The 142636-nt window shown below is 42.2% G+C and overlaps 7 protein-coding genes across 18 annotated transcripts; 5 read left to right on the forward strand and 2 right to left on the reverse strand.

Annotated features, from left to right (window-relative positions):
- Window positions 1–10280: 10280 nt before the first annotated feature.
- paqr7b (progestin and adipoQ receptor family member VII, b) lies at window positions 10281–15959 on the reverse strand. Its single transcript, XM_026183932.1, has 2 exons — window positions 15759–15959; window positions 10281–12999 (listed from the first exon to the last, which is right to left on the reverse strand). The coding sequence occupies exon 2, from the start codon at window positions 12991–12993 to the stop codon at window positions 11935–11937; it is 1059 nt and encodes a 352-aa protein (XP_026039717.1). The 5' UTR covers window positions 12994–12999; window positions 15759–15959; the 3' UTR covers window positions 10281–11934.
- A 4927-nt stretch (window positions 15960–20886) lies between these two features.
- Window positions 20887–23191, reverse strand: stmn1b (stathmin 1b). Its single transcript, XM_026183933.1, has 5 exons — window positions 23109–23191; window positions 22018–22061; window positions 21678–21850; window positions 21381–21572; window positions 20887–21299 (listed from the first exon to the last, which is right to left on the reverse strand). Exons 2-5 carry the CDS (start codon window positions 22031–22033, stop codon window positions 21240–21242), a joined length of 441 nt encoding a protein of 146 aa, XP_026039718.1. The 5' UTR covers window positions 22034–22061; window positions 23109–23191; the 3' UTR covers window positions 20887–21239.
- A 5588-nt stretch (window positions 23192–28779) lies between these two features.
- serinc2l (serine incorporator 2, like) lies at window positions 28780–40466 on the forward strand. 3 transcript variants are annotated; one of them, XM_026183930.1, is made up of 10 exons: window positions 28780–28917; window positions 30021–30182; window positions 33805–33992; window positions 34121–34200; window positions 34336–34470; window positions 34710–34879; window positions 36613–36703; window positions 37792–37942; window positions 38025–38234; window positions 38722–40466. In XM_026183930.1, the coding sequence occupies exons 1-10, from the start codon at window positions 28915–28917 to the stop codon at window positions 38858–38860; spliced, it is 1329 nt and encodes a 442-aa protein (XP_026039715.1). In that variant the 5' UTR covers window positions 28780–28914; the 3' UTR covers window positions 38861–40466. The 3 variants fall into 3 exon arrangements, with proteins under 3 accessions (XP_026039715.1, XP_026039714.1, XP_026039716.1); XM_026183929.1 differs by lacking the exon at window positions 28780–28917 and adding an exon at window positions 29095–29276; XM_026183931.1 differs by lacking the exon at window positions 28780–28917 and adding an exon at window positions 29415–29685.
- A 3914-nt stretch (window positions 40467–44380) lies between these two features.
- Window positions 44381–81236, forward strand: hivep3b (HIVEP zinc finger 3b). 3 transcript variants are annotated; one of them, XM_026184114.1, is made up of 10 exons: window positions 44381–44654; window positions 58219–58389; window positions 68622–70971; window positions 71311–71597; window positions 71729–73762; window positions 74097–74245; window positions 78465–78640; window positions 78797–78898; window positions 79661–80328; window positions 80513–81236. In XM_026184114.1, the coding sequence occupies exons 3-10, from the start codon at window positions 68973–68975 to the stop codon at window positions 81170–81172; spliced, it is 6075 nt and encodes a 2024-aa protein (XP_026039899.1). In that variant the 5' UTR covers window positions 44381–44654; window positions 58219–58389; window positions 68622–68972; the 3' UTR covers window positions 81173–81236. The 3 variants fall into 3 exon arrangements, with proteins under 3 accessions (XP_026039899.1, XP_026039898.1, XP_026039900.1); XM_026184113.1 differs by lacking the exon at window positions 58219–58389; XM_026184115.1 differs by lacking the exons at window positions 44381–44654; window positions 58219–58389 and adding an exon at window positions 59326–63280.
- Window positions 81237–86917: 5681 nt separating this feature from the next.
- Window positions 86918–89291, forward strand: LOC113032724 (endothelin-2). Of its 2 annotated transcripts, none has more exons than XM_026185783.1 (5): window positions 86918–87047; window positions 87479–87635; window positions 87852–87965; window positions 88585–88638; window positions 88750–89291. In XM_026185783.1, the coding sequence occupies exons 1-5, from the start codon at window positions 86930–86932 to the stop codon at window positions 88826–88828; spliced, it is 522 nt and encodes a 173-aa protein (XP_026041568.1). In that variant the 5' UTR covers window positions 86918–86929; the 3' UTR covers window positions 88829–89291. The 2 variants fall into 2 exon arrangements, with proteins under 2 accessions (XP_026041568.1, XP_026041569.1); XM_026185784.1 differs by having other exon boundaries at window positions 88753–89291.
- Window positions 89292–102185: 12894 nt separating this feature from the next.
- On the forward strand, window positions 102186–126562 carry phactr4b (phosphatase and actin regulator 4b). 7 transcript variants are annotated; one of them, XM_026184773.1, is made up of 16 exons: window positions 102186–102242; window positions 108802–108916; window positions 109174–109218; window positions 113909–114079; window positions 115176–115256; window positions 116058–116561; window positions 117869–118192; window positions 120416–120547; window positions 121571–122096; window positions 122414–122715; window positions 122835–123033; window positions 123215–123270; window positions 123538–123599; window positions 123688–123825; window positions 124026–124102; window positions 125044–126562. In XM_026184773.1, the coding sequence occupies exons 3-16, from the start codon at window positions 109206–109208 to the stop codon at window positions 125057–125059; spliced, it is 2601 nt and encodes an 866-aa protein (XP_026040558.1). In that variant the 5' UTR covers window positions 102186–102242; window positions 108802–108916; window positions 109174–109205; the 3' UTR covers window positions 125060–126562. The 7 variants fall into 7 exon arrangements, with proteins under 7 accessions (XP_026040558.1, XP_026040555.1, XP_026040560.1 ...); XM_026184770.1 differs by lacking the exon at window positions 102186–102242 and adding an exon at window positions 102251–102422; XM_026184771.1 differs by lacking the exon at window positions 102186–102242 and adding an exon at window positions 103171–103380.
- Window positions 126563–128189: 1627 nt separating this feature from the next.
- Window positions 128190–136105, forward strand: rcc1 (regulator of chromosome condensation 1). Its single transcript, XM_026185826.1, has 10 exons — window positions 128190–128316; window positions 129530–129626; window positions 129946–130133; window positions 130246–130425; window positions 130797–130893; window positions 130994–131116; window positions 131256–131396; window positions 131501–131620; window positions 131710–131862; window positions 135350–136105. The coding sequence occupies exons 2-10, from the start codon at window positions 129548–129550 to the stop codon at window positions 135523–135525; spliced, it is 1257 nt and encodes a 418-aa protein (XP_026041611.1). The 5' UTR covers window positions 128190–128316; window positions 129530–129547; the 3' UTR covers window positions 135526–136105.
- The last annotated feature ends 6531 nt before the right edge of the window (window positions 136106–142636 follow it).

The raw sequence follows: 142636 nt of genomic DNA on the forward strand, positions 1-142636 counted from the left end.
TCAAAACAGGAAGTTGAATCAAAGGCAGATACTTTGTTACACTAATCCACTTCAAAGAAAAGTAATCTTTGTCATTGGAAATCAAGATCATTAAATTCACATTTAATCACTTTTTAAAAGAAAAACTGCATTATTATAGACTTTCTATTACACGACTCTTGCCTGTATCTATTATCCAGGATCACTGATGTTAGGTAACAACAGGCAGAAACGTTTTGTGAGCCCTGCCTGGTTATTTGTTTTCTCCATCTTTGTTGCTCTGCAGCCAAACCTATAACACAATATTCATCTGGAGTTGTGTTGCTGGCCAACATATTTAAGTAAAATAAAAACAACTGTTTTTTGCTTTTTTTATTTCTTCTGGTCTCCAAAATTTGAATTTATGAGAACAAGAAATTGCAGTATTGATGCTTTAACATGCAAAAAAGATATACTTTTGAACCAACTAAGTCTCTGACACATCATACCTTATGACAGCAACAATCTTTTCATTTATACCCAAGCTTGTCTTTCGCTGATGTGTCTCCTTTTTAATGCATATATGGAAATGGTTTGACGAATAGGTAAATGAGAGCAAAGTATTAGAAAAATGGCATGAAACCAGAACAACAGAGGCTAAAGAACTCCTCAGATTCTGTGTCGCTGGTGAGTCACCGGATCCATGGTTATTACAAAGCCTGAAAACACAGAGCTGCTGATGAGTTTGACAGTCCAACAGTGCAGTGCATCCTTGTAAGCTTTACGTATATATTTAATGCAAGGCCTAACAATCGAAAACACAACATCCGTCATTCTTTGGTTGCTCAGCTGTTGCTGACTAAGCCGGTTAAGACTGTAAAAAGGGGGATAAGAGAAGGTTTCCAGTTTCAAGCGGCTCTTGGGTCTCCTGCTCTTTGAACAAGAGCGAGTGTATTTAGCAATGCTGAGGCAATGTGCCACATAGCAATATTTGCCTTTATCATCTCTGTACCTTCCCAAAATTCAATTTAACAATTTTGCTACTAATCCTCAGTGTGGATGTAATCCCTGAAAAAGTCACAACAATAACTGAGCCCATCCAGTTGCATAATCCAAGAATTACATTTCAAGTTATCGCTGAAAACAGATAACTCCAATCATCTACAGAAAGAGCATTGCTCTGTCTTGCCCGAGACTTTCATCATTCACTGAGAGGAAAAAGGAAGTCATTTTAACCAATCCATCATAAGAACTCTTCAACAGTAATTTACAGTATAGAAAACCCTAAAGATATTAACAGCAGCGACTGCAGAGAAACTTGAAATGGCTTCTCATTTTCTATAGCAACAAGCGTGAAAAGCCTGTTCGTACTTCCGTCTGAAAATTGAAACCAGCGCTGCAGGTGCATGTGTAATTAAATACCGCGTATGAAGGAACAGAGATCGGCAGAGGAAGCATGCAGATGGGCCACAACAAAATGATCCCGAGCCATCTGGAGTCTTTTGAGAAAATTCATACTTTGGCTGTGATGGGGAGGAAGAGGAAGGGAGGACTCTTTGGCAGGTGATGGGTTTTCAGAAATGGAACATATAGACTCTCTGGTGGGAAAATAAGAAGTGAGAAGATACATTAAGTGTGTGTTTGATATCTAGTTTGAAACATAAGCAACTGCATATTCTATTCATCATTTAAATAAGCCACGCTGACACACACACTGTGGCCACATTCCAGTGTTGTGCGTACAGCCTTTACCGCGAGCTGACAACCTCCAAAAGTAACAAATCAAGTGATTATAATTGTGACACCGCAAAGGTATTGCAAACATTACAGCCAATATCGGACGGCACGATTTAGGTTGCAGTAAAGTAATTGCGCTGCAGAAGCATGAAGTATGGGCTGTCATATCTCAACTCCACTCTGAGCAAAAGGTTATTCAAACAATAACACCCACAAAATAAGTCTATATACCCCCTAAGCAGCTCTAGCGCAAGCCCGCTGTGAGCAAAAACACAGAGTCCAGGCATCTCAAAGTTTCCCACTTGCTGGTTATCTGGGTATAATGTGTTTGGAGTCTGTAACCCAGCTGTATACAGAGAGGTTAAAGGGTCGAAGGGGGGAATTCATTATCCTTGAGCGGCTCCGGATTCTGGCAAGAGAAGGAGAGACCTTCAGATAGGACATACGTGCTTCTTCCTCACCTCTCCCAGCCCCCAGTATCTCCTCAACTAGCTCATGATGAATAGGCCCGATCAGTGGGCGAGCTGATTGGTGAAGCAAGTAGCATCAAGGCAACTGCAAAGATGAAGAGGAGGTAAGAAGTGTCTCATTTAGAAGAGACGGAATCTATGAGGCTAATATTATATTCTGACAGTGTTGGAGAAGAGGTGCTCCAATATATATCTATCAGTGTTAGCAAGGACAATGCAGTGTCTGTGTGATTATTAAAATAAAGAGACTTATTTTTGGATTCTGTTTTAGTGGTGAGTGTATTAGCATTTAAGTACACAATGAGCCAGTGCCTCTCATTGCCAGTTACATAGTCACTGTGTAACTTTAGAAGGATCATCAGCCTCACAATTGCTTTTAAAGCTTGCTTCATCAACTCTGTTATCTATATTGTATGCTTTTTATTCTTACAGTCTTTATCTGTCTACCACAGTCTGCTTACCAATACACAGTAGGGTGACTGATGAGGAAAAACGGCAGACATTCTTAGAAATACCAGAATAAACACTGTAAAGTACATTAAATTGCTGAACGCTGGAACACAGTGACATTCAACACAGTGCAGAAAGCGCTATTAAGGACAAGAATAGAGCTGCGCATACTGGGCTAAAGTAAAGTAATGTAAAAAAATAAATAAATAAATTTTCTAATCCGCATCCAGACTAATCTTTAAAAACCCAGAAATGATTTCATCATCATGGTACTCAAAGTACAGTATATAGTAGTCAATCTTTTGTGACACTATATATAAAAACATATGAGAGTAAAGTAATGGATCCAATCCATTATTATTATTATTATTATTAAAGTAAATATCTGACTAACGGTGCAAATTTATGCTTTGACACAGCAGGCGATGCGCAAGTGTTTTAAACTTGCACTTTATCTGAAGGCCATCAGATGGAGAAAGCTGTTGTTGGAAAAAGACTCTGGGTCCTTTAGAAGTCTAAGGGAAAACAGCTTTCTGAACTTACAACTTATAAATGATGTCGTTAGCCAATTACAGAGTGGTCTCATCAGTCTATCACTGTGTGTACACTGCCTTTGGGTTCTTTGTAAAGCTCCATATTTTAAATGGCAGTAAGTTGTAGTCTTTTGGTGGTGTAATCTAGATTGGATACACGAAACATACCAACGATTTGTCAGGTCCCGAGGAGTCCCATAGGAACGCGAAAGGTACCCGTCCTGATACGTGCCCGATTGTGGATGGAATCCAATAGAATGACACATGTTCCAGCCGTGTATTCTCTCCCTAACCCTAAGCTAAAACCTAACCCTATACATAACCTTAATCCCTAACCTTAACCACAGTCCTAATCGTGTTAGACAGTGTTAGACAGTGTTTTCCAAAGCGATTCAGTTCAGTCCTATTTCCCCACGCATAACATAGGAATGTGTTGAGTGGCCGAAAGCATAACATACCAACGATTTGGCACATTGCGTAACATATTACGCTTTGGGAGTGAGAACATGTTGCTGTAGTAACCTGCTTATGAGTAATAAAACTATGCTATGGCACATTTTCTCTGTCCACGTGTGTTTCCAGATGTGACCATCTGATGAGTGACTGCACAATTTAAGCCAAAAACATTATGGGAAAAATGCTGATTTGTTTATTTTGAGCTATAGGATGAGGAATAGTGCTCCCATGTGAAACTTGAACCAGTTTTTTTCAGTCGCAGTGGTGCAGGGAAACCAGTTAACCTGCACTACTCAAAGGTACAATAAAAGCCACCTACAAGAACCTTAAACTATATCTTGTTTAACCTGCAAACGTATAAAAAAGTACTGATTAAATTAATAAAATGAAACACTTTAGCTGTAAGATTTAGAGCTACTGGCAAGCCAATTTGGTGACCTCCCAAAGAAGGAGACGGAGCAGTTTCTCTGTTTCCGGTCTTTAAGCTAGGCTAACGTCTTGCTAGCTTTATGATATTTGATTTGTCACAGTGCCTTATGCTGGATACGTGGGATGCCGTTCCTGATGCAACCCTCATTAATTAAATTGAGGATGTTTCCCAAGTATGCAATTGTGTTGATTTAAAACAATTAAAAACATAAACAAGGTAGAATAATGAACTTTAGAAAGCAAAAGAGTGTGTTTCTTGTTCCCTTTAGAACAGAGATGGGAAATCAATTTTCCCACAATAGAAACCGGGACTGGCTTTGTGGGGAAAAGCTGTGCTTTTCAGTCGACTGCTTGTTTTGTTATTGTTGTTTTTGGTTGTTTGTTGTTTTCCTTTTCTGTTGTAAAAATATGTAAAACCTTTATTAAAAACCAAGTAATAAAAAAAAAAAAAGAAACCGGGACTGTTGTTGAGAGCCGCACCAATAAAACAAATTTTAAGCAGGTCTTATTTCACTTTATTAAAAAGACTGAAAAAAAGACTCGAAATATTTAATTGGTCTAAAAAGTGATGGGTTAGTCATTTTAATAGGAGGCCATATGATAAACTGTTGTGGAAGGCTACACTAATAAGCTGAACTAATATCTGCTTAATATTAAGTTCACTGGTACAGCCCTCCACAACAGTCTGAGTTTATCATTTGGCCTCCTGATAAAAATCAATAACTCATCGCTGCCTAAGACGGATTAAATATTTCAAGTCTTTTTTCATTTGTTTTAATAGACTTTTATGATTTCAAATAAACCATTGGTTATACTGTAAACACACACCTATGATGAAACTAGGTTTTAGAGGAGAAATATTTGACACTTGTGCAGCGTCTACATGCAGTGGCACCGTGCCATTATTACTTATGAGTACATTAGAGGGACTGGAGAACAGGTATTACATTTTCCATTTTGACTCATTTCTAATTCACAGTCTGATAATGCATTGTTCCATTCTTTATATGATTACATCCTTCATAACACAGTGAGTTTCCCTAAGCTTTTCTCCAAGTAATAACAAAAGCAGGAGACCATATGAAAATGCCACAATAACAAAGGATGTGGGAACAAAATACCTGGCAGCACAGAAGAGGTTCATCAAAAAAGAGAGATGGGAGAGAAGTTGGCTGTCTGTCACCTGGCAAAAAGAGAAGGCGATTTAATAACTCTGAACAAAGCCATTCCCTCTAGCAAGTCAAACCTTTAATTACAAAACATGATGTGAGACCAAGGCCACCTCATATTGCCTTGGTAACCTTGATACAAATCATATAAAGCAAATGAAGCATTTAAAAAGGAAAGAAGAGAAGAAATAGCTTTGTAGCTCAACTCGCAGACAGAAAAAGAGACAGGCAATGGAGAAGAGTGAAGCCGGGAGAGAGACGGTGAGCTGCTCCAGAAGCAGGCATATGAAAATTGATGGAGTCTGAGGAAGCAATTGATAGTTAGAGGACAGGAAGCAGGCTGTAAGGCAATTATCACTATCTCTGCCATTTGATTTAGGACCGTCTGAGTGTGTAATACTGTGAATTAATCACATCCAAGGGAGATATATCAAGAGCCCATTTCAGCCTTAAATTCCAATGATTCTTTTCCATTACTGGAAAACGTAGTTTAGAGATGTTCTAATTATCTCACGATATGAATTTCCACTCATGCAGGGTACAAATGTTATGCATGTGAGCATGTAGGCAGACGAGAGACAGAAGGATGCGCCTGATGAGATAGTTCCCTCATATGAATGCACGATGTACAATGCAGCTTAATCATCATAAACCAAAGCTACTGACAAATAGCAAAAGGACGATGCGATGCAAACCCACACAAACTTATGTGGGAAAAAAAACTGGAATACAGACATATGTAAATAAATACAAGTGTTAACACCCGAGAGACTGAATCCACACGTACAGAACGTACACATGCATATATAAACCATAATGTGCCACCCACATCCAATCTTAGCAGGAAGCCGCTCCAGCCGTTGCTTCCAGATGAACAGTTACATGTAAGACATTAGATTTACTCGTGTAATATTATTCTTAGTCTATTAAGCAAATGTTTGCAGCAATAATTAAGTTTTATTCATTTTCACAGAAGGTTTAATTCAACAAAAGGGGGTAGCATAGACTGTTGTTCAGTAATCCTGGCTGCAGATGGCCTGTAATGAGTTTTGTGTTTCATTACAACAGTGGGTATCACTATCTACAAAAATTATTCAAAAGAAACAAAGAAAAACTTGCCTTGATGGATTTCATTTTAAAGTGGAGTTATACATCCATGATGTAAATAGATATGCAGACCATTTGTGCCCCCTAATGGAAAGATTTATTTTTCTTGTGTAACGAAAATAACAAAACAGTTCTTAAAAGATTTTGGGGTTTTTTGGTAAATGTTTTCTAGTTAGATACCAGTCAGAGCTCTGTGTCCAAGATGAAAGTTATTGTGTGCTACTCCTATTTGACTGTACCCTGGACAGATGAGGAAAAACACCTGTTTGATATTATTGCCATATTTCTACCACAGCATGTTCTGTATTAGCCTAAAAAGCTACTCTATAATCTCACAATAGTTTTTCTTAATCCTACTAACAGTTTTTAATCAGCTAATTTCCATTCGGCATTACTTTGGTCATTTATTACATTTATTACAAAAGAGCCATTTTAAGTTAAGTGGGGGTTTTTCATTTGTTTTCCAGTCTTTACTGTATACCTTCATGTGGACAACTCTGTCTATTTTACAGTTATTGGGATGAAAAGTATTTTCAGCGGAAAGAAAACCTACTATGAAAACACGAACCATGATAAATACAACATTTGCTTTTGCTTATTTTGTTACCTCACAATACATCTTCAGGGTTTTTTACCTGAGATAAGTCGGTGTGCTGTAGAGCTACTGCCGCTTTCACCAAACGACAAGGCTGCCCTCTGCTGGTGACAGCAGGTACAGTGTGTCTGAGAAATGACTATCCTTGAGTATGTGTCTTTAGTGCATGTTATTTATTTTCACAGTCGCAACAGCTGTAGTTCAGTTTCATTATACTTCCTATGTTATATTATTATATTATTATGTCTTTAGTGCATGTTATTTACTTTTACAGTAAATAACATGCACTAGCTGTAGTTCAGCTGTAGTTCAGATTCATTAGACTTCCTATGTTATATTATCATAGTGTATTCTGGTGCTTTCAGTAGAATTACATGTACTGTTACTGTCCACTTCATTTTACCTTGACCTCTTTTACCTTCAGAACTGCTGTAATTCGTCATGACACAGATTCAATAAGGTGCTGGAAATATTCATCACAGATTTTGTTCATGTTAGCATTAAAGCGTCACACAGCTGCTGCAGATGTGTCATCTGCACATCCATGATGGAAATCTCCTGTTCCACCACGTCCTAAGGGTGCCCTGTTGGATTGAGATCTGGAGGCCAGTTGAGTACAGATGATAATGAGTACAACTCCGTATCATCTTAAAGAAACCAGTTTGAGCCTTGTGACTTAGTGCCTTTAACCAGCTGGAAGCAGATATTAGACGTGATCATAAAGGGATGGACATAGCTGGCAACACTAGTCAGAGAGGTTGTGGCTTTTTAACGATACTCAGTTGTTGTTTGCCAGGAAAATATCCCCCATGCCATTACGCTGCCATCACCAGCCAACAAACTGTTAAATACAAGGCAGGACGCTTCCCTGCTTTCATCTTTAGGCCAAATTCACCATCAGGACCTGTAGTCCAATCAGAAATCAAGACTTCAGAACGAGGCCATGTTTTTTCAATCCTTTGTTGTCCAATATTTGGTGAACCCATGCAAACTGTAGCCTCAGTTTCCACTTCCTGCTGCTGTAGACCATCTGCTTCACGGTTGAACATGCTTTGCTGCATACCTTAGTAGTAACAAGTGTTTATTTGGGTTACTTATTCTTCTTATCATCTCAAAGCAACCTGTGCATTCTCCTCTGACCTCTCACTGGACAGTTTCTCTTTTTCAGACCATCCTCTGTAAAACCCCAGAGATGGCTGTGCGTGAAAATCCCAGCAGATCAGCAGTTTCAGAAATACTCAAACCAAGCAGCCACGCTGCGTTCAGAGTCACGCAAATTACCTTTTGTCACAATTCTGATGCTTGTTTAAATTTCAGCAGGTAATCTTCACAATGCCTACATGTGACATGTTGAATTGCTGCCATGTGATTGGCCAGTTGTTAATATCTGGCGTGGCCGTGAGTATATACTCACAAAGAGCTTAATTCTACAAATAAAAATAGGAACTGGAGTCAGTTTCTTGGGTCATGTTACAGAAAGTAACAACCTTGCAATATTTCGATGAGTGAGTGAGAGAAAAACAGTTTTCAGTCATTTATGATTCTTTAAAATATTTAAATCAAATGTCTGAAAGTGATGGACCGAGCAGCGAAGGAAACTTAGGCACAGTTTAAACATAATTGGTTAAATCATGCAAAAAGAATCCAAATCTTGGGCCCATAAAAGAGGTCAAAATAACAGAACTCTTCTCAAAGTTGACAACAATACTGATAAATGGTAAAATGGTAAATGGCCTGTATTTGTATAGCACTTTACTAGTCCCTAAGGACCCCCAAAGTGCTTTACACATTCAGTCATCCACCCATTCACACACACAATCACACACTGGTGATGGCAGCTACACTGTAGCTACAGCTGCCCTGGGGCGCACTGACAGAGGCGAGGCTGCCGGACACAGGCGCCACCGATAACTCAGACAAACTAACTTAAAGAGACAAAGGGGAAACTTAAATAGTGGCTGATCAGCCCACAAAAACACAGAGGGGTAAAACACAAAACCTAACTGAAACTAACAAAATGAACTCCAATCCCCCCCATGGTCCCGAGTTATGGAATGAGCCAATTTGCAGTTTTCCATCAAAGCTTGCTCCGCCCCTTTTCCACCTCTCGGCTCCTCAATCAAGAGACTGGAGCAGCTGCAACTAAGGTAACTCAGAAAACAAAAGATTAATCATACATAACAGTGTAAACTAAAATGTGCACACTTATTTTAGAAAGCAATGTCATGTGGATATGTGAATTAATTCTAAACCAAAACCAGTTATTAATTGTCCTGTAAATTAATTCCTATATTTAAAGACAAATGTGAATGCAATGTTGTGTATAAGGCTCTACACTATTATGGTGGATATCACCCCTGTGTGGCTGTAAGTGCAGCCATCACATTGAAATTAAATTTGGCAGGTAAAATTCAGACGTGACCTCAAACATTCACACGGCTTCTTTCCCAAGGAAAATGTTTCACAGCTGTTCGGCTGGTGCAGAATTGGCAAACTGGATATTTCAGTTTCTTTAGAATCAGTACAAACAACATAGGAGAATTTCTGAATGTACCGTAACACTTTATTTTCTTAAATACAACAGAATATTAGTACAGTCAGTTACACGTATTTTTAGAGGCAGAAGACATTCTCGTCCCTTTCAACCTACTTTTCTGAACGGGATAAAGGGAAACCCTCAGTAGTATCAGAGGCTACGTTTGAACATACACACACCCACACACACACACACACACACGCTTGCATGGAGTGCTGGCCTTATTCCAGTTAAGATCTCCGGTTTAATCGGCACGTATCGCAGACAACCTGTGACAGAGTGTCTTTGTTGCCACAAATAATCAGTTAAGCAAAGAAATACTTGTTACTTTGTAACTGTTCCCCTCCAGTTTCAAGAAAGTTACGTTCTCTCTAACACACAGAAAAGACATTATAATCTATAAAGTAGTTGTTTTGGTCCCTTTGATGGTCACAACAACACCCTTATGTTACAGATAGGGCTGGGCAGAGGTTTAGGAGACATTGGTTGCCAATTAGAAATGATTAGCCCATAATGGATCATTTCAGTGAAGACTGTGAAGACTGTGTGCAGAAAATCTGTTTTATACACAAGAGCTTCACAACATAATTTCTCTCAGCAGGAGTACAGACTTGACCACGTTATTCTGATTTATGACATTTGAGGAGAAAACCAGAATAACCGCATTATCAGCCTCCATGCATGTAAACACAGCCAGTGCTGTCAGCTACTATATATATATATATATATATATATATATATATATATATATATATAGAGAGAGAGAGAGAGAGAGAGAGAGAGAGAGAGAGAGAGAGAGAGAGAGAGAGAGAGAGAGAGAGAGAGAGAGAGAGAGAGAGAGAGAGAGAGAGAGAGAGAGAGAGAGAGAGAGAGAGAGAGAGGATTTAGACAGTGCATGATGAGACCAATTTATAATTAGGTTTATAATCAAGAGAATTATGGTTAAATCTCCACTCAAATCGATGTCTTGCATTCTGTCTGTTCATTCATCTTTCAGTAAAGCCATCCCTGAAGCAATAACAGATTCATTGGCACATTACAGCACTGTCATGAACAAGGAGTGCAGTCATTAATATAGATCATTTCTGGCATTTGAGATTTTGTGAGATAAAAATCCAAGCGGCGTTATCACAGAAGCCATATTTGTGAGATATTTTTATAAGAACTGCCATTAACCAAAGAGATAAACCAGAGGACTCTTCAGAGTGAGGCAGTATGAAATTACAATATTCATACCCATTACAGTCTGATGGGCAGGAGGACACAAAACACGCTCTGAAAGGAAGCAGCAAAAGAGTAATGTGCTGTATTCCACAGAAAAATATTGTGCATTCACCTCCGAATGCCATCAGGTGGGGAGAAAATGGGATGCAAAGAAAATTTCAAGAGAAATACAGCTATTTACAGGGTAAGAAAGAAGTGCAAGGCTAAGCTTTCATAGACATTCACACACTTATTATCCACGGTATATACCAAAAGACATGCGTAGAGGCACATACATATTCATCATACAAAAAAAAAACCATACTAAAAGCAGGTCAGACGCAGCTTTTTCCTTTTTCCACGACTCGAATCGACCAACAATGAAAATGATTCACGCAAAGCACTGACATCACAGGACGTGAAAAGGCAAAAGCTGAAGTTCCAGCCCTTTGAATTAAAGAAAATAGAGAAAGATTAACATTGTCACAACAACAAGGAGACATCAGTAATCTTCCGCTCATCTTTTAACCAGTGTAGAGTGCCAGCCTCCTTTTCAACAGAGTGTCATCGAATCCAAGGAAAAGGGTCTGCTTTTCATAAGGAGGTAAAATATTTGGTTTTCAAATTGGGTTTCCATCTTTGTGGACTGTGTTGAAACATTAGCGTGGCCTAGTGTTAGCGCCTTGGGAAATGGAAAAATAATCCCTGCTTTGATATCCAAACCTAACCAAAACCCAAAGAAACACAAAAGAATATCAGGACATTGAGAAAAGCACCAGTGTAAAACTTAACAGGAGCTAAAAGTTAGTCTGAGGGACTATAAATACTAAATTCAAATGCTACAATTTGATTAAGACAGTCAGATTTTTTCCAAATACAATTAAGAAGGCAACTGAAGAAACTAGCCTCTCAATTTTTTTGCTAATCTGTGCACAAAGACTTTTTTTCTTTCGTAAAGTAAAACATTCCTTCAGACCGTCTAGAAAAGATAAATAAATAAAGAGAAGTTAGGATGTAAGGGTTTGTTGCAGGGTCCGCATTGCTACAGATGAGCTGCAGGAGCCCCCTTTCCCCCCCCCCCCTTTAAGTCACAACAACACCGCCTCAGTCAATATTTAGTTCACTGTTGTTTGGCAGAACACAGAGAAGAAATAATCAGAAGTCACTATCACGAGCTGATAACTTTCCTTGACAAAAACATTTAAGTTATTTTAGAACAGTCACTATAGAGTAAAATAAATGAGACTTTGTTTGACTTGTTTGTTTTGTTTTTTTTAAATAGTCTAAACTCTCACTCTTCCTTCTCGTGGAGAGAGGCCCGCACGCGCTGGCGCACGTAAAACGCGGTGAGGGCGCTGCAGCAGGCAGTGAAGATGAAGAGCGCCACGGCGTCGTGCGCGAGATCCCCGTGAAGACGCTCGTACAAGGGGCGGCGCACTGTGAAGTCTGTTCGCAGCGCTTCAATCTGCACCAGGGTGCAAACCACCACAAACACGTGAAAGATCTGGTGGCCCTGCCCGATGAAGTCACACTTCCCAGGGAACAAGCTCTCTGGGTGAGGGCAGCAGAAGAAATAGGCGCTGATTAAGAAAAAGAGCACGTGGTAGAAGTGGTACGTCACCATCGGGTCGGAGCAGCCCTCCTGGTAGCACCTGTAAATGCGATGGACTACGGGGCTGATGTCTAAGCAGTAAGCCAAGGCTGAGGGCACCACTTGAAAGAGCTTGAGGACCAGCTTGGGCAGCTCGGGACTGGCATATTTGCCATAGCAGCAGCCGAAGCACGTGAGCCAAGCCAGGAATGCCGCAGCGGGCAAAAAGATCCCTTGCACAGTAGTGTGCAACTCTTTCTCTATAGCGTAGTAGTAGTGTGCCAGAGCGCTCCCGTACTGGTAAACGGCAACCCCCACGTAGTCGAGGAAGTAGAAGGTGTAGTAGGAGAGCTCCGACTTGGCAGAGAGGAGATGAGCGAGAGCACTGAATGAGAGGTAGGTGAAAGCTGCCAGGAGCACGATGAAGAGGGGCTGAGCGTGAGGATCTCGCAAGAAGTCCACCGTCTCCGAGATCTCCTGCCACTTCACCAAGATGATGAGGGCAGCCAGCAGATGGGTCCACACGTTGAGGGTCTCGTTGTGCCTTTGGAAGAGGGTGAGAAAGTAGTACCGCCAGCTCAGGTCCGGCTGTCTGTACCCCGTGTGGATGTGGCGCTCGCGGAACACCCACGGAACGTCGGACAGCTTTACAGTGCAAGGCAGGGTTGGAAAGGCCGACTCGAGCAGCTGAGGGATCTGCCGCAGCTGCTGCACGTTGATAAACAGGCGACCGATCTGTTCCATCACCACCGTTGCCATGGCGAACTGTAGACCAAAGAGGAGGGTTAGTCAATACCTGCCTTTGAGCCACACTTGTGTCAACATGTATGAACACATTTATAAACTGCAATACTACTGATATCACAAAGCAAATCTGAGCAGCGGTCATTGGATCACTGAGCAGAATGACACCCAAAAACAGCACAGGTTATGATTTTAGGTCATTTTGGGTGGGGGGGTTTAATCGTCACACAGTTCACCGTGGGCACTGGAGGACTTGACATCTTTTTCATTGTTCACTGCTTTTATTATTTAAAAACAATCAGCAGATTGACTGAATGTAAAAGCCATCAGATGCAACATGAAATTAAATGAAAAATTATAAACTAAATTAATTAATTTAATCTAATGAATTTGTTGGCCACCGGGGGGCAGTGAAACTATGTGACAACTTGACTTAATATTACATCTGTCACATGTCAAACGTCAGAACATTTCCGACTTCTTGGCAGCTAATTATGCAACTGTGTTTCTTCTGTTGGAGGCCCTGCTGGTGGTGTGCAGTGGGTTTTATCTTGAAAAGCTTTCTGCTAAAAATAACACGGCTTCCTCTGGCTAAAAGTGGGGTTGATAAGAGTCTAGATATAAACAGCAGTGATCTATAAATCGGTAGTTTAAACGGCTCCAATAAAGATGACCAACTAGTTGTTATTGTCTGCAGAGAGAAACAGTTTAAGCTCCCCCACAGCCTTTCTGATCCACTGTTGGTAACAAAACATTATGGCTCAGCGCAGCTTTAAGTGTTTCCCGTCTGAAATTAAATTAAATTGTATTTATAATAAAAGCAGATGCCTCAAGGTACTTTATATTGTAAGGTTAAGACTCTAAAGCTGTCATGGTCCTGCGACCATGACTCAGTGACTTTATGTTTATGTTCTTTATTGTTATTACTTTCATTATTATTCATGGCTGTTTTGGGATGGTTTGTGTTTGGGATTTTAGACACTGGGTTCTGGGCTTGTGCTCCCTCTGTTGGTCCCTGGTGTTAGTGTTCCCCTGTCTCGTCAGGTTAATCAGGTCCAGCTGTTTCCCCCACCTGTGTGTGATTTCCCAGTGTCTCTTTGTGTATTTATAGTGTGTGATTTCCTCTGCTCCTCGTCGCGTCGTCTGTGTTCATACCTGGTGTAATCCCCTGCGTGCTCTCCCTTCATGCTCAGGTTTGCTATTTCTTTGTGTAGTTTCTCCCAGTTAGTTCATCCTTAGTTCTGTTTTACCATCCCCACTTTATATTGGATATTATCAATAAATCACCCTCACACCTGAATAAGTGCTGCGTTTTGAGTCCTCCTTCTGCTCTCCACACGGCCGCTGCCCCGGACCGTGACAAAAGCAATACAGAGAAAACCCCAGCACTCAAACGGCCTCTTCGAGCAAGCACTAGGTGACAGTGGGAAGTAAAAACTCCTTTTTAACAGGAAGAAACCTCAGGCAGAACCAGGCTCAGAGAGGTGAAGCCAGCTGCTGGGACCAAAGGTAACTTATCCAAAATTTAATGAGCTGATTTGTGTGTCTGAAAGTGTCCTGAAGCCTCTACGCTCCACTCACCATAATGCATCACTTTGAAGGGTGGATGCACACCACGGGACCTCGGGTACAATAAAGCTCTCACCTCAGCTCAAATTCTGCACTGATTGAAAATGGGGAGAAATTGCTTCCCAAAAAGTGCAGCACTTGACACACAATGAATGTTTGCTACTCGGCTAACTTAAAAAATGCACGATGGGTTTGAAAATGGGGTTTGATCTAAAAGACCTGCAGCTGAAAAAGTGTTGCTATTGACATAGAAAGTACTAATGGGTAAAGCAAACTGACGACGGTAATCTACCTACAGTGTGCTACACAGTTATCCAAAAAGACACCGATATCACAGTATAACTAGCTAGTAGTAGGCATGATCTGTGCCTACTAAGCAGCCAAAGTACCACACAGTAGTTTAGCTCCTCCTTTTCAAATAAAGCTCAGTTTGGAGCACGATGTGGGAAAATACAAAGTTTCTATAAATCTTCCTGTAAAGACATTCTTTGTGTTCTGTTGGGCCAATTAAATCAGATTTTGTAAACTACGCTCAGAATGCTGAGTCACGTGTGCGTAAGGGACCCTAAAAAAGGTCATTTAATTCATCAATACTTCTTTTGATTAACATGTGGAGAAGGGACTAGGAAAGGCAGAGAGCGGAGGCAGCAGCGTTGCAGAGATCATTCTGTGTGGGATGAACAAGGGCCGGCGATCAGGAGGGATGGCGTGGAGTGATGAATGAGGGGGGGATTACGTAACATAACCCCATCCGGCGTCCACACCCTCCGCTTCCAACAATTGCGATGCACGTTGAAATATTTATGGATGAAAGAAAAATTCTCGAAAATACTGAAAAAGCGCGCTTGTGTGTGTGAGAGAGAGAGAGAGAGTGCTAGTGGGTATTAAACGCGGGCCTTTACGGGCCTGATGCAGCCAATTCCCCCCGAGCAAGCCTGCACCTGATCACCATCGGTCTGCTTTAAACTTGACACCCAGTGGCCGGGATGAATTTGCATGTACCTCTCCACCGACCATCGTCTCGCTTCGATTCCCCGTGGACGCCACATAACTCTGCAGTTAGGCATTAGTGCTGAATGAGCCCGAGAAATGCCGCTGCACGATGATAGAAAATAACAGGGCTTTGCGTTCGAGGCGCATCCTTCCACTGATGCAACGAACGTTCTAGATAATTCATAGATTGAGGCTAATGGCAAAATAAATACACATACCTGTTCGACGGGAGAATCAATCCAGAGCCGAAGATACAGGAGAGGATGGACGAGTTAGAGCCGTGGAGATCATGGATAACATTATCTGACGGCGGTGAACATGCAGCGGAGAAACGTGACGGGAGCGGCGCCTGGCGGCTCTCACGGCTCAATCGCTGGGAGGGCGGACATCGCTTGGTGAACGGACTGATGTTCTAGCCAATCAGCAAACACAAGGCTTCTTCTGCAAATCCATTCGACCAATGATAGCTAACGCCGGCAAACGAGCCCACTCCCCCACAGAAAATCTTCCACTGTCATATGTATATATAAGAGCTTTATACGTCCAGTCGCTGTTAGCTAAGTGTTAACACCTGTTCTAAAATAGTTTGAAGTTTATGTTAATAAGAGAAAAGAAGAATTTAATATATTTAGTTATTCCTCAGTCTAATGACCGTTTCGTTGTTCCAGCACCACAAAATGCAAATGCAATGCTGCATTTCCCCTCTTGTTTACACACTCACCTGCATGTAGTTTACCCTCTGTGGGAACAGGCTGATGAATCTTTCAGTAGCCCTGATAAAGATTTAAAAGTTTTTCAAATCAATCGTTTTAAACACGAGAGCCACTGTCACCACTTGTGCAAATGAGTTGCACAGTTGCCACACAGTTCTTCCTGAGTACTGTGACAAAGCACTAAAACACGATATCGTGAAGCCCATAAAACTGGACGGCACTGCTTCTTCAGTGTCTCAGCTTCAGAGATACCTTTCATAACACAATGCCAACTCCACTGGGTCAAATTTGCTTATCAAAACAGGCAATTTCCCTGCTTCTTAGTGGTGGTCAGATTACGTTTACAGCCTATAGTCTTTCCATTCTTTAACAAAGTTTCATTTAACTGCAACCAACCACCCTACTCAGTCTATATTCCCAGACGGATTTAAGAGGCGTGCCTAAAACAGAAATAATAATGTGTTGGTCTTTTGGGTATTTATCCTCTCTGTATCTTAATGTCAGCTCGGGGGAACATGAGCTGAACACACATCTTTGTGTAGCAAAAAAAAAAAAGTCTGTCCAGCAATCCAGAGAAATCCAGAAAATACTGAGAAACGATTCTTGAAGTCAGGCCAGCTTTTGTCCCCTGTGTGGTCAGACAGGGTAGGAGCAGTGCACTATAGGACATAGTTCCAGGCTGATGAGTTCAGCTGTTTTTCCAAACACATGACAAAGAGGGATTGTACAGAACTGCGCGCAAGACTCCAACACAAACACTCTTATATAAACATTTTTGCAGCGTATGGTGCACACAGAGTATTAAACTTCCAAAGAAAACCTGTAAGACAGTGCAGCATGGTGGTGCAGCGTTCAGCACTGTTGCCTCACAGGTGAAGGGCCTGAGTTCAATTCCACCATCTGGATGGGGTCTCTCTGTGTGGAGATTGCATGTTCTCCCTCTGTTTACAGTTCAGAGACATGCAGCTAGCGATATTAGGCTAATTGATGATTCATAGGGCAATTTAGAATGTGATCTGAATGGAAAAGAGTTTATCATATAGTCAAATGGATGGTACTGTTTCAGGTGTAGTTCTCAAAAATAGTAACATTCATACTGTTTATTGGATTTTAGCTTGGTAAGATTTTTCTTCTGGTCTGGTCCTGTTCTTTTTCTTTTTATATCTTATAAATATTTTAGAAAAAGATATTTTATATCTTTCTGTTAGATGACAGTTGTAGCCATGGTTGAACGCTTAGGATGGAGAAAAGGTCTTACACTGACTGCCATATAGGATATGTAAAAGATAAGGGTTGTGAAGGATTAGGATGAAAATATGCTGAAAAGAAAAAGGATCGAGAGACTGAAAGCAGTGCTCTGAAGCAAAGAAGGAGAGAGAAAGAAAAGGTTGGATCGTGTGGAGATTGTAGATCAGAACGTTCATGAGGATGAAAGGTATGAGGATTTTCATGGGGGATGGTTTGTGGGATGTTTGATCAGGGATGTTTGACACAATGTGTGTGTGTGAGCAGAGAAGAAGCATGTTACTGATAAAGTAACAAAAGGCAAATAAATCCATGTAGCAATGAAGTCACGGTAAATATTAGGGGAAGATAGGTTAAGAAGAGATCTAATGATTAATGAGCAGCAAAACAAACACCACAGATGTGATGTTTAATACGAGGTCTGAAAGCTTCTTTTTTTTTATTTGCAGACAAATAATGAGGAACTGCATAGAAGTAGAAGTGCGGTGCTGTATGAGGAAGTTAAGAGAGACAGAAATGTGAGGGTGATTGATGAGGGAAGAGAGATGGTAGTGAGGTTTGCAGTAGAAGTGACAGATAGGTTCAAGTTGGAGGATGGATTACACACAGAGTCGATGTTCAGCCCTTTCCTTGAAGGACACGCTGGCTGACAAGATCCCACAAGAGCGTCTGTGGTCTATGCTGTTTGCAGATGACATTGTGATCTGCTTCAAGAGTACAGAGCAAGTCAGGAAGATCCTGGAGAGTATATCCTCTGGGGGAAAAAAACCCCCATGAAAGTCAGGACAGTGCATGAATGAGAGAGAGGACAGTGGATAGGACAGGTGAGAGGATTGGTTAGCTGAGGTGGCAACGGTTGAGGGGTCAAGTGACTGATGCGTGAACGAGAGGTGAGAGGTACGGTGGAGTGCATGTGTCAGAAATGATTTACCACAGATGGGCATACTAGCAAGAGTGAAGACAAAGGTTTACACAATGGTAGTGAGAGCAGCTACTATGTTAAATGGACTGGAAATGGTGCCAATAATGAAAAGATGGGACCCTAAAGGATGGAGGTGGTGAAGGAGAATACAGGTAGCTGCTGTGATGCATAAAGATTAAAAGGACAGGAAAAGAAAAATGTGTTGACTTCTAATGGGACAAACTGGAAGATGAAGAGCTGACGTAAATTGGGGAAAAAAGGTTAATCCTTACACAGCACACAAGTCTAATACCCATGAAGCTAGACCAGTGCCAATCATTAAACTATTAACAGAGACACTATAATTTATTCTACAGAAGAAATTTTAATTTCATGTTCATTACATTCTGTAAATAACCAAGCAATAAACAGAGAATGAACTGTATTTCACAATGTGAATAAGATTCCAAAAAGAAAACAAAAATAGGGGAAAATAGGAAAAAAAAACATCCTAATATACCAATTAAGGGAATAAAATATGTTATACACCAAAACTTGAAGCTCTTAAAACTCTAAGACTTCAATAATCAGACATGTCAAGCAGGTCACTGAACACAATCAGCACTTACCCAGTGCCACTTGGCAACCGGTTACACACTGACTGCAATTCTGTGCAAGTTGAAGCAAAGGTAAACAAACCCATAAAAACTGACGAGAACTTTATGTCCTTACACAAAGCGGAACATTATGTGGCAAGCAGGTGCTACCTTACATCAACCTGAAAAAGTCCACAGCCACAGGTTCTTTAGGAAAATGTAAAGTCAGCCGTAAATAAGAAAAAACATTAAATAAATATAAGCCTCTAAAATTTCACATAATTTTTTTCAGATCTAGCAGCTAAGAGAGCATTTGACACTCCCTGAGCTCATCTCCCGCACAAGAATGCTACTTTATGACATTTTCTAACTCCACCGTGCAGTTTATGCCACTGCATTTAAAATGGCATTACAGTATATGTAAAGGTGCTCGGATACACGAGTTTTATTCTTTGGCATTTTGACTACTTAAAGAATTATTTGTTTCATTCAGAGTTTCACGTAATTTACAGATATTACATCATTAAAAAGAAATAGAGCAATATTTTAAAACACCATCCAGCATTTGATATCAACAAACGTGGTTAATCCCCGATCTAAAAGCTGAGGTATCAGGGAGCTCTAGGCTGTTTTTTTCAGTGAGTTTATTTCTACTGTTCCACCTGGGTGGTTTTAAGAGAATGGATTGGGTGTTCTCCAGCAGCTTTGACTCAGAGTACAATGCACTTCAGTCACAGTTTGATAGGTCCAGTGGATTTTAAATTAAACTAAGTGTAATTCAGTGTATTTTCCCCCAGATTTTCCAGTCATCTAAAGAAGGGCATCGCGTGCATAACGAATTCATCATGAGATTTTTGTTGGCAGCAATCTGCATAAGTTAGAGATGAGCACATGCAGAAAATACATCCTTTCATCTGCGCTAAAAAGCACTTCTAGTGACAAAGTTTTGTCATGTTTTCCCAGACAACATGTAGCTGATGTGGAAATTGCCTTGTTGATATAAAGTATAATTCTTTTCACGTCTTGTATCAAATTATTTTTGTATTTAGAATTGCTGGCAGCACGGTGGTTAGCACTGTTGCCGCACAGCAAGAAGGTCCTGAGTTCAATTCCACCATCAGGCCGGGGTCTTTCTGTGTGGAGTTTGCATGTTCTCCCCGTGTTTGTGTGGGTTCCCTCCGGGTACTCCGGCTTCCTCCCACCGTCCAAAGACATGCAGCTTGTGGGGATAGGTTAATTTGATAATCCAAATTGCCATTAGGTGTGAATGTGCGAGTGAATGTGAGCGCGAATGGTTGTCTGTCCCTGTGTGTTGGCCCTGCGACAGACTGGCGACCTGTCCAGGGTGTACCCCGCCTCTCGCCCTATGACAGCTGGGATAGGCTCCAGCGCCCCCCAAAAGGAGAAGCGAATGGATGGATGGATGGATTTAGAAATGCTTTATTGACCCGTGATACCATATCAGTGGCGTGAGACAGTGTCTTTCATTCAATACACTATATCTAGTCAAGTACAGAGGATACTGGTAACTTAGTATAGCAGAAGCTTGTGCAATATCAAGAAGATACATTACTGTTTAAGTCTTAGCTGTGATCATACCTGCACAACTACAGAATTTGGTTCATGACCTTTTAAATAAAAATTCTTGACTCTAACATTGCTATCAGTTTGCAGTCTCACTGTTAGCTTAAGTTTGCAACCAGTTGAATTGGGGAGATTCCACTCCACTTTTTCCCATTCATATATGCCAGAAGGGTCAAAACAGCAAAAATGAGCAAAACCCTTAAAATGTAAAACTGTCAGCAGGTGTCAGAAGAGTCCTGAAACCATACAGCATGAAGCTATAACATCTTCATTATAATTAGTAGATGAATCATCACAGTACAGAAAGTTGAAAAAGGATAAAAACTTTAATGGTGTAACAATGGGACTGTACTGGACAGTCTACAATAACATCCAGCATTGCCAGCAAGAGTTTACAACAGCATGTGATGTATTAACATTAAGAAGTAGAAGGACCAATTTATTACCAGCAAATGCTTCTTTAAAGAAGGTAATATAACCAGCTGCCAAAGTGAAATCTACAGCAAGAAAGCCAGACTGCATCCTGACTCAATCTAACCAACTTAATCAGAACAGCATAATCCGAACAAAAAAAGAGCACAAAACTGCGTTTAAACGTCAGTCATGAAAATACAGCTTATCTTTGGAGGTGTGAAAACTGCGTTAGAGATCGAAAGGGGATTAATTCTCTCGCTCTTTCATTGCCTCCTTGTTCTTTCTCACTTCTTCAAGCTTCTTGTCCTGTTAAAAAATAAGAAGAAACACAACATTATTATTTTTAATGTTACACAAGCTGATGTTGGTGCACCACTGAGAGCCTACCTTCTCCTTAAACTTCTCATTGAGGGCTGCCAACCTGGCAGTGCGGTTCTCTTTGTTCGCCTCCATCTTCTGATTCAGTTTCTCCTGGGCCTGCTTGCTAAAGTTGCAGCTTTCCTCAATGGCCTTCTGGATGACCTCCTTCTCGTGCTCTCGCTTCTCGGCGAGATGTTTCAGCACTTCAGCTTCGTGGCTCTGACAGACAGACAAAACAACTGTTGCAATTTATAGAATTCTAAACACATGGGCTACACTTTTTTCCTTGTGTCTGCTTATAAAGCCAGCTGTCAATCTAGATACCCTGCGTCTTTCTTCAGCAGCATCCAGTTTCCTCTTAATCTCATCCAGTGAGGTTTCCTTTTTCTTCAACGGGGACAACAGAAAATCCACCTTAGCGTCTGGGGTCGAGGGGCTTAGGATGACCTCAAACGCTTGACCCGATGCACGCTTATTCAGCTCTTTCACTTGGATATCTGTAAAACAGGAAATACTAGAGTTGCCAGGAAGAAAGATGGAGCTGCAGGGTAACACTGAACTTCAAATATCAGCTCCACACAGCAACACACTGTAAAATTTAAAAGCAAATAAAGTGTAAAAGCTGCTAGAACAGAGCAAACCATTGCACACAATTTATACCTACCTCCAGAACTCGCCATTTTATCAGAAGTGCTGCCTTTAATACCACTGTAAGAAGATATTTAAAAAAAAACAACATTAATTAGTATCAACTGGGAGAGCATCAATGACACTTTGAAGGATGCAGAACTTTTCATGTACTTTCCCAATGTATAGAGCTGATGGTAGCAGCTCATGTTTTGGCATTTCACTGTCATGAATGTCTTTGGAAAAATACAAACACACACAGTGGATCATCATCAGTGTGGGCTCCCAGGTGTAAACTTAAAATCTGTCAACTATGCTGGTGTGAATTGATTTATTTCCTTTTTTAAAAAGTGGGTTTGCATGTGGATAAAATGAGTTTTCTCATTAACTCTAATTATAAAACAGGCACCAACTGCATATTCAGTTATAAACAACGTTATATAATACGTTAACTTACCAGTCACAACATGACTTTAATTTAATTGTCTAGCAAAACAAGTTCTGCACCTCTATGATGCCCCAGTTATTCTCAGCTCAACAGAGCACAGAACAAAACTGTGTGAATAAGCCATGCTATAAGACCCCCGCCTGCCCACAGGTGGAGACTGCTGCCTTTTTTTTTTCTTTTACAGGAACTTACATAAAGGCGGGGGCGGGCCAAGACCTCGTTGATTAGACGGTGCAGTGAAAACAAAGACACAAAACTGCACTTGAAAAGTTGTCTGGAAAAATAAAAAACGAAAGAAAACGAAACCCCCAGGTTTGCTAGCAAAATGTAACGACCGATAGACGTTGCATCATAACAATAACATCAACAACAACAAAAAATGTTAGTGCAAAATAATTAATTTACTCTGAAAGTATGGATACATGTTAGCAGAACATTTTCTCGACTATACTTGTCAAAACATTTGAAATTTAAAAATCTATATTTTTCATCTACTTTAATGCAATAAAAATCCATAATTTCTGCACAGCGGCCATAGCAATTAACTCCATTAATAACTACTTCAGTGCTGTGAATCTGAACCTCAAACTACTCAAAAAAATGTTCAAAACCCGCTTAAAAGTCTGCCAGCAGTGGTCTGAACGGCTGGTTAAACACATACATGAGACCATTGTCCTCACCGTCAAGTGCTTCGTCTTGAAAAGCAGACCTCCACCACCTTATTCTTCCCTCTATTCAAACTGCTAACATCTGCACATTGGCGCACAAAACCCACCGACCCCATACGTCATCAGTGAGGTTTGCGTTCATTGGTCTGAGTCCGCCAATCATAGCGAGTATTTGCAAGCGCGCGCGCCAGGAAAAGGAAGAGGTGAAAAAAAACAACAGACACAGAAAAGCTGGCTCTGTGGGTAACTTAAAGCTGTACAGCTGTCAGTTAAATGATTATATAAACGGAATATGTCAGGATAAATGTGCAGCAAAGTAAATAGGAGTCTAAATAAAGCTAACGGTAAGCTCAAAGGGTACAGCTAAATAAGTGGTGTGGGTTTTACGGTACAATAAAACAGTAATAAGTTAAAAAAAAGTGTTTCATTGGCATACTCATATTAAGGTTATTTTCTCTTTTTTAGGCTAAAAAAATCTCACTGATAGAAAATAGCGTTGTGACTGCAGATCTTTGTATCAAGCCTTTACCAAGTAAATACAGGGCCAGTAGTGCCCATACCAATACTGATACTTTTAACTTATAAATGCAGCTTATGTAAGGGAGACCAGCATGCTATGACAAGATATATTAAAGCCAATAAATCACTGTGGGTTTTTAAACACAACAAAAAAAAACTCCTGTTAGCTTTTCTCATATTTTGAAACTGTTTTTTACCCCACAGCTGTAAAAAGCTGATTGGGGCTATTGCTGGGTTTTCGGATGGATGAGGTGGACACCCAAGTTTTTGAATGCAATAACTCGAGAACAAGGAAATGTAAGATTTTCAAACCGATAACATAGGTGTATCTACTAAAGATCTCAGAGGTCAGTGACCTCAAGGTCAGAGGTCATGTTATCTGAAAATCTTGTGAATGTGATAAATAAAGAAGGAAGTTACCTAGGATTTATATAATACGTGCATAATCTTAAAATCTCAGACGAGTTCAAAATCTCAAGGACAGAGGTCAACTTTTATAAAAGTCACCTAGGATTTTCAAATTTATACCATAGGTGCATCTGATAAGAGGCAGAGGGGTAGCACAGGTGGCTACCAGTTTTCCAATACTACCAGTGTTTTGGAACACTTAAAATGTAAATGTACCTGTTTCCAAAGCACTGGGTCAGCTTCTGGTGTTTAAATGTGCTATAGGCTATATATAAAATAGACATGACAGTTAATGCAAAAAGGTTCAGGCAATTTTCACAGTGCACGTGTTAGGTGTATTTTTCCACTTTCAAAAAAATATGATTTCAACATGATTCAGTGAACTACAAACTTAACTTGGAGGCTAGAAACAAAGTGTCAATATGATCATGCTGGTATTTATCTGATACCAATAACAGTGTTGGTATCGATACTATAAATATTTAAATTGATCCGCTCAACTCTAATAGAAAGTTGTTGAGGTGTCAACATATGTTGAGGCTCCATATTGGGTTAAATAATAGTTACTGCTTGCATAAAAGTCATTATTTATATTTTGGGTCAGTTAACCCTAAACTCTATCTATCCTGAGATAATGCATAAAGCCCTCTGTATGTTTGATTTTGTCACTTTGGCAAAAAATATATAAAAAAAACTGATTAGTTGCTCAGGGATGCAGAGCATGAAATCAAATATAGTAATTCATTTCTGGAAAAACAGGCTATGGGCCATTTGAGAGGACCTATTTTTTCTGTCACCGTTAATGGTAGCTGAAAATATATGGAGACTTTCATCATAGCTCAAAAGAATATTAAAGTTCAAGGGTCATTTAACTAGTAATGGACTCTTTATGAACTATAAGGTATCTGCTGTTTCCAGACAACCTCACAGTGCTTTGCTCTTTTTCTTTCTTCAACCTCTGTGTCTAATATAGTAGTGTTATAACACAGCAAATGTATTCATTCATTTACTGTACCGCCTTCACATTCATTTGCATTTCATCTTACAAGGCACAACAGCGAAACTTTTATGAAAACTGACATGAATGTTTTTCTGCTCTTGTGTCTCTTACAGCTCCTCCTTTAAAGAAAAGACTTCTGAGTGAGTGATGAAGAAGAAGTGATGGACGAGAGGGAAGTTGCAATCTTGGCAGCTGCTTCCTATGGAAAATAAAATAGAGAGACAGACATAAGCTGCAAACAAAGTGAGACAGAACAAAGATGTCATTATAGAGGAGTAACAGGGGTAAGTTGCTATTCCCAGCAGCTGACAAAGGTTTTACACAGAGAAGTACCCAATCACCCACCTGCGTTTTTAAAGTTGAAAATGAAGCGACTGATTCCTAATCGGAAACAGTTCCCAGGTGGCGCATTAGGAGAATAAACATTCTGACATTTGATAGATTTGGTCTTAATGTCTGTTTTTATATTTTCTTGTGACGCTTTTAAAATAACTAAAATTACACCACCTAGTCAAGAGTAAATGGATAAATCTTTTTCTTCTTTGTTTATTAGCTCTCTCCAACTGTGATTCATCTTGTCAGAGGCTTGAAAGGTCCTAAAAAAAGACATTTTGCAGCTATAAACATTCATTTCAGTATAGATTTCAGAAACATTATGTGTTAGCTACATATGCTTGGCAGGGATAGCTCAGTAGGTAGAGTGGTGGCCCCCTGTTTGGAAGGTTTGGGGTGCGACTGCAGAGAGGAATTTCCCCATGCGGATCAATAAAGTATACATTGTTATTATATTATTTTTTTCATCCTAAACTAGTTGATAGATTTTTCTCTACTTGTGCTATTTCATGCCTTTGTGTAAAATGTCTCCATCTATAAATGTGAAATGTCACTTGTAGCTTCAGACTTTACTTACATAATGAAATCTGTGTACACTGTGCAAGAACAAGTGGGGAACAGGAGCTTTCCTCTCCTCAGGAACTCTCTGCAGGAGGGGGAGATACAGGAGAGGTGGAGGAAGATCTCAGCCTGGGCGTCTATTGTCTTATGTAGTCTGGAAGATGAGTGGATGGTGGGGTCGGTGCAGTTTTCTCTGTGGTGGGGTTGGGTGGACTGTCCCGGGCTCTGTGGGGCCGGGAGGCGCTGCTGCACTGGGCCCCGGTCTGGATGGGCCTGGGCCCCCTTTCCCTGGCGGGTCGCGGAGTATGGGGGTGCCTACTGGGGTCAGCGGGGGAGCTGGCCCCAGGGAGGGGTCACTTGCCCCTCCCTTCCTTCCCTCCCCATCTCCAGCTGCCTCCCTCTTCCCGCTCCACCACAACCACCCACACATGCAGGGCCTTGGAGTAGGGGTATGTCACCAGGGTGCAGAGGAGGCTACCCCCCCCCCCCTCTGTCCCCTTCTGGCTGCCTCTGCCTCAATTTTATCCCACAACTTAGACATTCACATTACTCACACTCTCATTACACATACATATAGGATCTTGGGGGTGGGCACGATACACGGAGTCCAAATTACCATCAGGGTGTACACCTCACCCCTGGCGTCGTTGCCCACCTCTCAATTTTGAATACACGTAGACATTGAGGGCTAGCAGGAGGGACTATGCGCTTACCTGCTGCTCTCTGGCAGGTAGCTCCATGCCCTCCTGGGTTTTAAATGCACCTTAGAACACACATGCATCAACACTACAATGAGCGGGTGGAGGGAGGTTTGGAGTCTTCTCTCACCCCCGTTCTCTGCGGCCTGCTGGAGCGGGGGGGCTAGGAGGAGGAGTTGGCCGTCCGACTGCGGTCTGGAGTGTGGGGCCTCCCTGCTGCTGCGGAGTCGGGGCGGTCTGCCTCTCCCCACCGCAGGGAAAAGGGTAACACCACCTGGGTCTGGGTGCAGTTCCCCCCTCCAGGGGTAAGGGTACCTAGACCCGGTTCGTAGAGTACGCTTGGGGAGTGTGATCATGTGTACAGCGTCTCTTCATGTCTGTCTCCACGTTGGTTGAGTGTGGAGTAAGTGTATATGAGAGCATGAGGGTGGGAATGGATGTTTGTGTCTGTGTGTGCCTGTATGTCTGTGTCTATATGTCAGGTTGGGTATCAGACACCACCTCTCTGGGGACATCTCAGGCCCTCCAAGGTATGGAGGCCTATCTCCACCCACCACCACTTCCCCTGCCAGTGGTGGACTCCCTCAGGTGTCGGTGCGTTGGTGGTTCTTTGTGTCTGGGGATGGGCGTCCGGGTACACACCGGCTCACTCCTTGGCGGCCGCTTATCGGGGCCTGGAGCCTGGGGCTCGCTCGGGCCACTTCGGAGGTGGGGTGCCCCCGGCCTCTTGGCCTGGGGCTCGGTCACTCAGGCACAGCTGGCTGCCGGCGGAGCTCACGGGCGCGTCACTGCAACCCCCCCTGGCTTCTGCTCCGCGGCTGCTGAGTGAACCCTCATCTGGGACTCTCCTCAGCTCTTTCTGGGACAGTGGCGCGGCTGCCCCTCTGTTGGTCTTCCTTGGTCTCTTGTGTTCTGGGGGCCTCTGGATGTCTGGAGTTTTGATCTCCTCCATACCTGCTTCATACCCTGGAGGACGGGGCTGTGGCTCCCCACACTCCCTAGCAGATCGTTACATGGAGAAACCTTTGGAATGCAAGCATGCTGATCCACACAGGTATGCACACAGGTGTACACACGGGTATTCACAGACGCGGACTACAGCTTTCTTGGCTGCTGCCTCAAAGCACATTGTGCGCTGTCTATCTTGCATGCTGCACAATATTGTTTATTATTTAGTAACTATTGATATCTACTGCTAGCTAGTTTATTGTGATGGTGCCGTTTTTTTTTTTTATTATGTTGCTCTTTGTTGTTTGCTTTCTCTTCTGTTTTTTTTCTCCATACAGGTGACCCAGGTGTTTGTTTGTTTTTTTTGTTGTTTGTTTTTTTGTTTTTTTTTCTTTCTTCCCCCCCTTCTCACCGTCTCTTCTCCCCTTTGGTTTTCTTTCTCTCCCTCTCTTTCTTTCATTCTTTCTCCCTGTCCTATCCCCCAGTCATGTCTGTCCCGTTTGTAGCAACTGTAAATAAAATAAATTCATAATTATAATAAAGGTCAATCAAATGGACCAATATGGCAAGGCCATGATGATCCACTTGGTAAAATAAATCCGCTTGGCATCTTTCTTGGCCTTAAGACAACAATTCTGATGGCTAAAGATCCAAACGGGACACCAAAAAAAGAAGAAAAAAAAAAGAACAAGTGGGGATTATGTCACAGGAGCTTCTTTAGCTGAGAGAAAGTAGCATAAACTGCTGGTTAATACTGCAACCTAGTGTTGGATATAGAAATTAACTTTTCAGTAGTGTTAGGAGCAGTGCCAGTTCAGTGTGGTGATGCTATGAAACGTGTTTTTAAGCAAGCAATGCTTTTTACGCCTCACTTGTAAATGACTGATGGGTTATTGCCGTCACCCCACCGGGCAGACGGGCAGCGTGGACACCTAAGTTTGCAAATGCGATGACTAGATAACAAATAATCATGCAGTAAGTGCAGTTTCACAGCTGAGGTCTCTGAAAGGTGATTTATTGGCTGTGTATTGTTACTATAAGTACATTTTTGACAAGTATGTTTTTAATGTTCGGTGAGTTGAGAAATGTTTGAAGTAGTTACTTGGGAAAAAAACCATCTTCTATTTCTCAGTAATCACACAGATTTCATTAAGTTTTTTCCACGTTACAGGTTATATTAAAAGGACTATTAATAACCCCATCCCTGTTGGCTCCCTACTGTGCTCATGAACTAGCAATACGACAACAGCAGGGACTTTAACGAGGCTTCTTCTGCCAGCACCTGACTGGCTCTCTTTTTGCATCTACTTTTAAACAGCAGATAATGATCTCTTGCTGAGGGAGAGGACAGATGGTAGGTTTCAGAGTCCGTGTATTTACTGTCTGGTTCTGCTCTGCAAAATGTTTCTTGGTTGACAGAACTCTTCAAAATGCTTCAGACTATATATAAACTCTTCTTCTCACACTAAGAATCTATGATTTGAGTTTTTTCATATAGAGAACATAGCGTAGTCTGTAGCTATGGGGTTGATTGATGACGTTTGAAGTATGCTTTTATTTTGAAAAACTCCAGTAACTTCCGAGTGTTAGACATAGCAGCTTTTAACGGGTTAGTGAAGGAACACGAAAGGCGTCGGAACATAAATACATACATTTCATCACATTTATGTGAAAATGGGGGCTTGCTTGGCTTTGTGCTCTTTAGCCAGCTGTGTAAGTATCGCATATGAATGTCTGTTTTAGATATTTCCGGAAGGCTTTTGTTTATTCTCCCACTGTTAGGTTAAACTAAGGATAACATTAGTAATTGGTGTCAGGTTTAAGTGTTAGTTGTGACGTTAGGCATGTGATAGCTTCAACAAATGTGAGACCATTTATAAATAGCTGATCATTACTGTTACTTGGGAAATCTGCCAATACTCGACGTTAGATTTAGGGCAGTTAGCGTAGCAAGCTAGTCAGAAGTGAACAGGCCATTTTCATCGCGTTGTTAATAAAATGGGAAGTTAGTGACGTTTGATGTTTAAAGCTGACGAGTTACTGACACCAGATGTAAGGCATGTGATTTTGATTGCCTTCGTAGGAAACCAGCTCATTTTTAGACCGGCTTAACAAGTGCAGGGTGTGTTCAACCGTTTATATATGGGAACTAGGGTATCTGTAAAGGTGGAGTGTTTTTCGTTGATGAAATAAAATACATGGAGGAACCTTGCGCTCTAATGTTTTTTTTTTTTTTTGTAATTAAGCATTTAAGTGAGAGGCGCGAATTTCATGTTACTTGTATCTAAACATCAACCCTTGGAACTGCCATGTTTAAAATTTACCCACACAGTAGTTCAGCTAACCTATTTATGAGTGCCATCACACCTAAGCAGGTGATATATTTTTGTGGCTGTCTTCAGCTTCAACTCTCACGCTCTTTATCGCTCTCTCCTCCTACCCCTCCATCCTCGGCAGGCCTCATGTCTGTGTGGCTCAGCACCATGTCTTTTGTGTGGTTGCTGTCCCTCTTCAAATAACTCCACCATCACCCGCTTGGTTTTCTCCTTCTTCTTGCTGATGGGAACCTTTGTGTCTGTTATCATGATCCTTCCTGGAATGGAAACGCAGCTTCGCAAGGTAAGACCTTTGTTCTTATTGTCATATTTATGTATATAATGATATGCAATAGTATTTAACATACAACTACTCATAATATACACCATATAGTCCATACACCATGTAAGTGGTCCGCATGTGCGCGTTCGCTGTCAAAATAAAAGACGTGCACCAGATAAGAAGTTGCAACGCGCGTTTGCGTCCATATAAAAAGCACTGTTTTTGTCCGCTAGAGTGGGATTTTCTGCACCACCTCTCTGTGCGTTCATCATTTGTTTGAAGCCAGCTCACCTCCTGCAACCACTTCTCCGAGAATACGCGCTTCTTTTGTGGTTCGGACTCCTTCTGACATTTCTTTGGAGGTGGAGGAACACCAAAGTAATTGCTTAAAGGAGCTTCTTCGACATCTTTAAGAGTTCTAAACAAATGTCTGTCCTCCAGAAAATCTTATGTATGCAAACACGCGTTGCAACTTCTTATCTTGTGCACGTGTTTTATTTTGACAGCGAATGCGCACCTGCGGACCACTTATGTGCAGCCCTGGTTATTTAGCTCGTCATATTGCAGCCACAGAAATTCTTTTGTCCATGAAACCATAAAGCTGCACTTTCTTTTTGCCTTATAGTCTGATTTGTCATAACTTTTCCATTTTGTGGTCGCCTCTTCACCCAGACCTGTCTTATTTGGCTCAGCAGAACTAAAATATATATCCTGCTGCTTTTACACATGGACTCACATAACGCTCAGCGATTCTCTGCGCGATCAACCTTTCACATGTTTAAGGTTGCTGCAGGAGATTTCACTTGTCATGTTTGCATAGTAAGCTGACCATGTCAGAGGAATTGGTGCGCAAATTATCATCACTCACAGATCAGTGCTGTCGCTCTTTATACACAGTTCGCGCAATTGCAAAGTGAAAGCAAAAAACAAGCGCAAATTCAAACGCGATTTCAATATGTCACATATTGACAGTGGCTCACCGATGCCAATGACATAATTACCCAGCTACATTTCCGAAAGAATGCAAAAGCACTGACATATATTTTTCCTTCCTCTGATAGCCCAACGGGCAGGGCAGAGAGAGATTTTGGTAGCCCGACTGGAAAAATCGCTAGCCCCAGGACGTCGGGCTAGCGATTTTGCGAGCCCTGTCAACTGCTGTCACAGTGGTAGTGAAACTGAAAAATGATGCAAACAAGAAAGACAGCACATTTGCCTGCAAAGGAGAAGTTTCTGGTTTGCGTCACACTTTTCAAGTTTCACCACAGTAGAAAAGTGTTTGCAGGCAAATCATTGTATCCATGCAGACTATGGGCGACCGTGACAATCTGGTAGCAAACAACATAGTCACAAGAAAGTTTTTGCAGCACCCTCTTGATGACTGACTTCACCTGGCAACACCCAGAAACTTCCAACAGCCACTCAGTAACCTGCTGGGAAATGCACTTTTTTTCCCCTAGAGACTGGAGGTTGCCAGGTGGGTCACCAACCAGTCTCTGGGTTTATGTGACCAAAGCCTTACTCAAGTATGTAAAATAATGCAGATCTAATGTTGGATCCTTTTCTTGTAGCTACTTTATCTCTAAATAATTTATTGTAAAGTTCTCATATCTCCATTTAAGTAATGTTACCTGAGAAGTCATATCCTGATTGTAGTGCACAAAATTAGCTGCAACAACAGCTTTTACAGTGTTGTTACAAACTAGAAAAATAGAAAAGGTCATTGTATATTGGTTTGTTTTTTTTTTTTTTTTTTTTTGGCCTGTCCCGTTTGGCTCTTTTGCATCAGAATTATTGTCTAAAGGCAAAGAAAGATGCCCAACGGATTTACTTTACCAAATTGACCATCCCAGCCTTGCCGTAATGGTCCATTTGATTCACCTTTTATTGTTTATTTTATTTTCACTTGCTGAATACGGGACAGACTTGACTGGGGGAAAGAAGGGGAGAAAGAAAGAGTGAAAGAGAAACAGCTGAGAAGAGGGACGGGGGAGAAGGGCAAAAAACAAAAACCAACAGAATGAGCAGAAAAAAAAAAAAAGAAAAAAAATGCATATATCAATCACCTGGGTCACCTGTTGAGAAAGAAAAAAGAAAACAAGCAGAAGAGAACAAGAGTAATAGAATAAACAACATCACAATAATATATGGGAATATGACAGTAAATACTAAATATTAAACATTATTGTGCAGCACATAAGATCAACAGAACACAGTGTGCTTTGAGGTAGGAGCCAAAAAGGGTGTAGTTTGTGGGTGTGATCACCCGTGTGTACACCTGTGAGCATGGACGCGCTTGTTTTTTTAAAAGGTTCCTTCATGTAATGATCTGCTAGAGGGTGTGGGGGGGCCACAGCCCCGTCCTCCAGGGTATGAAGCAGGTATGGAGGAGATCAAAACTCCAGACATCCAGAGGCCCCCAGAACACAAGAGACCAAGGAAGACCAACAGAGGGGCAGCCGCGCCACTGTCCCAGTAAGAGCTGAGGAGAGTCCCAGATGAGGGCTCACTCAGCAGCCGCGGAGCAGAAGCCAGGGGGAGTTGCAGTGACGCGCCCATGAGCTCCGCCGGCAGCCAGCTGTGCCTGAGTGACCGAGCCCCAGGCCGAGAGGCCGGGGGCACCCCACCTCCGAAGTGGCCCGAGCGAGCCCCAGGCTCCAGGCCCCGATAAGCGGCCGCCAAGGAGTGAGCCGGTGTGTACCTGGACGCCCATCCCCGGACACAAAGAACCACCAACGCACCGACGTCTGAGGGAGTCCGCCACTGGCAGGGGAAGTGGTGGGGGGGGAGATAGGCCTCCAAACCTTGGAGGGCCTGAGATGTCCCCAGAGAGGTGGCGCCTGACACCTAACCTGACATATAGACACAGACATACAGGCACACACAGACACAAACATCCATTCCCACCCTCATGCTCTCATATGCACTTACTCCACACTCAACCAACGTGGAGACAGACATGAAGAGACGCTGTACACACGATCACACTCCCCAAGCGTACTCTACGAACCGGGTCTAGGTACCCTTGCCCCTGGAGGGGGGAAGTGCACCCAGACCCAGGTGGTGTTACCCTTTTCCCTGCGGTGGGGAGAGGCAGACCGCCCCGACTCCGCAGCAGCAGGGAGGCCCCACACTCCAGACCGCAGTCGGACGGCCAACTCCTCCTCCTAGCCCCCCCGCTCCAGCAGGCCGCAGAGAACGGGGGTGAGAGAAGACTCCAAACCTCCCTCCACCCGCTCATTGTAGTGTTGATGCATGTGTGTTCTAAGGTGCATTTAAAACCCAGGAGGGCATGGAGCTACCTGCCAGAGAGCAGCAGGTAAGCGCACCATGACCACCATGGTCACCACCCATCTTGAGGAGTTTGCCCCCTCACCTATACTAATGTGCCACAAACAGGACTTTAATATCACCAGCCATTCCCATGTTATTACGGTGTATCCATATAAATGGCCCACCCTGTACCGTAACATTGTGTTTTTTGTAACAATTAAGCTGGAAACAGTGATACGTCTAAGTCACGACTTGTATTGCAGTGCCTCTGAAAACCAGTAGTAATTGAATTGCTATTTGATACATGGTTTACTTTTTTAGTTAAGTTTAACTGCAAGCTTGTTTGATTTGACTTTCATCTGTTCCACAGATCCCAGGATTTTGCAAGGGCGGAACTTCAATACCTGGTATTGAAAACCAGGTTGACTGTAATGTCATCGTGGGGTACAAGTCTGTGTATCGAATGTGCTTTGCCATGACCTGCTTCTTCTTTCTGTTCTGTGTCATCATGATTCGTGTCCGTAGCAGTAAAGACCCACGTGCAGCTATTCAAAATGGGTGAGAACCTTTTTTTTTTTTTTTTTTTTTTTTTTAAATTGCAGAAGAATGGGTTCAGGGAGGGAGGTATGTGTACTGTACTACTTCTGTATTTCTTCTGTACTAATTGTAAGTTTGTAAATCTTCAGGTTCTGGTTCTTTAAGTTTCTGATCCTGGTCGGGATTACAGTGGGAGCCTTTTTCATCCCTGATGGGACATTTCATGATGGTATGAATATCTGTTTGCTGAATTACAAGAAACAGCAACTGTACTATATCCTTTTCTTGAGAAATGATAATGAGAATATACACATACCTGTTCAGCAGATTGAGGATGCTGTATCTTTTCCTTTTCATTTCACAGTGTGGTTTTACTTCGGATTGGTGGGATCCTTTATCTTCATTATAATCCAACTCATACTCCTCATTGACTTTGCCCACTCCTGGAACAAAGCCTGGGTAGAAAATGCTGAAAATGGGAACAAATGCTGGTTTGCAGGTAACGTATTCAAGAGTTTCGTGATAGACTCCATATTTGATACTGTAATGACTTTTTAAAATAATGATAGCGCACAAAATCTGATTTAGCATTGAGTTATATTGGTATGTGACATTTCTGGCATTGACACAGGATGAAGCAGAGCTTCTCTGCTGCCCGAGTCAATTTCATCATTTTTCTTAAAATAATAATCCTGTTATACCATCATTAATGTTATTGTGTATTCATTTCAATTCCAGGGCTGCTGTCTTTCACTGTCCTCCACTATGCACTGGCTATCGCTGCTGTGGTGCTTTTCTACATTTACTATACAATGCCAGATAACTGCACAGAGCACAAAGTCTTCATCAGCCTCAACCTTATCTTCTGCGTCATCGTCTCCATTGTTTCCGTCTTACCAAAGATACAGGTACAAACATGGAAACTGTATTTCTTCATGTTGGATACCGCACAGGAGCGATTGCAAGAGGTTAAAGGTATTTACTGGATTTGTAAAATGTGAACCACTAGGGAACGGTGTCTACCAGAGCTAGGCAAATGTTTTGTGTTGTAGCCCAACTCTCTTACCAGAAACAGAAAAACTGAATGTTGTCTAAGTTTGGGGCAGTGCAACAACTTCCTGGTCAGCTGGCTTTCTGAGTGTAGTTTGCATGTTCTGCAGTAACAGTAATCACAGTACAAAAACGTGTTTGTTAGGTTAACTGGTGTGTCCAAATTAGTCTTAGGTGTGGATGTGACAGTAAATGGTGGTCTGCGTTATCCCTGTGTGACACACATGTGACCTGCTCAGAAGTACCTCGTCTGTTACTCTTACAGTTGGAATAGAATACAGCCTCCTTATATGGAGGAGGTTGGTAAATGCAAACAATACCCTGGTTAATGATTTGGTACATAGCTGTTATTCACATACAGCAAACACATTGTTATTATTAGCTTAAGCAGAGTGAGGTTTTTATTTTTATAGTCAAAAAGTGTAACTTTTAATGTAAACAGCTTAGAAAATCTGAGAAGCTCTAAGAAAATTGTAATAACTTGTTCAGCCAACCTAATACCTAATTAATTACAGTAGGCTATATCCTCGTTTGCTGTGTGTGAACTCATGTAAGCATTATTCAGTGCTCTCTAACTGATCTCCTTTTCTCTCACCTCCTGGGTTGGTAGCGACATGGCAGCTGTACCTTTGCAGCTACTTCATTTGTTTCATACACTTTAGCTTCATAGCTAACAGACAGCAGTACATTCATCGGCTGCAGCAGAAAGCCTGCCACCCTCCCTGTCGCAGTCAGCGGACTGAACTTGTTTTCTGGCAGATACCAGTGCTTGAAAGAAACCCGGATGTTTGCGTTTTGCTGCTGTTTGTATTTTTTTTTCTCTGGTTTCTTTCCAGGAATTAGTGCTGGTAGTAATAAGGGCTGCTTTCCAGGTCCTTCAGGCAATGTTTGCTGCCCTGATAACTAAAACCTTTCATATCTGCCTTGCCATCAGCATTTCCTCTTCCTCTCACATTGGACTTAGGGCAGACTGGTTGCTACACTATCTTGTGATACAAATTGGTGTATCACAAAAGTACACTACACCTATTTTTAAGTTCACTTAATGTCTCTTTTTTTATTTCTTATTTTCTTTTCCCCCATGTTTTGTATAGAAACTCATGGCAGTTGTTTCTTTGCATTCTGTTAATGGCTTTAGTTAACTTTTGATGGTTTAAGTACTTTTTAGTTTTAAGTACCTTTAAATCCTTTTAAGTACTTTTTACCACTTAGTTGTAAAAGGTTGATGGGGTATTGTCAACCTATGGGCGGGCGAATGGCGTGCACCCAAAAGATTGTAAATGTGATAACTCAAAAAACATGCAACGTAGGACTTTATTGGTAGATCAAACTATGATATTTATTTCAGTCTCAGATGAGTTAAAGTCTCTGTGGCCTAAACCTCAAGGTCAGAGGTCAGGTTTTCTGAGTGTTTTGTCAATATTCTTCCCCAAGTCTTTATGAATGAGTATTTTTTTCATAGGCTCTGTTGAGTTTGTGATGCAAACAAGCAGCACATTCAAACACTGTTAAATAAACCTTCCTTTCAAAGCAGCTGAACATTTTATTTTATTATTATTTTGTTAAATATTTTTACTTTTTCTATTTACAGGCAACTCAACCGTACTCTGGTCTGCTTCAGGCTTCTATTATTTCCCTCTACACCATGTATGTCACCTGGTCTGCGATGACCAACAATCCCAGTGAGTCTTCTGGCTTCTTAATCCTAAGTCTACCTTCGGTTTTACCTGCATGCTTTTTTTTTTCCTGTTTCCTGACTGTTGTCATTTATTATATGTACTTGCTGTTTATTTGTCGCAGCATTTTTATTTGAAAGGTGAGTTTTTCCCTGGGACTCTAAATAAACAAAGAGCTGCTTTTTGCTAATAGTTAGCACACCCTCTGTGTCTCATTTTCATGTGAGTTGCATGTCCCCTGTGAGTAGTCACAATGGGCAGTGTTGTGCTGACTAGTTACATTCATGTTAAGATGTAGTCATCTTAGTCCCACTGACGTGACGCTGAAGATGTAATGACTCGTCATCTCAAAGCTGTGGACGACCAATTTAGTGAATACAATAACTGGAGAACGAGGTGACGTCAGATTTTCAAATGAATACGATAGGTGTATTTGCTAAAAATCTCAGACGAGTTTGAATGTGAGTGACTTCAACCTCAAGGTCAGAGGTCAGGTTTTTTTTCCCTATTGTTCTGCTCACACTTTATCAGTACTGGCAAATGGCTGCCCATCCCTGAGCCTGGTTCTGCTGGAGGTGTCTTCCTGTTAAAAGGGAGTTTTTCATTCCTACTGTTGCCAAGTGCTTGCTTATAGGAGTTTGTGTGATTGTTGAGGTTTTCTCTGTAATATTGTCGAGTCTTTAACTTACAATATTAAAGTGCCTGACTCTTGTGATTTGCTACTATATAAATAAAATTGAAGTTGAGTTGTGAAGCAACTTTCACACCAGTGAAGCACTAGTGTGAAAGACACTGTTGAGATGAAAAACATTGAATAAATAATTAAACGTTTAAATGTTAGAAGTTTAACAGTAAAGGGAAAAAGGTGTATTCATGGATTTTTGATACTTTAAAGTTGCATCTTCAGTGCTGTTAGTTACAGAAGAGGAAAAAAAACATTAAAAAATGTGTATTGCCATTATAGTCAAGATGGAAGTCAGAGACTTTAATTCATTAATATGTCATTTTGCAGACCTTCTCACTGTATAATAATGTGCTTTTCAAATCATTTTATAATTGGTGTGTACAATTTCTTTGTGGTCTTCTGTGCACAGATCGTAAGTGTAACCCCAGCCTGTTGAGTCTAGTGTCAAACGTCAACACCACTCAACCGTCTGGTGGCAGCCCTACAGGACAGGTGCAGTGGTGGGATGCTCAGGGCATTGTGGGATTGATCATCTTCCTCTTTTGTACTCTCTATGCCAGGTAAGATTAGCAGTGCCGGAAAATAATATATGTTCTGTTTTATTTGCTTTTGTTAAACTTCCTCATTCTGTCTCTCCCTCAGTATCCGTTCATCCAGCAACACCCAGGTAAACAAGCTGATGCAGACAGAGGAGGGCGGAGGGTCAGGTGGAGAGGGTGTGGTTGGAGAGGATGGTATCCGCAGGGCTGTTGACAATGAAGAGGAGAGTGTCACTTACAACTACTCCTTTTTCCATTTCCACCTCTGTCTGGCCTCTCTGTACATCATGATGACTCTTACCAACTGGTACAAGTAAGTACTCACAGCAGACTGACAGACATGAAGCAACAGGTACGATATGAGACTTTTGACCCTGACGGTGAATTTAAAATCCATAATTTTCACCTTTATCAGTTACTTACATACAGCTACTTGTGATCGCGGCACAGTAGCAGTGGAGCTCCTTGGTAAAACATTTAAAGATAAAAAACAAAACAAAGGATAAAACATGTTTCAATGTTTATGTGGCGGTTTAAAGTTCTGACACCCTCCAATCGAACCACCAGAGGGCAGACTAGTTCACCTGAAAGTTCTTCATTCTTTCAGCACAGATTGAATGTCAGCCTCTTGAATCATCTCGGTTTAGATGAACCTCACCCACCACCAGAGTATCTTTGTTTTTTCTTTCTTTTGTGACCAATTCATGTATATAGAGGAAGTGTGGATGAATTTCCAAACATGTGGTAGGTTGAGTTGGTGTAAACTAAATTGCTGCTTTTCACTCTGTGTCCTCCAACAGACCAGAAACCAACACCCAGGTCATGCAGAGCACTATGCCAGCTGTTTGGGTGAAGATGAGTTCCAGCTGGCTGGGCCTCGGGCTTTACCTTTGGACCCTCATTGCCCCTCTTATTTTCCCTGACAGGGATTTCAGCTGAGCGTGCATCTTCTTTCACTTATATTTGATTATTTGTTTTCTGTTTTTTGGCGGCTGGTGAAGTCAAGTTGCTAAGAAGGAAACAGAAAGAATGTTATTAAGAATTTTTATTTCTTGATGTTTCTGTTTTGTTTTTGTTTTTACATTTGTATGTGTTGTTATTGTGTTTGTGTTGGTTTACACCTCTTGGTTGGCTTATTTGGTGTAATAATTAAAACAGATATTGTTTAAGAAGATTTTAAATGTTTGGTAAGTTTAGAGTCTTTACTTACCCATGGGAATTTTTCATTTTCCAGTGACTCACATTAATAGGCTTGCCGCCCTACCTTCTGTAGTGTGAGCATATAAGCACCAGTACCTCCGTTCTAAGTTTTAAATTCCATAACAACGACTTAGCAACAAGGCACTTTCTCAATACCTCAGACATTTCAGTTAGATTCCCTTTTAAAGGTCTTTCAGATCAGAGCTCTCTGATTGGCTCAATCTGGAATACCCCTGATTAGCTGTACTCCTTTACTGCAGGGGGCACCGAGGAGAGCCCTGATCGGGAGCCTCAGAATGAGGTGACTGTGAAAACTAGATAAGACTAATATGGCACGCCCTTCAGATCATAACAGGGCTTCCCCGCGGCTACTAGGCTGCAAGCAAATACATGTGATTGCACCTTGAGCAAGAGTGTCCTAATAGACAGCCAGTCTAATCTCAGCTCTTCCTCGTCTGCTCCAAGCTAAGATGATTTTTCTCCGGTGCTAAGCTTTTCCATGCCTCTGACAGCCACAGACAACAGTGTTTATGTCATGTATAGCAAACTGTTTGCAGCAAGGATTCTTGTATTGATCCGTAGCAGTCAGCGTCATGCAGTGTGCAGTGGTATGGTTCAGGAGGTGAAGCATAAATCCCACCCTACCTGCATTTACAAATGCCATTATAGTAAGGAGGTTGCACCGTGAATTATTAGGCTAAAAACTGGATTTTTAAATGTCTCAATGTACAAAACAATAATAATGCATTTTCAAATTGCTGTTATTGATTTTTATTGCTGGTATTGACTTTCGTAGTGATTCGATGGCTGTAATGGTGATACAGTACTCTTACATATGCATTATATAGTTGTTACCTCAATTTCAGTCTGACTGGAATGAGTTGAAATAAGGTGAGTATATTTTGTAATTGTGGAAAAAGTTTTTGGTACAATCCTGATTTGCAGTTGTCATTTTCAGACATTTCGCTGGACACACACATGAATCGGATGTTGTGTTTCTTTGGCTGCATATGAGTGTAGTGAATGCAGTTTTTCAAAAGTTTTCTGATTGATTTAACTTTTTTTTAATGTTGTTTATATATTTTGTCACATTAAGGGGAATATTACAGATAAATTTCATGTTGGATCATGATTTAAAATTTCATAACACTATTAAGTGCCTTTCTGTAGTTCCACTTTTCAAAAAGTATCCTAATAGATCACTAATGCTGATGTGCTTACTACACCTTGCCTTACATTGTGGCGATCTGGTCATTGCATGCCATAAAGCACTGGTCTGTAACATAAACTGTAAACGTAATTTATGTATAGACTCAGTTTTTAATAAAGATGAAACGCTTCTCCACTCATTGTTTTAAATGAGTCTCAATACAAACTTTGGATTAAATAAATAAATCACAACTACAAATGTGGAGTTTTACACCAAAACCTGTTTGTGGGCAGAGCTGTGCTTGTTTCTTTGGTGGCTTTGCCATTGTAGGGCTATTCAGGTTTCGTGTTATAGATTGGACATGAATCCTTCATGCTTATGGGTGCTAATGGTGGACGCAGGCTGATTGCACTCTTTTCCTAACATGTAGATTAAAGTGATGAGGCACCAGAGTCTGGGACTGAGAAGGAGCTCACAGGCGCTAATGTGCTGATTTTTATCTGTCCATCAGTTGTGTGATTGGGGGACACTCATCAGCTGCTAATGCTTTGCTGATTGTACTTGTAGTTATCTTGTTGTCACACGAGTACAACGCTAAACTGAAAGTGAACCATTTCCAGTCTATAAAAGGGTTCAGCTCTCACCATGTTTTACACATTTGTTCTTAACTCGAAATCAAAGCAGCAAAATGTGTGCAATCGCTCCTCTCTGCTGGTACAGAGACAGCACAGTGTGTGCCAATCTCCGCTGTGTTATTTCCTCCTTGCCTGGCTGGTAGACAGGACATGTTGGTTTTGGCTGCTGCACTCACTCAATCCAGTCGGCTCTGAATGTGGAAATATTCAGGACATACTGCCTCCTGTGGACCTCCACCCTCCTGCAGCAACACCCCTCCATCAGCCTATCCATTTCAATCCTGAGTTGATGGATTGTGCCTGTTTGACAGACTGAAATCTGATTTATTTCACTTTAAGCTGAGGAAACAAAGACTTCCTAAACACTGTGGGGAAGATGACAACACTTCACTAAATCCTTAAAGAAAACAGCTCTGAAAATATTATGGTGTGCAAAGTGCATTCTTCCATTTCTGTAAACATGTACGTTACTTGTTGGAGTCCAATTATGACTATTCAACAGATTTAAATTTGGACAAGCCGGGAAAACACAACTGCCACAGGAGAGGACAGCAGTTGTGTGGCTACAGCAGTTGTGTGGCTGCAACATCTGCGTAAAGGACTTTACTGAAAAACTGAACAATTTTTAACTGCAGCTGCAGGCGTGATATCCAATGCTCTGTTTCTGCATTTGGCTTGTTGTGATGTGGTGATGCTGGAACACTGCGCATTGCATGCATGTTTGCCAGCCTTTCCTTTTGGCTTTTTGCAGTTTTTGTCTGCATACTTGTGCCTGACATGTGACTTCACTTCATGGAGAAACAGAGTACATGTCAAGTCTTGTGTAATCACTGTCAAACGCACAGGCATTTGTAGTAAACTACCAAAACTGAAAGAAGCCATGTCTGTCCTCTGACAGGAGCAGGCTTGCAGCACATCCTCCAAATCTCTGACGCTTTGACCCCACAAAACTGTTTTATCTCCTATTTCTTCATTTCTCCCTCACTGACTGGAGCGTTTACATTATAAAACAATCAGACTTATTAAACAAACACTCTTCTTTCATTAGCCCCATCTGAAATGTAACAGCCTCTGAATTCAGGCAGCACCAGCACCCGAGAACAAATTAGCCAGGCGTCATAAATTTCACTTTTATTTCCCCTGCTATCATCAGGTGTACAAATGTGAGATCTGGTTTTCTCATTGAGTAGATTTAAGACTCTCCTCGTCTTCGGCCATTGGCTCCAGCGTCATAAATCTCACTTTCATTTCCTCTGTTATCATCAGATGCAATTTGTCGCCGTAATAATCGGGAGCTGTAATGTGCTGATTATGAGCCACTTAGTGTAGCTCTGCAGCCATGCTTAGTTAGGCCTGCTGGGATTTTTAATTTTAGATTGATTCAGACAATCGTTATCACTTGCAGTGTTAGCCCTGACCTTAATCTCGGCTTGCAAATGTCAGTGTTTGGCCGCATTTTAGTCAAGAACGAGTTCCGCCTCCGCACTAAAGCATGAGACTATTTCAGTTTTGTTTCGCACTTTCATATTGCAAATATTGAACAGTGAGCGGTGTTGACTTCTCCTGATGCTGATTTAGATAAGTACCGTTTTTGTTAGGGGTTATGCATCCCTGACCACCTCTTTGACGGAATGACTGGAAATGCCTGTCTGAGGTGTAATTGGGTTTTAAGAGTGGAATCCAGGCCCATTGGATTATGCACTGCATGCAGGGGAGCTAATTGAGTTTGGACCCTGCTGGCATACTGCACGAGCACTGGAAACATTTACCCAACATTAAGCCCCAATTAGGCTTTTCGGGATTGGAAACTTGTTGCTGGATGATGGGAAGATGCTGATGCCCGACAGACTGCGCTGTGCAGTTTCTCTCCACTAAATATGTATGGTCCGCTAACAGCTCTGCTCGTTCCTGTTGAACTGATGAACTTCCTCTGTATTTCCACGTTCTCGCACAGCACAGGCTACAGTGCAAAGCAGTCCCTCTGCTCTAAGCTGGAAGTCTACAAGTCTGAGTGTGTGCGCATGCTCTCCCTCAGCTCAGAGGAGCAGCTAATGCAGTTATATAATAGTTAGCGCACCCGGCGTCTGCTGTGAGCCAAATGCCAGGCCGGTCTGGTTACATAAACTCGTCAGAGTCATATTGTAGCACTCCGGAGCGCTCACACCACAGCGTGTCCCCGCTCCTTTCACTGTCTCTTCCTCCGTCTCTCACTTCCTAACGCCGTTTTTCTTTGCTTTCCCATCCTCTCGTTTCTACACCTCTCCTCGCATCCACCCCTCCCTCTCAACCTCCCTCGCACTTTTCCTTTCCTTTTCCCCTCTCCGCTGCAGAGCTGTTCTCAGCCACGAGAACAAAGAGTTTTTGTGCTGGATGCAGATGCACAGACAGCTCAGAAAATATGAGACACAAAAGAGCAGGACTAACTGTACGCTCACAAGTGCATTCTCCAGTGAAACATCAGGACATGTGCAATTCAGTTGCTGGATGCCTTGGCAGTGACGATGGGTGAGTCAGGTGAAGAGATAAGCTCCGGCTGCCAGTTACCACAACTCGTGCACTCTGATGTCCACTGGCCTTTGATTACCATTTGATCTCCAGGAATGCCTTTCTCATTGACCTTTTGCATCTACCTCCCATAAGTCCCTACTTATGGGCCCACAAATAGGAGAAGGTCAGAGAGCCATGGTCAACAGATCAGCACCCATTGCAGCCGGGTGTCTGCCAAAAACTGCAAACTAGAAGTGAGCAGATCGATCCAAATATCGATAGTGTCCATCCCTAAACTTGTATTGATATTGGAACGGTACTAGCACGATAGCAGGATAGGCTTAATACTTATGTGTCTGTCTCTGAATCATACCCAATATGATTTAGAGACAGACACATTTACATACCAGGCCTGTTATAACGTTATATCAAGCAATTATTGTGGAAAGTAAAAATCAGTAATCAATTGGCCATTAAAATGGGTTCAACTTTGGCTAACTGATGATCATTCATCTCATAAACATAACACGGTTCCCTACATACGCTCCCTTTAAAGGTTAAAAGTATCCTTAGGGATATCGTTACATTGGCCCTGTATTTACTTGGTATCGGGTCCTAAAACTGCAGAATGGCACAGCACCCTTGCGCAATTGAAGTTAATTCATTTATGGTTTCAGCTCATAACAAATCATTGTTAAGATCTTTTGTGTGATGTCATCTCAGTCACTCGTTCAAGTAGACTGTTGTGGTACAGGATGGAGGTGTGCGGTGATGGTGTAGGTCCACGGAGGAAAACAAAGTGGATAAACGGCTCAGTTTGACTCCAGAACTCTCACGCTCACTGCGCGAGCTTGTCTAGCTAATTAGAATTAACAGCATTAACCAGGAACCGCTCCTCTCAACCAATGGCGTCCTTCTACAGCTTATGATTATTCATGAGGCGGAGCTCGGCGCGCCAGCCCACTGGTGGAGGCTGACGGGAGGGCGGTGCCCACCGGTCCTACCGCGCGGGGTGGTGCTGAACCGCGGAGTGTGTCTTGCGTAGGGCGAGATGTTGTTTTTTTGTGGCGATCTGCTGAACGTGGCATCGCTGTCCGGTCTGACACAACAGTGGGAAGCACAACCAGCCCCTCCGGTCCTCCCTGCACAGAAACCCGGGCGCACAGCAGCTGATCCCGGCGCATCAAAATCCAGGAAATGCGGACTTCTGGCTCCTTCGCAACGGGATAAATGGCTGCAGCGCCAGCACTGTAGCAAGCTGGTAAATATGAACCGTGTCGGCTGTTTGTTACTTACTTTCATTTGGCTTGTGGTGCTCGTCAGAAAGAAAGCGCGAGAGAGACAGAGAGGGGAGGGGTACACGGTGTGAAGTTGACAGCTGATCCCGGCCGTATTTTATTTTATTTTTGGTGTTTATTTATTTTGAAAAGCGTGAGTGTGATATGAAGTTGAGCGATGCGTTTTGGTGATAAATGATTAAAGATGTGTTGCGTGTAGCGGACCCGAGCAGCAGAGCGAGTTTTTTTCCCCCCTTTTCACCAAAGTACTGTACGCTGAAGTAGCGGCAGGGGCGCTGCACATATACAGCTGACAGCATATGCTTCATCATGCACCTTCACTCACCCCGGCTGTCCTCAATAGCTAACCGGCTGAGGAGAGCAGGAGTGGTGGGGATGGGGGGCTAGCACACGCACGCTACGCATAAACACGCGATTCACGATCAGGCCTGTGAAGTTATTTGTAATGGGCTACACCTACACTTGGCAGATTTTTGGACGATGACATCATGCTTTTGTACTCTGTTGATCTGCTTTTATATGATAGATGGGCTCAGTTAACAAAACAGGGTTTTTTTTGTTGGTCTTTTCATCTACTTGAAGTTGTGTCATTGAGTTTTAGTGTAACTCTATCTGTCTGTGTAAAATCAGAAGTTGGCATAAGGCAAAGTCATGGTTTTGCACCTCTGATGTTACTTTTACAGGAAGTGAGATATGGATAGATAAGATAAGATAAGATAACCTTTATTAGTCCCACATGTGGGAAATTTGTTTTGTCACAGCAGGAAGTGGACAGTGCAAAAGTTATGAGGCAAAAATTAGAATACAATAAGAATAAATACAGTACACAACTGTACAGAATAGAATAAAATAAAATACTATATACAGTAGAATAAAATAAAATAAATATACAATAAGATAAAAATAGAATACAAATACAAATACTATATACAACTGAGTAAAAATACAACGATGACAGAAAGGATTATTGCACTTAGTATTATTGCACATGTATGGATGTGTGTGCTTGATCAGTTAAAGTCTTTATTATGGAGTCTGACAGCAGTGGGGAGGAAAGCATTGAAATCTGAAATCATAGCACTTGAAATCTGTTGTTCTGTGTAGATGAAGACCACAGCCAGCTGATGCTGTCTCGTTTTTGTTTTGTTTTGTTGTGTTTTACATAGGAGATGAGGTTCAGTACCTCATCAGTGCAAGCATTTGAAAAGGAAACAAACACAGCACCCTCTATGCTGCAGCGTCCTTGGCGACGTCTGCCAGCTGTACTCTTTTAAGTCCCACCACAAAGATACAGTAAGATGTCACACCATAGTGGTAAAGGTGGTGTGGGGTGAAAAGGGAGAGAGGCCTATATGCAATTATTTCTTAGTGAATCAGCAGAAAGTGGCGAACTTACGGTGCTCCACTCTGGCCTGGATCAAGACCAGTTTGTGGTGTTGCTGGCTGAAGGAAGGCGCTAGCTCAGCAGGCACCTGAGGAGAGCGCCGCTCCATTTCCTTGCAGAATTCCAAGACTGTTCGCATCGTGGAGGATTTGGTCATTGGACAAAATACCTGCTGTCAGAGATTACTACGTCTTAAAGTTGGAAACGAAGGTCTTGCGGAACCTGTTTTTATATATGTGTGTGTGTGTGTGTGTGTGTGTGTGTATACACACAAGTCAACGGATTAGCAATGCCAGTTCACTATATAAAAAATATTCAGTGTCGTAGCTGAAGTCTTGAGCAATAAGTTTGATCAGGCACAATAAGAGCAAATATAAGTGTCAGGAGTAACAGTGATTACTAAAGAACTTCGACTCTGCTCTATGTCTTGGTGTCTCTCCCACTGGCACGAGTACCACTTGAGAAAACAGGCCAGTTCTGGTCAATTAATAACAGCTTATACCCCATATCCCTACTTTCACGTGCACCCACAGTCACCTGGCATACCCTCTGCAGCTCTCGCACTCTCACTCAACCTTGCAGGTGGCAACGTGTTGATTTACTGCATGAAATGCCATTGGCAGCAAGGGGTCTTGTCGAGTTCCTGCTCAAACCTTCAGATGCATCCCCTGCAGACAGCAAGGTCTGATAAGCACTGTAGCACCGGAGCAGGAAGGTCGGGGAGCATGTGTGGTTTTTTTCAAAGCGAGCTTGGCAGTTTAGACTGAACCTTTAACGCGAAATGTTTCACGGACGGCGTCACACCTTTCTACAAAAATTCAAACCGAGCGTTGGCTCTGGTGCTGTTGGTGTGTGCGAGCAGGTTTAAGTCTTGTTTTCTTCGAGAGGATGTTGAGGGGTTTTATTGGGATCTTCATGGGGGAAAAAAGAACACATGTTGAAGATGTGTGGTAAGAGGGCACATCTTTCATCTCTCTGTGGCTGGTCACTAATCCTGTTCCTCCGAGGCACCGGAGAAGAATAGATGCACTGTAGTGCTCAGAGGCAGTAAACAGTAAACCAGGAACAAGTCTTGGATACACAAATTGCACAAATGCACACAGAGTAAAATGGAGGTCAGGAGTGCCAATCTGGCAACTTCACAAATGCCCCAGTAGCCCAATAATCCTTTTGCAGGCATTCAGTAACACTGTAATGCATTCTGAATATTAAAAAGCATTTTCTTCACTTATCTAGCCCTGTGGCCTTCTGTGTAGTGCATGACTCTGCTTTGGTGTCATTTAGGTCAGTGTGTGTGTTTGTGTTTGTTTGCAGGGGTTACAGTTGTTTATCAGTGTCTGGCCTACACTCAGCCTCCTACCCGGGCCTGTGTATTGGCTGGCCCCTTCAAATGGAGTTTCTTTGTGTTTGCTAGGCAGGGACCAGAGTCTGTGCCGTATGTGTGTTAGTGCCGCCACCTGGCCCGCTCCCAGGTGTGCTCGTCCAGGTTATACAATGATAATCTTGGACGGTGATGTCCGTGCAGGCAGTGAAGGTTCTTACAGGAAGAGAAAGCGCAACAAAGTGGTTACTCGCTCGAACACTCCCTCCGTAAGCGTTAATCATTACCCACTCGAGCACCATTGGTAGCCAAGTGGAATGTCGAGAGGTTTGCTGCATGTAATGACAATCCTTCTTCGAAAATAGGCGACAAGTTGATTACATCCTAACTCCCAACTTTTCTCGAGACCCAATAAATTGCCATTATCACCAGATTTGTATTTTCTGTTGTCGTCTTTAGGATATGCAACAATCTGTGTGTTTTCTCCTTATATCAACACGGAGGGCATTTTTGTGCACGGGGTTCGCTGTCTGCAGCGGCCGGCATTTTGCAATACTTATTGTTGTAGTATGATTGTAAGCCTCTGTGCTCCACACCACAGGTATGTCTGAAAGGGGGCTCCGCCAGGATATCACTGCTGAGCTTTGTGTAATACTGGGGGCGAGGCTGATCAGTGCTTGAAAAAACACAAAAGCAAAAGTGATAACACGCACGATAAAGTTTCAGCTTTAGAGTTAGCAGTTATGTGAAAGAATTAAATCGCACTTTTTGGAGGTCAGGCATATAATCCTCCAGTTTGTTTGTTTTTTTTTTGCATCTGTTGGCTTGAAAGAAAGAGAACGCACCCAGTGTGCGTATTGATCGATGGTGCAGGCAAGTTATTATATTTCACTACCAGATATCTCCACCACTTTCCAAATCTCTCGCTTTCACTCGCCGACTCCCAAGACACCGCTCTGACCACACCCCTCAGCGTGCAATGCATCTGCACAGATTGCAATCTCCAGATGATGCCTGTTCACCGCTCTAATCTGTGTTCATTAACTGACACCTGCAAAGATAACTAGTGTTTACCTCTGCTTTAACTTCTCTGAAATCCTATTGCTGTGTCCTCAGATGCAGGCTCTCAATCTGTCTCATCTTATATCAGTCCCATGAGAGTGTGTAAACTATGCAGGCGATGCAGACACAGTGCTGAACACTTATATAGTTATATATATATATATATATATATTTATATGTGTGTGTGCATGTCCTCATACTAGCTTTCCCTCCTCTCTTTAGAGCTGATTTCTCTCCTCTCCTCTAATGGAGTCCTTTGTCTCAGTGAGTAAGGCACTCCTGCAGGAGCAGTAAGTGAGGATTGGAGGGGATTTCTGCTCCGCAGGAGGGTAAGAGGGCTTTGGGAGGGCAGAATCCTTCCAACCCTGCCGTGGATCTGCCGAGCAAATCAAGACAGCAGGCGATGCTCCAGCACAATCCTCCCCAGCCATGTCACTGTCACTGAAGTGGGGAGGGAGGGAGAGTGCGCCGTTCTTTCTTACTTGCTGTGCCTTACATGATGTGAGCTGTGTTGGCTTACGGGGAACTCCGGGGCATGCCCTTATTTATTTATTTCTTTACATATATTTGCCATGCCCTGCGGTGTGATCCAATATATCGGTCGAACCGGTGAATACGATGCTTTATTAAAAATATAATTAATCTGAAAAATGCACATGTGGGCTGTGGGCTGCACACGTGCATCTATTTGCTGTTTCTCACAGTCTTTCTAGGCAAGCTATGCCCTGACGTTGTCAGGTAAGGTCATGCAAAGAACACCTCACTTTAGATGCTGTTAATTATGCAAGAGTGTGGTCAACTGGTGTCAGTTGGGAAGGCCATTCTCTCTTTATACTTTAAAGGTCATGAAACTCCCCACATTTTGGTCTGCGTTTGTTCTGTGTTAGCACCAAATAGCTCGTGTTTTTTGTGGTTTTGTGATGCTGCAGATGCTTTGTTGACATCCTGTTTGAGGTTAAAACTACCTTTATAAGTCTTCAGATTTTGCAGTTGTCAGTACACTGGCATTAAAAGGAGGCGTATTGACACACGATGTGTTTACATACACTCTGCACACTTAGATGTATTCTGTACGTGTTTGCCTGTACGATGTTTTTGCTGATGTCTCCATATTGCAGCCCCTAAGCGCGGGTGTCTGTTTCACCTAATTGAAGGTCAATATTTGCATGAGCATTCCTACAGATAACTTTCCTAGCTTGGCCTAGACAGAAGACAGAGCGACTGCTGTACTTCAATAAAATCAAAGTGCCTGTCATATTCCAGTGTAACACTGTCAGATGTATCTCTTCACGCTACATTGGTGCCGTTCCAAAGCAAAAGGTCTTTCCTTGCTTGCAATAAGTGCAGGGGATACGGGGGGTGGGAAATCTTCCTGGTTTGATTTTGTCGAACAGGTTTGATTTATTTAGGCAAGGTCTAAAATTTGCAAAGATTACAGGTTATTTTGTTAAATATGTCCAGGAACTGATTCAGAGGAACTTTTTTTTTTCACTCGGATAATTCACCAACTTGTGGCAGTCTCCCTAATCTGATGTCGTTTTTTGTCAGGCTTTAAATGAAATAAATCCAGAAAAATGTAAAAACAAAACTTGTTTTTGTAGCACAGCTTTGAGTCACTGTTTTTAATAGTCAATCTAAGTCGAGTTAAGCTTTTAAAATAGCTCCATGTGATCAACAAACCCGTGTTTTTCACAGGCAAACAGAAAAATTATCACCTGGCTGTCATTGTAAAATTCCACCAGTCCACAGACCCGTGTTTTCCTGTTTATTGAGGAATTAGCGTTATTATAGGTGTGCTTCACTTTCTGGCTTGGCCTCTAAATGAGGAGGGAGCTAAACAGTGGGCTTTCTGACACTCTGATTGTCTAACTGCTTGCATTTTGTTGCCTCATTTTAGAAGCAGACAGATGCAGTTTGGCCCTGAAAACTTTGGGCTGTGACAGAAATCTGTTTGTCTTCTTAGCCTGAAATAATGTTTTAGTTTCTTGTTTGTTTTTGTTTTTGTTTTTATTTTAAGTTTAAATTTTAAATTTCAGGTCTCAAAACCACGTTTGCTTTTTTAGTTGTCTGTGTGAAAAGCCTCATAAATCCTTACTGAGACGAGTTTATCCGTCAGCCTCAGAATTAACCAGAAGGCCTGCAAGTATGTGAAGGATGTCCACAACACGCCGTGGCTTTAGTGAAGTAATCTCATGACACATTTGTGACACAATCTGAGCGGATCAGCAGGCAAAGCACGAGCCCCATTATTAGGGGATGTGTGGAAAGAAGGAAGAAAACTGTCTTTTATATTTTGGCTCTTTTTTTGTTACACAATTGTAAATATATTTCTTTCTGCACTTATCATAATGACCACGAGGTATTTGACACACACACACACACGCACGCACACGACTGTCTGTACCATGCTTCCTCTAGAAACTTCCTCACCCTGGGAGAGGATACTCCCTTCCCTCTCTCCGCCTCCTGCCAGTGCAAAACCCCAGAGCTGCTGACACAGACTCACCCAGTGTAATTGGGAAAATAAACAGATGATAGAAAATGGGAAAAAAAAAAAAGCATGTGTATGTTTATCCACAACTGGATGCTAAAAGTCTTGGCTTTCCCGGGAGCTAAGATGAATGAGATGTGGGTAAAGTTGGGAGGAGACCCCTCCCAAAACACAGGGCAAACTGTGGAGGCTGAAAATCCTGCAAAATAAATCTATCCATCCATTCCTTATTCGCCCCTTTTAAAGGATTTGCAGTACTATTCAGCTAGCGGCACGCAGCGGTGAAATTAAATTAACTGGGTGTTATAAGTCAAGTCATAATTAAGGATTTGCCACCATAACAAAAGCAGACGACTGCGGGAGACATGAGAGCGTTTATTTTTGGAGGGAAAAGACAGAGATTGCTGTAGGAAGCTCTTCCTAAGTCTGAGATGTTACAGTGGTTTTTATTATGTAATCCTGCTGTCCTCAACAACCTCAAACAGTCAGCAGTCCCAATGTTTGCACCCAGGTAGTCCCCCACCTCCTCCCTGTTTTTTCTCCCAGCTTTGCTCCATCAGCACAGTGCTAGGGAGCAGCCCCAGCTTAGTCACTGCAAACGCTGTTTTGTTTTTTCTCATCAACATTCTGCAACTCTAATATGCTTAATGGTAGTGCCCTTTTCCTCTGAGGACCCCCACCTTCTCCTCCCCGTGCCTTCTATGTCTGCTTAATGACAGGTTTCCCAGCCAGGAAAGAGGCCAGAGCTAAAGGAAAAGTTGGGTCATTAAAGCAGTCTTACACCGTCACAGGGGTCCTCTGGCTCAGTCTGACACCAGCTTCCACAGAGAGCGCTTGAGATGCACGGCTGGAAGCATGCGTTGAAGTAAAAGACAGAGGGAGAGTCCTTTTCTCTTTGTTTCGCCAGGCCCAGTCTCTGTTTCGCACTCTCTCAACAGCCTCCAGGTTTTAGTGGATGCTCACAGCAAATCTGAGAAGCTGATATTCACGAGCTGGAGTGGCAGGGGCTGGATTCCCACTCGCAGCCCCCTAAGTAGAGTGTCCATTACTGTGGGAGTGCCTAAATAACACAGAAGAAGAAGATCAGGAGAAACCCTAGTGAGGGTTTGGGAGAGGACGGGGGCTGGAGGGTGTAGAATGGAGAGCTGCATTCTCCACTGAGATTGTAAACCCGGACTGAAATTGCTCTGCAGGATTCGATGGTTAGGTGCATGGCGTGCACTGTCTTATGAGTGCGAGCTGTGCGTGTTGCAAGGATAGAAACTCTCTTTCACTGGTTACAGTTGTAACTACTGTTCACGGGGAGCATGGTGAAACACGTGTCATAGGTTAACTGCTGTTTTCATCAAGAAGTTGAAAACGTTTTTTTCTTCTCCTCAACTTTTTCTTCTTTCTTTCTTCCTTTTTTTTTTTTTTGCTCATGAAGCACTAAACCCAGGAGCTGTGGTTTGTTTTGTTGAGGGTACCGGTGTTTTACCCCATCAATCTATGTAATGCACAGTTTATTGCTTTTCTGTGTAACTACAGTGTTATCAGATTATCCCCAGTGCAGTTTTTCATGGTGACTAGTGTGCTGCATTGTATTCTGCCTCTCATTTGCCAAGGCCTGCTGACTGTGTGTCATCGAAACGCGCCCAAATAGCGACGTTATCATTTTAAAGCCAAAGGTTGTAAAATGCAGCAGGTTCTTCTATGGGTGGGAGTGCAGTAACACACTTTCTACTGTAACTGCTTAACACCCTGTTACTGAAACCGTCCAATTCAGTAATCTTTTTCACATTTTAGTTAAGATTTAAGTTAAGATTCATGCCGAAGCTGACAACACATGCCAAACCACAGTTGCTGTACTCACAGGCTGGGCAGGTCTGCAAACTGATGTTCATTTTTTTAATCTATCAGTTTATGTTTATGGTATCGGTACAGGAAGTGTTCTCGCTGACTTTCAATCAGTCGTCACTCGTCCACTTGTCTTTCGCTCCATCTTCTCAATCAGAGCCTCCTTGATTTCGCCGTTTTTGCAGAGAAACTGTTTTACTTCGACGGTATGCACAGTCGATGTTTTCTTTTTTTTGAGTCAGACTGCTACAGTAATGAAAGTTATCCTATCTGAGAGTCGGCAGATTCGATTTTCTGTCTTTAGATTAGATTTTCACTCTCAGTTTAGCGGCTCACTGGAGGGCACATCTTGCCATTTGTTTGAATTTTGTGGGTTCAGACTTATGACTTGCTCATCAGCTTTTTACATGGTCTCTAAACAAGTTTCCGTACTTTTAGAAAACTCTGTCTATCTGTTACCGGAGTACACGGCCTGTTTTCATCTTTTACTCTTTTCACGATGACATTAGACACTCGGGTCCAGTTCAACCAAAATAAACCTTATTTTGGTTGAACTGATTTGTTTTAAAAATGCATTTAATTGAACTCTGGTGCTGTTCTCAATTCATGTGCTTTCTTTTAGTTGAAACTAGACTGGATCTGTAGAAGCTGACCATAAAAACCAATGAATCAAACATGCTCTTCATCAGGGTTTCCCTTATTTTTCAGCTTTCTAGAAAATGAACAGACTTTAGTGACTTATTGATTGTTTAGCTTGTAGCGTGAATGCAAACACTTGCACTTGTCTTTGTTACAGACTGAAAAGAAGACAGAAAATCAAGTCTGTATCTTTTAATCTTTGTTCCACGTTCTCCTACCTCACAATATTGACACTCTGGCAAACACCGCCTTACTGCGTTATACGTAAATACTTTATTCAGCTAGAAGAGTAACCTTCACACCATGCAGTAAACCTTCAAGGCTGCATGATGACTAAAAAAAAAGATGATCTAAATCTAATATCAAAAATAGCTCCTCCTCAAATCAAGGGCACAGATTTGTTTTGTAAATTTAGAGTTTGTTGAGTTTTCTGAGAGGTTCATCTAAAAGTGCTCTCTGGGTCCAGCAGTGGTAAATAAATGGCCTGTATTTGTATAGCGCTTTTCTAGTCCCTAAGGACCCCAAAGCGCTTTACACAACCTGTCACACACACATTCACACACTGGTGATGGCAAGCTACATTGTAGCCACAGCCACCCTGGGGCGCACTGACAGAGGCGAGGCTGCCGGACAACTGACCACCACCAGTAGGTAACAGGTGAAGTGTCTTGCCCAAGGACACAACGACCGAGACTGTCCAAGCCGGGGCTCGAACCGGCAACCTTCTGATTACAAGGCGAACTCCCAACTCTTGAGCCACGATCTCCCAGAATGGGGAAAATTAAATCAGACAATCTGTCCAGCGTGCATGAAAAGGCATCTCCTCCTGTCCAACTATGATATAAAAGCTTAGCATGTAAGCTTGTTACATGGAAGCCATCCAGTTAGAGCTTTTCTTTTCCTTAGAAGAGCAGTTCAGCAGTTTGGAAACACACTTATGAGCCTTCAGTGGATATTTAAAGTCGGAGTCGTTTGTTATGGTAAAATGCTTTAGTATAATACAGACACACAGTCAGTCACAGCTCTGTCCAGTAATAAAAACCTGCCTGATTTTTAAACAGGTTAAACAAATCACTGTTTTAAGGAGATGCCTTATGAGCTTTGTGAGAGGTGCCGAAACTGAAACAGCCCATCCGACCTTCGTACCCTTTTAAGCTGATTGGCTTTAAGCTGTAGCCTCATGTTCAATGGTTAGATATGAGCGTGGTATCACGTTCCCTGAAACCGCTTTAACCGCATGTTTAGTCTGGAAGACACCTGTCAGCTTATCACGCTGAGCTTCACCTCTCAGTTAGCCTGCCATCCAATTATTGTTGAGCGTGCAGGATTTCCCCATCATCCAGTGATGATTTTAACCACCTTATTTGCTTCATTTCTCACTGCTGTCTCTACAGTTTATGCTGCACAGAGCTTTGCTCCTTCACCTGGTCTGTGAAACTCCAAGGGGATCTCTGATTGGTTGCTATTTATAAGACTTTGTCCCTAAACACTTTGATTTAATCTGCAGGGTTGGAAAAGCCTCTGTGTTCATGCCACTAAGTATCTATGTACTTATTTAAAAGGTGGACGGTACGCAAAGCAAATGGTGCCAGGCAGCTAGTTTCTTCCAAATTCTCCGGTGGAACCGGAGTACCACATTTAAACAGGGAGATGTAAGAGTCTGAGTTTTGTGACTTGCATTGTCAAGGTGTTGTTTTCAGGTGTTGTTGTGCCTGTGTTAAACTGCAGTAAGAGTATTGGTTAGGATAGCATTTAATTAATTGGTGATAGAATTGATACTTTTGCTTCGTCATGCACTCTATCATGCTCGATTCTCACAGAAAACATTCTGAGCGGTAACATAATGATCCACTGTGTGTATACTGAGACAGAGAAGCCTGTGAAGCCCGGCTTAGGGCAAGTTCAGAGACCGTGCTTCAACCTGGATTGGATGACAAATCAGCCGTACATAACCAGAGAAGAACTAGCAGGAAATCAATGTGTCTGTCCACCTATCCTACATCAATACAGTGTCTCATTTGCTCACCATATGCCTGTTGTTTTTGCTGTCTTTCTCTCCTTCTTGTTCTTTCCCTTTTCCCCCCCTCTCATCCTCTCTCTATTTTCTCGCTCTCTCTGCAGTGTGGTTCTTTGAAAGCACACTGCAGACAGCATCTCTATTTTAAGGACACCTTTGTTTCTCTGCTTTGTATTCAAATGATCAGGCTCGCAGGCAGAAGGATGCAACTCTGGAGACGGGAGGGATGGAGGGAGAGGAGGGAGAAGAGGTGGCGAGTTGGCTTTTGGAGTCAGGTTTCCCTTAGAGGAGATCTTTACGGGCCGATAACAAATGGAGGAATGCACAGTTAATACCCCTAAAGCGGGTCACATGACCTTTGGGCTCAATTACCTCTAGTTTGGGTGGTCAGGAGAGAGAATAATGCTCATCTACAGCGCATGTGTCACATACCGTAAACGCACAATATGACACTTCATGAGCAGCGTGTCTTTGTAGTGATACGGCAGCGTTACCATCCCAAACGGCCAAACTAGACTGTACATCCCAGCGTGAGTGAGTGTAGCCAGTGACACATTTCTGTCTGTCTGGGGCATTTGGTTTGCAGGAGTTTTTGCCATGGTTCATCTAAAGCGTAAACAAAGGCATCACACATAAATTCTGGATCTCTCACACACTTGTTAATAGCAAATTACCTCCGTAAAGTAGCACTCGGATTTTGGTATTGGAATGAGAGACAAGTGCAAGTGTTTGCTCAATGCTGGCACTTTGTTTCTAAGCAGCGTGCAAGTGTTGACACACTCATCTTGACATCTTAATTCTTCCTACCACGTGTTTACAGTACAGTGAAGCTATGTTTCTTTAGCTCTCTAGGGTTTTCAGCTGGAAAGACGAGATGAACGCAGGGAAAGCAGCACGATGATTATGCACGTTTGTTCTCATTAAACCTTCAGTATATCCATATTCCATCTGTCTTGTGTTATCAGACTGGATATGATTTCATCAAGCAAAAACGACAAGCTTTCCAGTTGAAAACTTACAGTATAGTGAGATAAAAACATATCAGGGCAGGTAGATGCTTTATTTGATGCTCTGGTTTGGTTGAAATACAATCTGAATACATTTCTTTACTTTCAGCGCAACGGTGGTCAAATATTTCTGTATTTATTCATTGTGACAATTGTTTTTCACCTTGTTAGTGTGCAAGGAGTGCGGCCGATTGGCAGCCTGTCCCAAGGTCTCGCCCTATGATAACTTTACCCTCCCTCGGACCTTAAATTGGATACGCTGAAGCTGGATGGACTGATGGATGTTTGTGGGCATCATTCAGTTTCCAGGTTTTGGAAAGGTGGTTTGTGGCATTTGATCGCAGATGTTGAGGATGGGGTGCAATGCTGACAGCGTTAATGCTCACGGAGCTGGGAAAATGAAAAATCTCATCACTGTCATTCATAATTGCTTAAGGGAAAAGTAAAAACTTATAACACTTTTCTGCATCTGTACATGTTCATGACTCCACAAAGAAAACGTGCAGTTTGACTTTTTGTTTCGATTTCTGTGCGTGATTGACTAACTGTTTCATTCAGACCGGGGGCATTGGTCTCAAGACACAGAGGCTGAATATTGTAAATGCATTTGACAGCCTTTTAAAGTTGGTCTCAGATGGCAAATGGATCATTGAGGACAGGTTGTAGGCACTTTATGAAAACACGAAATGACCACATGCGAGAGCCTTCTCTCTCTCTCTGTCCCTGCCTTTCTCCTACGCATTTGCACATTCTGTTCTTCTCTGTCTTGTTATTCTGCGTCTCGCACTCTTTCCTTCTCTCTCCATAACACACACCTCCACTTTCAGAGAAATAAACACACAAACAGACGGGTTGTGGCACACGGCGTTTGTATATAAGCGCATCGGGTCTGGAGGCTGACGAGGCGTTGATGCGTCAGGAGAGGCTCTGTTGACAGGCCACTAATGCAGCGTGGCACCAAGCAGAATGGTCAGCAGGGCCTCGCAGTGGAGGAGGGAGAGTAAACTGTAAACCGACACTTAGACTGAATGGAGTTGTTTGTCACTGTGGGTAGCAATTACTTGGCCTGGGCTAGCTTTGAGTAAACTCCCTGATCAGAAGAATGCCCTTCTGCCAACCGAGCAACAGGAAGGTGGGGACCGAGGTTTGCTGTGTTGATACTTTCTGTAGGCCAACTGTCATGTTTGAACACACTCAGGGTGAGCGTCCACCTGTTGACTCTTCCCCCGTGTCTGTGTTTGTGTAGGCCTCAGTAAAAGCACGAGCAGCTCCAGCATGGCGGCGTGAATTAACAAAATAACCCCTTACTTAGATGTGCAGATAAAGCTTGACGCCGGGTCACACACCAAGCAGCCAGCGCTAAGTCGTACCTGTTGCAGCTTCACACAGGATGCAGTACAGCAGCTGCAGAAAGAGGAACTAGCACCGGCTTTTCCATCGCTGGGGAGCAATCCACTTGGGTGACTTCATCGAGAAAAATAGATCGATTCAGCAAAAACAAAAGTAACCGCACCAAGGGATCGCTGTCACAAGATAAAAAAATCGCTTGATGTGGGAATCTATAAACGCAATCAGGGTGCTCTTTGACTATAGCATATTTCCCCCCTCATTGTTGGGTAATCTGAGAACTTTCTAACCTTTTTATACAGGTAACCTGCCAAGAGATTCAGGTGGATGCTTTTCACGTGCTCGTCACATGGCTTTAATACCAAGAGCTGCATCTTTGTCCCCTTTCCTTTCAATTAACTGGACACCTTCATCTCATCGCAGGTTTGCCTCGAGCCAACACTTTTCAGTTCGCACCACAACTAAGAGAGCAAATTTAAAGCAGCCAAGTGTGAACGGCGGGTACGGTGGGCTGCGTGGGAGACTGTGCACTGTGATCTTGACATCTACGCATCACTGAAACTTGCGAGCGCTGGGAGGACAGCTTTTGAAAATGTCAGTTCCTCTTTCTATATTTATCTGCTCAAGCTAACCCCTCCCTCCCTCCCTCCCTCCACAATGCTTTGTCACTCTTGTATGTCATTTGCATGCTGCAAGTTATGCATTCAGATGTGTGGCACTGAGCTGTCCGAAGACAGGTTTTGTTTCTTTTTTTCCGTTTGTTTCACTTCTGTTACAGTAACTCCCCATTCAGCTGCAATGCGTTTGCTCACTTTGAAGTTGTTACATGTCAGAAGACCCTTTTTGCCTTTGAAGTGTGAGTCAAAATGATCTCAGAAGACTTTTACTAATACTGTGCAGATATATAATAACCGGGTTTAGCCGTTACACTAGAAATTGCAAATGATATATTGCCTCTATATATGGTAACACTTACCAATGAGCACCAAGCTACTTTCCATAATCACTACCCTCTGCAGCCATGCGGACGCGATTTCCTGGTAGCTGTCCTCACAATATAAAGCTTACTTTGTCAGATATATAGACACTGGCACTTAATGATGCTACAGCAGCGTGGTAAAGAAAAAGATAATGAGTATGCTGTGCGTGGCTAAAGTTTACCTTCTTTTGTTTCTCAGAAAAGTTAGAGGAATAGCCAGCAAGAAAGGGATTTAGCATTATATTATTTAATATTTAGATTATTTGTTTAAAAAATAAAATGCAGAGGTGCTGAGTGGAAAAAAAAAAGGCTATGAATGCTTTGCAGGGTCAGATATCACATCTGCTCTGGGTATGTATCAATCGGCATTAACAAAAGACTTGCATGTTCAACTCCATTAGCTGGCCGCTTGGTTCCCTTTCTGTAACTGGTCATTATAAGATCAATGGGGTTTTTTGATACTTTGGATTTGTAAATTTGGCTTTGCTACACTATATGGACAAAAGTACAGCTATTAATCTTTGAAGTCAGGTGTTTTCAGTCCCATCGCCACTGAGTGTCTTTACAAACATTTGTGAAAGGATAGGTCAATCTAAAGAGCTCATTGGATTCAATTCAGTTCATTGGTGGCATAAAACTGATCATTTTCTTCAAGTTTTCTTTAGATGTTGAAATGATTACAGTGTCGTCTGCATACCTCAGGTTATTAATTAGGCGCCACTGACCACAATTCCTGGCTTCATTCAATCTTGCACATGATGTGCTCGCTGTACAGAGAAAATAGGCCAGGTGGCAGCACACACCCTTGCCGTACACCTCTTCTGATGTTGACAAATTCTCCAATTTCATTGTTGCTTCTGATTGCCGGACTTTGTTCCTAGTAAAACTTCTCCATAATTCTGAGGTCTTTTCCATCATCGTTCAAAGCTAATAATAACTTGATCAAATGTTTATGGCTTCACATAATCAAAACACAAGTACAGATCTTTTTGGACTTGAGTTGCTATTTCTGCAAGAGTTCTCAATATTTATATAGCGTTTGTTGTTCTTTTGCCATCGTCCAGAGCTCCTCTGGCATTAACATCAGAACAGAAACTGAGTGCAGGGAGCTTCATGGCGTGACTTTCATGCTCCTATAGGTGGAGCAGCACTTCTGTCAATACAGTTTATTTCCTTAATCCTGTTGAATGCCAACAAGCAGGTACCCTCGGGAAAAACATGTCCAAAATAGTTATGCTGACAGTTTGTTTTAGATTTATGGATATTTTTCATCGATCAGATATTTATTGATTTAAAACCACACATTTATTTTGCTGCTTCAGGCGACATTAGCAGCCACTGGTGGAAGGCACACAAATCTCCAATCTTCCATCGTCTGGAAAATAGTACCAAATGTGCTAAAATGTAGCAATTTCACGTTTTCAGGAAGTGCCTACAACCTGACCTCGACATCCGAATATCATCTCGACATCGCATCAGCATCTTAGTTTGCGATGGATGGATGGACATTTAGAAATGGATGTTGCATTTTAAACTTTGGGTATCACATTAACTGCTGGAGCCTTTGCATGTGGAGTTTCTCCAGGTACAGTTTCCTTTGCTTCCCTCCAGCTTAATGACATGCAGGTTACTTTCGCTGCATGCAGCCCTGAATGTCAGAGCAGTGAACAGGGCAGGCAGCAGATTATCGTCACAAAGCATGTATAACATTATTTAACTCAGGTTAATTGAAGATTCTAAATCGGCCATACGCGTGGATGTAAGCCTGAATGACTGTGCTGCTCTATAATGAGCCAGTGTTCGTTGCCCAGGAGGTACCCAACCCCTGGCCCATCATCAGCTGGGAAAGGTTTAACTCCCCTGCCACCTTAGTGGGATAAGCAGTTCAGAGAATGGATGCATGTTTACACTAAGCCAAGGGATTGTCCAGCAATCCTTTTTCCTTTTAAAATGACTCCATTTGACCTCAGCTGAGCAGTGCTCACTGTTTATTGGAGTCCTACAGTCAGGAGTATAACCTGACGTGTGGCCTGTCAGAGATATTGCTGTGATTAAACTTGTCATACAAAGTTTATATTCTGAAGTGGAGGCTGAGCATGAAACAGTGACACAGTCAGAGTGTATTTTTTTGATTAATGACCAGATTTAGTGGTTTAGTTCTCAAAAGGCACTCTTCTTCTTTGTTTTGTTTTTTTGTCTTCCAAATATAAACAAACAGGTAGATCAACACCGAGCCACTGCAGCTTTTGTAGACTAGGTACGCTCCCTCTTTAAATGACTCTCATTTCTATCATAATACCACAGCTTTATGGACAGAGGGGTTCAGTTTACTGGAAGACCACAAGTCTGAAATAATCTGCCCGTGGAACAGAGAGAACCCTCTCTACATACTACCGTGTTTGCCCACTTTACTGCCTATGTCTGCAGTTTATGAGGTGAAAGTCCAAAAATATGCCATCTGTATGGTTGTCTGTAAATGCGCAAACCACTCATTTGGTCTAAATTATAGTCTGTGGCCGATTCAAAACGGCACAGTGTTTCTTATAATACAATGTTTGCATTTTAGGTGTTTCTTGTCCCTGCATTATGTTATATATGAAGGTGTCTGCAGTACACATGAAGCTGCCTCGTGTGACCGTACCACAGGGGAGCCTTTGTTTCCATTTACTGTAAATGAGCGCAGCTTTGCATACTGTAAGTCTTGCTTGCTTTGGGCCAGTGGGTAGTATACAGTTACCATTTATTATAGCCTAATGAAAGCTTTATGTCCCACCTTCACAGTTGCTGCACTTCCCATTTTAATTTACTTTTCAAAATATGATCTGTCCTGTTCTCCTTAAGCCATCCTAGCTTTCTTTCTTGCTCCAAATCCGACTGTTTATCTGCTGCTCGTTCCCTGGCCTCACTAATCATTAGGTCTGCGTAAAGCGACTTCCCTGTCAATCACTGCCATAGTGGCAGTTTTGTTCCCAGGCGTCAGCCTCCACCCCCGACATCCCCACCTTCCCGTCAGAAGTCTTCAGTCTTAGGAACAGAGGACAAAGGGATGACGGATGGGTGAAGGTCCCTCACAGGGAAGTACAGTATAGAAGGTGCGTGCTGTAAATGGTGACAATGAGCACATTCAGGGAGACACAATACAGTGCCTCGGCCAGCAGCCTGTGAGAGTAGCCCAGCATCAGGCTAGCACAGTCCCCTTACAGCAGTCAGCCGCACAGAGCCAGGGGTAATCACCAAGTCCTGAACAAAACTGCTATTGAATGCGACCAAATAAAACAAGAGAGGAAACACGAACCAGAGGAGGAAGAATGGGGAGACATGTGGACAATCCAGCCGTGGTGCATGTGGAAGAGGTGACGTAAGCAAAAAAAAAACGTGAAGAGGGGAATAAAAAGATGGTGTGTGGCAGAGAAGGTTGAAAAGAGAAGCATGAAAAGAAATATGGAGAGCAATTAGAGCTGGAGACAATCATCTTTTTCCAGGCGGTGAATCCCAACCAGGTCAGCACGTGTTGCTGGCCTGCATGGATCCATGTTCTCTCTGCCTGCCTTCTGATCAGCGGGCCAGCCATCCGCTCGTTCTGTGTGCCGGCTCGACGCCGTGCGAGTGTGTTTATTTTAGAGTGTGTGACTCACACTTCCTGTGCTCTGCCAGTGAGGCAAAGCTCTGTGGAACAGCAGGACCTCCGTTCATTCTAAATTCTCTCTTTCTCTTTCTGTTTCTCTCTCCCTCGTGTTGCACTGCTGATAGGCCTAGCCCGAGTTCTGCGTAATGCGGGGGCTTGCTTGAATGGATGCCACTCTGGAATTCATTTACAGATGCGGCACAGTGGCACTCTGGCTGGAACTGGAAGGTTTACGTAAACGAGACACGTCCATGTCAGCAAAAGATTTGTCACTTAGGAACGAAGGCTGCTGCTGTGGCACAGTTGCCACTACAATAAGATAAGTTTGTAGATAAGGAGGCGATAATTGCAAGGAATCGCCTCCAGGGTTCTGCGTTGAAGGGAAAACCCCGTGCAAGACCTGTTTGTAATCCTGTCTGTCGAGGTGTACCACAGCCGCGCAATGTGACGAGTTAAAGAAACAGCAGCCGACGATCCTGTCCTGATCGTGTAAGCCGGAGGGTTTTGGTTTCACTGTGACGGTTCTGTTGGCACTAAGAAATGTGGCAATTAATGATGTTACTGCAATGAGGCGATTTTTTTTTTCAGATGCTCTGTGAGTGTGAGTCGCCTTTACTTTCTTCTCGCCACATCTTTTTCCTCCTCCCTTTGCATTTGTACAGTGGAAACATTCATTTAGTGTCTTTCTCGCTCCCTCTTTCTCCATCTCTCCTTTTTTGCTTCACCCCAAGCCTCTCCCTCTCTCCCTCTCTCTCTCTCCGTCTCTCACTGCAATACACCCACTCAAACAGTCATATCCGCTCTCACTCTCTGGCTCTCCCAGCTTGTCTCACAGTGCCTGTGAAGCGTCTCTAAGGGGGAAGACCAGACTGCTCTGTCAGGTAATCTAAACTCTGTCTGTTTCTTTCCCTCTCACGCTCTCTCTCTTTCTCTATTTGCACCCCACTCACCCTATCCTTTTCTTCCAGCCTTCCTCTCTTATTTTGATCCATCTAATCCATTTAATCTTCCTCGTTTCACCTTCTCTTTCCCTCATCATTACTTTAGTGTACTTGTTAGCCACAGCAAACAGGCTAGTTAGTTATTAAGAGTCACATTGTTGGTTATTGTGTTTGAAATATTTTTTATTGAAATTTAAAAGTTTAGTTTCTTATTTTTGAGTAGTCAATAACCAGAAGAGTTTTTTTTTTTTAGTTGAAGGATTCAAGTAGTTGTCAATAAGTCTTTTTCTGTGGTTTCTCATTAAGCAAATTACAGTATGCAGACATTACGATACAACTTACAGATTTAGTTAATGTCAGAGTCTCCCTCACCATCTGAGTCTCTGAGGAAGTTTTGTGGAAAAGTGGATGTAAGTGTAGGTTGTCGCCAATTAAAGGTGAAGACTTCTGAGTCAAATTCTGGGTTATAATTCAAACTAAGTCGCTACAAAAGAAACAGATGATTTAAATCCGAGAAGGTGTCAGCCATAAATAAAACAATGCAAATCTGGCAGCCTGCAATTAGCCCAAGTTGTAGTCAGTTAATTGTTGTGGTTGATTTTTGTGAGCAGAGCGGCAGATTTTGTGCTGCCAGAGATGTAATTCAAACACGGAGGTGTGCATTACCCAGCTGAGCTCTCCCTTGTTTGATTTAAAGACCGGTATTGACCTGCAGTTCGCTGGCTTGTGTTTAATCAAAATGAACACGGCGACAGTTTGTGAACTGCCAGTCTTGTTGAAGCCCTGCGAAATCCTTCTTTACACCCAGAGGTACGGCGATCCCAGCGCGTCCCGCAAAGAGCTCAGCGAGGGAGGGAGTGAGTGAGTGAGGACTCTGGTATGTGGTGTTTTGTCAGACAGCGTTTTGCTTACCACGCGGCTGACAGCGCTGATATCCCTTGGCGAGTGTGATTTTCAGCATCCGTGGGTTTTTTCCCCCTCTTGTCTATCAAATCAAACTATTCCTGCCTACGTTTCAGACTATTGTAGCATTTTGGGTCCAAGTTTGATCGACAGTTTTTGGCGATGATGGCAGGGGTATTAGGACTTTTCTCATTTTCCAGTTACCTTACAATTTTAGGAATGCAGTAAAACGTCTGTGAATGCTGAAAATGATCAATTATTGGTTCAAGCTGTCATTAAAAAGAGGTGGGTCAGGGGTGGGAGGGGTGGAGTTAGATGTCAAGGGTCATGCCAACTTGTCAGTGCGTGCACAGGCCAAGCAGTACCTCTCCTCACTTCCTGCTGCCAGTGTGCGTCTGTAGTCAGAGAGGATGCTGGGAGATAAATTTAGACCTCCAGCTCCCTCTCCATCTGCCATTGCTCAGAGTAGGCTGGTTTCCATGGGAACCTGCACCAGGCTGCTGCCAGTAAGAAAGAATGGGATGGGGTGAGATCTGTGTGTTTGTGTGTTTGAAGGGTATGACAGCAGATTTTTTTTAGACAGCACGTAAAAAGGTTTATTAGTTATCAGAGTGCAAAGTATTCCTATGCATTAATCTTATCCGTCATAACCAGCTACATGAATATGTCAGAGTCTCGATGAGGATATGACGAAGGAACACAAAACCCTCCTCGTGGGTCAAGTTTGAACTTTTGACAAAGCTCCTGTGGTGGTTATTGAGCTAAGTGACGGATATACTGAAAGTCAGAATGAAAGTTAGTTGCGTTGTTGTACATGTTAATCGAAACCAGTACAGGAAAAAAAAAAGTAATTAACAGCCAAACATATTATTTTGCAGATATTTAGCGTTATTTGAAAGACAAGTTATCTGAAATAATGTTTTTCTCTGGAATTTTAGCATTTACTTATATATAGATAAAAAAAAAGGTAAAGCTGCAATGTGTAACCACAGCTAAGTACATGCATTTTCTGGTGAGGGTTTTACAGTTTTAGAAGTATAACTGCTGGGCAGAGATGATGAGTGGAGACAGGGTGTGACGGTGTGTGACAGCACGTGGGTGTGTGTGTGTGTGTGTGTGTGTGTGTGTGTGTGTGTGTGTGTGAAAGAGATGGAGTGTGAGCTCTTCCGTGTGTCAGGGCTCCCTTGGGTACCTGCAGTAACGTCTGTTTCTGCTGACAAAGCCCCTTTTGCACGCACACACACGCACACACTCTGCACTCGTTGCTCACTCATTCTGCCCTCTCGTCTTTTTGAGCTGGTTGGTTATCGCATTTTTGGAGCAGATATAAAAAACTAGTTCACGCCACAAATCTCTGAATGCACCATAAGGCTGCTACAATGGTTCAGGACAGATGAAATCTTTTTTTTTTTCGGGGGGTGGGGTTTGATCTGACATCACCGATAAAAAGAATATAACACTGTATGACAGCTGCGCTGGCAACTTCCTGCTCGCACCTCAGTCTAGAAATAGAGCAAAGATCGACCTTGCTTCACCCTCATCAGTATGATACAAGGTCTTAATGTGATCTTTTTTTTTTGTTAAGTACACTAGTGTATGTATTAGAATCATGAGGAAGGAAAACCCCTCATCAAACTACAGGAGGATCGGTTGACGGGGGTAGGTCACCTCGGGGCGCTGCGGCTGATTGGTCGGTCAGATCTGTCAGAGTGGATTTGGGGCTACTAAGTATTATAAGGCATTGCTGTGAGGAGGGTAGTGCTGTTCACTGTATGTACTCTGTAAGCGGAAGAGTCTGTGTGTCTGTGTGTGTGTGTGTTAGGGTTTAATGTCGCCTAGACTTTTGCATTCCTTTCCCTCGTCTTCCTGGGAAGGCCTTAACTGTGTGCTTCCCCATTCAAACCTGGCAGTCTAGACTGCCATGAATAATGTAAGCAGTGCTCTTCCCAACCTTAAAGCCTTCTAATTGCCCTGTTTAAGGGCTGCATCAACAGCTATGCTTGGGATCATTAAAATTACACCCTGATAGCCGACTACATGAAGAGAGACATTTATTACGGCAGGGTTAAGGAAGGCTATTTGTCTGCTTTTCTCATGCTCACTGCACAGAATCGTCCTTCTACACACTTTCTTTTTAACTGTCTGTCTGGCTACATTTTTCCTTGTCCTTTTCTTTCTCTCTTTTCTTTAACCCACTATATTTGTTTGTCATTTTTCTTTTCTTAAGCGTGTCGGTATTTACCCTTCAGTCAGTCAACTCTTCATTTACTCACAATCTAACTCATTTTAATTTGGGCCTGGGGAGTAATGTGTCCCCATGACTTAACACACAAAAGCTATTGCTGAACCCTAGACAAAGTCCTCGCGTAAAACTGAGAATATGGAAGCCAGAAAAGTGAAGATGGAGAATTTTAATGCTGTTTTGGTTTGTTATGTCGTGTAATTGCTGAGTGTTGATGGTGAAAGTCTGCTGTAATCAAAGCACTAGTCTGCTTAGAGAAACACACACTGTACAGATAGATGATGGGCCCTTAGCAGATGTGTGGAAACGTGGAAATGGAGCTGAGAATCTGGCGAGCTTTTTTTCCAGGAGGAAGAGTGATTCACTTTCTTTTTATTCCACTTTAAACTGGCTCTAATGAAGGCTGACTGTGCTGTGTTTTTCTAGACATATGGAGAGAGTAAAAGCGTAGCTCGTTATAAAGAACTGTCATTGCTGCCTTGCCACCCCTTGCACCTTAAGCCGCAGTCTTCTGCAGGGTCTGTTTATTCAGCCACTGGATCACTGATTCAGTCTTTTCTCTCTTCCTCATTCCTCAGCTCTCTCCTTCCTAGTACTTTATATGCATGTATAATAGGAAATAGGTACATTTTCACCCCCTTTCAGTCGGTATCTGTGCGGCACGTTAGGTGCATGCTGTCTGCACTGTTGCAGAGGTCTGCAGCTGTGAAGTGAACACACGTGGTGTTCTCCTTCAGTGAGCAGTGAAGCGCAGATTCCGACACAGGGAGCTGTAAGCACTATCAGCGTCTTAGATGGTGACTGATACTCTGGACGTGACTGTGCTGGGACTGTAAGCAGTTGGGCACGGCTGCTCAGCAATAATGTTATGATTGACCCAATCCATTCCCACAGTGTGTTTTGATTGGCTTTGGTACAAGAATCCCGTGTCTTGAGTTGAGATGGAGTGCAGGCTTGGCAGTAAGTGGGGAAATATTGCAGTACATACATCTTGATAAAATATGAAATTTCATCATAGCCTCATCTCTGACTCTCTGATGAGCTATACTTGGCTCCTCATAAACACAGCTTTTTAGTAGTGTAAGTGTGAAAGTGTAAGTGTGAAAGAGCAGATGAAAGGTCTTACAGGACCGTGTCACTGTAGACTCTGTGTGAAGACACTACTCATAAACACTGCACCCTGGTGGCAGTGTAGTGCGAGAGGCTAACACTGACACCCAGCTGCTGTCAAGTTCTTCTTCTCCACTAGAAAGCAACCCCCTTCATTTACACCCTTGAGCTTCGGTGCCAGATCAGATATGCAAGGACTATATTTCGAACATTTGTTTTGACTCTTTGCCCTGACACTGCGGTCTCCTTTTCTGGTGCCTGTAGTTTGGATGTTGACTTTCTGGCCTCGGGCTCCTCAGACTCCTGCCCAGTAAGCAGGCCGTCAGTTAGATATGATTGTGATTCCACTGTTTGGAGTAGAAGTCTTAATTTCTAATTTGTCACAGTCTAAGGAACTCAAGAGCTGTGCACACACCTTGGGGTTGTGTGCATACATCAGATGAGCACATGCTCAGTTTCCCATGTAGAACAGCTTGACCTTGCATTTTAATATAGATTTGCAGTACCCACTATCTTAATAAGAGTTTAAGTGAGGACAGATGAGAGCAATAACTTATTGATGCACTTACCTTGTCAGTGTCGTCATGACAACACTGACCCAATTCAGTAGCAAGAAAGGTAGCCCAATTTCTCATAATATGATATGTGGAAGTATATTTTAATATGACATTTGCTAATAAGACACCAATGATTTTGACCTTCCCCTTTATCGGTGTAACTCTTTTGGTTTTTAAAAGCACACTAAGTCTTCCTCACAGGGCCCACTGTGTTTTCTGTTTCTAAATATGATCTGTTGATTTCTTACTTTTGACTGCAGTCAAAACAGCAGGACCTTAATTGCTACTTTGTCTTGTTTTGTTGGTTTTATTTAGAGGAACTTTGCTGGAAAGTGAAGAAGGGAAATGTTATGTTTACAGTATTTTCACATGGACCTTTTTTTGAAAGAAATCTGCTTGATGATTGATTAATTTTCCTTTTTCTCATTCAGTGCTTTCATTGCTTCCTTTGCTTTTTCTGTTTCTCTAGACCCATTTAAAAGACGAACAACTAACAGTCTTGCCAACGAACAAAGAAGATGCAAAAAAGACCTTGGGAGGACTTTTAAAATGGCTGAGGCTAGATAGAAGCAGAGCTGCTTTGAACGGAGAAATGATCCATGTTTACCTGCATCCATGTGGCTCCAGGGCACCTTTTAATGATGCCTCATTTTGTCCTCTTGCATAACTTTTGGCCCACTCTGAAAAAGGTGCTCCATTTTGATTTACAACTTAGTCTGTCAATGTTCCTATGCCTCTGACCTCTCTGCTGCCATGCGGTTAGACCAATGAGGCTCCGAGAGCCTTTCGTTACGAGTCTGTGAGGTCTCCTCCCCACTCTATGGAGGCTGAGCCCAGCCATCCGGCTGATGGGGAGCGCTCTGGAAGGCAAGCGCAGCAGCATGTGACATCTGAATCTTCATTGGGCTCTTGTCCACCTCAGCAACCCCAGCAGCCTTCTAATCCTCGTCCTGTACACAGAGCCTTGGGCCGCCTACAAAACCGCCAACCCAAGCGCACTGACCTGCTTCGGTTACAGCAGCAGCAAGCAGTAGCATGGCAGCGTTCAGATACCCCAGGTCCCTCAGGAGGCAGCTTCTTCTCTACAAGCTCCTCGTCAACCTTATCCCTCCCCTCTACATCCTCCACCCAGGGTGAGCATGCTCACGGCGTTCCAACTCACTCCAGTCAACAGGGCCTAGAAGGGGTTAGCTCACCTAGGAAAGGGGAGAAGAAACCACAAAAACCAGGGAAATATGTGTGCACTTACTGTGGCCGTCCATGTGCCAAGCCAAGCGTTCTTCAGAAACACATACGATCGCATACAGGAGAAAGACCCTACCCATGTGCGCCCTGTGGGTTTTCCTTTAAGACCAAGAGCAACTTATACAAACACCGCAAGTCCCATGCCCATCGTATTAAAGCGGGTCTGGCGTCCAGTCGAGATGAGCCCAGTTTGAGTGGTGCAGAAGGCAGTGGCGCTGGAGAAGACCCTGAGGAACACACAGAGGGAGAAAGCACTGAGTCTGAGGACGAGACAGGCCAGCACAGAAAATCCTCTAAAGAGATGCTGGGGCAGCATAGGAAAGGAGGTAAGGAGCGCCTGAGAAGCTCAGAGGAGAGCCAGAGGCCTGAAGACTCCCACGCTGTCAAGCAAAGACTTGCACTGAGGCTTAGTGAGAGAAAACGTGGGCCCATGGCTTCTCCAGATGACCCACCCTCTTCCCTCTCCACATCATCTTCTTCTATTGGGCCTGGCAGTAAAGGCAGCACAGAGTCGGGCTACTTCTCCGGATCAGGCAGTACTGACATATGCCAAGTTAGCCCTCCTAGTTCCAGTGCCAAAACCTACGCAGAAATTATTTTAGGGAAATATGGAAGGCTGGGAGGGCAGCAGCGGAGTCCCCACCAGCAGCAGCCTCATCCCTCACATTCCTCACCCTCAGGAACCGAGGAGAAGAACATCTCCTTCGCCGTACCCAAAACCCAAGTAATAGAACACATTACCAAGCTCATCACTATCAATGAAGCAGTAGTAGACACGAGTGAGATTGACAGCGTTAAGCCTCGACGCTCCTCCCTGTCACGGAAGAGCAGCATGGAGTCACCCAAATTTACTGCCCCCAAAGACCCCTATGCCTTTGATCCCAAAGGAGAAGCCGCAGGCCCCAGTGGTTTGAGGCACATCCATAATCCTGACGCTGATCCACCGGGTACGCAGGACCAGTCAGCAGTGCCTCTGCTTAGAAGCCACTCAATGCCAATATCAACCAGCCAAGGAGAGCCCTTTGCCTCTGGCACCATGTCACCCAGAGGTTACCGCCTCTGCCAATCTTTTGATGAGCAGCAAGCAGTGGTCGCAGAGATGAGGATCGGCCATGCGCAGCGTATGCTCAAGCGCCAGCCTGCCATAGAGGTTCCCCTGGGAGCCGAGTCAATGTTGGAGGAGCCCAGTCCCACCACATCCTCCTCCTCCTCAACAAGAGGCACCGAACTACCCAGACAGCCACAGCAACAACAACAACAGCAAAAGAGTCCCGCCGTGTTTGAATGTGGAACATGTGGGGCCCGCTTTCAAGAGAGTGAAGTCTTCGAGGCCCACAGAAGCATCTGCCCAGGGCAGGAGCAAGAGAGCAGGGATGCAAGCAAAGCGTGCAGTGTAGATCGCCCGCTGATGATGCACCATAAGTTTCGAGCGTTAGCCATGGCTGTGAGGAAGCGGAGGAAAGAGGAGAGTCTGGAGGAGGATCCTCCCAGTCCTGGATCTGTAGCTGTGTCTGGCAGCTCTGGAGGCCTCATTCCAGTACCACGCAGACCAGAGCAGAAGCAGGCCCTCTCAGGTTTGTCTCTCATACATACAAAATATGTTTTTTTTAGCTAAAATCATTATGTTAAGTTGCATAATCGATACAGCTATTCTCTTGAAGACCTTTTCTATGCCATTTTAGCATCTGAGACATGCAGATTATCATATACCTAAAAGTTAAAGCAGTGAATATCTAAAACTACATCACTGTCTTAACATAGTTAAACAGAAAGCGGGAAAAACTACTACCATGTAACCCGTAGCACTGTACAGTAGATGGGAATAGAATCCACAAAATGCTAAGTTTCATCACTCAAAAGCACAATACTGATGCCCTATAATGGGAGCTAATTTTTCTACTGTTTGTGTCTAGGTGTTTCCTTACAGACTGAACCAAACCAACAGCAGCAGCAGGACAGGAAGGGTGTGTCTGTCATCCAACACACTAGCTCTTTTGAGAAGCAAGAGAGTATATCTATGGAAAGTCAAGATCCAGACCTCAGAGAGAGTCAGCAAACACAACCTGAGCCAAAACCATCACCCTCTACATCTCGCCTCATCCGCCAGCCAAATATTCAAGTGCCGGAGATACTTGTTACTGTGGAGCCCGATGCTGAAATGCCACCTGTGTCACCCCCGCTGACAGCATCCTCATCAAAGGTAAATGTACCTTTTTGAATTATGTTTTTTTTTCTTGCTTGTTTACAGTCTTCATACAATGCATTTGTCCAAGTTAGCATCATTACCATTGACTTAAATACTAAATTTATAAAAAAATGTATCTGTCCTAGGAGGCAGAGAGAGTAGAGGAGTTCCACTGGCCTCAACGAAGTCAGACATTGGCCCAGCTCCCTGCAGAGAAGCTGCCACCAAAGAAGAAAAGACTCAGGCTGGCAGAAGCTGCCCAGTCCTCTGGAGAGTCCAGCTTTGAGTCTATGTCTTTGCCTCGCAGCCCCAGTCAAGAAAGCAACATTTCAAACTTTTCTGTTTCTTTTGAGGATGTAGCACAATCAGAGCAAGCTGCCCGAGCTCCCAGTAGCCAAAGTTCCCAGATGTTGATGGTGCCATCTGCTTCTCACCAACACCACCAAAGCCACAAGGAGATGAGGCGCTCAGCCTCAGAGCAGGCCCCAGCTAGTCCACAACAAACGGAGCAGATCCCAGAGATCAGAAGTAAGTCCTTTGACTATGGATCCCTGTCTCCTCAGCAGTCTGCATCCTCCTGGAAGGAAAGGAGAAAGTGTCTTCTAGTGAAGCATGCTCCATTAGGGGAACCAGAACAGGAAGTAGGAGGCAGAACTAGTCAGCTGCCCAGAGCAGAGAGTCCGCAACCTGGTCCTTCCTACTCTAATCTTTCTCCTCTGTACTCCACTGGAGTAAGCTCCCAGTTTAGCCTCGATGCCACTGGAAAGGCTTTGCAGCTGTTACAGCCACAAATTTCTTTATCCTCTCAGGAGGTGCTTCCTTTGCACCCCAGAGGGCATCAAGCATTTCCCCCAGGGTCTTTGTCCCAGCTCCTCCCGGTCACCACAGCCATATCGGAAGTACTATCCACCCAAATCATTCAAAGAGCATTTCTACAGTCACACACAGAATCCCCGCCTGTACAGATACATCCAGTACAAATCCACATGGCTGAAAGGTTGGGAATACCCCTCCATCAGCTTCCTCCCCCTTTTCCTCGCCATTTTTCTTCCAGGAATACATCGAGCCAGGCCATGTACTTGCCCGTTCCTCCAAGATTTACCACACACATTTCTTCTCCTCAAACTACAGAAAGCAGACCCCCCATTTCTTCTGTGTCTTCTTCACTGACTCAGGAGTCCCTTGTGACAATCTCCTACCACCACCCGAGGCCGGTCATCGCCACATGCCTGGCACAGCTTGCACCAGTAGTGTCTCTCGTGGTGCCAGTACGCCTCCAGACTCATATACCCACATATGCCAGTGCAATGTATACCACACTTTCCCAGATTCTGGTTTCCACCCGCTCACAGGAACCAGTTTCTTGCACGGCTATGGTCATCATGGGCCAGGTGGAACGGGAGACACTGCAAAGGAGCTACTTGAAAGTCCCCTCTCCAGATGTCAAGAGCCTTCTTCCTCTGTCTCTGTCATCAGAGCTGGCCTCAGGATCTGGAGATGGATACGGTCCACTAGGGGCAGGAGGAAGTAAGCGCATGCTGTCCCCTGCAGCCAGTCTTGAGCTCAGCACAGAAGCCCAGCGTCACCAGAAAAGAGTTAAAGAGGAGGAAGAGGAGGAGGAAGAGGAGGAGGGCCACCATAAGGAAGAAGAGGAGGAGGGCCGTGTGGAACCAAAGGTAGTACAGGAAGAAGAAAGGAAGGCAACTGGGAAAAAGCTGGAAAAGGAAAAGAAGAAATCAGATACATTAGAAGTAACGAGTGTGGATGTGCATGGGCAGCCAGAAGACCAGCCAAGGAAAAATGACAGGGAAGAAAAGGTGGAAGAGAAGGAAACAACTGAGAAGATCACCCAAAAAAAGGAAGCTGTGTCAGCTGTGGAGGTGGGCGCAAGCGCATCTTCGTTCCCCAGCCTCCACACTTCAACCTCAGTCAACTGGTGCTACCAGAAGTATGTTAAACCCAACCCATCTGCCCAGAGGGACCCCCGCACTTCAGTTTATTCAACCTGGAGCGTCAGCGCTCACAACCCCAACTTGCCAGGCATCAGCACAAAGGTCGCCCTGTCTCTGCTCTGCTCTAAACAGAAGCACACTTCTGAGATTTATACCATGGCTACGGCCCCTACTCCAGCCGAAGTCAAAGTGGCCCCTGAAAACAGCAGGACGCCGCATGTGTCAGAGGTAAACATAAACACAATAAACATACATTTCCACTTAAATGTTGACCATGTTTAATTTGCTTACATCAGAACATTTCACGGTCTGTTTTTCTCTTGAATACTTCTACATCTTAGAAGTCAAAGCTCTGCGGTCTTCATCTCTTTAGGTTGCTAGCATAGTAGCATACTAGCATAGTAGCATACTATGCTAGTATTTTCTAACATGGTCACCAATTGTGCCATTAGAAAAACATAATGATAAACAACTGGAATTATACTGAATCTTGCTTTAACAGCACTTAACATTTTATTATAAGTTGTTTTGAATTTTTTTCCCATGTGTGTCTTGAGTGTAGGTACATGCCACCCCACCCAGCACCCTCACTGAAGTAAAGGAACAGCAGCAGCCTGAAAAGAAGGAAGAAAATAAAGAGATGCGAGAAGTGGAGAGACCATCCACCTCCAAGCAGAGCGAGCCTTCTCGGGTTTGCATCTTTGAAGGAGGGTAAGAATTGTTTAATTCTATAGTTTCAAAATATGGCAGCTCCTCATTACACTTCTTCATAAACCAATGCCCGCTGACTGCAAAACAGCCTATGGAGAGCTGACAAGAGTGCATGGAGAAAATACAATAACAGATGGGAGGCCACGAGTCCAGAGGGACTTCATTTGTACCTGTAGCCAAGCTTTTTCCTCTCACTGCTGGCACGAATGTCTGTGTTTTAGAGGTGTTAATTTGGAGAGCTAGCAGCGTCTGTGTGTGTATGTGTGGGTTTGTGTGTGTGAGAGGGCGGAAAAGGTTGTCTCCAACTTTGTGAGGCTCTCATTAATATTTTTATGGCTATAAAAAGTCACACGGAGGCACAGTATGAAGCAGTCTGCAAGCAGTCAGAGTCACAGTCGAGGCTGTCATATTTGTCTACAGACCAGATCAGGATAACACATAAATGCTTTCCACAAATGTCTGAGTGATTTTTCCTCCAGCACCAAGTGCTTTATTCCCGAGGTTTGAGTATTCCGAGCTAAAGTTTCCACATTAAATGTATCTGATTAAATCTTTATTTTATGATTTCCTCCTGTTTGTCCACTAAGCCTTTCATGGTTTGACTCGTTCCTTACACTCCTATTCAGCTTTCAGGTCCCCCCAGTCAGCTGATGACCGTCCCTCGGTCTAGATTTAAACTCAGAGGAGTCTGGGAATTTTCTGTGTTTGCCCCCAAACTGTGCAGTCAAATCTGCTCCCTCCACTGAGATTTTGAAAGCTAGACTTAAAACTTGTTTTTACGTAATGTCATTCGAGTCTGCCTACTTGCTCACTGTGTCTCCCGTGCCTTTTTTGACTGTGACTGCATGTTTAGCACCCACTATATCTCATATCTATGTACTTCTTATCTATTCCCTTGTTGTTTTCTGTACAGCACTTTGAAAAACGTGGGTTTTTTTAAAATTTGAATTGAGTGGAAAAGAATAAAAGGAAGGTATACAATGTTGCCTTACGTGGATAATTTCCTATGATACTGGTATTCTTTTTGGTTTGGTTTGGTTTTGGTAAATTTTCTATTTTTGAGTTTTTCTCTTCCAGAGTGTTAACACTTGGCACACCCTGCATTTCCTGCTTAGGTGCATGAATGTCAGGTGTAAAGAAGCTGTCCGTGTAACAGTAGATAAGGCACTGAACTTCAGGAAGTGCACTTTCATCCACAAAAAAACCCCAGAGGTGTTGCCCATTTCTCTCTGGCAGCTCTTCCAGTTTCACTTACCTGCACATTATTTTGTTTTCATTCCCTCCAAAACCTCCTCTGTGTCCTTCCTGTCTCTCATCCCTGCTCCTTGATGTTCTCCTGCGTTTCCACCATGCATGCAAATGGTCACAGCTACTCAATCTTGAAGAGAACAGAATGCTTTTCATCCCGACTCATTATCCCTGTCTCCCTTTTGTCAAGACTTTGAAATCATAGCTGTGTGCCACTCATTTCATTCTAGAAAGCAGTCTTTTATGAATATGTATCATGCAGCTTTGTTTATGTTCCAGTGGCTTGCCAGATTTTATCTGCTTCCAGGCTTCTCTGGAGTTTAATAGTACCACACTGTCATCTCAATAATCGATTTCAGGAAATGGGCAACAATAAATGCTTTTTACTAGTCATGGTGAAAGTCTGGGGAAGTTTATGTGGGCAGCAGCTGAACTGATTCAGTGAAAAACATGATTGTTTTCTCTGGTGCAAATGGTTAACCATGCATGTTTTGTTACACCCTGTAACACTTTACCCGTGCCACTCAGACAGACTGAGGACAAAAATATTAGTTTATTCTGTTTCTTTCTGTTCAAATGAGGATTAAATATGTTTTAATCATCTTTAGTAGCTCCTTTTGGTTAGAAGCATTATTCTTCCCAGCATCCAACAAGGCTCTCATAAAGCTAAAACATGATTTTTGACTGAATGTACCGAGAGATATGCTGCTGATTTAATGCTAGATAACTGAAGTGAAGTTCTCATACTTTACTTTTTTTTCTTTTCGGATATGTGGGTGGATATTTTTAGCAGTAGCAAGAAATACACGGCAGGTAAACAGTAGCCAGCTCCTGAATGAACACAACACATTCTCACTGTTGAGGCTATTTTACAGTTGTGTAACAATTTGTTATGATTTGCCGTTACTGGTTCTGTTATACAACGGGGAACATTCACAGCCTGGTGTCTCGTAGATGTCGTGACATCCTGTAATTAGACACAGTCGGCACAGATTGGATATTTACAATTCAGAATGATTTGTGAGTTTCCCCATGAGTAGTGGATTTTTCATAGAGGACAATTCATTCAGATATAAGACCTCTGTGCCACGCCGTGTCTACAAATAGCCTTTTGGTAAACATGAAGTTTGTGCATAAACAATGTTTTTTATAGAGTAGACCTAAATGTGTTGCTTGATTTTTATATGTAGTATCTATTTTAGGTTGGTGGCCATAGCCAGGCTTCCCTTCCCTCTCTTTAGCCGCTGATGTTGTTGGCAGGGCCACCCGTTCAGAGCAGAATAGCTGCTATTCTTTGCACCAGGGTGTAGTGGAGGGACTCAGTGCTGAAGGGGTTTTGGTGGGGCTTCCCCAACCTGCACCATAAAGAAAGCCTTGTTTCTCAGTTTTGTGTGTGTGTGTGTTTGTGCATGTATCTGTGCTGCAATCACTAACTTCCACAGTTATCTTTGTTATTATCACTGAATTTGCTCGCAGTGCAATGTGAAAGAAGAAAGAATGATGACTGCACTCTGCAGTAATCCTCCAAGTATCTTTGAGTGCATATTTTGGGCTTTGGGGTTTGCAGCTTTCATTATCACCTTCTGGGCTCCTAGCAGCTGTTTTCAGGGTTTAACTGAAAACTAGCTGGCGAACATAATGCTCTGTCTCTCAGATAAATCAAGAAATATGTGTATGTGTGTCTGGCTGTCTTATCTCATCCTATCTCGTCAAACATTCATCAGATCCACTTTAAACTTGGCAGGTGCGCTGCCGAGGACACGAGTAAGTGCAGTGCCAAATTTGAGGTTATCTGGATGAGCGGGTCTCATATTTTATCTGCGGTTTTCTATTACCTTTGTTTTCCTCAGGTTGGCCGTTCTGCTCTGTGCTGAATGGGTTGTCATTGTGAATACATTCGTTGCCCTGTTGCAATCTCAAGGCCCATACCGCAAAGCTAAAACATCACAACTAAGTGCCAAATCGACTTTAAAAGGTTAAAAAAATACACAGTCTGAAGTTTTTATGTTTTTTAAGTGTTAATGAACAACGATCAAAGCTGAATTATATTGACATAAAAATAAAAAAAGCTTTTTAAAATCACGCAGGAAGGAAAAACACACAAACTGAACGCTGAGCAGAAGGTTTGAAGATGGCTATTTCTTGCTGTGAGGCCACAGTCGTACTCCGGGTACTCCCACACCTCAACGACATGCAGTTAGTGGGGTTAGGTTAACTGCTGATTCTAATCTAACCCTTCTCATTCTAATATTTTTGCTAATAATTGTTTTCTGTTATGCTTTCACACCCTGCTTAGCGGACCTTTGTATATATTGTAGAAATGCCTGAACATTTGGACACAGTTTCAGAAAAAATGGCTCTCATCACTGATTACTTAGTCCCCAGTTGTTATGTAATGGCAAATAGTAAATGAATTGGTTCTTATATAGCGCTTTATGCAATATGCCTCATTCACTCATTCATTTCTTCCATGCTTAAGTGTTTTCTGTCTGTCAGAGTGTGACTGTCGAAGCAAACATCTAAACAAGTCGACTTCCTGTTTGATTATTTTGCATCTGCCTCAGTCGGTTCTGGTCTCAAGTTCACTTTATGAGTATTTATTAGCAGTAACACACACACACTCATTCAGTGAATGTATGCTTATAGTGGTGCTGTTTTCAGTACAGAAATAACCGGTCTTGTCGCTTTCACATCAAGCGACACATTCAGGGACTGCACCAGTTTAGAAGATAAAGAGGAAAATGTTTTTTCGAGATGAGACAGAGACATAAAATCAGAAAGAGGGGGTATTACTGGACTTAAATGTTATGTTGCCCTGCATCTGCTCACCATAACCGTGATAAATTTGCAAATGGGGTAATGTGAATGTTGTGCTTACAGCTTGTTCCGGTTTTCCTCAAGTGACCTAAAATCTAATAAATGCAGCCTTAAAGTTGCTGTCTCTGATCTCTTACCTGTCTGTTTCTCATAGGTATAAGTCCAATGAGGAGTATGTTTACGTGAGAGGTCGCGGCAGGGGAAAGTACATATGCGGAGAGTGCGGCATCCGCTGCAAGAAGCCAAGCATGCTGAAAAAGCACATCAAAACGCACACCGATGTCCGTCCATACATTTGCAAACACTGCAACTTTGCCTTCAAAACCAAAGGTGAATGGAAAATTTGGGTTCTGTTTATTAAAACGTGATGAGCTCTTTGGTCCTAAATGTAAAAATGCTGTTTTTGCCCAGTGATCACATTATTGGCTGTGCTGCTAAAATGATCATCTCATTTGTCTTAAACTCTCTTTCTTTTTCTCTTCCTAGGAAACCTTACAAAACACATGAAGTCAAAGGCTCATGGGAAAAAATGCCAGGCAATGGGTGTATCTGAGTCATCATTGGATGAGCCGGAGAGCGAGGAAACAGGTACTTCAGGTGTTGGATGAATCTCACATACTTGCCTTCCCCCTGTGGAGAAATCTTGGTACACAGCTGGATGAACTCCTGCCTGTGAAGAATAGTAGCTGTTCAGCACTGACAGCTTATGCAACACGATGTTCTATTCTCCTCCCTCTGGCCTTGCATAAGAAATTTGAAAAAGTATAAGATAAATAAATGAAGAATACAGAACATGCCACAGCGTCCTGATGTTGTTGCAACAGTCTGGCTGCTGTAACCTGTCCTTAAGGATGAGTTCTTGGTATATAACGAAACAAAGCTGAGCCCTTTTGCCACAGCTGACACCTCCCCGTCAAAGCTGGAAAAAAAGCCTCAAAGCCTTCACGATCTCCTCCCTAACCTTCCTCTGCAACCCCTCCTCTCTCTCGCTGTCTCTTTCTTGCCAACAGACTACACTCATCACAGCCAAGGATGCGCCATTTAAACTGTCTTTCCATTCACAAGGCTGCTGAGATAGTTTGTGAATAGAGGCATGGCGCTTTTCAATTAAATTCCTTTTCATTCTCAGTCTATTTATAAAGTGCGTTTGAAGGGTGCCGGGTTTGGTTTGTCCTTTGCTTTGACTGTCCTCACGCTTTGTGCTTGTTCCTGTAAATCGCTGTTTTGTGACTTTTGTGTGAGGATTTATTGCACGACTTTGCGCATCCAGTAAATGAGATTTTAGGGCCCATGGTGTTGGCATGAATAGATATCTAAAGTCTGCGTGTTTTTCTGTGTCTGCACAAACAGCAGGGAGTGAAGAGCGTGTGTGCGGCTCGGAGGAACAGGAGGAGCATCAGTTTTCTGACGTGGAGGAGTCGGATGACGACGAAGACAACGACGACGACGATGACGAAGAAGAGGAAGAGGAGTCCACGTCCCACGAGAACCCACCGTCCTCTGTATCGTCTGACACCCACCCATCAACAGGGGGGCGTTCAAGCTCCAGCAGGCACTCGAAGCAAGGCACTCCTGACCCCGAGCCTCCGGGTCCCATTCCCTGCACCAGTCAGGAGCCCTCCCCACGTGGAGTTTGGCCCGGCAGAAGAGCTGCCTCGCCGGGGAGCAGGAGAGCAGTGTTCTCCCGGCGAGGCTGGAAAGCATCTCCAAGAGCCTTCTCCCCAAGCAGTGAGAGCTGTTCCCCCAGCCGCAGCCTCTCCCCCCGCCTGGAGTATTCGTCACCCATCCAGAGCCTCTCTCCGAGGACAGAGCTCCCCTCACCCAGCCGACATGTCTCACCTTCCCCCGAACGAGGACCTTCTCCCATCAGACCCCTTTCTCCTCTCCTTCCCCTTTCACCCAGCTGCTACCGATCGTCACAGGTTCCAACGCCTCCCTCGCCCCTGGGGATGCAGCACAGAACCCCTGGGTACTTACCGTGGGAGAACCCTGGTACATCAGGTAGTCACATGAGAGTGGTAAGTCTATTTTCTAATTAGTTCATAGACGAGTCACAGATATGTGGCTGCACTTTTAACCAGAGAAACATTAAGCAATCCATATGTCTTCTCTACACTGTCTCTCAAAAAGCTCTCAGGACTTTGTGTACTAGAGGAGCAGGCTCATGAGCTAGCAATAACATAGTCTTTGCTCCACCTACAGGAGAAAAGCAGAACAGCAGGAGAAGGGCCAACATGGTCAGACACCAGCTTGTTTCCACCTGCTTTTCGCATTTCCACTTGTGAGGGTTATCCTGGCCTCCAGACAACAGACAACATCTTCAGCCATCTTCCCATGCACTCCCAGCAAGCCAAGGTCCCTTATTCGATGATCCCAATAGGAGGGATCCAAATTGTACAGGCAAGACCAAGGTCCCACGCTACTACCCCGACGTCCCCAACATCACCCCCAATGGAGGGGCCATCACTGGCCAGGTTTGAAACATACTGGGGCGGGACCCCCAGGACTCAAGGGCTTAGGACTCCTGGAGACCACTGGTCAGAGCACCAGACAGCAGGAACCAGCCAGTCAGGGCAGCAAGGTCTTAGCACAGCACTAACATTTTCCAAACCAGAGTTGGAGGCCACAGACTCAAAGCAATATGGCAGCTCGCACAGCTCCGTCCACACCCACGGGTCCTCTACTGAGACCACTGAGCACTGCGCCAGTGACGACCGTTCAAGAGCACCCCCTAGTCTAACACCCCCGGTAGCCTCGAGTGTCATCGGACAACAGCCAGAGAGGGAGGAACGAACATCTGGTAGTGATATGGTGGCGGGAGGAGCTAAAGGAGACTCCGCCACAAGAGACCAGAGAACTTGACAGCGTCTACACTTCGATGCATCGTGTATCCCATTTTGCTTTATTGTTTGCTACACTAGTCTGTTTTGTTTGTTTGTTTGTTTTTTTGTAATTGCTTTGGGTTTTATATACATTTTCAATACTATTGTTCATTTAAATGTTTGTTTTGGCAATATTCAGGTTTGTTATAAAGATGCACTTTTTTCTTTATGAAAACAATGTTTGTGCATATATATATATATATATGTGTGTATATGTATATGTATATATACATATACACACATATATATATATATATGTGTGTATATGTATATGTATATATACATATATATATGGTAATAATGTAAATACAACCCTGTTTCCAAAGGAAGCTGGTACACTTTGACACTTTGTAAAATGTACGGTAAAATAAAAACAGAATACAGTGATTTGCAAATGATTTAAATCTCACATTAAACTGAAAATTGGTGACAATATAACAAATGTTGAAAGTAGAAACATTAATTTTTTGAATTGTATATGCACATTTTTAAGTTGAAGTCATGTTAAGCACCATCTTTAAAGAACTTCGGGACAGCAGCACAACCCTTTAAAACACCAAGTGTTGTGGAAAGGAGGGCACCGCGTTCTATAACTCTGAGAGCACCTTTTTTTCTTAGTTTTGCTTTAAACACAATTTTAATACTCAGAACATTTTGGGATCATTTTGCTATATTTATTTCTACATTTCTTAAGAAAAATATTTGCAGCAGTCTGAGTGAGAGGCAGGCAGCGCTGGCACCTGGATGGAGCCTCGGTGCCTTCATGGTCATATGCAGAATGTATATCACCATGGCTAAAAAAAGACAATCCACATAGCACCACATGCTGATCCTAAACCTGATTTAGCACAAGCCAGATGTATATGTCTTTAGCCTGCAGGACACAGCATCCATGATTTACAGAAGAATTTAAAGAAGTTTTTGAGTATTCGAACCATAGCACCAGTTTTTCACGTCATGGTTGCCTGTCTGTGTGTTGATTTCTTTTATCTAGCATAACAAAAACCACAGTAAGAATATAAAGTAATAAAAGTTTTGCTATTCTCATATTAGGGTACAAAACGTGCACATTTAACTGCACTCTGTTTTTATGCACATTTTTATCCAGGTCCTGACTTTGTTGGAAACAGGGCTGTCAATGTGAAAGGAATAGAAATACATTTGTAAATGACCAAAATTGTTCATCAAAAAGAATTCCATTTTTGTTTGTCCAGTATTACTGAAAATTGTAGTTACTTGTGCCTTTTATGTCCAGGTTTGTGTTTTTGAGATGTATAGTAAAGAGAAGGCTGTGAAATTTTATATCAGCTTTTTTAAAAATGTTCTTCTGGAGGGTTAATACTTTGTCCCTTGATTGTTTCTTTTGTAAAGGCCATTGCTTTAATGCCAGGATAACTAAGAGTTGTATCGCAGACGTGCTGAAGGGGCAGCAGAAATGTGTCAAAGGAAATGCACTGAAGTTCTATTTTTATTACAAGAGATTTTAGACTAGAATATATGTCTGTACAGGGAAGAGTGCTTCTTATTTATTATTCTTTGATGATAATTATTATTGTTTCAAGGTTTTTTGTTTTTTGGGGGTTTTTTTTAAACTTTTTGTTATTGGGGGGGGAAAGAAACTTTTTATTACATCTGTGTGTCTTTTTCATGATGTTCTTGTATCTTGAACTGGTGACAAAAAGTTAAGACGCCGAGTCGTCGGCTGGTACCAGAAGATCAAGTGCCCTGCGGATTTCACACAGCAAAATTTCTAGTCATTAAAGAAATAAAAACAAAAAATGCACCAGACTCTGAGGTCGTGACTTTCTTCTTTTTGGCCTTAGCGGAACATTTTGAACAGAACAGTTTGTCAAGTTTAGGACAAATTGTTTTCACACATTTGATGATTTCTTAACATTATCAGCATTGGCTTCAGTTGAAAAGCAGACAAAACGTTAAAATCATATGATAAATATCTACTGTTGCCAAAGTGCTTACTCAGAGGGGGTCATATGATTGTCTGGGATTTTAGCTTTGTACTATTGTAGGGTCTTTACCTTACAATACAAAAGCGCCTTGAGGTGACTGTTGTTGTCATTTGGTGCTATATAAATAAAATGCAATTGAAGTTATTTTGATGGGAAAATGGGAAATGGATGCAGTGATTTATTGGAACATGCAGTGCATGAGGCACAAACAGAGCTTGTACAATCTAACCTTTATTCATCAAGACATGCTGGACGCTCTTAGGCAAGCTTGTAATTTCTGTAAGTATAGAGCATAGACCTTCAGCACAGATGCTTTAGCCCAGGGGTGTCAGACAGAAGGCCCACACCTCATGCATGTCCCCTGCACCACTAGCCGTTTCTTCTCGTTTTTAATGCCCTACCTTACCTCCTTTTTAAAATAAACATTCATTCACCTCTCTTTAATATGTGGGGATCTGCCTAGCCTTCCCCAAACTGCATTTTTAATCTGTGCTCAAACCATGTGCCATTATCTATTAGAAATGCAGTCAAACCTAGATGAGGATGTGGTGAGTAAATGTGTAGTTAAACATTTTTATACTGACAGAAAGGGGAATTTCACTGGTCTGGCCCACTTAGGATCTCCTCCAGTTTTCTTCTGTTTTATAATGACATGACTTAAGATACTGTTCATCTGCCGTAGGTTGTTTTTTAGACCTGAAACCCGTGTTTGCCCTGCACTTATCAAGTTTCCTCAATTTTCTATGGAGCACACTGTGCTGAGATAACCTATGGCATGTGCCACAGATTTAACTAAACAAATGGGAACAAATGATGTTTTTTTTTATGACAGTCTCCTCTTAACAGGTAAAGATTATATTTAAAACTGAAAATGAGTGAAAAAGCAGCCAACTTCCAAAGAAAACCACTGAAAAAACCTTCAGAAAGCTCAAGACTTTTGCACAGTTCAATATGTGTTAAGGTGTGTTAAGATCTAGGGTTTGTTCACAATATGTTCGTGCAGATTATCCTTTGAGCTCTCGTGCCTGTAAAGCAGCAAGCACAGTAATCACAATCAAACTGAGTGTTCGAGATGTTTCTGTCAGCGAGCCAGGCAGCTGTACAGCTTCAGCACCCCCACTAGATGTCACCAGTTTCAGATGAAAAATATATTTCTCTTCCATGAAGCTGCTATGCTAGAATCAGGGCGTACTCCTAAGCCTCAGCTCAGAACCACTGGAGCAAGTCTGCTTCCTGGTCTCACTGGCTTTAGATTTCATTGGGGTCAGCAGGTGACACACCTTCTAATTCTTAACCAGAAGTTATAAGTTCCAAGAACTGTGACTGTCTATATGTGTCATTCTGTTACTCCCATTTTTTTTATTATGAAAGCACATATATTTATCACTTCTAAAGAATTAGTTTGAGATTATGAAGATCAGCTTTATCAAGCCTCACAATCTTCTGATCACGCTGGCACGCGCAACTCTCGGTGTGCGTCGGGCAGTGTAAAACAAGATCAACACACAGGGCAATATTCAGATAAACAGTATCTCTCCCATCGCGTCTCAGGCCATCCGGTGTTTTTGGTCTTACTTTTAAACTAAAATTGCTGTGCAAACTGCACAGCAATGTTTAATCACACAACCAGCAAGAGATTACGTAAAGCTTACTCAGCCGTTACACGCCAGTTTTTTTGACGAGGAGCCAAAAACCTGAGAGCTGGTGTGAATAAAATGTTGCACAGAAAGTATTAAAAAACAGGCAGCAGTGGGGCACTTTTATTTTTAGACACTTAGTCCATCAAAAGCAGTCTGAAGCAACAGATTCGTCTTCCTCCTCCGAAACATTGCAGATGCCAACGCCTTACGGAGCCCTGCTGGGATAGTAGGAAGTTTTATCAAGGAGTCAACTGAGGAGGGTGGATTTTTAATTAAAAGTAAACAGCTTCCAGGACAGAAGCCTGCAAAGACATCATTGTGTGGTTTAATATAAAGACACTCTCTGGCTATTCCTCTTGCTTGCTGTCTTTTCCACTGCTTTGCATGCAGTGATGCAGAGGGCTGCCTAATGTGACACGTCGATCCCCGGGGGTGTGCTTTAGGAGGACACATCTGTGTTTCTCAGGGAGCTGAACTACTAACCTCTGGGAGACAAATGTGAAGAATTCACCCAATCACAAAGCAGCAGTGATAGCGGTCACACCACATCACACAATCCCCACATTTTTATGTAAGAGGAAAATGTGTTCCCCTCCCCTAAACAAGACTGTCAGATTACATCTAGACACTTGATAGACTTGTGCCAAGTTGGTGTAAAAGAGGCTGAGCCGTAGAGTGCACCACGTATTGGGGCGACTGTGGTTCAGAGGGTTGGGAAGCTCGTCTTGTAACCGGAAGGTTGCTGGTTCGATCCCCTGCTCTGTCTGTCCTGGTCGTTGTGTCCTTGGGCAAGACACTTCACCTACCACCTACTGGTGTTGGCGCGATATGGCAGCCTCGCTTCTGTCAGTCTGTGGCTACCACTGTAGGTTCACCTCTTCCTATTTTATGTTTAAGTCGCTGTCTTGTGTTTTTTCCAGCATACTTTCCATATCCAAGTGTTTTCCGGGCATGCCTGCCCTACAGAGGAAAAGTGCTGTCTGCTTCCTGCTTGTTCTGCACATTCATGCGTAAGCTTTCATCAGCTCTTATAGCAAACAAACAGTAGATTCTGTCATCCTCTCATGTCCATCTGTCACTGGCAGCTTTGCATGCTTCCTCTGTCATTAGAATGGGGAAAAAACAATGGCTAAAATGTATTGTTTCATCATAACAGCTTGACATACTCAAAATTTTGCTATTCATTACTTCATTTTCCTATCAGATAGCTGATGAGCATTTGGGAAATGACAGCAATGAAGCGCAATAGTGATAATCCAACGTGTACTTAATGTATTTACATGTTTGAAGGCGGCCATTTGGCTATCTGCGTGACTCTGGCACGGCTGACCTGCCTTGGCTTGACTTGACCGAGAGACCAAGTGCATGTGGGCAGGGATGAGCCACACTATCTGTGTGCTCAACTTCACCACGGATTGAGGATGGAGGGGTGTGATTTTGATCTGGTGTCACAAGTTTTCAAAGCACACCCACGGTTTCATGTTATACTTCTTTGGGTTAGGGTTACAGCCTTGATTACTCAAGAAAAAGGGTCACAGTGTCTCTGATATATCTGCATGTTAATCTTTGGAAACAAAAAGCATTGTGCTGGGATTCTGGAAATCAATTAACCTTTATTCTATTGATCATTTGATACAATACAGAAACTGTTACTGAGAAGACAAAGTTAGTTTAATTTAAAATGTCTCCATTGCATACCAGCATATCGCAGCATCTCCCCTCCCACAGTGGTCACAGTGATCCATTGTCTTGTTCCTCCTCCCCGTGTTTCCGCTTTATTAGATAAACAACTCTTCAGACCTCACGTCTTCCTCCATCCCCTTCTTCCACCTCTCACCTTATCCACCAGCACAAAGCCAGGCAATCCCTCATTCAAAATCAGACCGGTATCATAAATGTCATTCAAATGTAATCTCTAAATGACATTTACCTCTGTTACAGATGACTTCCAGAGCAGCAGATACTTGGAAAATGTGCCACAAGCTCACACATCCTGGGGTCCTACACTGAAAGTCCATGACAGGCAGATGTGGGTGGAGCTTTCAATGTGTCATCAAGTGAGAGGGGCGAGGAGATGTATAAAAAAGAGTGGCACAGTTCAGACAGCTTCAGACCAGACACTGGCAGCACATGAAGAACACAGTTGCAACTGTATGGATAACAGTCTCTGCAGAGCTCCATCCGTCCACTATGTCTGCTCAGAGCAGCGTTCTGCTTCTCGTCACTCTTTGGGCTTCAGTGCAAGATGGTAAGTGCTATATATTCTTTTTCAGTGGGGTGTTCATGGCACAGTTTTTTGTAAGACAGCAGCCTACAATCAAATATTTACACTGGCATTAATCACAGCCACACTGTGCGCAGTGACATGTTAAATATGCAACATACAGCAGCTTGTTTGTAACACCTTTAAAGCTGCTGCTGTTTTTAAACCTAAAATCACAAAGAGAAACTGGAGTGTTTGTGAGTCCTTATTATGCCAAAGTATTCATAGATTCATTTGCTTGGTCATTGTAAATGATCAGAATCAATTTGAATCTAGATCGGTGTTTCTCTCTCTCTCTATATATATATCTTTTTAAATATGTGGAAAATAACGAAAGTGAGCCAGACTACTGACAGGTATTGTTACTTAGCTGGAGCTGATGTTGTGTTTGGTTAACCCTTCCCATCTCTGACTAGGTTTAGGTCTACCAGTGATGAACCAGATGGAGGTGGAGGTTCAAGAAAGAGTCCCAACACATCGATTGAGGACCAAACGCTGTGCCTGCTCTAACCCGCTGGACTCAGAGTGTCACTATTTCTGCCACCTGGACATCATATGGATCAACACACCCAGGTGAGCTTAAAAGGAAGCGCCGTGAAAAATGCCTGAAGGCTCTGAGCATATTTTCCTGTATAGTAGTGACACATCTCACAGCCTTGCAGCCCAGACGCTGCAGAACAACTTTGCTGTCATTATCACTGTAGTCGGCAGCAGTGAGATATCAAAGAGCAAAGTCTGCAGGCTGGTTATATCACGAGCAAGGCACTGACTTTGTATTTCTCTCTACAGCAAGACGACAGTTTATGGTCTTGGTGGTGCTTTTTCTCGACGCAGACGATCCACTGGCCGCTGCACATGTGCCAACCGCGATGACCAACCCTGCACCAAATTCTGCTATCTCAGGTGAGCACCTCATACAGCCTCAAAACCTCAATGTAAAGCACTAGATTAAAGGCAAAGCTGAGAATATATGTTTAGCTCACTGTAGGTAAAGGCAGGTAATATTTCCCTTTGAGGATGACAGGGAGAAGTAGGTATAAGGAAACAGCTCGTGCTATTATTAGCCTAAATATGTTTTCACTGAGTCCCACTTGTCCAAGGGTGTGACTGTCAAAACAATGCAGCTGGAGCTGAGGGAGTGGAGTAAGCGTACAAAGTTCAAGCAGGTTGTTTCTGATCGGCTTAGATGTGCAGATTACACAGATCGTGTAATAAAGCCGGCCTGGTCCCTGTCCTGTGATTTATGTATCTGGATCTGGATATCAGTGAAGCGCTAAACAGAGAACACAAGAAGAGGCATGGTTGAATGGCAGCATTCTTCAAACCTTGACAGAAACGATAACTGCTGATTGTGGGCCTGGAACATAAAACATTTAGTGAGCCTGTAAAGATAAGAGTCTTTTAGGTTAACACAGAGTGCTAAAAAATAAGCAGCGCTGGATCATGATCAATAAAAGTTTTTAAAGTGACAACCTTCAGCTTAAGCATGACTATTGGTGTTTTATTGGCTCTTTCTCTGCAGCCCTGAAATCAAAACTCTGCAAAGACAAAAACGGCACTCAGTCAGCATTCTCAGGTGAGCTGTGAAAGTTTTTAAAATGCCTTTAAAACCGATATATAAGTTATATTATGATGATTATGATGATATTTGAAGTTGGTGGCTGACGTTTGTCTTTTTTGTGTGCAGCAGAGTGAAGAGGGTGCAGGGTGCACATGATTCAGACAGAGGCAAGTCTCCGTGGGCTCAGGTGAAGCGCGCTGGCTAAACAGTGGAGCTACTGGAGCAGGGGGAAAATGAGAGAGAGAGCAGTGAGCACCTGAACAAATTACCCTCCTTTGATACAGAGGAGGGGAAACAAAGGGCTGAGAGATGAGTCCCACACAGGAAGGCCATGGAGAAAAGCCAAAGCGCCACAAAGATCGTCTGTTCGTACCTGCAATTAGGGGGCGGAAAATATGCCGCCAGTTCTGCAGGCGTAATGGAAACAGAAGAAGAGGATCGCAGCTGATATGAGTTATCAGGTCATGTGTGACTTTTGCCTTTTGGTGTGTCAGAGCTGTGTGACTGTGCAGACAGGCCAGGCCAGCACCGACTAAGAAGACAGAAAGAGGAAGAGGAGACTTGTACTTCGTATGTACGAGTCATATTTTTGCTGTTGCATAAGACTCTATTTACTATATTATAGAGCTCTAATACTACAGCTTATAAAATTAACTTTTTCACTATCATTGGGGGTTTTTGACTTTGTTAAATGAAGTTTTTTTTTCAAGGATATTACAAGATTTCTGTACAAAAGCATATTGTGTGTAAAAGTAAATACATTTATAAAGCTGTCAGTTCTTTTAATCAAACAATAAAGAAAATGCACATGACGTTGTGTGCGTTGTCTTATGTTATGTCTCTTACGTTTCACTTTGTGGCGTCCTGTGTTTGCTTCAGGAAAGCAGAGAGGTGATTACTCTTAATAAATCACATGGGAAAATTGATCTGAGGGAACCATATTTAGCAGCTGTTGCTATTCAATTGTGTGTGGATCAAACATATTGTCAGAGATCAAACAGAGGCCTGACATGGGTGAATGGTTCAGGAATCTGCGCTTCACATCAGTTATAAGTTTACCTGCTGTTCAAAGGCAGCACAGGCTTTGTTTTCATAAGGATCTATGGAAAGAATGCATGTTTTTGTAAACCAGAGGGTGAGAACACGCTTTGAAATTCCCACTCGCTCCGTGTTCCTTACCGACTGTTTGTACAGCACATACTCTCCGTTCACACGTGAATATGTAAGAGGGCAGATGAGCGTCAAAGTCCCAAAGGAAGCAATTATCAGAGATGATTTATCTGTCATCAAATGGATAAAGTGGAAGAAAACTGACCGGCCCTCACTTTCTAATCAAAAAACACTAACAGCTACACACGAGTGATAGTATGCCTTTTTATTTCTGGAGTAGGATTTCCTGCTTGACTGCATTTCTTTTCAGGTCATAACTTCCCTTCAACGCTTTCTGGGGAGACCCCCTGCAGCCCACTTTTCCAAACAGGCCTGAACACAGTCTCAGCTTTTCCTCACAAACAGACTGCCTGAATCCACAGTGGACACAGTAATAGCAGACATCTTCAGATGCAGTTTCACAACGCTTCACACAGCTCTGATACTCTGCTTTATCCTTGCCTTACAAGCTACCTGCAATACATGAAAGAAGAAGTGAGAGCAGGGAAATGACAGGAAGTCTATATACGTTCATTCGGGGTTGATGTTGTGGTCATGCATTTTAAATTAGGGCATTTCCTCATTCTGCTTGCCAAGAGGGACCAACAGCAGTAATAAACAACTGTAATGACTGTAATGATTAATAATTAACTTACAAAGAAATATGACTGTGTCAGCTAAGCTGTGAGAAAGCACAGGCTGTCTCAGTGCAGAACTCTGTCCATGGTGCTGGAACAGGAGAGGCTCTAGTAAACCACGTTACTGCTGATGGATGAGCTTTACTGGTTTCCACCAACACTCTGGCAGTATTTCTCCATTGCCAGTAGAGAGTGCGCTACTCAGGCCTTTTATAAATGATCAGCTTTTGTCCTTCAATATAAATTGCTTTCCAATTTCATTCAGATACAGAAAATACAAGCATGGTGCATAAAATAAAAAAGTTAGTAAATTAAGATGTAAAATTGAAATGTGTGTATGAAAACAGGCTGGAAAAATCCAAAACAGTGGACATGCACTATGCCCTAAATTGCACGTGAGTGAGTTATCTCTTGATCTAAAAAAAAAAAAGAAAGTCTGACAAACATTAAACTGAATTTTATGCACTTGCCAATTTTGTGTTTAATTGGTTTCCACAAAGACAAAAGCCGTTTGGGTGTAGCTGTTATGTTTCAGTGGTGTGTCTTACAGATACCTTGTGGGAGGTGTAATAGACAAGTGGCTGTACAATAATAATACAATAACAATGTTTCTCCAATTTTGTGTCAAATGATGATTAAAAAAGAATCATGTGTCGATGTACAAACACCTGACCTTTGATTTTGTGAAACTTTGTAGTGGTTGTATAGCTGTTCTGCAACTTCAGTGTCTTAGTACAGCGTCACTGCACTTGTAACCACATCAGGATGCTGTTTTTTCAGTCCTATAAAGCCACACTACAGGGATTAATAATGGTGAGCAGGTAGATTGCCCTTCATTTCCAATTATTTTATGAATATTTTTAAAATAAAATAGATAAAGTGGTTAAAGCTGTGGCAAGAGAAGAAACAATTCATCTACAATCAATCAAATTATAGGTAATAGCTCATAGTGCACTGAGCAAATACACTATATTGCCATTGCTCACCTACACATATGAACTTGATGTGCATTCCATTCTTAATCCAGTGGGATTATTATGATGTTCACCCCTTTGCAGTTATAACAGCCTAAACTGTGCAGGAGTGTTTATGGAAATTTCTGACCATGTTACCTGAAGTCTGTTTGTGAGGTCAGACGCTGATGTTGAACGGAAGCTGTTCCATCAGGTCTGGGAAGTTCTTTCACACCAAACTTGGTCATCCATGTCTTTATGGACTTTGCGCACTGGTGCGCAGTCATGTTGGAACAGGAAGGGGCCATCCCAAATGTCTTGGTACGCTGAAACATTAAGAGTTCCTTTCACTGGAACTAAGGGGCCAAGCCCAACTCCTAAAGCACAAGCTCACACCATAACCCCCCTTCCACCAAACTTTATACTTGGCACAGTGCAGTCAGACAAATACTGTCCCCCCAGCAATTACCAAACCCTGGATTGCCAGCGTGATTCGTTGTTCCAGTTCTGTTCAATTCAGTTTTATTTATATCTTGACAAATTACAATAAGAGTTGCCTCAAGGCCAGAGAACACATCTCACTGCAGCTGGCTCTGTGATTTTTCCGTGGACTACTGCTTTGTTGCTGTTGTTCCCAGTTGCTTCCATTTTGCTATAATGCCACTAACAACTGACTGTGGAATATTTAGTGGTGAAGAAATTTCATGACTGGACTTGTTGCATCCTATCACGGTACCACGCTTGAATTCACTAAGCTCCTGAGAGCGACCCATTCACAAATGTTTGTAGAAGCAGCCTGCAGGCTTGGTGGTTTGATGTTATATACTTGTGACCTGGATGGGTCAGGGAAAAATGATGGCAGTACCGTGTATTTTATCGCCAGTTCTTCTGTCTTTATCGTGACTTACTGATCATGATTATGCTGTGCACAGAGATATACAATACAAATACCAAGGTCTTGCTTCTGCCATCTTCAGCCATCTCCAATGCAGGAAGTTCCTCTTTACCAATCAGACAAACTCTCTTTATCTCAGTGATAAGTCCAATTGTCCATTATTCTCCCAGTTCTTTACTCCTCGATTCTGTGTCACATTCAGCATTGTGTTGCATACATGAGCACTGATTTGCCCATTGACGACTGAAGGCTACACACACCTAAAGTCAGTACGAGTTACATATCATGGTCACCTGGTTTATTGATTGAGTATAGCTGTGTTTTAACCTTTGACAAAGTGGTGAAGATGCGGACCGTACTGGAGATTCTAGCTTGCGCTGCAACGTTTGTGCTTTATATTGAAACGTTGTTTTAATTAAACACAAGAGCACAAATCGTTTCTACAGTGTGCTTCTTTCTGAAAAGCCAGTTTGTCTGTGAAGCTGCTCCTTCCACTAACACGCAACGTACAGCAGAATTCAGGCTTGACATAAGTACCTCTCAGAGCCATAGTTTTCCACAGATATAATTTCCTGCCTATTCCTTTAATCATCTTTCATGGGATGCAGAGTTTTGGTGAGGAACTGTAGTTCGTGGAATGATGACTCAATAATTGATCAGAATAAATGCATGTCTGGGATACAGAGCATTTCTTCACCTGCAGGTATGTGACGAAGCTGTTAAACCCCTCTAAAGTCATAATTATTACTTGTGTTCTCCTAATACCAATCCTTTCAGCTGACAGCTCTCCTAATATGAGTTATGTAAGTGACAGATTGTGTTTGGGTTCATGCTTTTGTAACGTGAGAGTTGTTTTCTCAGCAAACACAGACGCTGACCTGTCAGCTGAAATATTTCATACCTGTCTGTGTATATTTCACAACTAGGCAGACATCATACAGTCAACACCAGTTTCCTGAAAATCCATCTTGTTTATTCATATGGTAAGCATGATGCAGTTGCACAACACTGAATTCTCCAAATGACTCATTCACCGCACCGGCAGTGACCCTGGAGTTTAATTAGCTTCAAATGATCACATAACATAACACACAGCCCCTACTGATTCAGCACACTCTGTAAACATTCCTGAAATGCTTTGGCTTTCTGCACTCCGCTTTACTTCAAAAGGCATTTTCTGGGTCACAGCCAACTGGCATTGATCAGGATCGTTAACAGCATGTTCCCTCTCTTAAAATAGCCTGCTGTATCACCCATCCTTAACCAAGAATAAAAGCTCAGCAGTAAATCAAGAAAATGTGGACATGTTAAATGTGTAAGATAATTGCATAGGAATTGAAAAGCCCTCTGTCCTCCTTCTGTTCATCCTGGGCACCATTAAGTGCGTTTAATGGTGTTTGCTACTATAAAGGAGTGCAACCTTGTCAGTTTGATTTAACCTCCTAGGACCTGGCGTCCACATATGTGGACATCACATTTTTGGTTGTCTAGACCAAAATACTAAATTTTGCTCTACAAGTGCCTGATATCCACTTACGAGGACATTATACTGCCTCTGTTTCATCAAAATTTAAAACAAACATCCTCATATGTGGCTCTCATTTTTCTTAGAAACAAAAATTAAGTTAAAAAAAAAATCTGGTGATTCTTTGTTTTTGCATTCATCGGATCTCAATATGCCCAAATATCAAAGAGAAATTAAAAATGCATGCCATGGAAGAGTTCAGGTCTTAGGAGGTTAAAGAAAGAAAAAGCTAGTGTTCTGTTTAAAGTGTAAATAAAAACAGAATGTAGTCATCTGCAAATCATTTAAAGACTCTTTGAAAATACAACATAACAAGCTGAACTGTGTGCTGACGGCAGATGTTGAAAATAAGACATTTTTCATTTTGGAAAGAATGCATCACTTGGAAAAAGCTGGCAGAGGAGCATGTTTGTCACTGTGTTGCATCAAATCTTCTTGTAGCAAGTTTCGTCTGTCATACTTTGTCAATGGTTGACTGCTTTAGCTCCTAAACTTTTTTTTATGACTGAGCCATGCTGGTCCATCCTGTAAAAATCTTTCACCATAATACTGTTGCAGATGTTTGCTTTAAACCTGTTTGCAAAGAACACACCACGTGGCCCTTCTCTTTAGTCTAGAGGACACAGTCTCCTTCATTTTCAGGAGAAAATCTGAATTTACTTGGTTGGACCACAGGACTTCAGTCCACTTTAAATGATCTCTGTTACACAAAAGGTGGCGTGTTATGTTCTTGCTTAAACCTTATTTTACAAAATGTATCGCAAAGAAGCATTTCAGCGTGCAAGAACTGTATTCAGAAGTATTTCCAACCCCAAGCACCAATTTCAAATAGCACTGAGAAATGTTATTGTTAAATTGCTGAACCACTCATGCGTGAAATATTTCACAGCTTGGTGAACCTCTTCCCATCTTTTCACCTGATACACTCTCAGATCACATTATTAAATAACTTAGTTTTCACATACTCCAGCGTGTTAAGCATTACTAAGTATTGTATAGGAAGTATACCATCTCAAGTTCTTAATGTGCTGCAGGCATCAAATTCAGAATGAGTATATTCTTGTTTTTCTTGGTTTCAACTTTTAATGTGTTGCTTTTGTGCACTTTTCAATTAGATCTGGAGTTTAAACGATTTTACAAATAACTGCATTGTGTTTTTGTTGTTGTTGTTTTTAAACAGGACTGTATTAGGTATTCATAAAAATTCTTATCAACAACTACAGACTGATGTTGTCACATACACAACTGTTCTCTGGGTATGTAGACAAGTCAAGCCAACGTTATTTATAAACAGCAAGCACTGACCAAAGTGCTTAACATTAAGGAGAGAATAAAAAGGAAAAATACATTAATACTAATACTACTAATAAGAATAAGAAGAAGAAGAATATATTTAAAAACAGGGAAAAAGTACATTAAAGCACAATTTGCATATATGTATAAAATACACAGCAATAGCCCAGTATGTTAGCCACATACAGTACAGACACATACACATTACGCTCATATATGCACACAGCTGTTCCTTTATAAGGGATGGTTTTGTTTTGTTTTTGTTTTTATTTCCAGTCTGTTTACTGAATCTTGCGATCAAAAACACAAAATAACCTTTACAGTAAATCAAGTGTGAGTTTTACCCTCCATTGTGCACTGCAGTCATTCTTTACCACCAGAGCACAGGATCATTTTTCTGTATTTTGGCTGAAACAGCTGCCTGTCCCATTCATGTCAACATATGCACCACTTAACCCGTGGAGGAGTCCACGCTGTGCAGTACCTAGCTGTTTTTTTTAAACTTGGCTCAGAGAAATCAGCAAAAAATTAGGATAAAGGACAAAATGCAAAGACCTGTTTGAGAGAAGGATAAACTGATCCTTTATGAAAGCAGAAATGTGCTCTGTTGACTTTTTCAACGACTCTTTCGCTTTGAGTTGTTACGAGATCTTGTCATGATTGTGGAGTAAATCCAAGAAAAGCCATTTTCAAGGAAGGTTATCCATTGGTTATTTTATGCTCAGTTTATCAGTGATAGCAGACCTTAGCAATATTAGCAGATTAAAGCCTCTACAGAGGCTCTAAAGAGATTTCTCAGTGAAAAACACTGAGAAATCTCTCAGTGATCATTTGAACATTACAGAATGTGGCTTTTCTTAGTCATCTGTTTCTTGATAGGCTTTATTGCTGTAGATATGCCCTCAGCACTCCCTTAACTAGGAACACCTAAAACATCTAAAGCAATCATGATGTCATAAATACCTGTGTTTGGGATGTATAAACAGTTCAGAATTTGCTGATGTGACCACAGTGGTATACAGTCAGACTTTCCACACAAAGTGTGCAGTGCTGGGGTTATATTAATTAGAGATAACACCTCATACACTCCCCTCCTAAACTGTACTCATTTTCGTTTTCTTTCTTATCTTACACAGTGAGGATTTTGCTGATTGCACGCACTAGATAAACAACTGAAAGAGGATTTAAGACATTTATAATAATATAGTTATATAGTTATTTTTTGTTGTTGTTTATAACAGCCTTGAACCGTGCTGTTGTTATGTTATTAAATTGTTGGCACACTTTTACAAAATAGACATAAGAATACGCTCAAGGAAACCAAGTTGCATTGTGATGATAAAGTTATAGTGAAAGTGAAAACTGTGTATTTGTTGATTGGAGTGAAGAAGCATGTCATCACTGCAGTTGACCAGTAGATGGCCTCTGGTTATCATTATTTCACTTGAGAAAATAATAAGAAACAGGTACTTACTATTGACTTGCTGCTCAGACTTAAAGCTTGTGCTTTCAATTAAAAATAGGGGAAAGTAAATCTGGAAAAGTTTGTCATTAAAACAAAACAAAACAAAAAAACTGCCCCACCCCAAACACAGAGTATTTGAACACTGCCGGGACACACATTGGCTGATAATTTGATTCATATTGAAGATATATAATTTTTAAAATAAATAAATAATAGTCCAATAAAAATTCTCAACAGAAAGATTGTTTAATCAAAAAGGTTTTAAACTATTTATTATCAAAGTCAGCTGAATGTACTGGTATACTGTTCCAGAGCTTTGGTGTCACAGACTAAAACGCTCTGTCTTCCCTGGTCTTTAGTCAGGTTTGAGGAACAACTAACAAATTCTGAGCCTGTGAACAAAGAGCAGCAGTGAGCAGCAGTGTGTTTTGTAAAATGGATATTAAAATAAAATAAAAAAAATATTTGAAACGATTCCTAAGATCTATTGGGAGCAGGGGCGGCTCTAGAGGAATTTTCTTTGGGTGGCATGGAAATCAGGTGGGGTGGCAAAATCAAAGCCATTTCTTTACACGTATGCAGGTGTTACATTCTGTACTCTATATGGTTAAAATGCATCAAATGCAGCAAGTATATGCATGTTGCATGTAGAAATGGTCTGTATGATTCCTAATGGATTTAACCTGAATAATTAAACATTTCAGTTCAGTAAAATCCAGAAAACAACACAACATGAAGTGGCTCATTTTAAGAAATAATCAGAGATCTGCTCTGTCATGAAAAAAATGGATGTATATTTCACCAGAATTTTTAACATTAATTACACACACCTTCACGGCATTGTCATTGTAACAATCAAAACCTGTGTTGAAATCTGAAGTGCCCATGATTGATTCAAAATGTGCTCTGGTGTTGGTTTGTTATGAAAACAAGAAATAAAGCAGCTTTGGATGCTATGGGTTCAACAATTTTTTAATGGGGTTGGGGGCAGGGTAACATTATGCAATATATTAAGTTTTAGAATTTATGTTCAATGTTAAATGTAGCCAGGCTCAAAGTATCAATTTTAGCTTCTTTAAATAAAAAACATGAAAAAAAATTTTCCAGTTCAGCTGAGGAGACTCTAGAGAAGAATTAAATATTCTATTTTAGTATTTAGTATTTAGTATTTATTTATTTATTGTCATTGTCAAGAACAATGAAATTGCGTTTGGGGCTTCCATATTTTGATGGCTGGATTTAGCTTTTGAACAAAAAGAAGCAAGACCCTTATTGATTTAGGATATAGTTCAAGAGGAGTGTCTTGATGCTCAATCATCCAGGTAAAGAAATCCCAAAAAGTTGATTCTGTTCATCTGGATGTAGAATTTTTGGTGGCAGAAACATTTCGTCACTCATCCAAGTGGCTTTTTCGGTCTCAGCTGATTGCAGGTTTCCTCAACGTTATAAACAGTACATTACACAATGACTGAAACCAGATCACTGGCAAGCAACGGGCTGTGAAGTCAGTTTCTTGATCATTAATATGCAAAATGTCATGACCATTGATCAACAACCACTGATCAAAGACTATTGATCAATGATCAATGGCCATGAGTACCATTCACAGAGAGTTGGGGAATGGCTGCAATCACAGCATTGTAAGATGGCGACAGATGTACCCTTAGGCCCCCTCCTCGATTCAGAGATGGTCTTTCCCTTTTCACCTAAATGGCCTCCTTGACTCCACGCTCAAACCAGCGTTCCTCCCTGTCCAGGATGTGCACATCCTCGTCATTGAAAGAGTGTCCACTGGCCTGTAGGTGTGAATAGACTGCGGAGTCCTGGCCTGACGAGTTAGCTCTTCTGTGTTGTGTCATACGCTTCGCCAGAGGTTGTTTAGGTTCCCAGATGTATAAATCCCGGCAATCCTTCTGGCAATCAACAGCGTACACTACATTACTCTGTTTGTGCCAGGAGACCCGATCCTTGGGGTGGACCAATTTTTGACTCAATGTGCTTTGGGGTTTAAAAGCCACAGAGACTCTGTGTTTAGAGAAAAATACGTCTCAGCTGTTCCGATACTCCTGACACATAAGGGATCGCTAAGGGTTTTCATTTAAACAACAGTTGTCCTTCTCTCCTGGATTGTCTGGAGCTTTCTGTAGGTGCCTTCCTAGCTTTGACAAAGCTGGGATAACCTCATTTACTCAGGGCCTTCTTGATATGATTCTTCTACTTCCCTGGTCGCTGTATCTGTGGGGATGGTGTTTACTCTGTGTTGTAGCGTCCTGATGACACCCGTAGGTTTACGGTGAACATCGACTTTTAAATGTGCCCCATTACTGATGGAAATCTCACAGTCTAAGAAGGCTAACCTGCCTTTTCATTATCCTCCCTGATGAATTTGATGTGTTGGTCCACCGACTTAATGTGAATAGCGAATAGTGGTACATCCTGAGATCTGATTTTCACCCAGGTGTTATCCACATACCTGAACCAATGACTTGGTGGTGTTCCAGGGTAGGACTATGATCAATCGTCATGACAGTTTGCATATTAATGATCAAGAAACTGACCTCCCAGCCCATTGTTCATCAGTGGTGTTAGTTTCATTCATTGTGCAAACGTACTGTTTATAAGGCTGAGGAAACCTGCAGTCAGCTGAGACTGAAGAAGTCAGTTGGATGAGTGACGAAATGTATCTCCCACTGAAAACGCTACGTCCAGATGAACTGAATCAGCTTTTTGGCAGTTCAAGAGGAGCTACCACCGTGGTCTCCATCTTGTTGAAAAAAGGTAACAGATCCAGTTAGTAACCTGGATTTTTAGTGGACTAGGGTCAACAGCCTATCCAGCTTATGAGGCTTAAAAGACATATACAACTGAATGTCATCGGCATATAACTGATAAGAAATGTCATTAAAACAATAAATAATGACAGTTAATGGAAGCAAGCAAGCAAGAAAATAATAATGGTCCCAAAACTAACCCTTGTGGGACCCCATATGTTAGAGAAGCATTGTTAGAGGTTAAGGTTTATGGTTAAGGGTAGGGTTATGTTTATCCATTTGGCACACCCAAAATGAAAAACAAAACAAAAGAAGTGAAAGGTCCCATTAATACAAATATTTCAGAGCATTTTTTAAAGGTAAAAGTATCTAGTTTTTTAAAAGAAAAAAAATGTCCTTAACAAGTAAAGCAACTGTATTGGTGAGGTTGTGGATGTTAAGAGATAACTGATAACAGTTCTATCCCACCTCGAGAAATATATATGCACTATATACTAAAATGCTCCCATTACACAGACAGCTTTTATACACAGTACATAAACAGTTAAAACTGAAAGATTTGTTAAGGAATTAATTCTCGAATTCACTACTTTATACTTTATACTAATTTATCTGTTTTCATCAGACAGTTAGCATGAGGGCCCAGACTGCATTATGCTGTGGCTGTGTGGACCTATCTTTACATATGTGGCACTAGCTACATTCAAAAGAGAACAAATGCACATACATCTGCCAAGTGTACTTATTCAGTTACAGTTGAGCAACTGAGCGCAATCTCATGTCTAACTTTGTTTGAGGGTAGTTTGTGAACTTGGTGCCTCCTCTAGGGAAACAACAGTGTTCTTATCTGATTCACTGTCAGCAGAACATGCTGGTCCGCTCACTCAGATAGAGATTTGATCTGGGGATGTAACCTGTGATACCCAAAGGTTTGAAAAAGACAGTTTGTGGAAATTCTGGGGAAGCTGTTTAAATGACCCATGCTGTGTGTTTACTGCTGCCAGCAAATGATGAGGTGTTGTTATATGCATTCACAGCCTTCTCTACCCTCAGTTTGGTGGGTGTGCCATGAGCAGGTGTTACCCTGCAGTCTTTTCTGATTTTTAAACGCAATTCAAAGTTTATCCAGATGGAATGCATGAAAGTTAGCAAGTACAGTTTTAATGATACTGACAGGTCAACTGATCTAGATCCTCTCATGGACACTTTATTAGCAATATGGTAAGCCTTTTTCACTTCTCCATGAGCAGAAATTTATGTTTATTCTCTTTGTGTAGTTTGAGGTCTGTGGTAAAATTGCAGTCAGAGAACAGGACTTCCCCAGATGCCTGAGAAACTAGAATAAGGTGTAACGGCCATTTTTCAATACTGGAAGAAAATGTTCCCATTCCCAGAACTTTTTTCATCCCTCAACATGCCTGCTGTTTTATATCTAAATGTGTATGAAGTCATGTGAAAAAGAAAGTATAGCTGCTTTCAATTCTAAGGTTTTACTTATCAGGACAAAAAATAATCTGATGTTGAAAGTAAATGTGATGTGTTGCACCATATCATTATTTATTTTATAACAACTAAGCCGAAAAGCAGTGTGTGGAAAATGAAGGGTACCCTTATTGCTCCCATAGTAATTAAGAGGGTAAGTAGCAGCCAGGTGCTTCTAGTTAAATGTTTCATTAACTGGTCATCAACAAGGAGGAAAGACAATAGCAACTCTGCAGTTACTTCAGGTTATTGCTGCTTAGGGTGGATCTACAAGCTTTTAAATCATCTTTTTTTTAAATTTTCTGATAAATCCTTGAAATTGAAAGAGTGTGTCCAGTTCCTCTGCATGATGCAGGCGTCATTGTTTCAGAGTTTGAACAGCTGCTGTCAGACTGCCATTCAGCTGGGTCCATAATTTGCTGGACTCTGTTCACAACTGATCAAAAAAATCAATATTTGAGCAAAGTGAAGACTTTAAGCTTTTATTTAAGGAATTTGACATGAATTTTGAATGAAGTGTTTATTTACTATCATTTTATACACAGTCCCCCGTTTTCAGTAGAGAATTGACTGTAATTTCATATCCTTATTACTGCTGAAACAGAGTTAAGTAAAGTTGATTCTAAATTTTCACTATGGGGCCAAAAGAGCAGGAATAAAAAGGATACATCTGTTAGCTCAGAGGAATACATTGTTTAAAGAATGCTCTTTTCTTTAGTTTTCTTTTTTTATGACTTGGGAGTAAAATTTTGAAGATTTTTTTCCCACACTGTTGGTTAATTGGTCCGCTTTACTCCTCCCATTTACTCAACTAAAGAAGATTTTTTGATATTTTTTTGTGACAAATCATCAAATAATTCAAAAAGCATCAAACATAAGCGCCCCCAAAATGGAAGCAGCCAATCGATTTAGTGAGAATGGTCTCTATGAAGAGATACTGGAAAAACAAGAACAATACAGAATTTCACAGAGCATATAATACACTGAGATTATTGCTTTACAACAATCCCATCAATAACTTAATGTAGTTTATTATTGTTATTATAGTTGTTGTCACTGTTATTATTATTAAATGTTTAAATGGTTGTATTTTATTTTCGGCATCAGTCTCATTCTTACAGCGTTATAACTCAGGGTGTGTGTTTAATAAAATGTCATATGGGGGTTAAAATGATAGCAGGCTCAATCTGTACGTCAGGGCTGCCTTTATTATTTTGTTATTTTTAAGGAAGGGAAGAGAGGGTCTTCATCCTGAGAGTGTGAAGCTGGACAACATAACGGTATGCCCCTCCACCCCCTTCCCACCCCAGAGCTGTGGACTGCAAAGCCTGGTGGGTATTGAAGTCTTCACAACAAAGAGAGAAGCCGTATTCTCAACGGCTAATGCGGCGCTGTCGCTCCCACTGAGGACTACCGGTACCGAGATGCGCAGCTCGGGATGGTTTCCGGTAAGTGCGCAAAATGTTTGGACCGGGCACTGGAAGAAGGGGAAAGTGTGAGGTGAGGAAATGACCGGGCTGCTATTTTTAAGTCGGCTGTAAGTACTTTCAAAAGAGGAGGCGGCGGAGGAGGGACGTTCGTCAGGAGGGATGTAGGGCTGCTGATTCCCGAGCAGCGAGTACAACACGGTGAGTTTGCTGCAGAGATGTCTGCACAGACAATAACCTGCAAGTTGCGCTCTCAAGTTGGTCAGTGCGAAGCAGCCGTTTTCAGAAAGCGATTTGCACGTTCACAGTGCGATGCTGCGCGTGAAAGTGCTGTGTTTCTGCACAAAGCGAGTGCCACAGGGTCAGCACACATCTTTGCTCCTGCTGCAATTGTTTCACACCCTGGAACTCCATTTTCCCCGCTGATGCTCTGCTCAGGAGACCGTGCACAACAAAGGATCTGGATGATCAGGATGTGCATGGTGTGTGCCGATGAATGTCGTCGGAAGGTCCGCAGACCGGTTATTTATCCGCGTCATATTGTGCCATATATGCTACATCTAAACTATATATACTGAGAAAGAGAAATGGCCAAAACGATTGTCCCTATAGCTGTCTTATCTCTGTGTAAGTGTTGGTGCTGGTGTGCAAAAGAAAAAGAAAAAAACATGGATTACTTTTAAGGACATATGATGCATTTATGGTGGGGTGTAACACCTATAGGCCCATCTTCAGCTCACAGTAATAATTAAAAGGGTAATACATTGCCTCAGGGCCTGCATCTGTAGGCTTGATAAATCACAGCATGGCGGAAATGTCAGGAACAATGACAAATCGGGGGATAACAGACCCCACTCTATTTATGTTTATTTGTTTATTTACTCTATTTCATAAAATGTGTCTACCGGCAGAGTTTTTATTTTGAGGTGTGACACCGGAAGTCGCCGTTTTCGCTGCGTGGCTAACTTGACTCCGGTCTCTCGTTCACTCAGCAGCATCTTGACTCCACTGGCGCGAGATCCGCTCGCGGGGAGAGAGAGGGCAGGTCGGTGCCGCGAGCCTTCTCGCACGGGCTCCCGTTTTTCCTCTCCTGGTGCCGGGGAGTAGCAGCTGTTTAATTTCATGCTTTTTTACGACATTGCCCGATTCAACCTCTCAGGTAATTTTGTATTTTTGTCTCGGGAATGAAAACCGGTTAAGTAAGAGTCAGTTTAATCTCGGCGATACAATTAGAAATCCGCTGTCCGTGTAGGTCTAATTAGGACATGGATTGTTAGGGCAGCGATGAAAGATGTGCATGTGTCTGACATCAAAGTGTGATTGGAGAAATGGCAGTCTGGCAGGGCAATTTATATTTATTGTAATTTTTTCTTTTCTTATACGGATTCATCGCAGCCCATTATTATGGAGAGTGCATACTTCAAGGACGTTATAAGCTATACTGCCATGAGGAAATGAGAGTGAAGTAAATTATTCAGTTTTACTCCAGACCAGGCTGATAAACTTCCATCTCAGAGAGCCTCCTGATGGAGAGGAATAAAAATGTGTTTATAATAAGGCTATTATTTTATTGTCTCAATTTCTTTTCAATGCATTCAATGCAGCTACTGAATCTGACACACGATAAAACTTGGCTAATGGTCTCATCAGGTGTTTTCTCTCCTTAAACATGCAATGAAATCCATTTCCTGTGGTTCCATCCACCATAATAACTCTTGAAGTTAATGTGCTCTTGCAGAAAAAAAGAAGCTCATGGCTTGTGTTCGGGCTCTTTCCACTTCCCACTGGAAGCCTCCTCTTTAATGGACCATTAAGAGGAGAACCACAATGGTTAAGCTGTCGACTGTGCCTGATTCATTTGGTTAAACCGCGCAGATGAGACTAGTCTGAGCATCACATTCCTTAAAAGCTCTTTGCTGAATGTCTCAGATCAATCCTCGTTCACAGGGCATCCGCTGGCAGGGAGCAGAAGTGGGCTCCGGTGTGTAAACATGCATGTGCGCCATGGCAGAGCTTGTCGCCGATAATCAAATAACTTCACTTAAGTTATGCTTGGTTCCCCTGCAGTGCAGCCTTCACGCAGGTGGAAGGACACTACAGAAGAAAAGTTTAGCAAAGGCGAGGAGCTTTTTGGGCTCCTTGTAAAAGTGGGGCACTGGTCCCTGTGGTGAGAGGCACTTTTCTGGGGCAGGCTCTGATGACGCTCTCCCAGCACAGATTGGGAACAGACACCCTCGTCCATCCATTTCGGAAAGAGGTGTAGAAACTGTGCAGCCCGGGACAGACAGCTACAGAAAGGTCCAAGCGTAGACACAGCAACATGGGTTCGATCGCCATGTTCTGTTTTACAATCCTTATTTCTTTTTGATACCTCACTGGAATTGGCCTGTAAGTATGCCTCAGCTCAGCCTACCTGCTGCACATAATAACTTGTATTCAAACATTTGCTCGTTGTGTTCAGTTTGTTAGAGTCTACCTTGTTAGGACTTAAGCATGGAGTTAATTACTTTCTTCCAGTGATTTGGCAGCTTTTTGTGCCCAGAACCCTGGAGTGAGAAGCAGACTGCTATTTAAAGATGGCATAACTCAGCCAGCTGCTGCCGTTTCCGCTCCCATCGTAATTGAATCAACACTAGTAGACTGCGCCAGTGAGGGTGTGTGCACTCCGCAGAAGATTACACAGTCGGGACCTCTAGGCGGTCTTTAACAGTCACTTTCACATACCTGGTTGGTGCATTTGGGATTTGGAAGCCAGGCTGAAATAATCGGCCATGCAGGGATGTAGTTTGTGAATAGTGATTGATAAAGTGGGCAGGTAAGTTAGGCTTTTTTATGTATTCTTCTCTCCGAAGAGGTCAGCTCGAATTAAGAGTTTGTGTCATTAATTGATTGTGTGCATCCCGTTTTCTTCGATCTGCTTGTCCAGCTGTGTGAAGCGATATATGGCAGCTGTTAGGGGCCTCTGAGAAGGTATCTTTCATGGTTAAAACTCAGAGGTCCTGCATAGTTTCGATAAACACATTACTTTCATATCGATCTGTTCTGTACAATCAAAAAGCAGGTATAGGGTTAACAACTCAATAAGGAACTAGGCCATGAACATCCCTTTTTTTTATCTGTGACTGGCTGTGAGCGTGACAACAGCAAGTGAAACAGAACAATATTTTCCTGTGGAACGTATCTCCTCAAGCCAGTTCTTTATTTATGAAAAGCCTGAAGTGAAGTGTAGTCGAATAATCCTGTTTATATGTATAGATATATATGGAAAAGTCCCAGTGTTTTAATTTCCACCCCCTGCCTTTAATCCGCTCGTACTTTGAAGACCTAGAGATATTTTCTCTTTCCGTGGAACACTCACCGCACAGCTCGATTATTTTGAGTCATCTAGCCAAGGCTGTGGCACTGGGCGGGAGTGTAAAAAATTTCATCTCTGACCACAAATGCATCTGCCTCGTCTCAGTGGTGTTAGGGTTCTCATCCAGTCTGTGTGAGTCTGTATGCGAATGGCTGCACTACGAAGGCTACAGTAATTTCAGGCTTTCAGGCAGTGCTGTTTGGCCTGTTTGATGTGCAAGTGATGTTACTTACACTTCTTCTTTTGAAAGGGAAGCTGACCTCTGACCTGCCAGAAAATTGCCCTAGAGGAGAAATAGAGAAGAATTCCAAACTGAATATCCAGAATTATATATGTAGTGAACTGTTTGCGTTTATATATGTGATATTTGGATTATTTTGCAATACGATCACAGCTTCCTTAGACTGACAGAGCTTACCTTCAGGGTAGGACATTGGCCAGTGATAATGTTAATGATCTAGTCAAGGGCCTCCGGTAACAAAAGCCAGCACACTTTCTCTTAATATATCCCTCACTGGCAAAACCATTAGATTTCAAGGCAATAAAGCTGCAGTTTGCCTAATTTACTCAAATGTAAGATGATATGAAGGCCATTAAAACCCAGAATTTTGCCTTGCAGTGAGGCTCATCAGTAGTATTTAAGAGCAAGAAGGAATTTTGTGGCCCAAAGCCAAACTTTATGGTCTGGGTTTGGGCCACTTCGTACACTGACAATTATAACCAGCGTTTTTGTTTGGTTTTTTTCACATTAGATTGCTTGTGGTTTTCTCACTGCAGAAAACATTTGTGCCTGATTTTCTCTAAAAGATGTGGCTTCCATAGCATTTCAGCTATTTTATTGCTAAGAATGTCTAATTTGCGCTCTGCTGTACAATCATGCTTGCATGTCTTGTTCTGTCATTGAACCATTTAAACAATCAACAAACACACTGTCTTGAATTATTAATCAGGTTCAGCTGGGACTAGAACTAATGAATTAATTAGAAAATAACAACTTATTTTCTTTATAGCTGAAACTTTAAATCATTTCAATTTAATTGTATTAATATTGTGCAAAATCACAACAATAGTCACTTGAAGGAGATTTAAAGATGCCATAACAGACTCGTAATATTGTTTTATTTATAACTTTCTAGAAATGTCAGAAATGTATGAAATAATTCCCCACCATTCAGATGTTGTCATGTGCAAAGAAAGTATATGATTCCTGCAGTATATGACTAAGAAACCCACCAACACAGTAGATTTGAGAGGGTGGAGTTCTGCCTTAGTTCATTCTGTCTCATCTCACCAACAGGCTTTAATCTATACCTAGCCCTTTGATATTATCATTCCACTAAGCATGTGACAATTAACTTGTCAGCCAATTTGGAGGTTGTTGGCATATGCTAGGAAAGTGGTTACTATATCCCCAGTCACACAAAATCTGTATTCCCTTTCTGGTTGGCAAAAACCTCCTTGTGCTTGCTTTGGTTGCTAGCACATTGCTGCAGTCACCCTGAGTTTGCATGGAAATGGTTGTTAGTGAGTGTTTACAGACAAACATGAAAAACTGCAGTCAACCATGGAAGTCTGCCTGAAACCAAAGCAGTCGCTAGGAAGAGTTTTTCAATCGTAATTTGATTCAGCGAGAGCCAGCAACCTCCAGGAACCAGTGCCAACCAGTCGGCGAATGCACATTTTTCCATAGCAACTGGTCATTATGACACGTCCAAGATGGCAAACAAATCTCAAGCAAAGTGTGCATGACATCAACACCTGGTCCCCCCAAAATTCCCGACAGTTTACATACTTTAGATCAGCGATCCGCAACCTTTTTTGCGCCACGGACCGCTTTAATGTCAGACAATATTTTCACGGACCGGCCTTTAATGTGTCGCGGATAAATACAACAAAATAAAATGATACGACCAAGACAAAAACTGTGGTATTTTGTAAATATAATGATAAGCGCAAATTCACTGTGTAATTGTGTAACTTTATTAGCAGCGCCCTCCTGAAATGTGCCAACAACATCCTCCTCTCTGCCCCTTAATCCTCTCTGGTTGCTATGGTAACGCGTTAATATTTATTTCAAAATAAGACACACAACTACAACACGGGAAAAGACCCAGGGAAACCGAGTTAATGATAAAAACTCTGAAAACCATAAATTTCACACACGAGCTTCAACTCTCGCGGCCCGGTACCAAATGACTTGCAGACCATGGCCCTGGGGTTGGGGACCGCTGCTTTAAATAATATACCCAGTATGTGTATGATTGATTTAATCCATTTGATTAAAACTGCAGTAGATTGGTCCAAACCAGTGTGGTTGTAAAGTCTTTGCAGTCTTGTGTTAGTATTTGAAGGCAACATGACAGAAGATGGACCAAATGAAGGACGATTCCCAAAAACATAGTGTTGACTCAATGTGCTACAAAGCTTAGCTAGATGTGCATCAACACTATATCGTTGACAATGTATTTTTACTTCTAATTATACAGCAGTTATACTTGTTAATCAGTCAGTACTGCAAAAGTAAATATTTCTGCTTGGTTTTCTTTGCTGCCTTAATTATCAAAGCTTTTGTGTTGTGATTTTGCTTCTGTTTTCCAGCTTTTCTATTGCAAAGAATGGACGGTGCACCACTTTGAGTACATAAAATTGCTATTTGTGAGCTTGTCCATGAGCGGTTACATAACTGAAGTGTCATTTTACACACGACTCTGATTTGAATGAATGCCAGAAAGCCATTTACTCATTACCGTCACCATGTATACATCAATGGATACAAACTGTGGCATCAGACCTTTTGTGATTTAGTGGACTGGAGCTATAGTCTGCTTTAAGCTCTGTAAAGTCTGACCAAATTGTATCAGTTTTTGTTACACAGGGGCTTCTAAAGGCCTTTGTAGTATTTCCTTCTGCTTTCTTTCTCCTACAGCACGCACCTTCAAATACACAATAGATTCAGTCTGGTATTAGAAATTACTTTTTTTGCTTCATCCAAACTCATAGATACATCTTTTCCGGACATTTATTCCCGGACAGGTTCAAGCTCTGAGATATGGAGTATTATTTGTCTAGTTGTGACTTTTAGTCGGTGTGCCTGTATTTTCACGCCCAGGTGTAATCGGTTTCTCTTCGCAGTCTTATCGGAAAATTCCTGGGAAGTGTGGATCTCCTAGTTGTGTGTTGTATGTCAGACTGTGATGTGATCGACCTTGTTTTTCTCTCTTTCAGAGTGGATAGGATGGTTGGAGGTGGCATCGTCAACATGCTAGAGACCTGAAAAAATACTGCTGTACTGTTGCCAAGAACCCCGACCACCCACACCCCTCCCATGACTTTGTGTAGTGTATGTGTACGACTTTTTGCAGTTGCACAAATCCAATTAAATATACAGAAGTCAATGCACAGGAGTTTTATTTATATATCATATGCTTTATATCTGAAGGCAATCTAAAATGTTATAGCTAATACATAAAAGGGAAAAATTGCATTAAAAACTATAAATTGAAATAACAGAATAAAATGAATTATATAAAGGTATAAAATGAAACAAATGTAGAGCTGAGAATGTGTCTGCTCATGTATTAAACTTGTGTTTTTCAGGAGATGTTGATTGGTGTGCCTCAAACTCTGTAATGGAAAACCGTGGTGAGTACCGAGTTACGCGTTGTGGTTTTTTTAAATGCAGTGTTAATGCTGTGTTTCACTTTATTCCCCCATCGTGAATGACTCATTGCACACTCTTGTCAGACAGGGCTGGGGATGTTTATGTACATATGTGCGTACCTGACTTAGTCTCCCTCCCTGCTGAAGTAGCCTGTCCCAGTCTGTTATCCAGGTCAGGCCAACAGGTTCTGGAGTCATGCGGATTGGCTCAGTTCTCGCTGGAAGCCAGCCCGGCGTGGTGGCTTTATGTGGGGCACAGGAAGAGAAAAGGAACGCTGCCGAACACACTAGCTCTCCATCTTTAGAAGCAGCTCGAGATGCAGCCAAATGCTCACAAAGCTCTGATCTATCCAGGCATAATGACACAGCACAGTGCTCTGGATTCCTCTGAGGCTCAGATGAGATTTTTTTTTTCTTCTAAAGACACTCGAACGTCAAACGAAATCAAAGCACTAATTCAGGGGGTCCACTCCCGCTTTTCTTCTCATTTACAGAAAGTGCTCACTTTTTCTTTGCCTCTCCTCTTTATTTTCAAGCCTGATACAAGACTGTGCTTCTTGGCAAACATATTTCAAAGTCATGCTAATCCTTCCAAGTCTTTTTAAAATGTGATATAAGGGAGTTAAAAAAGTGTATAAAATGGTGCCTGGAGACATTAAAGGAGGCGAGCAGCATGATAAACACCCTGCACTAACATTAGGTTACTGAGCAGGAGTCAGCTAATGTTAGCGTGCAAACCCTGTATAGAAAGTGCAATGTTTATTTCTCTGATCAAACTGTCCACTCAACCTGGTCAGTGTCATTCTGTTGATGGCGATGAGAGCATACTGGACCTTTCCTTAGAAACAGTAATGCATCTGATCTTGCAAAGCATTTCTACTGGTCAAGGGTACTGATTGAAATTACATTACTATAGTTCCATTATAGTTGTGTATATATAACTATATCTTGTGTGTTGTGGTCTGAGATCTGCAGCTTCAGGTCTAGTGTCTTCTGTGTTGGTTAACTCTTTTTAATTCACTATAAAGGAATATTTTACATTGTACGGATATTACTGAGTACACGCACTGCACCGCATACTACAACACGCGCCGTATTGAAAACAAAACGTGTCTTTTCCCTGGAATGGTAGGCATCTTTCAGTGAATGCTGACCTGTGCTATGAGCCAAGGAGGGAGGGTCAGCAAGGAAGGGGGAGTCCAACTCCAGGAGGGAGGGAGGGGAGGTCTGAGGATATTGTGCGAAGGAGGGATGGGGGAAGGATTGAAGAAAAGGCACAGAAGGCGGCTAGATGACAGACACAGAGAAGCATAAAAGATCTTAGGGCATACGGGGACTTTGTCGCAGAAGAAGCACGGCAGGTGAAGGAGTTGATCTGTATCGTGTAAGGCGCACACTTAAAGGTGCAGGACAGGTAGGGGCCCCTCGGGGGCTGGATCATGGGACAGAGCCTCCGTGTGGAGATCTCAGCTCAGGACCCACAACAACAACAACATAGCCGCAGTGGTGAGTTTCTGGGCTTACATTCTTGGTGTACTTTACACAGCTGTGGTTTCCTCCATCGCTAACATCAACAACATGAAACTATTTTCTCGTTTACTAGTTTTCAAGGATAGAGGATAGAGCAGAGCTGAGGATTGGTGATTGTGTAATAAACTTTGCACAAATGTTGCGTAGCCTCCCTCCTAATTCTGCCCCTCATTCATGTTTACCACCACAAGGAATGCTAAATCACTGGGATCATGTGGCTAATTCTCTACAGTGTTTTTAACACACTCATGCATGACTTGTGCACTTATTTTCTTATGTTACACTGCACAGGAACATCAGATTGCATATGTTGTCTGGCTCAGAGGTTTTACATAATTTTGTACCGCACCAATTATTCCAAGTTTCTAAGCGCCGCACGATGTTATATGATCGTGCATTTTATGCAAGTAGTGAGTAAAAAGATGTACAGCAGTAAAACGTTACTCATATTACAGTGTCATGTAATGACATTTATTTCTACTGGATCTTAAATTGTTGAAAATGTTAGGGAACACGTTTTTTCGCAGGAAACAGTCAGCGCTCGTAAGTGGATTAAATGTCATAATCGGCCCTGACAAAGGTAACTGTTACACCGAGGTTGGAGGTATTTCCTAATATTTATCCGCCTGGACTTTTGGTTTTTGTGTTAGCGATCGGGATAGCATGCTCCTTTACAGCAACAATCTCCTTTACCCACATGCTCACCTGACCAGCCTGCCATGACTCAGTGAATCATGAGGTTAGAGGGAAATCTGGCCAGTTGCATGGGGGAGTAGTAGGTGTGCCTTCTGGATATGGCTATGTCATAGGAAGACACCAGCACAGTCACACACTCTCGTGTTTCCTGTCTGCTGTGGCTTATCTGGGCAGACTTTCTCATTAGAGTAACACTATTAAGAATGTAGCTCTGTTATGAATGGAGCTATTTTTTTATATATCATCATTCATTAGTTTCCCTGTTGTACCTTCGAGCATAGTGTTTCCATGAGCTGTACAGTGGACTATGTTATTGAATATGAGGGGAAGAGGCTGCCTTTGTTCTCTGGGAGGAAACGGCACTCCACCCTGATTCTGTGACTGCGTTTCCAGCCCCCCCCATCCCAGCCCGCCACATTATGTCTGTACTTTTTCTCTCTTTGTAGCCCTTTTTTTACCCTCTACTCCAATTCCAAAACCCACAGTCACACTCAGCTATAGTGTCACAACATGCCAGACCTCTTCACACTACAGCTGAAACAATGGCATGTTGGAGAGTTTTTCTCTGTATCTGTGAAGAATAATTTGGAGTGGATCTACAAGCTCTCTTGAACGTGACAGCTGATTTGGGTCTTCTGTACTTGTTTCTTTTTTGAGGACTTTTTTTTTGTACTAGTGGATTGGCACCTTTTATAATCGAGCTTCACTGGCTAACGGAAAAGACCGCTGAGGATATGGTCAGTCGTAGCTTTCAAATAGATGCCTGCTGCATGGGCTGAGTCCTCTGCCATCGTCATCTCTGCAGTGCTTTGGAGTGTGCAGGCCTGGCACAGCCAGCTCTTATCCTGCTTCACTGGCTTCAGCTGAGCCACTGTGGCAGAGGCGTCTCTGACAGAACGGTCTGCTGTGTGTGAGAACCTCAGTTCTGGATCGCGGAGAAGCTGCCTTAAGCAATGCTTAATCTGGATGTTATGGCAGCTGGTCTGAGTCCTCAGATTTCTACCTCGCAGAGATAAGCTGGATTTCCACAGCGTGGACATGTCTCTCGACTCCGGACTCTCTGCTGTAGTTTCCGTCAACTCTCTGCAACTTGGTCTCCTGCGTTTTCGTCATCTGTGATTTGATGCTGGCATATACACAGGACAGTAGATTTTTGGTTGCTGAATGCTCCTTGCGTCCTCATGGCGTGCTGTTTTAAGTCCCACCACCATGCAAGCTGGACACTTAGCACCCCTCTTCAAGGTAGATTAGTGTCTGCTTTTTAACTACTTGTCAAAAATGCCATTTTTAAACTCACAGTAGGGTATGAAGTTGAAGTATTGTGATTAAAACTGTTTTCCTATCCGAGGTTTACAGTCTGTCAGGCTTCTGAGGTCTGTGTAAACACTCAACTCAAATTTTACACCGCCAGCAGTGTGGAGTTAATGTGCCTGTCCTTCAGCTGCAAAAAATGGGTTTGAATCTTGTGTCAGCAACCATTCGCCTTTCTGTAGTGTCACTTAGCAAGATACTGAAACCCTGCCAGCTCCAGGGGTGCTGGACTGCAGCTAGCTGATACTGATGTATGCGTATCAGTGTGTGTGTGTGTCTCAAATAAAGAAAAAGTTTCTATCCAGGAATAACGTTTTGTTGTTTTAGTGTTCCCTGGACTGCTAAGTAAGCCACATCAGTATTGTGTGAGAGCATATTGTTGTGGGAATCAGACTGCAGGGCATTACTGTCGCCAAGACATCCTGTGTGAGCCCGAGACTGGATGTTTTACATCGGACTCTGTTCTCTCTCTGCTGGTAAATATTATGTCTGCTGAATACAGCAGCTGCAGCCTGTTTGAAAGCCTCTCCAAGCTCAGCGCGCTGTCAGTTGGCCTGTCAGTCATGTGACCCAGAGTATGTAGCCATGTCTGCAGATTGCTTTTTAGTTGAGTTCTTGAAGCCTTGGTGACACCTAATGATAATTAGTGGTTTTTAAAGAGCTTTTGCTTCTTGTTACCTGTATGTGTGGGTGTGTACATGTGTATATATTTTATATATGTATGCAGAATGACTGACAACCTTTTTCTGCTGCTTATGTCTGCATTCGTGTGTGCCCCTCTTCTCTATGGGAGCAGCGAGGGCTGAAAGGCTGATAAGGCACTAGACTCCATCCGGTTAAGGAATGTGAGTACTTGACAGCGAGAAATCCTGGCTCAGAGCCAGTGTTAGGCTTCTCCTGTTAGCTGTGGATACGTGGAGGAGTCCGTGAGCTCTCAGCGTCACCCTGCCAAAGCACGCTCGGCCCCCGAGAACTAACAGCTAAAGATAATAACCGCCATAATGATCCTGGCCCTCGTTAAAAAGCAGCAGATGAGCTCAGTTAAAATAGAAAGCGCCGCTGCTGAGTGGGGTGTCTATAATTTCATGTTATAAGTTCTATTGTATTTGTTTTAAATTTGTGCTTTCTGTTTTAGATGATGAAGCTGAGCAGCACCACAGCACAATGGTGGGAGAGGGAGGCAGCACCGGGGACAGCACCCCTCCCCCGAAGCGCAAGGGCAAGTTCTCGACCCTTGGCAAGATCTTCAAGCCGTGGAAGTGGAGGAAGAAAAAAAGCAGCGAGAAGTTCAAAGAAACTTCTGAAGGTTTGTGCTGCAAACTTGTTCTCTTTGCGAATGCCACCTCTCCTTTCACCCCAGCGGCCATATCAGTTGTATTCAAATGTCATTAAAATTCCTCTGTGAACATGTTTCCGCCCAAATGTTACAAGCAAGTTTGTCTCTCGCTATTTTCAGTGCACATAATACAATAAGATGAATACAAGATGTCTCGTTAAGAGATGACGTGTATATCATGGTGCCCTTGCGTTTTGAAGCGTCCTTTTTGGCTAATTAATCGTCTCTTTAGCAGTGTGGCACATGCCATCTGTGAACATTTAGAGGGTGGAGTTCTAACATATCATCTAATGCAGGTTTAGGCAACTCCTGGCCTCGAGTGCCGTTGTTCTGCAGGTTTTAGATCTCACCCTGTGTCAACACACCTGAATCAAATGATTAGTTCATTCCCAGGCCTCTGGAGAACTTCAAGACATATTGAGGAGGTCATTTAGCCATTTGAATCAGCTGTGTTGGATCAAGGACACATCTAAAACCTGCAGGACAGGAAAGTCGTGTCCATAGACTGTATATGAAAGATGGATGTTTTTACTGTGACACCTGCTGGTTACTGAAGTTCTAGACTTTTGGCTGTCTCCTCGATGGTTTGATGCCGGACGTGATAAGAGACCGCTGCATCTGTACGAAAAACCGAGAGCAAAGTATCGCAGAAACTTGACAGTTACAGGGTGTTTATCCTTTTGTAGAGTACTATGTACTTTTGTACAATCTGACTTCTTTCTGCAACCAGTAGAGTTGCCCTTGCTGGTCATTAAAAGTATACTGATTTAAGACACTTCTGAATTGGCTTCACTTTTCAGGCCTAGAAGCCACACCCACATGTTATATACAGTATGTTATATATAAAGATACTTGCTAACTGATTCTAAGTGTTACTGAATAATATGGGAAACTTACAACCAGAAAGCATGGTGAAGAGGTCCAGTTCAGTGACTCGAATTAGCACAACATATATATATCTATATATATTGCTTCTGGTGCATGAGATCACAGTGAAAATTTTAAATCATAAATATCTTGGTGAAAAAATGGTCTATAAAATGTCATTTCCTTTTGCTCTTGACAGAACTAGAGAGGCAGATGTCGACAAGGCGCACCCGACAGGAGCTTATAGAACAGGGGGTGCTGAAGGAGGTCCCGGACAGTGGTGAGGGGACTTGTGTGATTCAAAATGTGATATCTTTGCAAAGCTTTGTCTGCGTCTGACAGCAGCAGCCCCGAGGCAATAACGCCCACTCAGACGGTACAGTTAAGTCTTCAGCACATGATAGCAGGAACGCTGTCTTCCCATGCAGCAGGTGCCTGAGACAAATTTAGAAAAACAAATTTGAGAAAAAACTGCTTTCACCTTGCTGTTTCTCAAAGTAATGCAATGTCTGTTTAAAATTACTTGCCACTCTCCAGAGCTGAGGAAAAGTGGAACAAATTGTGCCTTGCAGCAAAATAGCTTAGAAAGGGGGGGTGTGCAAACGTTCTGCTGGTCCCGCTGTTGCAGGAGCCCATTTATTAAATCTACAGCAGCTTCTTCATCACGGCAAACACTGACTGTCCATGGGGCTTGAGTTAAGGGCACATTTTATTACTGTGGGAAAGAAAACTGCAAATAGCAATTATTTTTGAACAGTTTCTGTATTGATTTTGTAGTCTTTAAAATCTCCCCAAAAATCACCCCTCACTGTATCTGAAATCCAGATTTAAAGAAGAAATAAGCAGCAAAAAGTATGTTTAACAGTGTTATGGCTCAGTTGGATAGTTATCAGTTATCTTGCCATGCATCAGGTTAATTGTAGAATATTGAACACAGCACTACCAGTATGTAAAACTTTAAAAGATGTATCAATTTAGCATGTAATGTCCTTCCGCACTTTCTCAGTAGCTCAGAATATCATTCAGTCTTCTAATGTATTTATTTGAGTATTCACCAAGTGTTTTTGACCAATCTTTTTAGATGGAGAAGCACAAAATGTGAAGCAGTCGTATGTAAAGAATGGCCACACTCTGCCTGTTGGAGGAGGAGGAGTCATCAGTGGTGTCAGGAGCCCATGCAACCAGGGCCAACTCCCCTCAGATTCAGATTTTAGGATGAACCCTGCATGGCTCGCCCAGCCAGATGACCGAAGGGGCCGTTGTTCTCCCTCAGATGGAGACCGCCGTGGAGCTTTGGGCTCCAGGGGAACAGGACTGCATGACGATGGACGGAGAAGCGCAGGGATTGGGGCACGGGCGCAAGGGGAGGGCGAGTGGAAGTCTAATATGGCCTGGCAGGGCCACATTCACGGACAAATGGAAGAGAGCAGACATGGTGGCAGGCTTCACCCTGACGACGGGCAAAAGAGGCCAGGACTGCAGAAGGCCCCATCCGAGGACGGCAGGAGGAGTCGGCCTGCAGAAGGAGACTGGAAGCCTACACTCCCTCGGCATGCATCTGCTGAGGAGGGGAGGGCCCGGAGAGGTGAGTCACTTCCAGTAGTTGTCCTCCCTGCAATCTGAATTTTTCCACCAATTTTTACAAGTTGCAATCATAGCAGCACTGCTGTTGTCAGTGTAAGGCCATAACCGATGAAGTGCACACCTTTTACACCTTAACCTCCTTCATATTCGAAAAGTCGGTGATTCTTGGGTACCTTATCCCCTCCCTTTTGCTGTCACTTTTCTGCTTATATGCTGTCCTCCCAGATATAGACGGGCTCCTGTCAGCTCCCGGGAGGCCTGCTCCAGCTATGCTTCTTATTCAGGAACATGAGGGAATAGCTCGTCCTCTCTTCTCCTCTCCTAATTAATGTGGCGCGATCGCTATACTCATTATTGCCCTTTAAGGCTAGCACAGTGAGCTCAGTGATAATTGGTAAAGTGCCACAGCTAATTGATTTCCCAGAAAAATAGAATTTGTTCAAAAATAATGGTGTTTAGCTCTGTTTTTAGATCTCAGCTGTGTGGTTATCGCTCACGTGACAGGTTATTCTGTGCCAATGTGTAAACATGCTAGGAGTTGAAAAGTATGCAAACACTATAGCACGTCATTGCAGCAAAGAAGAAAGAAAATTTTGTCCACTTTCCTTCATGTGTCATTGCTCTGCTCTTCTTTTCATCTTACCTTGTTTTTTTCTTTTTAATGATGCTACTTTTTTTTACCTCTCCCACTCGCATTTCTATCTTTATCACATCTCCTGCTTCCTCTCTCTCTGTTCTTCAGTCTGACTTCCTGCTTTCCCCTGGATTAGTTCCTCTTTGATTTACATGGCATCACACTGATAACACTTCTGTAAATAAATAGCCCCGAACCTGAGAGCGGCAGGAATGGCGTGGGCGCAGCGGTGGGAACAGCGTGGGGGCCGGCTCGCGGGTATAGTGGGGTGGGCAGAGGGAGGTGGGTTTTTTTTGGTGGTAATTGCAGCCGCCTACTCTGTTTATCTTCACAGCTGATCCCTAGATAATGCCATTCTCAAACAAGTGCTATCACAGAGAGTGCTTGGAGTGCTTAGAGCTGTAGAAAAGTGGCTCATCGCTGAGTCTCTGAGCTGAAACATTTATAGCAATCCACTGGGATATTTGGTGAGATTTTGCTAATTCACTGAAGTGTATTTCTTATGATCATGCATAAATAGAATACAGTATATGCACTGCAGCTGAAAACCAATCATGTATTGCTTAAGTTTATCAGTCTCAGTTGACGTGCTGTAACTTTTAAAATTATATAAGCAGAATTACATGTTATGATATAAAACTATATGGTTAGCTGCTTTTTCCTTTTTTTTTTAGAATCAGACAGCCATTTTGCTCCTGACCTGGACACCCTACGTGAACCTCTGCCACCCAAACAGGTGATCATGCCTCCAAAATGGCTGGTGAGCTCCACCCCTGAACCTGGCAGCGAGTGTCCACCTCGAACTCCATCCAACCACCCCACGAGCCAGTTCTCTTCTCCGTCGGGTGTGACGTCCAAACCTGTTCGATCGGTGTCTTCTGCGTGTTCCAACACTCAGCAGTCTTCAGCCGCTGCCCTTACCCCCACTTCTCAGCCCGCCAAGCAGCCCCCTCTGCCTCCACCCAAGCCTGTGAACAGGGGCAACGCGGCCATGCTGGGTAAGCTTTTACTAACAGTAGCTTCTTAGGTTAACAGATGTTGCAGGGACAGGAAGCATACATCAACAATCCAACCCCTGCTCAGTTAGCGTGTAGTTTTCCAGCTGGCGTATACAGTATGTACATTTATGCGTCAGTGCACTACTGATGGTAAACTCTTCAGCACAACATCCTGTATACGATACTATCTTAACAGCACGAGCTGCTTTTCCCCAGTTAATTACTTATTAAGCCTGGATTATTGTAGCAGAAACGTATTCCAGCATTTTACGCTATGAGGATAACAAGGACTCCTGTGGCTGTGGGCCACTGCTTCCACAGATACAGTGTAGCGGTTCTGTGGTTTTGCCTCATCTGGGATCGTGTTTTAATTCCCAGTAGGGGGGGGGGGGGGGATTACAAAAATGCCCCATTTGTCATCAGTTTATTATACTAATTGTTGTTCTTGACACAAATAGAATACAAAATGAGTCAGTTAGGAACTTAAACTAGTTTCAGGTTAACATTTACACTACAGAGAACTCCTCGAAATCTAATTTCTCAGTACACTTGTTGACAGTTTACTATGAAGTGACTGTATTTTAAAAGCCAGGAGGCTTCTTTGCTTTGTGGCCAAGTTTATGGACAAAGAACAACTGAGACAAAAGGTGTTAATAAAACACACCGTGAAGCGGATACTGTTACAGTTACAAGGATAGTAATCATGTTCTTACCTATGTGTTTGTTTAGTGATTATCACTTCGGGAAACAGTACCATTCCCTCATAGTGCAACTCTGTTTATATACAGTTGTGTTCAAAAGATTGCATCCGCTCATCACTGGCATCGTCATGATCATCCAGGGTGGAATGATCGTAGAGCGTACGTGTGTAATGACTTTAAAAACACGAATTTGGGGCACAAGTTTGATTTTATTCTGGGTTTTCTCGATCCACTCGATCAGAAGTATACATACAGGCTCAAATATATACACTCACCCCCACTAATGTTGGGATAAATGTTCCTCAGCAAGTTACACCTCAACCAGACACTTTACTTACATAAGATCATGTTATATGGATATGTAACTACTTTGCCAAGTTTTGGAAAAAGACCGAAACTGTCAATATGAAATTCAATTCAATTCAATTTTATTTATATAGTGCCAAATCGCAACAACAGTTGCCTCAAGGCTCTTTGTATTGTAAGGTAGACCCTACAATAATACATACAGAGAAAAAACCCCAACAATCATGTGACCCCCCCTATGAGCAAGCACTTTGGCGACAGTGGGAAGGAAAAACTCCCTTTTAATAGGAAGAAACCTCCAGCTCAGGAGGGGCGGGGCCATCTGCTGTGACCGGTTGGGGTGAGAGAAGGAAGACAGGATAAAGACATGCTGTGGAAGACAGCCAGAGATTAATAAAAGGTATGACTCAGCAGAGAGGTCTATTAACACATGTTGAGTGAGAAAGGTGACCGAATATGATATGAATGACGGTAAACTGGTTTTACTGGACTGAGAGGATATCGACAAAGAAAAAACCGACACCTTGAAGCTCGACTGAAATTTTCAGCTGCCCACATGGACAAACCAAATTCCTTCTAGACAAATGTTTTGTAGTCAGACAAGACCTAGGAACATGGTACTGTCGAGCATGGTGTTGGTAGCATCATGCTCTGGGGCTGTTTTGCTGTCAGGGGTACTGGTACATCGCATAAAGTGGATGGAATAATGAAGAAGAATGACTACCTCTAAATTCTTCAACTTCTTCAACCTCAAATCAGCAGCTAGATGGTTGAAATTCCAACAAGACAATGATCCCAACACACAACAAAACTGGTTTTGGGATGGATAAAGCAGGATAACATTAAGCTTCTCGAATGGCCTTTCCAAAGACCCGACCTCAGTCAGGAAAATCTGTAGACTACACTTAAAAGTCAGATCCGTGACTCTGTGTGGATTAGAGGAAACCCAAAATAATTTAAATTGTGTGCACCAAATTCTTTTTTTTTAACTCATTAAAGATGTTTGCTGCACAATCATTCCACCCTGGAAAAAGAAAAGTTGAAACAGTTCAAATCAATCATTAAATGCCCAGAATTACTATGAAATTCATGCCCACGATGAGTGGATGTAAACTTCTGACCACAGCCGTAACTTATGAAATCAACAACACGACACCAGAAAGTAGCTGCATTCATTAAACATACAAGCTGAAGGCCTCCATCTCGTCCCTGTTAGTCTCCGCCCTGCAGGGGGGAGAAAACGCTCAGCTTCCACTCTACTGGTCCTGCTGGAAGCGAGAGTGCGACTATGATGTCTACCTGTCCCTGCCTGTCTACCTGTGCCGGCGGGCTGGAGGCCTGCGCTCAGGTAAAAGGATGCCCCCCTGGTATTTCTTTGGCTGGGGTGCCAATTTCTGGAATGCCCTCTTCAGAGTCTGCACACTTCATCATGTCGCATCCTTTCCTGCTGCCAACATATGTCTTCTGAAAAGCCTTTAACTTGTTCACCGGCCTTCATTGCTTTGGACCTGGTATATAAGAGCCGCATGCATATAACAAGCTGATAATGAGTGTGCTTACTGTATGCAGGAGACAACTTCTGTGTGAGTGCAGTTGAGTGTATTTTGCCTCTGAATAAGGGAGGGCCTTTAGCGGGTTCCAGCTGTGTTCTGCTATGCATCAAATGAATTTTATGTCTCTAATCCACTCAGCTCTCACTCAAATGGGATGGATGGGTGGACTTGAATGGATGACTGAATGGGTCGAAGAATAAAAAGGCAAAATGTTTCTAACATAAGGGCTCGACTTATTATAGAGAGGAAGTCCATTACAGTGTAGGTTACTGCATGTTGTAAGTCTGTCAGCACTGTTCACTTATTATGTCTGCTTTTAACAGAAATGTTGCCTTAAAGCTGTCCTCTGAAGTCTTAAGAGCCAAATAGCAAATATGCAAATGTGCATGCAAAACTGGAAGGTTTGCATTTGAGCTTTTTGTTTAGGAGCTTCAGGAGCTTTACTACGCTAATAGAAAAAGTGTCGGTGCGGGGTTAGTCTGGCTGTGAAGAGCATGGATGCATCTTTTTTGTCTCTGTGACCTGGAGCACTCGCTGCACACTGGTCTTTTAGAGCAAAGTGTGCGTTCATGGCCGTCATGTGAACCAACTTGCTGTACGGATGCAGTAATGCTCAGTCAGACATGTAATCCCAGCATTCGTGTGTCTTCTGTCATACCGGGTATGTTATACATGTGTGACTGATGCTTGTGCACTTGCGTCACAGTGACAAACTAGATTCAAAAGTAAAGCACTTGCTAGCAAATCACTCACACGCCTAAGCTGTAGCTGTTTTTCTTTAGCAGTTATGGTTGGATTAGCTCTTTTTCGTTTTGCAGGTGACTTCACCCAAGCAACAGGGGGCGCTAGCCTTGTTCCGGCCAAACCCTCTCCTCCGATGCCTCCTAAGAGGACCACCCCAGTCACCAAACGCAACACAGAGGACTCTGCTTCAAGCCATCCCATCATCCCCTCACCACTTTCTCTGGAGGAACACAGCAGCCTCCCCTTGGGCTTCCAGCTGCCTCCCCCTCCTCCGTCCCCTCCCCTGCCGACTCACATACCACCTTCTCCACCCCGCCAACACATACAGACCCACCACCTCCACCATCAGCACTCCTACCCCCATCCTCTCCCCCAACCCATACCAATGCTTTTCGACCCACCGAGCCCGACCAATGAGTCTCCCCAGCGCCCGGCTCCCGTACCGCTGCACATCATGATCCAGCGAGCCCTGTCCAGTCCCGGCCCGGCTCAGCCACATCCAGATGGGTCGCAGCGGGCACACACACTGCTTTTCGAAACACCTCTAGAGTACCAAGGAGGAGGTCGCCCTCTGCCTGTCAGCATTCAACCACTAAAACTGTAAGTTTCTCTGCACAGAAAAGTCTATGAATCAGTGTATACAAAGACAGTACATGGTGAAGAAGTATGGAGTCTGCACGTGATCTGTCTTTGCATGTAGCTTTCGGATCTTTTTCATCCATTTTCTAAGCTGTGTACACTTTGGACTTACTTGTATATCCATTTCAAGCTGAAAAAAAGTCCAGTCTTCATCATTGTAAAGTCAGATATAGCTGGAGGGACATATTTCAGTTAAATTCATTGAAAAACACGTCTTCAGGATTAGCCCAAAAAAACCAGAAAAAATGTTTTATATGCATGTATTTTTTTCCTGTTAGATCTGAGGATGACTACTCAGAGGAAGAAGAAGAGGAAGAAGATGATGAGGAAGAGGAGGAGTATGATGGGGAGATTCCACAGCCAGAGCTGGAGCCAAGGAGTCGCCGGTGCTTGGTCGGTGACGCTGGCATTTGTGTGATCCCACGGGGAAACGGCAATGACGACGACGAGGAAGAAGACGAGGAGGATGAGGATGAGGAAGGCGAACACGACATGCACGGGGAGGACAGTGATTCAGATGGTCCTGTGCCTCATAAAGATGAAGACTCAGATGAAGATGAGGAGGATGAGCCCCCGATGAGTAAGCATAACAAACTGATTCGGAGGTCATTTAGTGGCTTTTCTGGACTCTTTGTAAACCTGTGCAGTGTTGCTGCTCCTTCTCAGCTTACTGCATCTCTCCGCTTGGCTTTTATCCAGGCGCACTGGCCAGCAGGGTGAAGAGAAAGGACACCCTGGCTCTGAAGCTGAGCAGCCGTCCCTCTGCTCCCGACAGGGATAGGTTTACGCAGGAGAGAAGCAGCCGAGATGACCACCCTCCAGGACAGACCGGCCTCACTTGGCAGAGCAGAGAGCAGTGGGAAGCCATTCGCACACAAATCGGCACTGCACTCACGAGGTAAAGATGAGCGGTATCATTGTATTGTTTAAAATGACAGCAGTGAAACTGCATTTCCTGAAGAAATTAGACCAATTTTTAAAAGATCCTTGACCTGCTTATTACCTGAATGTCCAAGTGAAGTAAATGTGTAAAAATAGGACTCCATTTTTCTTTTTTCTTTTCTTTTTTTTAATTTCAGGCGACTAAGTCAGAGACCCACTGCTGAGGAACTCGAGCAAAGAAACATCCTCCAGCGTTAGTATTAACTCTCTCTGTCTTTGTTCATGATCCTTGACTTGTTTGGACTCCTTTGTTTCTGGGTTTTAGCAAAACCCCTCCTCATTCTTTCGTCTGATGCTTTTGCCTCAGCATTTGTCAACAAAGTACATTTCACATCTGTCAACAACAAGCACATATCTAATTTTAGAAATTGCTTTTAAACCTGCCATCAAACCAAGCCTTTTATGCCAAAGTCTAAATTTGGCTCTTCTATTCTTTCTCCCATCTTTGTTCTCCCCTCAGCTAAAAATCAGGCTGACAGACAAGCCGAAGTTCGAGAGATCAAGCGACGGCTGACCAGAAAGGTGAAGCAGCACGCCGGCAAACATCCCAGTGTTAAACCATGTATTTACCTGATATTAAACTGACATAAAAAAAACATCTTTATTGTAGCTGAGTCAAAGACCCACGGTTGCAGAACTACAGGCAAGAAAAATCTTGCGATTCCACGAGTATGTGGAAGTCACAGATGCCCAGGACTACGATAGAAGAGCAGACAAGCCGTGGACTAAGCTCACTCCTGCCGACAAGGTAATCAGCTGCATATAAAGGCTTTATCGGCACACCCGCTTTCTGATACAGCACTTTACAAAATGTCCAAGACAGTGTTACAAACATATGATTTTAAATGTTAAACATGTGCAACTCCTTTAGGTTAATGTAATTTTTAGCAGTATATTGTCTCGTTTTCTTTCTGAGTTCATGTTTAACCAAATTGCTGTTTTGTCTAGGCGGCCATCCGGAAGGAGCTCAATGATTATAAGAGCACTGAAATGGAGGTTCATGAAGAGAGCAGAATTTACACAAGGTAGACCTTTTAGTTGAAACTTGACTGGCTGATTGATTGCTTTGGTCAAATGAGTGAGGTACTGTGTTTTGCTGATTTGTTTTTCTACACCACTACTTCATATTGGTGGGGTACGGAGTCTATCTCAGCTGTTATAAACCGAGAAACTGGTTTATAACACTCTGGACAGCTCATGAGTCCATCGCAGAGCTAAAGGAGAGACAGATGAACCTCTCACACTCGCGTTCACATCTACGGCCAATTTAGAATCACCCATTAAGCTAACATGCATGACCACCCAAAACCTAGGCCTTTGGGAGGAAGACGGGTACCTGGAGCACAGGGAAGCCATGCAAACACCACACAGTTTTGTTTTTGTTGTTATTTATTTCTCCTGGTTGTGTCAGGGAAACAATGAAATATGTAATGCACACTTGAGAGTGATGCATCTTTGAACACTTCCTGCCATTTGCAGCCAACCTTGGCGCTCATCCTGAAGACATCTCCCCCCCAACAGCAGGTTTTAGCCAAAGGAGCTTGTTACCTTGCTACTGTGTCAACACTGTTTATTTCATACTCCTTCAATTGTTAACGACCTTCAGGATGTCACTTATTTTAGTCTGTAGACATCGGCTGCCTTAGCTACACATGCACTGTGTCCTGTGATTGCTTTACACTTAAAGCCATCTTGTGTTGCTTGCACCTAAACACTTTAAATATGAATTAGCAGCAGTGGTGATCTGCTACTACATTAATAGAGTTGTGACCAGTAAACATCCATGTAGTCATCTTTCTTGTGCATGCCTGGTTGAATGGCAGAATCCAGCACTAACAACGGGCAGAAGAAGACTTTTAGAGCAAAATCTGTACCTTAAATAGCAATATAATGAATTTCCGTGCATTAAAAGCTTAAGGATTACAAAGGTGTGATCTTGCCTCATGAGAGCTGTTTGTTTCTTTAGGTTCCATCGGCCTTAACATCCCTGCTTCCGGATAAAGAAGCACTTAAGATCTCCGGCAAAGAAGCATCTGCTCCCTATGCAGACAGATCGCCCTTTTGCGCCTCTTGAATGTACTGTTATCAGGGAAAGCCTGGAACCGACTCCACACGAGAATGCTTCTTGCTTGTCCTCCATCGCCCTCTCACTACATTGCTTTCACTGAACCGAGGTGTTGGTGGGTGGAGACCAGATGCAGTATTTCTCCCAGACGGCAGGGGGAACCACGTGCCAATAAAGTGGAGAAGTGGCAAAGGACCTACAGGGCTTACTCTCACTCTGCTGTTGTGTGGTGCCCCTCAGGGACTCGGATATAGTTACAACCTTTAATGCGGCCTCGTCCTGTGTTGCCTTTTTCTTTTTTCTTCTTCTTCTTTACTGTATATGGAAAAGCTAACTCATCTTTGCTAATGTAATAACGTAGAATAAAAATGGTAACAATAATGATGACCTATAACACTTCACACAGTAATAATAGACACAAACGGTCAGGAGTTGGCTGAAGACTTAAATATTCTGTTTTAGAACTGGACATCTCTGGGATATCGTGTGTTTGTTATCCACTCTACAGACTGCTGCTGTGATACGTTAGAGTGAAACTGGAAGAGATCTCATTGCAAAATATTCTGTAATGCACAAAATATTTTCTATTACAATTTTGATCACAAGGGTAGTGACAGCTTTTCTTTGAGCCTTCTTTATTATTATGATTATTATTATTATTATTATTTGGCTTGCCTGTGTTTGTGGTTGTGATGTGAGTCGGCCTTTTAATAGCTATAGAAAAAGGTCAGGAGGCTGTTGGTGTTTTAATGCGTGCCAACACACCCAATACTGGTTTTCATATCACTGATTTCTGCAACCCACTGCATGAGCCATTACAAAATCCAGTGCCACCGCGTCTGGATAATCTCTCTTCATTTATACTTTTTTCTTTTGTAAGTTTTTGTACTTCCCTTTAAAGATTGAACATGCAATACATTCTGTAGCCATTTTAAATAAGGTCGTTACGATAGTGTCTAAACTAAGAGTTAAATGTAAGTTGCTTCAAGTGTAGATCAGGGATTTATCACAAAAAAAGGAAAAAAACCACACCTGAAAACGCATAATCGGTCAACAGAAACTCAGTTTGGCTGGAACTTTTTGAAACTGCAGAAGTGTTTTACCTTGTCTTGTCTGGCCAGTAGCTTACAGGGTTCTCAGTGCTGTGTGTATAAGTTGATATAGGTTTATCTGATGCTTCTGTATATCTTGTCTTCCTTTTATTTGAAAAGAAATTTTAAATATAAAAGTATTATAGGTTGCTATTTTTTTAAGCAGAACATGAGTTTATGATTAAATGCTACAAGAATGGGAATATGAAAGTGCACCTTTCTGTAAATCTGAGTTCATTTTTAATTGAATGTGGAGTTGTATGAGCTGACAGTCTTCTTTTTAATTGTAAATAGTCTGGATCTAATTAAAAATCTTGCAATTCCTCGAACCTTCTTGTGAAACAACTCTGCAACTGAGGTCCAGTAGACCAAATGACTGTTCAGGTTGAGTCTTTTGTCTAAGCTGGAACGCCTAAAGAAACAGTGGGTTTGCAGCAACACCTGGTGGCGATTTAAGTTTTTGCACTGTCTTTTGATTATTTTTTTTTTTTTAATTGCTGGTTTAAAGGCCTTTAGTGTAATTTAAAATGTATTTTAAGTAATAGGTTATATTTTAGATTGACACCAAAGGGTGGAGGTGTCAAACATGAGCCCTGGGGGCCAGATTTGTTCCCGCAAAGACTCCAATCTGGGCCACTTGATGGTAGTTTTGGAATATGTGAAGGAGGGAATAGATTTTAAACTTTTAACTATATTTTTAGAAATTTTACAGGTTTTCCTACTGATAAAATCTCCCATATGGGAGTAATTAAGCCATAGATAAATAATCAAAAGTTCCTGCTTTTTCATATGGACTATAGTCATTTATTTTTACAATGGGCCCACAGTAAAAATAAGTAAATAATTAGAACAATGAAAAACTAATCTTGTGTGAATTACCAACATCTTTCAATTTTGTAATTACTGAAAAGTCTGGACAGTTAGCTGCCAGAACCTTTTCTGTAATTTTACTTGTTTATTTGTTTGTGCTAATAGATTTCTTTCATTTACTACAGCAGTATGTCTTCATCGTGTACAAAAAACCGAGAGGTATAGTTGAAATTGCACTTTTCATATTATTGGGATTAAATGTGTAGGTAAAGGTCTTCACAGTGAGAAAATTGAGAGTTTTGCTAGTAGCTTTAGCGTCAGCTAAAGAAAGAAAGACAAGACTGAAGGTAAAATATGTTCACAGATCTTTAAGGTCTGGGTTGGACAAAAGGAAATCTAGTTACAAAATATACAACAGATAAGGGACAACCTAAAAAAAAAAAGGTTTGTAGGTTACTGATAAATTTTTATCTCTTAATATCAATTAGACATAAAAGTGATACAAGATGGATTAAGGTGAAAATCAAAAGATTCCCAACAGTCTCTGTGTTAATATCAGCTGGTCAGCATTTTCTTTACATTACATACAGCTTGCTTAATTATTGAGCTGTACAAGATAACAGAAATATTAACTATATAAGGTAAAGGTTTTATATTACGCATTCAACTTTAGATGAAAATACCACTACTTTTACATTGTTGTTGTTGGGTGTTTTTGTTTGTTAACAATAATACACTGCCCTATTACAGCTATTGACGTGTACCTTTACCTAAATTCTGCACTTTTTGAAGTACTTGAGGTACTGAGGGTGAGATGGAGCCAGATGATCTGCTGTGGCGACCCCTAAAGGAAACAGCCAAAATAAGAAGAAGTAGGAGTAGAAAATACTCTCATATCTTTGGTTATAATAAAAACTGAGTGTTCCACCAGACGTTAGTACTTTTACATTTATAACTGATCTGTAGCCCGATTCATTCACCAGAGCTACCTGTCCCAGTTCTGAGAAAGATGATAGGAGTACTTCCTCCAGCACCAAGTATTACTTAATTTATGCAGATACATGGCTTCGCCGGATGCACTTTATCATAGATAGATAGACATATATACATGTAAACATCTGTCTGTGTCCATCTTCCTGTGGCTCTGAGTGTTACTGTCTCTTTAATGAGGCGGGCGTTCCAAAGGTTCCACAGAACGTAACGTAGCACGTCTCGAGACCGGGAACCAGGCTGTGCACGTTCACTTCAAACTGCACTCTTCAACATTTCACAGGTCAGTTAATTATCACCTCCTACACTTTACAGATGGATTAAACAAGTATCGAGAAATACTGCACCACTGAATCGCACGCAGTTACATTGTTAAATTATGTTTCTCGGTTTCATTCATTCAATGTCACGCTAACACCCTAGCTAGCCAGCTAGCATTGGCTAGCAAACAGTTAGCCGGCATTTGGCTGAAAAGCTTTACTTTCAATGCCGGCCAACTAACTTTGGTTAAGCTGTAACAACTTATATTTACTATCTTGCTTTCTCGCTGTGTTCGTTGCTCGTTGTGACACGATCATTTACAGTCAATGTTTTAAACCACATACAACTCGTTCAGCAGCCAAGTTAACTGAATGTTAGCAAGGGACACATGGGCACTGCCAGCGTTAGATCACGCAGCTTAATTTAAACTGTCCAGCGCTGTAAAGGAGATGATAGCACTATCCAAGCACTTCCTTATGAAATCCCAGCGTCTGTCGTACGATCTATAGTGGGGACCAAAAGCTAAAACTGACTCTCATTTCAAACTGTACCACGTGTCCTTATTTTTGTGGGCAGTGGTCTCTTATCAGCATGAGAAGCAGGGGTGACTGAAGCGCAGCTGTTTGTGGGGTGAAAGAACCATTGAAGTTAGGCTCCGACAGCTGTTGAACCCTAAGAACTGCTGGGCAGTCTTAGAACAACAACAAAAGGCTTTTTGTGTATTATGTTGGTCTGCTGGCTAGTCTGTAGTGCTGTCTAAGAGTCAGGACCACTGTGGTCTGGACTCTGGTTTGAGGGTGATTGTGGTCTATAAACGCTTTTGTATTTAGAGAGATCATACTAGTGTAGCCTGGTTTTCTCCAGGTTACACTAGTGTTTTGTTATTGTGGTCCACGTTGCTTTTCTGTCTGCAATTAAAATACTCATTATGAGTATCGGTAAGTAATATAGAGAGATGGATGTATACTTTACTCATCCCCAGGGTAGACATGCAAATGACTTTTAGGTTAAATGTCGGCTGTTCATGTACTTAATTATCTGCCTTGCCTTGCCTTGTAAATTTGAGACATTTGTGGTATCTAATAACTATCTGTTTAGCCTTTTTGTTTCTTTTATTTTGTGTGGTGTAAGAATTCTAGCGTACTTTAAATTACTTTGTTGTACTGTTTAACTCACATTATCCATTTAGTTAAGAAACTTACCCAATTTACACACAACCTTATATTTTCTTAAAGTCCAAAAGTGTTGCTATCATGCCTGCCAAAAAGACAACCACCAAGAGAAAGTCTGCTGCTATTGTGGAAGATGATAAAGACTCCAAAAAGGTGAAAGGTAAGTCACTTCCCTTTTCAAAACAGGAGTTTATAAAGGTGTAACCAGATTCAGTTTGAACAACTGATAGTCCAGCTAAAAAGTGGCATTGCATTTAAACATGTACACCACTTGTATTTGAGTTTGCTGAAGTAAGATATTTCTGTTAAGCAAGTATTATGGACATATGTGAGAGGAAGGCTTTTGACTCCCAAGTGTATCACACTGCATTGTCAGTGTTTTTACTAACTTTTTACTAATTTCATCATTTTCCATGTGTTTTCCATCAAACCAATAAAATTCAGTGCTCACTATGAAACTGGTTGTATATGTGTTTCAGTTTCACACAGGAGTCATTTCAAAGAGGCGGGGCAGGTTCTTGTTTTGGGCCAAGGTGATGTTGGACAGTTGGGTTTAGGGGAAGATGTCATTGAAAGGAAGAAGCCAGCACTTCTGTCCCTGCCAGAGAAAATTGTTCAGGTGACAGCTGGAGGCATGCACACCGTGTGCCTCGGCGAAACTGGAAATGTAAGCAAACATCTGTCTTATTTCTCACTTCAAAAAAATGTAATGGCAACCTGTTTGTAGCGTTTAACAAAGAGCTTCTTAGTTTCTCATGTAAACTGTTTTCTTTGTTTAGATTTACACGTTTGGCTGTAATGACGAAGGGGCTCTTGGTCGGGACACATCAGAGGAGGGGTCTGAGATGATCCCGGGAAAGGTGACGCTGAATGAGAAGGTGGTCCAGGTATCGGCAGGGGACAGCCACACAGCCGCACTCACAGAGGATGGATCGGTGTACATCTGGGGCTCTTTCAGGGTTAGTGCTATCCCTGCTAGTTAGGGAGTCTGGTCCTGTGTGCTGTCTCAGCAACTATTTTTATCACCCTTCCATTACTTTCTATGTAATTGTTTTTGTTCAAAGGTTTCAAATCATTTTTCCTTCAGCACTATATTATTATCCAAACCCTAAATGTTGTTCCTAAACATTTATTAACGCTGTAAAATGAATGTATAAAAACTATTTTAGTATATTGTAGTATGTATGCAGTGGAATCAGAAAGCATTTAATTTTAATGAATAAAATCATAATCTTCTTGTAATTCTACACAATGTAGGGAAAAGACTTTGAAATTTATTTAATGTTTTGACTGTCTAACATGTTGTCTGCATATTACCCTGTTTTCTTAGGATAATAATGGAGTTATTGGTCTTCTGGAGCCGATGAAAACGTGTGCTCTACCAGTTAAAGTCCCTTTAACAGAACACGTTGTTAAAATAGTTTCAGGTAAAAAAGAAAAGGTTTTTGTTTAGTGCTTTATGTTACTATGTGTGCACTATAAATGAGTTTCTAACTGGGATATTTGTGTAACTGATTTCTTTACTAGGTAATGATCACGTGGTAATGGTGACGCTGGAAGGAAATCTATACACGTCTGGCTCAGCTGAGCAGGGGCAGCTGGGAAGAGTGCCTGAACACTTTTCAAACAGAGGAGGCAGGAAAGGCCTTGGTACGTAGCACACACCTTTTCTGTTTTTTGGTGGATCAAAAACTGTAGATTTATGTTAATATCTGATTACATAAATGTTTCTTTTTTATACTGTCTTTAATGTTCTATACATCACTCCTGTTTATTTTTGTGATCTCAGAGCGGCTGCTGGTTCCACAGATGGTAAAAGTGAAAGGGAAAGTTCACTTCGTTGACGCCTTCTGTGGAGCGTACGTCACCTTTGCTGTGTCAAAAGAGGGCCATGTGTATGGATTTGGCCTCTCAAACTATCACCAGCTGGGTCAGTGTGACTCGTCACTCCTGCGTTATCCTTTGTAAACTCTACTGCCATGTACTATTTGTGACTGCGACAGTGACTGTATCATTTCAAATGAATCTTTTTAGGCACCAAAAGCACCAAGATGTGTTTTGTCCCTGTAAAGCTTACATGTTTCAAGAACTCGACCACTGCCTGGGTAGACTTCTCTGGAGGACAGCATCACACACTTTGCCTTGATGCTGAAGGTAAGCTGGCTGTGTGTAATTGCAGGCAGATGTTACGCATCATCTGTTAGCACTCAAGTCAGCTGGAGTGTTGGACTCTTGTCTTTCAGGGCAGGTATATAGCCTGGGAAGAGCAGAGTATGGTCGTCTTGGTCTGGGAGAAGGGGCTGAAGAGAAGAGCGAGCCCACACCTGTGATGGGGATAGAGCTGGCTAAAGGAGTGTCGTGCGGGGCGTCTGTCAGCTATGCAGTTACCAGAGAAGGTGAGAACCAAGGCAATCAGGATGGGAAGAGTAAAACAACTGAGTCTGTTTGCAGCCCCTTTTTTTTGTTATTATTTTCTTCTGAAGCATTGAAGTGCAATGAGACACTATGCTTTGCCCTAAATCGTCCTAGCTTTAAATTTATCTTACAAACACATGACCCCTCATTTCCTGTTTGTTTAGACATTGCTGCTGGTGACAGTGAGATGGCAGCAAGTTTAATCCAACTTTAGGCATGAAGAGAAAGTAATGTGAGGTTTATTAGCAGGAGATCACAGTTAACCTTGTTTTGTAGGGATACTTGAAGCTAGAGCTGGGCGATATGAGATTTTTTCATATCACGATATGTTTTTTTCATTTCAGGCGATAACGATATCTATCACGATATAAGCCAAATAACTATATTTGTAAGATTTAAATGTGCCGTTGCTCACAAGTAAAATGTGAAATAATCAGCAGCTTGTTTTTATTTAAATATTTATTTCCCATAATAAGTTCAACAGGGTAGATGTACTTAAGGAACATGAGACTTTTTCAGATAGATAAAGGCAAATATTGCAAACTACACAAAAGGCAGCCGCTAAAGCGTTTAAGTTTCAAAATAGAACAAACGAATCAGACTAAATTGTCAATTCCACTTAGAAACAAAATATTAATTCTAAAAATAAATCTTAGTTTGTTTTACAGAAGAACAGACAAAACTGACTAACTTTTGTCAATATCAAATAAACTGAGAACTAAAAGGAAATTCTCAATCTCTCCTTGTTGTATAGCTTAGCTTTTCAAACAGTTTTAACAGTTACTTTAGTCTGACAAAAGCCGAATGACGAATTAGCGCTTCCAGTCAGAGACTGAGGCTACGTCCACACGTACACGGGTATTTTTGAAAACGGAGATTTTCCGTTTTCGTTTTAAAAACTAATCCCGTCCACACATAAAGGCAGAAATGAAGGAAAACGCTGCTATGAACATGCCAAAGCAGCAGGTGGCGCTAGATTCCTAACCGTGCAGAAATGTTGGCCAATCAGAAGTCTAGAAGCCTCGGTGGGAAAAAGTAAACAAAGCTGGGGCATAGAAGCAGAACCGAGTCGTATGTGTGGAGGGACAGTAACTGTGTGTATATGTAAGCATTTAAACACTGCAGAGAGTAGAATTAACAGTAACAGTATTGTAGAAATTCATTTCACCGAAACAATAACGTGGCGCACAGTGTGACACATGCACCAGTTCATTGTATTTCCAGACTTGCTTTCGGCACAATTTACAGTGCACGCTACTCTGTTTTTTGTCAGACTTGAAATAGCCGAAATACCTTCACACTACGAAACTTCTATGGCTCTTCCGTTCGACAATCTCTCCGGCATTGGAACCATCATCTGTTTTCTCTTCGGTCACGCTCGGTTGATTTTTCTAGTCGGCACACTCATTTCCTCCATTACCCGCTGGCTGTTTCCCAAACAAACACACGTGCGGCTTGGCACTTGTGCTGCACGTAACAAGTCACGCGACGTGACGCTGCGGCTGTGATTGGTTCGGCTCTGCGCTGCTTAATTTGGATTGGCTGACCTTTTTTTTTTTTTTTTTTAAGAGGACAAGAGCGGCGAGGTCTATCGCGATAGCTTAATTTCTCTATCGAGTAAAAGTTATATCGCGATACATATCGTTATCGTTCTATCGCCCAGCTCTACTTGAAGCTATTACTGTACGTTAACTACCAGTTGTAACTTACACTACCAGTCACATCTGCACACACCTTCTTATTTAATGGTTTTTCTTTATTTTCATGACTATTTATATTGAAGATTCTCACTGAAGGCATGAAAACTATGAATGAACACACATGGAATTATGTAGGAAACAAAAAAGTGTGAAGTAACTCAACATGTTTTATATTTGAGATTCTTTAAAATAGCCACCCTTTGCTTTGATTACTGCTTTGGACACTCTTGGCGTTCTCTCTATGAGCTTCATGAGGTAGTCACCTTGAACAGTCTCCTTCAACAGTATTGAAGCAGTTCATAGAGATGCTGAGCGCTTGTTGGCACTTTTGCCTTCACCCTGCCATCCATCTCATCCCAAACCATCTTGGTTGGGTTTAGGTCAGGTGACTGTGGAGGCCAGGCCATCTGATGCAGCACTCCATCACTCTCCTTCTTGGTCAAATAACCCTTACACAGCCTGGAGGTGTGTTTTCGGTCATTGTCCTGTTGAAGAATAATTTGGGTCCAACTAATCGCAAACTGGATGGGATGGCATGTGGCTGCAGGGTGCTGTGGTAGCCATGCTGGTTCAGTTTTGAATAAATTCCAAACAGTGTCACCAGCAAAGCACCCCCAAACCATCACACCATCGTTGGGAACCCTACATGTAGACACCATCCGTTCACCTTTTCTACATCACACAAAGACACAGCGGGTGGAAGCAAAGATCTCAATTTGGACTCATCAGACCCAAAGCACAGATTTCCACTGGTCTAATGTCCATTCCTTGTGTTTCTTGATGTTTTTTGCTTAGTCGTGGTTTCTTAGCAGCTATTTGACCACAAAGGCCTGATTCGTCTCCTCTGAACAGTTGATGTAGAGATGTGTCTGCTACTGGAACTCTGTGTGGCATTTATCTGGGCTCTAATCTGAAGTGCTGTTAACTTGCGGTTTCTGAGGCTGGTGACTCGGATGAATTTATCCTCAGCAGCAGAGGTGACTCTTGGTCTTCCTTTCCTGGGGCGGACCTTATATGAACCAGTTTTGTTATAGTTCTTGATGGTTTTTGCGACTGGACTTTGGGGACACATTTAGAGTTTTTGCAATTTTCTGGACTGACTGACCTTTAGTTCTTAAAGTAATGATGGACTGTCGTTTCTCTTTATTTAGCTGATTGGTTCTTGCCATAACATGAATTCTAACAGTTGCCAAATAGGGCTGTCAGCTGTGTACCAACCTGACTTCTGCACAACACAACTGATGGTCCCAACTCTGTTAAGAAAGCAAGAAATTTCAGAAATGAACCCTGACAAGGCACAACTGTGAAGTAAAAACCATTTCAGGCGACTACATCATGAAGCTCATTAAGAGAAGGCCAAGAGTTTACAACACTGTTAACAAAGCAAAAAGTGGCTACTTTGAGGAATCTGAAATATAAAACATATTTAGAATAATTTATCAATTTTTTCTTTGCAAAATAATTCTATATATATTGCCTCATATATTTGATGTCTTCAGTTTGTATCTATATAAAATAATGAAAAAACATTCAATAATGTGTCCAAACTTATTCTTTAATGGTTAGAAAGTTTTTAGATATGGAAAAAAGTCTTCAGTAAATGTGTGACTGACTGTCTGACACAAAATTGTGAAGCAGGATTCTTATCAGAGCCATCACTCACAGTGCAACAAGTACTAAACTTTCACTCCTGGGTTTTCACACAGTCGACATCCTTAGAGAATAAAAGGTTGCTCGCTCTCCTTACTGTCACTTTTTCCTACTCCAGGATCTGTGTATGCCTGGGGCATGGGCACCAACCTGCAGCTTGGCACTGGAGAGGAAGATGATGAGTGGAGTCCTGTGAAGATGACAGGCAAACAGCTGGAGAACCGTGAAGTACTGATGGCCTCCAGTGGAGGGCAGCACACCGTCCTTTTGGTCAAAGACAAGCAGGAGAGCTGATGTCCTGCACTGACAGAGAGTGAAGGGGGCGCTTCAAGGTGGGGCCAGGGTGCCTAAATCAGGGGAAGGGTGTTGATGAATGTGACTTCCTATGCTGAGCCGAGGGAGTGTGAGACGTGCGTGATAGAGGGGAGAGGTGAGGTTTGTCCTCTTTTATGGAAGCTCCTGTGCCCTTGGCATTGGGGAATGTTGTGATGTTTTTGGTAGATCATGACAAATGAAAGACTATTTTTTTTAAAGCTAGTTTTTGACAGTCCTTTAAAGTCTTTTCATCTGGTCATTTGTATGACTCTAAGATGTTATATGTGATGTTTATGACTGTGCATGTACATAAACGAAATGGCAGTGCAGGATGTTTAAGGACATAAAATAGTCTTTTTAATGTTTTCATTAAAGCAATAAGTAGATTAGATCTTTGTCAGACAGGACCTGTACGCCTGGTGAGTTTAACATGTGCGACTACTGTTCGTTCTACCCAGTGCACACAAATTTGTTGTAACTGTTTGGACATTTGGTAACACATCATACTGTATCCTGTATTTTGTTGCATTTCCTGTCTGAAAAATAAAGCTGATTTCTTTTTTAAGGAAAATACAAGACACATTTACTTCATTTCATTTACTGTGTATTAATAAGATCCTGGTTACAGCTTTTTGATAGTAAACCCTTGCTGCTTTTCTTTAACTGTAAAAAGAACATTTGTCTGTGTGCGTGTGTGTGTATTTGTGCTACAGAAAAGGCAAATAGAGGCCCACTCACTGAGCTGTTTATTGTTGAATACTCGTGCAACACAATGCTGGAAACATTGCTAAGAGATTTTAGTCCATGTTGACATGACAGCATCACACAGTTACTGCAGATTTATAAATTGTACATTCATGATGAGAATCTGCGTTTCCAATGCATCCCAATGTTGCTTTACTGGATTGAGATCTGGTGACTGTGGAGGCCATTCAAGTACAGTGAACTCAAGCAGTCTTCAGCAGATGGATACGCGATATAAAATGTTCCCCACACCATTACAACACCACCAGCAGCCTGAATTGATGATACAAGGCAGGATGGATCTATGTTTTCATGTCGCTACGAGTTACTGTTGCCTTTCTATCACCTTGTAGCAGTCTGGCCTTTCTCCTCTGACTTCATCAAGGTATTTTTTCCCCGAGAACTGCCGCTCATAGGATAGATTTTTTGTTTTTGTTTTTCAGACCATTCTCTGTAAAGCTTATATTTGTGCGGGAAGTCACTTAAATCACTTTTCTCCCTCATTCTAATGTTTGGTTTCAACTTGAGGTCATCTTCCCCTTGTTGCTGCCAAGTAATTGGCTGATTAGATATTTGCATTAAGGAGACGTTGGACACGTGTAGCTAATAAAGTCCCTGTGGGTGAACAAAGCATTGCAGTTCTGCATCAATATCACTAATGTTTCCTTATTTCGTTAATCCAATGTAAGACCTGAAACATTTATTCTGTGTGTAATGTTATTTCTAATTAAATAACCATTCATTATTTATTTATTTTACTTGTTAAAGAACCTCCAGTGTAGATCACATAAAGATCCTTGATTCTGTAATAAATATAGTGTTCCTTTGATGCACCTTCAGGGCATCAGTGGGCTAAATGTTAGAGATTGAATCTGCAGAGTTTGGAAAGGTTGCCAGGAGATGTCAAGGATTGATGCTTTTATCAGCTTTCCACATACTGAAGCATTCATCTTATTATAGTCCAAAAGCTTCTCAGCACAAAGACTCACATTCATACAGGAAGTCGGCAGTGACATCCTGCCATTAGTTCCTTTCACTTTTGGCTCTGATCCTCTTCATTTCACAAATAAAAGAGGAGAACAGCTACTCTCACACACCTGCACACGTGCACAGTCACTCGGAGATCTACATACGTCTCTCATAAGCTCATATTTGGGTACCACTCTCTGCAGGGCTTTAGACTACACACCTCTGACAGACTCTTCATGAGCAGCATCACGTGAAAAAAAAAAAGATGAAAACATCACAAATTTAGCATCATGTAGCTCTGCATCAATCTGGGATGTAGCAGCTCTTGAGTTACCCTGCTGCTTTTTTTAATTAACATGCTATTTCATAAAGTCTTGAGTGCTATTTCTCAAGTGTGACCTAATCATGAAAATCCAAAGTGGGCTGATGACTTGAATTCTTTGGAGAGGCTTTTCTCCGAGTTTCTTTCATTTGCTGGTAAGAATCTGTTAAATGCGTGCAGCAGGAAGCAGTTGTCCAAATCAATCCGTCTTTATATCGAATTTCTGCCTCATATAGAATTAACACAGTTTGGATAATATGCATCTGAATGTGTGTTTAGGCAGGTTAAATGTAGAGAGGAGAAGGAGCAGCCTCAGAAACACTGATATCGACCAAACGGCACACTTCACACTGATGTGTGTTTTTATTCAACTTAAAGCACTTTAAAGATGCACTGCTTAATGACTTGCATTTAGCAAGTGGAAAGAGACTACATTCAGTAGGTGCAGATATTGTCTTTAAGCAGGCACATGGTTCATGTTAGGATGTTGTTTGGTGTCAGGCTTTAATAGGAGGAGAGTCTCACTTGGAGAAAACATGCCTGAGAGCATGTGCGCTGGCGAACCGAAATCAGATCTTATTAGTGAATAAATGACTCTCTTGCTGTTAAGCTGCTGGTCTTCCGTCCTCTGTGATCCATGCTAGGAGTTATTAGTGACTGCCTTGATAGGTTGAACTGCTCATCCGCTGGTATGAGGGGATCTCCTGAGGCCCACAGCAGTGAATCAAGAGCCGTGCAGAGGCTTAAAAGAACGCAACATCTTTTGAAAATAATGCTTTTTTTAAAAGACGTCTTGTCCCGATAGGATAACACAACACATTAAACACTAGCAAAGCACAATTGTATGCAACGCATCACTTCAACAAGATGTGATGTATCTGTCTTATGGACTGTGTTTAGCACTGGGTTTAAGTCACCTTCATGGACAGCAGCTAACTGACAGCAGGGAAGAGGGAAACTGAGACAGTCTCGTGACGGAATTGAGTAATTAAGGCTCAAACCACATCTTTAAACTGTTATTCTGACCTGAACTGGTTGCTTGTAAAGTTTCACGACTGTATCCTCTTCATTCTAGTACCTACACCATCCAGCCAGGCCTCCTATGTAGGATAGGTCCCTGACTCAATGACTTATATACAAACCACTGTGTAAAATGTAAATAAAAACATAATGCATTGATTTGGAAATCCCATAAATCCAGATTTTATTCACTATACCACACAAAAACTATCTGATGTTTAAACCGAGACATTTAACAGTTTCTTTAAAAAAAAGAAAGAGAGAGAGAGATGGCTCATATTCTGCCCAGTTCTGCATTGTCAGCCTAGATGAGATTGTAAAGTGAAAACACGCTGTCAGCCATGCAGAGATGTCTGTTATGTTTTTTATACTGAAAGATTTACATGACTGCATCATCGCGATATAATAGAGCTCAAGTTGTGTATTTATCCCAGTTTCCCAAACAAGATGATTGTCTTTTATTAAGCCAAACAACAAATCTGAGCTTTTGCTCCCAGCAAAGCGATATGAGCAGGGACACACACAATGCAGCGCTGTTGTGAATGCTTCAGTGAGATTTTCTCTGTTCTCCATTCTGTTGAGCATATGAGCCGCCGTGAGCGAGGGTTAAAACACCAAAGCACTTCATTAAGCGTGTGTCACTCTGCAGCTAGACCACAGCATCTCAGTGTTTGACTGTACTTGTTTTATAGAAAATGTGAAACAATGAAAAAATTAAGCAAATGTCACAGTTGTGGCAGTGCTGTAAATCTGGGTGCTTGAGGGGTGAGCATGCAGTCACGTCAGAAGCCAGACAAATGTTTTTAACTAAATTCTTTATATTTTTTTAATGCTTTGTCTTTTAAATAGCGAACGTGCAGGCAGAGCCATGTGACTGTCAGAAGGAGCACGCTTCTAGTGAGGTTTCAAAGAAATCTTCAGCAAGCTCTGCTCTCCTTCACTCCCCCAATCACAGATGTGTCTGGTCTCTCTTTGTTAGCACTGTGATGTAATACACAGGACCGTCTGAGACATCAAGACTGAACATTTCTCACTCCAGGCGTTTGAGTGACATATTTCAACTTTCAGCAGAGAGCCTGATGCCATCTATAGGTTTCTGTTTTCTAAGACATCATCAGTCATTCTGGGCAGAGAATCTTATCAGTCTTTAAAAAAATGAACATTTGAACACACAATCCATCAGCCACAATAAATAAATATATATGGCCAAGATGTTGTTGTGTTCGCCTCATCTTCCCGAAGCCTAGCTGACGTTCGCTGCAAGCATGTGTCACTTAAGTGTTAAATGTGTCTGTAGTGTTTTCTTCTCAGGCAGTTGCTCAGCGAGAGTCTTAATTGTTTTGAATGCACTGCGGCGCAATTCGTCCTGTCCTTGTATTCTTCAAGATGAGTACCAGTTAGTCGAGTAAATAAAATTAAAAAATAAAATATAATTAAAAACACATCGCTAGAGCCAGCACAACATTAGCACATTATCAATCACAAGGACACGTTATTTCTTTAATTTTGATTTGCTATAGAGCCAAAGAGGCGCAGCAGAAGACATTAAGTTGTGGGGAGTTAAACTAGCATGTTGATTTAGGTCTTCTCATGGGATTTGTTAACAATAGCATAATACAGTATTGTGCAAAAGTCTTGAACCAACACTTGTTTCTTTATGTTTTGCTTCTTTTTTTTAAGCGCTCCTGAACAATAGTTCGTCTTTCACTTATTTGCAGAAGAGTGATTTTTGTTTTTGTTTGTTTACTTAACAAGATTTAACACTGACCTATGAATCACTGAAACATAGAAAGGCAAGGGATGAACCAGCGTTGTGTCTACACATGACAGAGATAACAGAACAAATTCTAAATAGCATCATTAGCCTCTGTGTTACTAGCCACATGTCACAAAAACAGATCATTTGTTCCCATTTCTTTAGTTAAATCTATTTAAAAATGCAGAATAAAACACAGTTCGACAGCTATAAAATAGTATTTTTTTCCCCAAAAAAACTCTGCCAAATTGAAACGAGACAGAGAGACAGATTTTGTCAAGATTGATGGAATTATGAACGCAGAAAAGTTTAATCAGATCTGGACTTGATACATCCTGCAATATCATCTAGACGCTTACATTTTCAGCATGACAGTGATCCCAAACTCACTGCAGTAAAAAAATATACCTGGATAGAAAAACGCACAATGGACCACCATCAAATCATGGATGTGCCTCCCCGAAGCCTCGACCTCAGTATTAGTGAAGCAGTGTAAGACGCCCTTAACAGAGATCAGAGCAAAAGGCAGCAAACATCCCAAGAAGAGCTCTGAGTGTCCTTCAAGAAGCCTGGAGAACTATTCCTGAAGACTGCTTAAAGAAATGACGTTCAGGGTGTGTTGAAGAATAAATCTTGTCAAATTTCGACTTTCAAACTCAGTATTTGCTTCGTATACTGTATTTCCAGTCACCTCAAATTCAACTCTGGAGCTACTAGGGTCCTGATCAATTCAAGTTTGAAGGAGATCAGGCTAACACTTATCAAAAAGTGGCAGACCCAGAGACAGTCACACCAGTGACAAAACAAAAAACACCTTGAAAGTAAGACTTGATTACATTTTATTTTTTACATTTTAAAAAATTAACAAAAAACAGTTGCTTCAAGGCGTTTTATACTGTAGAGTAAAGACCCCACAATATAAGAAAGAAACCCCAACAATCTGATGATCCCCTGTGAGCAAGCACTTTGGCAACAGTGGACAGGAAAAAACTCCCTTTTAACAGGAAGAAACCTGTGACAGAACCAGGCCATCTGCCATGACCGGTTGGGGAGGGTTGATGGTAAAGAATTTAAGTTTCTTCAATTTTTGAAGAAAAGCCAACTAGCCTTAAGAAAAAGTTTTTGACCCCTTTCCGTAATGAAATCCAACGTTTAGCAGGATCTCTATTGACTGTTCCTTCTCCCCTGTCTGTACTTGTACAGGTACTTGTACTTTCCATGCTAGAATCATTGGATTCTACCAGATTTTTGGGGGGGTTATCCCAGGTTTGACACCCAGCCTCTGCTGATCTGATTTATCTGCAGAGACTGGTTTGACCTTTTTACCCCAAGACATGTCATCTTCTGCATGCTATGCAAGCCTTCTAAATGCGGGCTGATCCTGTTGCGTGCAGCTGCTCTATTTTGTCGGTTTCTTTGGATTTCAGCTGCAATCGCACGGTTGTCAGAAGTGGATGACAGTCTAGACTGCTTTGTTTTCTGTTTTTTATGATTTCACTTGAGGTAACAAAGTTTTCGATTTCATTTTCTGGACTGAGGAGTGGGCACACTTTCATGCTCATGTGGGATGATTCCACATAGCAATCTACTGCAGGGTCCTTGGGAAGATGTTTCATCGTAATAAAACGATGTCCCAGACCTTCAACAGGTGTGATTCTTTTTACAGAATCCAAACACAGCATCCACTCGAGCAGGCTTAAAAATGCCAGTGTGTCTTCCACTTTGGATTCTGTGTGTGGCTGTAGGTGGTGTTTGGGTAAATCTTCTATGCATTTGTCTGTGATTGTTTTACTGTGTTTGATCAAAGTGCCTGTAGATACTGAATACTGAACTGGTGTCTTCAGTACCCATGTGTGTTTCATTACCTCTTTTCTCTTCCAGAAATATTTCTTGGTGTGCTGACCAAGCATCTAGCATTTCCATTGAAATGAAAGTCTCTGCGACATAACCGAATGACGCATTACGTCATGGGACGTAATGGAAAGGCTGCTTTGAGATGGAGCAGCGGTTAAGAGCTTAAGAATGCAAAGGTCTCTGAAAAGAAATACAAGTTAGGAACATAAACTCTGGTTTGTAAGCAGGACTTGTAGAAACCAGAATGTAATTTGAAGGTGTAGACGGCCGCTGTAGCCAGCTGACTGAATGTAAGAGCACTGGACATGAATTCACACATTGTGGATCTGTCATCAGTGCTGTGGCTTTGAAGTTGAGCAAAACTGATGGTAGAAGTTTCTTCTGAATTCTTCAATTCAGGATTCTGAGTGCAACCCATTTGAACT

This window comes from Astatotilapia calliptera, chromosome 11, assembly GCF_900246225.1.
Source record: "Astatotilapia calliptera chromosome 11, fAstCal1.2, whole genome shotgun sequence".
NCBI classification, from domain to species: Eukaryota; Metazoa; Chordata; class Actinopteri; order Cichliformes; family Cichlidae; genus Astatotilapia; species Astatotilapia calliptera.

Bases quoted from the DNA above. Each gene is read 5' to 3' on its own strand.
- paqr7b (XM_026183932.1), bottom strand. From the start codon at position 12,993: ATGGCAACGGTGGTGATGGAACAGATCGGTCGCCTGTTTATCAACGTG.
- stmn1b (XM_026183933.1), bottom strand. The intron at 21,573-21,677 runs GTATCTAGATTG...TCTGTCTGTCAG, and splicing joins CTGCTGAAGAAAGACGCAGG to AGCCACGAAGCTGAAGTGCT. The intron at 21,300-21,380 runs GTAGGCTCTCAG...ATTTTTTAACAG, and splicing joins ATGAGAAGTTTAAGGAGAAG to GACAAGAAGCTTGAAGAAGT.
- serinc2l (XM_026183929.1), top strand. From the start codon at position 29,238: ATGGGGGCTTGCTTGGCTTTGTGCTCTTTAGCCAGCTGT. The intron at 29,277-30,020 runs GTAAGTATCGCA...CATCCTCGGCAG, and splicing joins TGTGCTCTTTAGCCAGCTGT to GCCTCATGTCTGTGTGGCTC. The intron at 34,201-34,335 runs GTATGAATATCT...TTCATTTCACAG, and splicing joins TGATGGGACATTTCATGATG to TGTGGTTTTACTTCGGATTG.
- hivep3b (XM_026184114.1), top strand. From the start codon at position 68,973: ATGGAGGCTGAGCCCAGCCATCCGGCTGATGGGGAGCGCTCTGGAAGG. The intron at 70,972-71,310 runs GTTTGTCTCTCA...GTTTGTGTCTAG, and splicing joins GCAGAAGCAGGCCCTCTCAG to GTGTTTCCTTACAGACTGAA. The intron at 78,899-79,660 runs GTACTTCAGGTG...CTGCACAAACAG, and splicing joins GCCGGAGAGCGAGGAAACAG to CAGGGAGTGAAGAGCGTGTG.
- LOC113032724 (XM_026185783.1), top strand. From the start codon at position 86,930: ATGAAGAACACAGTTGCAACTGTATGGATAACAGTCTCTGCAGAGCTC. The intron at 87,048-87,478 runs GTAAGTGCTATA...ATCTCTGACTAG, and splicing joins TTGGGCTTCAGTGCAAGATG to GTTTAGGTCTACCAGTGATG. The intron at 87,636-87,851 runs GTGAGCTTAAAA...TTCTCTCTACAG, and splicing joins ATATGGATCAACACACCCAG to CAAGACGACAGTTTATGGTC.
- phactr4b (XM_026184769.1), top strand. From the start codon at position 110,676: ATGGGACAGAGCCTCCGTGTGGAGATCTCAGCTCAGGACCCACAACAA. The intron at 110,743-113,908 runs GTGAGTTTCTGG...TTTCTGTTTTAG, and splicing joins ACAACAACATAGCCGCAGTG to ATGATGAAGCTGAGCAGCAC. The intron at 114,080-115,175 runs GTTTGTGCTGCA...TGCTCTTGACAG, and splicing joins GTTCAAAGAAACTTCTGAAG to AACTAGAGAGGCAGATGTCG.
- rcc1 (XM_026185826.1), top strand. From the start codon at position 129,548: ATGCCTGCCAAAAAGACAACCACCAAGAGAAAGTCTGCTGCTATTGTG. The intron at 130,134-130,245 runs GTAAGCAAACAT...TTCTTTGTTTAG, and splicing joins GCCTCGGCGAAACTGGAAAT to ATTTACACGTTTGGCTGTAA. The intron at 131,621-131,709 runs GTAAGCTGGCTG...CTTGTCTTTCAG, and splicing joins ACTTTGCCTTGATGCTGAAG to GGCAGGTATATAGCCTGGGA.